The 144,179-nt window shown below is 40.4% G+C and overlaps 5 protein-coding genes across 8 annotated transcripts in view; 2 read left to right on the top strand and 3 right to left on the bottom strand.

Annotated features, from left to right (window-relative positions):
* The window catches only part of LOC146615269 (uncharacterized), a 42,544-nt gene extending 16,340 nt beyond the window's left edge, over positions 1-26,204 (top strand). Inside the window, exons 4-9 of the mRNA XM_085376799.1 lie at positions 387-545; positions 10,792-10,929; positions 12,037-12,179; positions 20,129-20,299; positions 20,459-20,567; positions 22,137-26,204. Coding sequence (XP_085232925.1) covers positions 387-545; positions 10,792-10,929; positions 12,037-12,179; positions 20,129-20,299; positions 20,459-20,567; positions 22,137-23,963 — 2,547 coding nt within the window. The 3' untranslated portion in view covers positions 23,964-26,204. The remainder of the gene's footprint in view (positions 1-386; positions 546-10,791; positions 10,930-12,036; positions 12,180-20,128; positions 20,300-20,458; positions 20,568-22,136) is intronic.
* Positions 26,205-30,976: 4,772 nt separating this feature from the next.
* LOC146615268 (transmembrane protein 60-like) lies at positions 30,977-31,857 on the bottom strand. Its single transcript, XM_085376343.1, has 3 exons — positions 31,831-31,857; positions 31,403-31,524; positions 30,977-31,294 (listed from the first exon to the last, which is right to left on the bottom strand). Exons 2-3 carry the CDS (start codon positions 31,484-31,486, stop codon positions 30,977-30,979), a joined length of 402 nt encoding a protein of 133 aa, XP_085232469.1. The 5' UTR covers positions 31,487-31,524; positions 31,831-31,857.
* A 547-nt stretch (positions 31,858-32,404) lies between these two features.
* On the top strand, positions 32,405-87,999 carry LOC146615267 (protein PHTF2). Of its 4 annotated transcripts, XM_085376728.1 has the most exons (22): positions 32,405-32,553; positions 43,371-43,418; positions 56,682-56,762; positions 69,838-69,894; positions 70,171-70,182; positions 73,625-73,694; positions 74,201-74,359; positions 76,109-76,274; positions 77,567-77,728; positions 78,684-78,912; positions 78,995-79,141; positions 79,240-79,396; positions 80,441-80,508; positions 81,259-81,387; positions 81,463-81,548; positions 82,603-82,795; positions 82,880-83,011; positions 83,098-83,184; positions 85,123-85,278; positions 85,366-85,461; positions 85,568-85,693; positions 87,386-87,999. In XM_085376728.1, the coding sequence occupies exons 3-22, from the start codon at positions 56,718-56,720 to the stop codon at positions 87,404-87,406; spliced, it is 2,298 nt and encodes a 765-aa protein (XP_085232854.1). In that variant the 5' UTR covers positions 32,405-32,553; positions 43,371-43,418; positions 56,682-56,717; the 3' UTR covers positions 87,407-87,999. The 4 variants fall into 4 exon arrangements, with proteins under 4 accessions (XP_085232854.1, XP_085232851.1, XP_085232852.1 ...); XM_085376725.1 differs by lacking the exon at positions 77,567-77,728; XM_085376726.1 differs by lacking the exons at positions 43,371-43,418; positions 77,567-77,728.
* Positions 88,000-91,916: 3,917 nt separating this feature from the next.
* On the bottom strand, positions 91,917-121,800 carry adipor2 (adiponectin receptor 2). Its single transcript, XM_085376722.1, has 8 exons — positions 121,687-121,800; positions 106,543-106,893; positions 96,579-96,758; positions 95,691-95,862; positions 94,839-95,025; positions 94,570-94,757; positions 93,916-94,109; positions 91,917-93,830 (listed from the first exon to the last, which is right to left on the bottom strand). The coding sequence occupies exons 2-8, from the start codon at positions 106,627-106,629 to the stop codon at positions 93,702-93,704; spliced, it is 1,137 nt and encodes a 378-aa protein (XP_085232848.1). The 5' UTR covers positions 106,630-106,893; positions 121,687-121,800; the 3' UTR covers positions 91,917-93,701.
* Positions 121,801-129,247: 7,447 nt separating this feature from the next.
* wnt5b (wingless-type MMTV integration site family, member 5b) lies at positions 129,248-138,837 on the bottom strand. The gene is made up of 6 exons (XM_085375921.1): positions 138,677-138,837; positions 137,714-137,801; positions 137,272-137,431; positions 133,683-133,975; positions 129,633-129,791; positions 129,248-129,547 (listed from the first exon to the last, which is right to left on the bottom strand). Exons 1-6 carry the CDS (start codon positions 138,835-138,837, stop codon positions 129,248-129,250), a joined length of 1,161 nt encoding a protein of 386 aa, XP_085232047.1.
* Positions 138,838-144,179: the final 5,342 nt, after the last annotated feature.

The raw sequence follows: 144,179 nt of genomic DNA, 5'->3' as shown, positions 1-144,179 counted from the left end.
GTAGTTTAGACTTGTTGCCTAAAACCGTCACAGATGCTCAGAGACCAGTCAGTTATCTCCTGACAGCCACTGGTTGCTAGGGAAAAATCTGTTATCCTTGATACCACTTTTCAGTCATTTAGTGGTTGTTATAGGGGGTTGCCAACTACTCCCATATCTTTAACCATAAAAGAATAAATTGCAATCTTTTCCTATAGTGACGACTCAACATTATTAATTTCATAATGGTATCAGATCAGTACTGTGGGTATTTGTAGCATATCTGTGATCAAATGAATTGGATTGGTGCATCCCTCATTTATACTTAAACTCTTAGACTAGTAATTTAAAATCCTTTTCCTAAACCATCATCTTGATCTAAATTAAAACTGCTGACTGTTTTGCAGGCTGCTCGTTATGTCATGGGAATCGTCCACGGAGAAGCCAAGTACCTGCCGGACTTTTTGGACTACTTCTCAACCAAGTTTCCGTCGGCTCCGGTGAAAATGGAAATAATTGGAAAGAAAGACATAGAAACCACGACTATGGCTAATTTCTACTCTCAGGTCAGTCGAACACAGGCACATAAAGGGGAAGAGTGGTGTCATAGATGTGGTGCTGTATGTGTGCTGTGGCTTGGATATTATTGGAACTGATACAGACAGTTCTGCAACCATGCTGACTAGTTGCTTTTCTGATTTACACCGTTTTTGCTGCTGCTTGTGCAGTTTTGAAGCAGTTTCCCCAGAGAGCAAAAAACAAATGTCAAGCTTTCAAACATGAAAAATAAAAGCTCAAAAGCATCAAATGGAAAAGGCCACATGCTTCCATGTTACTGTCTGTCGTTTGCATCAGTCTGGGTGTTACAACCGTCTATGAAGACAGGAAATAAGGGATATGTAGTATACACTTAGAAGGTTGTGTGATGCAGGGTAAATTGAGGATGCAATGTGAAGGCCAGGATAGATGATGTCATGCTAGGACTGTCCATGCAACAGTTGCAAGAAGAGGTGGAGGCCTTTTGTCATGTTGTATATGCAAATGTATAAACATGCACACACTTTTGTTTCTGGCTTAAATGCATTATGTTGCTTTCTGTGGTGCGATGCATGAAAAACAGTTGTTTTTAACAAATGGCGTTTGACCTGAGAAGCTACAGCTCTGTGTTTCCTCTACACTTCAGTGCTTTGCTTTTCTTAATCGGAGTTAATCTTGAAGTGACTTTTGTATAAATATTGTTTTCCTCAAGGTTTGCATAAAACATTTTCTTAGCAGTAATAGCAATTTTTCTGTCACTGTAGAAGTAAATACAAGGGCTGTTTATGAAGGCTCAACCTTTTTTGTTTCACGAGTGCGAGTAAAATTCAATAAGAATTGTAGGAATTATTTTTAGTATAATGTCTTTAACAGATATACGGTAGTGTGTGAAGTTTTACACTTAAAAGTTAAGCGAGATGGCTTTCAGAAGTAATGCCGTGTGCAGTTCAGTCTGAATTATTCATTAGTTCACTTTATACCAACTTCAGGAAACTGAAATGGACCAAGTTGGTGTTACAGTCCTCAAATGCAGCAGTTTTTTGTTGTTGTTGTTGTTGTTGGGTTTTTTTATACAGGTACCTCTATTGATCTAAAGATTTGAAGACAGGAATTAGAGAAGTTATGATACCAGAAATTTCTGAACCAACTTAGACTCTGAAAACTGAAAAAAAAGGAAATTATTAAATTATTTTTGGAAAAAAAACAAAACAAAAAAACCCCTGAAGAAAAACAAAACAAAACACAGATCCAAAGCATTTTACTGTTATATCACATCCACAGCAGGGAAAAAAGAACATATTCTTTTTTGTCTCTTGATTTTTTTTCTTTGCTGTAAAAAGGCTGATGGGGTATTGTTGTCACCCTGCTAGGGCACCTAAGTTCAGTTAGTAAGGGTGTCAACTAAAATCTCGGGAGATCAAAACTTAGAGATTTATAATCTTGTGAATACAATAATTCAAGAAGGAAATCACCTGGGATTTTTAAATTGAAAACTGAAATGAAAACTTGACTGTGATAACTCAAGAACAAGCTAATGGAAGATTTTGAAAGTGATACCATCGGTGTGTCTACTAGGTTGACAGATAGCACTTGTGGTGTGCAGTATGTTCAGGCCTTTGGGTGTTGCTGAGCTGACCGGTGCAGTGGTTTTTTTTTTTTTTTTTAAGAGTGCACCATATTGTTGATTTGGCAGCTGCTCAAGTTTGGGGTTTTTTTCCCCCCGCAACTCAATTATTGGCTCCTTCTGACATGAATGCAAGTTCAACACTTGGAATCAGCTCCAGAGCTTTTATGCATTCAGCTTATGATAACAAGGGAACAGGAACTGGCCCTGCTTTGCCATGAAGCTTCTCTTGAAAATGGGATACTGTGTTTAAAAATGAATGTAATTCCTTAAGCTGTTAATGTGAACATTTTTGTTAAACCCCTTTAATTAAAGCTGAAAGTCTGCACTTTAATCACAGTACACCTTAATTTTTAAATAAAATATTAAGGTTGAGATGTATAAAATGGACATTTAACACTGAGTGGGCGCTGCTTTGAAAAGAATGGAACAACACTTCTCTCTTATTCAGCTTTAAATGGGGAATTATCAGACTGTCAGAGACCTGTGGTGCATGAAGCTTTTATCAGTCAGGCAGCACAGTTATAGATGCATAGTTCTCTATTAACATCCACTACCCCTCTGCACTAAAAACCTTCCTAGTGGAAACCCAGCTGTACGCATCAACTGCGCAGAGTTCCTCTTTTCTTTTCCCCTCAGATGAATATTAAATTTATTTACATTCCACTGATTTTTCCTAACTCCTTATCCACCTTGGTGTCATGGGTCGGGGGACTGGAGCCTCTCCCAGATGTCACTGGGAAAAACACACAGACACATCCAAACCTGCTGCCAGTTTAGAATCACCAGATATTAACCTATCGTGCATGTCTTTACTGTGAAAGGGAGCTGGAGTACCTGGAAAACACGTGACTCCACACAGAAAGGCCATTGCGTGCCAGGTGGACTGAACCCAGAGCCTTCTTGCGACCAGGATGACGATGCTAACCATTTCACCCATTTAGAATATGGCCTACTAAGGCAACAAGTAGCTCCCAGCTCTTTTTTTATCAACAATCCCTAATGCTAGCCTAAAGATGAACGCGTCAGCGTTTGTGGATCTTGGGTGATTAGCTTTGCTAGAGCAGTTGGCAGCTGTCACAATTTGCAAAGATAACTTTTCAGGCTCAGAATTAACATTCTGAAGACATTTTCAATGCAGAGTTGACAAGTGAAATTCATTCATCTTGAGTTTAGTGTAAAGAGTAAGTTGACTGGATTTGAGGTGCTTAGAAAAGCTTGAAGTATTGCATCTGTTTTTAAAAAATGCTGGCTTTAATTGTCTTTAAGTATTATGCCACTACACTTGCTGCTATTATTCCACATATTGTTTCCCAGTACCTTTAAAAAAAAAAAACTATTTAAAAAAAACAAAAAACTGCCAAGTTATCGGATATTTGTCGTCAACTTGTTCCAGTTCTCCCTGGTGGTAAATATAGAAAGTAAGGGAAGAAGGTGATGTGATGATGGGGAGGGAAACGTAATGATTAAATGAAAAGACTGGATGGCTGCTGTGAACATGAAAAAGTTGTATTGTTGTGGCTTTAACCATCTGGTCGAGTCATCTGCTTCCATCTGTTCAGAATTAAAACGGCTTTTGGCATTAAACTGATGTCTGATTTCGCAGACTTAATGACAACATTATCAACGACATCAGCGTTGTGTGCAGCACACGTTTGGACGTGGCTGTTACTCTGACGCTTCTTAATCTTGAGATATCAACGTTCAAAGCAAGTGGACATACTTGTTAGAGAGGGAAGAGACTATTAAAAGCATATAACACAAGAGGCTGCATGAAGCATAGTCTAAAATAGATGAGAAAGAGAGGATTTTATATAAGAAATGTGACAGAAATGGCAGCGAAGGGATGAGAGGGAAGAAGTCGAGTTAAAGACTCTGAGAAATGACTGCTGTCAGCCAGGTGGTGGCTTCACGGTAAAGCAGGTTGGAGACTCACCTCCATCAACAAAAAGGTGCTTTTCTTCTCAAACCTCCTGACCACTTTTCGACCCACAACACTTTTGAGGACAGCGGGAAAAACTAGAACTGTTTATGTAGGTGTGTTGCTGGGATGGATTGTCTCCTCTGGGCACAGTGACAAAGCTAGACCTTTTCATTTCAAGTTGTCCCATGTCTATAGTTCACTAATGAAAAGCTTTATGTTGCCTCAAACCTCCTGAGTGGCTTTGTACTGAGATACCGCCTGCTCTTTTTCAATGTGAGTACAGCCAGGATTGGTTACCATACTCTTGTAAAGAGTGTGTGTGGTGTACTACAGGGGGTAGATCAGTTTGTGCGTTCTAATGCTCTCCTTCTGGCTGTTTTCTTCTTTTGTGTGGAATATTCATAATGTTTTCTCCCTGTATTTCCTTCTGTTTTTGGACAGTTTTGCCTCCACAGGAACACCTTGATCTCAGCATGACTGTGAATCAATTAAATCCAGTTGAAATGAAAGCATGAAACATCCTTAATGTGTAATTTTTGTCTAAATTTCCCTGCAAACCTGTGTCCCGTGCTGTCCCTTTAAGAGTAATGTTCCTTGCAGGGCTAACGTCATTGTCCACTGGTCTTGTTAATTTTTTTCCCCCTCCCTCCAAGCTCTCGGCAGTGACCTTGGGAAGTACACTTACAGTCCACACACACACACACACACACACACACACACACACACACACACACACACACACACACACACAGACAGATGTGAGCATGCATACTGATAGTAAATACACAGGAACAAGTACACACACACACACACACACACACACACACACACACACACACACACACACACACACACACACACACACACACACACACACACACACATATATATATATATATATATATACAGAGATTAATGTTGTATCATCCCCATTTCTCTCCCTCCCGCTGTGTTAGTCTGTCTCTCTTTTATCTCTCTCCTCCATGTTTCTGTTATCGAGCCATAAATGACTGGACCGCTGCTTTTTGTTTGGTGTGTGCAGAAAGGAGAGCAAAGCAAATTGCCGCCGCTTGCAATCTTTTCTTCTTTGTTTGTGCTCAAATTTATCTCCCACAGTATGAGACACAATCACCCATACACTTCTCCACGAAGTTACTTGCGTACCTATAGCAATTGATAATGAATAGCGTGTAAGAGAGGATGTTTGTTATGCTCACAATGTGACCGCAGGCACCGAAGTTGCTTTGCTGCTGCTCAGGCTGCGTGCCTGTATTTTGTATTCAGCACCTGTCTAAAGCCATTTTCAGTACCGGTAAGAATTATGGAAGATTACAGCTCTCCATTTTCTCAGGGCAAGTACAGTCCAACAGTCAATACGTGGTGTGCTAGGACGCTGAGGTAATTTGGTCTTTCTCCTTTTAGTCACTGAGAGCAATGATGTCGGTACGTCGTCAAAAGATTAAAACGAGGCGAAACAGCACAATGCAGCTTTTTAATATTTTATTAATCTGTGCTCATAATGTGCTTGTGTTAATGCTTTATCACTGCAGAAAAACATTCACAGCAATGCCTCATATGTAAATGAAGTAAAAGCCAGCAGGTTTATGGGTCAGAGTGGGGGGAAAAAGAAGCCCAGTACTTTATAAATGTGTAAAATCATTGACTAGAATAGAAATATCCTTTATTGTCCTTCATTAGGGAAATTCAGCATCAAAGTGACAGGCAGATGGAGCTTGCAGATTCACACAAAAGTAAAGAACATATAAAATAAGAGACTGTACAGTAAGTAAGTAAGGGCAGCTTACAACTTAATGCAAACAAATACTGTATAGTTCAAAGCAAATACTGGTCAAGAGCTCAGAAATTCCGATTATACAGAGGAAGATGTTGCAACAGTTTGAAAAGATGAGACTTTGTGGTGGGGGGGTCAAAAATCCTATATCAGTGCTGAGGGTTTGTCTGAGTGGCGAGCCCAGTCTTTCAGGACAATACTACCATTTAGCTGGCTCTCTAAGACGTATTCCCCAACCCGCTGGTGAGTAGTTGCAGGAGGCTGCTGGTAGTCTCTGTTCTACCGCTATTACTCACCAGGTACTCTCCGAGCTGTAGTAAAACTGAAAAGTATGACACAAACCAGAAACTGTTTGTCTTCAAAGTAAACATTGCTCCTTTTGATATGTGCTGGGAGTAGAGTCAAGGCACAACTTTTAGTTGTTTCTGGTTTATGTCACACTTTTTGAAGTTTTACTACCACTCTGCCAGTAGCTCCCAACTAGTTGGGTAATGCACATTTTTCCCATGTGACTCTCTGGACCTGCCTGGGACCCAATATTGCATAGAGGAGGTTAACAGCAGTTTGTAGGTATTTCACATTGACTACACCATCAGCTTTTTACTATATTTCAATAGCTTCTTGACTTAGCCACAGACTTCAGTAAAATGAGTCATCGTAACTGAAAAGACAGGATGACAGTGCGTTTTCTTCTCTCTATTTGCTGAAGTCCTCTGACCTCCACAGTAGGCGAAATTGAGACTGGCGTGAATAAATTAGGTGACAATTTAGTATGAAAAGTTGTGACAAATTTGCTAAACCTGCAATAAATAGGTGAAGCACGATAAGAACTGCTGTGAGTGAGAAGGATGGTAAACAAACGAGCTGAGATCATTTAGTCTCGTAAAAAACACCACAAACAAATTTTTTTGTTTGTTATTTTTGCCTATAATTTTGAGTCCAGCTGCTGTGCTTAGACTAACATAGATATTTCTCTAGGTGCTTTCTTTTTGAGAGATGTTGTGCCCCTAGGCTAAGATGGTTAATTTTTCTCATATTAAAAATAACAAACAAACAAAACAAAAAACCCCTGATTATTCAAATCTCTAAATTGAGAATCCTATAGCTACATCGAATGCCGGTTATCGGCATGTGTAGCTCATCTGATTCTAGCTAAAGCCTCATCCTGTGTAGGCACCTTGCTCCAGGCTTTTGACGCTCACTGACCTGAAGGAAACGCTGCCACGCTCAGCCTCCACAGTGTACCTAGAAGTTGGCTTAGCATCAGTGTGGTGTCGCTTTAACTTACAAGAATTCATCAGCAATAACAAAGGAGGCGGAAAGGGACCATTACATTATTTTTAATTGAAGTGTGGATGTGCATTCATTCACGTCTCTCTCTTTGTAGCCGAGCCAAGTGGGAGATTGTTAAAGAGAAGCATGTCCAATTGTGTTTGAGGCACCAGTCAGCAGCCAGAAGCTTTGTTGTGACGCATGTACGGAAATAGACTAATAAACTTAGCACTCTGCAGTCTGGCTAGACATAATGATCAGCGAGAGAATTGGATGAGAGGGAGAAAAGAATTTAAGAGATATGCAGGGGTGAGGGAGAGGTTGGACAGATTAGTGAGATGATGGTATGACATGAACTCAGCAGGAGAAGGTCAAAGATGAGTTGATGAAGGAAAGAGAAGCTTGTTACAGAATTAACAAGTGAGGGAACCAGAGGCGGAAAGGAGAGCAGGAAGGAGAGAGGATTGATCTAATAGGCTTCCCACCAGGGATGTTAGCATTATGAAGGAAGGAGGCAGAGGAGGAGATGGAGAGGCTGACGGAGATGAGAGGGGGGAAAAAAATGGGTAAGGCGAGTAAAACACCAAGTGAAGTCAGTGTTTACAAGCACGTACGCAGAGAAGAGAAAGGAATGGAGCATCTTGAACACTGTAGCTCAGAGGAAGTCTGTCAAATTTCCTGTTTCCTTCTGTTTGCCTTCACTTGAAATAGAAAAGGTGTGTGTGTGTGTGTGTGTGTCAGTACCAGTGGGTGTTAAATTTATCCGTTCATTTGAGTCACAGGTCGCGTTTCCTAATAATCCTCTTGTGATAGTGAGAGAATATTGTCTTTGCAAACAACATGGGGGTTTAGTCAGGTGTTAAGTTACGCACGTGTAAACACACGCGCACAAAAATAGAGACTCATAAGCGCAAACACTTATAATCATGTAGAAAAAAAGAACACACACACACTACAAAAATACATGCACACACTGTGGCTAAGAAACATTGTGGAAGCCAGGAATTACTTGTAAGCCCGATGGTGTTGGAATCAACACATCCCCCTCTGTGTAACTAGGTCACTGACTCAGTGAGACTATTTAAAGTTGTCTTTATATGTCTTTATGGAGTCAGTATGTCAAGCTTTTAGCCAGTGTCATCTTATGAGGATATTAAACCGTGAACAAACAGCCACGTGGCTCGGCATGACTATGGATGATACACTGATTTATTTTTGCTAGTTTAATATAGAATTAAAAGCTGTAAACATCTGTTCATCAAGTGTTTGGACCAATTTACAAGGAATTATTAAGGTAGACATGTTGTTTCCTTTACTGAGTAAAAAACATGTTCTACATACTGAAGCTGCCAGCATTCACAGTCTTCTAAGCTACTGTTGGGGATCTGGTACCTTACATATAAAAAGGCACCTGGGAGCTGCTAAACACCCTCCCCTTCAGTCCTTTTACAATTTAGTGTTTACATCTTCATTACTTCCCCTTCACTTCCCTCCTCCCATCTTTTCAAACCTTCACTCATCTCTCCTCATCAACACCCCTCCCTCCTTTTTTTTTTTCTTCGACCCTTTGGAATTACGAGGATTTCTGCATTTATTAATCCTACAATGTGCTCTGATCTTCATCTGAGTCACAGTTAGATATTTTTCTCATTTTTGTCTCGCTTGCATTTCACAGCTTGTCTTCCCAAACTTTCTCTTCCTCTTCTTTACACATTTTTCTCTCCATCTGTCTCTCTTCCCCTCATCCTTTCTCTCTTGTGTATCCTCTCTCGCTCTCTCTTGGTCTCTTTCCTCCCTCTGGTCTGCCTCTCTTCCGTTCTCTCTCCCTTTATCTCTGCCTCGTTGTCAAGTGGTGACTCACTGGAGGTGTGCAGCCAAGGATTTGGCGTGCGCACAGACACACATGCATCGCGATCAGCCAAGAGTACCGCATGCAGGCCACATGCTGCACGTACTGCGCGCACATGCACACACAAAAGGCACTGCTGAGGGCCAAGGGTATGAGAGGCGGGTTAGAGACACACAGTCACACAGGCGCGATGCTCTGTCAGCCAAGTGAAAAGCAGCAAACAGCGTTGAGTCACATCACTGGAGCAGAAACATCAAAAGAAGGCACCAACACACACACAGTGTCTATTTTGACACCCAGTAATGATGCACAGCTTCTATGCGGATCTCTGCCTCCAATTCAGATTTTCGTGTGTTTCCAAATTGGCATGAATAATATTATATTTAATATAAATAATATCATCATATAACACTTGCTGTAGGAGGGAGAAAGGGACCATTATATTATTTTGCTTCCTGTCATTTGTTTATCACTTTTAGCTGTTTATGATGTCTTTGCCAGACACTAAATGCCTAATATAGTGTCTGGCAAATGGTCTGTCTTTGAGCACATAAATCCCACCCACCTGTTCTTCACACCTTCTGTTTGCAAGGGGCAACCAATCAGGGAAAAGCTGGCTTAAAGGAAATTAAATTGTTTATTTCACGTAGTGGATGAACTAATACCCAGTTTATGATGAACAAGTAGTTTTTGGAGCTTTATGCTTTTATCAGAGTGCAGTGGAGAGCAGACTGGAAAGTAGGGAGAGAGGATGACTGGGGGAAGACACGTAGCACAGGGCCTTGGATTTGAAGCATTTAGGCTTGTGGCATATGGTCACCTGCTCCACCTGTGAGCTAAACTGGCACCCATTCATGTTTGTTTTAACTATAGACTATACAGAGTTACTCTAGTAGAGTCCAGCAGGCAACTATACTAAGCTGGAAATAACCACAATTAATTCCCTCCATAAAAATTGTTAGATGATTTTAGGTGTTAAAAAAAGGTATTAAAACAAAACAAGTGGGTGAAATGCTCTTTAGTAGGACTGGTCACCAGGTAACTGTTGTATGTTAAAAAGGAACTCAGATCCTCTAGACCAGCGGTCCCCAACCTTTTTTGCACCATGGACCGGTTTATGTCTGACAAACCTGTACCAAAAATAAAAGGACTTAATAATAGCACACGGGAAACGATGCAGGGAAACAGATTTAATAATAAAAATGATTAAAAAAAAGATAAAAACTGATAAAAAAAACCCTAAAAACCATAAATTTCACACCCGAGCCTCAACTCTCGTGCCCCAGTACCAAACGACTCATGGACCGGTACCGGTCTGTGATCCGGGGGTTGGGGAACGCTGCTCTAGCCCCTGTTACAACAGTGGGAGGTCTTTAATGAGCTTGTTGAAGGTGCTACAACTTTCCCAGATGATGATTATTGACTATTAGTTTCCATTTATCACTTTGCATGATATGTTTATTGTTAGAGTGAGAGAATGTGTTTTCTTCTGAGTTGGATTTGAGAGTGAAATGATAAACAGTGGGTGTGTATCACATTGAAAATGGTTTGTTTGAACTGCACTCCTTTGGATGAGAAATAATAAAGCTGTGATTTACAGTTTGCCAGGGAAACTTGTTTTAAAATTCGATTATCGTTATAATACCTCTGTGTCTGTGCACAACACGAAAGAGAATGTTAAATATTAGCGTTTGCATGCTTCTAGCTAAACACTGAACTGAACTCCCACTTTATGATTAATTATGCAGCAGGAATCAACCTCACTTCACCATAACACAGAGTATGTGCGTGTGTTTGTTATATTCCCGCTGCAGGTGAAGAAAACCTACAGTCATGGCACATACAGAGCTGGGGCCATGAGACAGATTAGCCTGGTGGGAGCTGTGGACGAGGAGGTCGGCAATTATTTCCCAGAATTCCTCAGCATGCTGGAAGAGTCACCTTTCCTCAAGGTGAGTCTGGGTGGGACAGCAGCGTGGCAGTAATCCTGACAAAGACAGAATGACTGAATGGAAAACGTGACAGAAGGATTCAAACAAACAGATAAGATTTGAGCTTGAACTGGATATGGAAGTGAGTCCGCAAAATGTTTGTCTCCGACCTGAACTGAATGCAGTGAAATGCCTTTTAGAAAAAAGTAGCCGACAGAAAATAATAATACTTTAGGAACTGGATTTTAATCTTCTTTGTTTTAGCCAGAAGAGAGCCATTAAAACTTTGCTGGGTCGGCCCAGATACTCATCCTTAGTATCCTCTTGAGACATCCTTATTAATCGCTCATTGCCTCATGCTCTAAAAGCATTCATTTTCATAATGTGCTACTATTTGTTCCAAGAAAACATCATCTGTTCTAGTAAAATTGTGCACGCTTAGTCAAGCTGTTGTGTGACGATGTTCAGCTGGCTGACATAGTGTCATCCCTGAACTCTAAAGTAGGATTTATTTACTCTACTTATTTACTTCCTAGTACCACATGTATGGTCTCATATTGCATTCAATAACTAGACTATTTTGACGCATTTGCACCGCTGATCATTTGGAAACACCAAACCGAGCAGATGGAGAATACTGCAAGACAAAACACCTAAGACTCTCAGCAGTGGCTGGCAAATGAGAGGCATGTCAAGCGATTGACGCAGCTCCCTGTTTTAGTCCAGGAAGTTGTTTCTGTCTGCAGGAGCAGACCACGAAACGCTGCGTTTACTCACTGCTGTCCCTTAAATGCATGAGTGACAGGCTCGTCTTCTGTTTGCTGTTCTATGTTGAGACTTCAAATCTCCTGCTCGCGCTGCGGAGGAGTGGCGTCGCACGCTGAATATCAAAAGACGCACATCCTCTGGCGTTTCCTGTCTATGAACGGCTTTGGCTCAGATTCAGCACCCTCCGAATCATCCTGGGTGCCAGTGACAAGTTTTGCCAGGGGAGCAGTTTTTGCACACGAGCTAAATAAAACACTTGATGAATTGGTTGCCGACTAAAAAGGCAATGCTTTGATTTTTATTCCCTTGTGTCTTCACTTTCCCTCCTCCTTCTTTTCCTCCTTGTCTGTCTGGCTCCAGAGGACTCTTCCATGGGGAACGTTTTCCAGTCTGAGGCTGATGAGTCCCACAGAGAGCGACGACGGTCCTATAATGTGGGTCAGACCAGGAGAGCAGATGATACCTGTAGCTGATATACCAAAGTCTCCTTTTAAAAGAAAACGGTGAGTCCAACGGGGAACGGCAGACTGCAGATGCGCACAAATAAGGCCAACTCACGTTTCCAGTTCAGTGAGACAGATGGAATTAGGAGGGATTTCGCTCTTTATGAATGTTGTTTACAAGCCTCGGTGGTGTGTGTTTGTGTAACTTATTGAGCCAGCTTGCCTCTGTACCCTCCGTTCTGCCCATGAGGACTGATTATAGGCTAAAAAAGCGTTCCAATCTGAAGCAGCGTGCAGCTTTGTTGAAGCCGAGTTGCTCCAGATGAGACGATTACCCTCCTCTCTGCTTGCCTGTGCCGCTGCTGCTCAAACACGGCCTCTGCCTCATAATGCATGATGTCTGCGAGCGAGACCATGAGAGAGAACGTGTGTGTGTGTGTGTGTGTGTGTGTGTGTGTGTGTGAGAATGGGAGCGGTATGTGGCTCACCGCTAGGATGAGATCATCGTTACATCAGACACCACTTCACATGGCAGCCAGCCAAACGTGGGACAATGCACATCACACACATTCCTGCCTCGCTTCATTTATTTCTCTCATGTCTCAGGTCATTAGTGGTGGCATCGGTTGGTTGGTTGATTTTTAGCTTAAGAGATGAGTCAGTTGATAAGATGATGATTCTTTATTGGAAGAAGTCTGTGATTTCACGCCGATTTCAACTAAGCACACTTTTATTAGCAGCTTTAGTCCTTTAGTTCATAGGAGATGTCCTATTTTTAATTATTAGGTTAAGTGTGCCTGCTTTTCAATTTGTGTTTGCACTAGGGCTGCCACGATTAGTCGACTAGTCACGATTATGTCGACTATTAAAATCGTCGACGACTAATTTAATAGTCGACGCATCGTTTGAAGCTTTGTAAGATCACAAAGGACGCAGGAATGAGTAGTAGGATTTAAGAGTGTAATAACGGACTGAAACAGAAGATGGCAGCACTGCATGTACAAGGATGCCAGCTGCCGTTAAACCCCGAAGAAGAAGAAGCTGTGTCCCAGAATTCATAGCGCAGCTGTCGACAATGGCGGCAGCTAGTTAGTTTTAACTTTACTCTTATTATTCTTTCTGGGTCACAAAATAAACGTTTAACATATTTTCAGGCGAGAATGTAGCTGTGTAAACCTCAAATATCTGCTCAGTTTATCAAGACACCACATATTTTCAAAAGCGCTCCGACGTTTTCGGAGATGTCTGTTACCCACTAGCTCGTTAGCTAGGCGGGGGCAAGGCTAACTAGAGCCGTGAGAACACCGGACTCCCGGCAAATCGTTTTCAAACCCACCGCCGTCTTTCGCTAGTCAGGTTAAACATATATATAAGTCACTTAGATAACTTAAAAATGTTATTGTTTGGCTTTCTTTAGTATTTTATTTGTTCCTGAGTAAATCGGTTTGGCTGAGATTAAAGTTATAGTTTTTGCACAGCTAAAACTGTCAAGCAGACAGCTGATTATCAGAAGTGTGAGACGCTGGAGAATATACTCCGGTGTCCTGTTATATTTTAGAAAGCAAGGAGTTTATTAAACTTCACCGAAACAATCTGCAAATTTCATTAAAAATTAATAAACTACCATCTTGTCTTTATTTTTAGTTAGCACAAACACTTCAAGCTGTAAGCTAATGATAGTTATATAAGACCAGATGCTGCTGGTGCAATAAGCTGTACGCTGTACGTCCAATGGATGATGATCTGATTAGTTGACTAATCGCAAAAATAATCGGTGACTAGTCGACTATCAAAATAATCGTTTGTGGCAGCCCTAGTTTGCACCAAATTTCCTATATTATGGTACACATTAATGTGTTTTGTCTTTTCATGGTCCACTGGGTTTAGACCAAAGTTAGTAAAACTAAAAGTACATGTTGGAGGGGGGCAAATGAAACCTTTCAGTTAACGGAAATAAAAAATAAAACCAGACTTGCATGTAGGAAATTTCTCAATCTTTCACCCGCCTTGCAGCTCCGGCCTCATTTCTCTGTCCTTGCTACCTCCACAGATAGTTTCTATTACAGTCTGTTTTCCGCTTCTTCTTGACTTCTGTTTTCTGCTTGAAGTTGATTTATTGAGGACTTCACATGCTGCTGTTCTCAGGAGCTCAGGTGTTTTTCATGTCTGTCAGTGTGTGAATAAGAAAAGAGACATCAAAAAAGAAAGCATGTCAAAAGAAATATGGAGAAGTAGTGAGGAGGAGAGGAGGACGTGATGTTTGCAGCGAGTCCTTGGCTGCAGTTTGGCCTTGCGCTGTTTGGAGGAAGGCTGCTGGCGCATGAGCAGCGTCTCTTTGCGGCGCTGCTTTTTATTTCTCAGTAGTTTCAGTGGAAAGGTCAAACTGTTGTGCCTTTCTGACAGCGCTGAGACTCTCAGTCTGAGAATTCAGCTTGATTATAGTGGTCAGATGATGAAAATAAACCAAAATATTTCAGCTCTTGGTGAAAGGGCGCCACGCTCACACAGATTTACTGTAATCGCATAGTAGAAGCGGCAGCAGCAGCCGGGGCCAGCACCATTTTGAAGAAAGACAGAGGATTGACGAAGAATGTGATGTGAGCGTGACAGCCAGCGTGAGCTGATCAAACCCGCAAAGCTTAGCAACGAAGAGACAGAGGTGGAACGCTTCTGAAAGAAAAAAGGATGTTAACGTGACGTTAACCTTTTATTTCAAGCACTTCACACTTTATGTGCTCTGCACTGTCTACTATACTTACACTGATATTTACTGAGCTGTTTTTACTACATTTAGTACCACATTTACTGCATTTTGATCTGTATTTGTGCTTTTGTTGTGTAGTTGAAATTGTTTTATTAGTTTTTTTTTAATTGCATTTTACTCCAGATTAACTTTTACCTTTGTTTTTTCATATTTTATTAGATTTTGTATACATGTTCCTGATCGGTTTTGCTTTGTCAACCTCACCTGGTTGACAAGGCAACCCACCAGTCCCTTCATTTCCCTTCACTTTCCTGTCAAATAAAGGCTTAAAATGCTCCAAATAAATAAACCACTAGAGAATATAACAAATGATCAGTTTTCAAACATGGTATCTAGGGCTGAACGATTATGGAAAATAATCTAATTGCGATTTTTTTGCCCCAATATTGCGATTGCGATGCGATATGCGATTATTTTTTAAGGTCTTTGTCTTCTGTATTATTAAACAAAGACAAGCAATACATCATATAGTATGGCCAATACTATATTACATTAATTTTAAACTGTTCTTTCCTGGAAGACAGACCTCTGTTATGATGACATGAGGTGATGCATGAATTGATGACTGACATTTTTATTTAACTTCTTCAATCACAACAGTATATTTGAACATACACAATAGTTTATTTTTAGCTTACAAACATCTGAGCATAAAGTGCTGACAAGGAACCCTGGTGTAAACATTAAAATGAAAGTCAGTACAATGTGCAGATTGCAGAAATATACATAAAAAAAATCAGTGGCTTTACCACACTCAGTTTTTCGACATCTGTGAACTACTAGACAGTCATTCAATTAAAAAATAATATAAAATAAATAAAACTAATAAATAAAAAATACACACATCTTACTGATCTCTGCAGTCAGTAACATTACACATAAAGTGCAAACATAATAGCAATTGTATAAACACACACACAAACGAAATTGGACGGTCTAGCCTTCTGATTAGCGTCACCGCTGTCTCGGTGGAGTTTAATAAACTCGGCCGTCTGCTTCTTGCTATCTAAAATATAACCAGACACTGGTGTAAATTCTCGACTGTCTCATACTTCTGTTTAATAAGTTTTCTGTTTGACGTTTAGTCAGCTGTGTGAAAACCAAGGAGGAACCCACCCGGGGGATTAATAAAGTTTTATTTTATCTAATCTAATAACTTTAATCTCAGCCAAACCGATTTACTCACGAACAAACAAAACACTGAAAAAAGCCCAACAATAACATTTTTAGGTTGTCTAAGTGACTTATATATTATGTTTAACCCGAGCAGCGAAACTCCGCGGTGATCTGAAAATGATGTGCCGGGAGTTGTGCCGTTCTCGGCCGCATCAGTAACCCTCGAGCTCCTGGCTAGCTGTCAAGCTGGTGGGTAGCAGACGCCTCTGAAAACGTCGAAGCACTTTTGCAAATATGGGATATCTTGATAAACCGAGCAGATATTTGATGTTTACACAACTACTTTCTCGCCTGAAAATATGTTAAAAGTTTATATTTGTGACCCAGAAAGATTAGTATGAGTAATTTTAAAACTTAGTAGCGGCCGCCATTGCTGGAAACTGGAGTTTGGCTGGGCCGCGCTATGAATTCTGGGATATGGTAGTAATTTGGACAGCCTTCGGCGCGTCGCTGTGACGTAATCGGTCTACAAATGCGGCCTCAGGAGGATGCAGCCCATGAATTTGGACATGTCCAGAGTATAATCGCAGCCTTTGCGGTTAGAAAATTGCACTTGATCATGTCGCGATATTATCGCAAATGCGAAATATCGTTCAGCCCTAATGGTATCCCAATTATTAATATATCATATATTCTGGTATTATCTACATTTTTCAAAATATTACGGAATAGAGTTACACAACCATTAACAACATTTGTGTGCTTTTGTTGATGAATTTCATTTGGCACATATTACTTTGGGGCTAAATTGAGTTTTAAATGCAGAACCTGGCCAAAAATCAATATAATTAACACACACAAAAAACAGCTTTTGTATGTTCAGAGAGCATTGCTTTCCTCCATTGCTTTCTCCCTTTATATCCACATACTCCCCACCTCCCTCCTTCTTTATCCCACCAGCCCTATTATCTCCTTGCGCCCTCTTCTACTCATCTACCCCTCAGTCCTGCTTTAACTGGCAATAAAGGCGCAGGAATCTCTCCTGACATTTTGGTGCACACTACCAGCAGACACGGTGGGAGAATAACACGACCTCACATGTAGTTAAAGATTTGCAGCGGATGGTAGGCTTCAAAGATGTGCACATTCAGCACTCTTCCCTTTACGCTCTCCCTTTTCACAGTTTCACTTACCAGCTTTCCTGGTTTTACATTTATTACTGTCAGCCTGCAGTCAGCTCAGACACACTGAGCTCTGTGTGTGTGTGTGTGTGTGTGTGTGTGTGTTTTTCATCTACCCCCATCCACTCTCTGCACTATTTTCCCCTGCTTCTTTCTTCCTCTTCCACCAGCTCATGCCTCTCTCTTCTTATCTCTGAATGAATGAACGCACAATTCAGCACGGGTAGTTTCGAAGCTTGTCTGTGTCTGTGTGTGTGTGTGTGTGTGTGTGTTACTCTCTCGAAGGACTCTCTCGCAAACTCTGTGCTTGTGTTTATACTCTTGTTTGAATTTGACTGCAGCTCCAGTGTGAGTCACTGATCCAGCAGTGAGCTGACTGCAGTACTTCTATTGTTTGGCAGCATGGCTCATTCCTATGCTTTTCCTTCACAGCTCTTCAGTCTGCACACATGAAGCCAAGCGCAGACTTCGTATGTGTACATCGTCTAGCTTTTGCCGTTACACTGCTTGAAACGCAGCTTGTGTTTTTTGGGCTTTTTCTCTCTCTTTTTTTTTTTTTTTTAAAATGCGAGAGAATGTTGTAGATCTACAATTTTTCACACTTATTTGTAAACACGCATTATGCCGGCAGCAAACACGGAACCATAAAGCACCATGAGGCAACTATTGTTGTGATCTGGCGCTATATAAATAAAACTGAATTGAATAAAATGATTAGATTTGGGAGTGGGGGGGGGGCATCCGGAGCTAGAAAATCTGACATATCTGTTGAAGGCCTGCAGTAATTGTGTAGACGCATTGTGGGTTTGTTGTTTTATCTTTCATCTTTTGGTTCATACTACATCTTGCATGTGAATCAGAGAAGTGCAATAAATTCTTACATTTATAAAATGACCTCAAATATGTAAATTATCTGCAGTATTTTATACTGTTAATATGTGTGTTATGTATCAAAGTAAGATAAGATAAGATAAGATAAGATAGAACTTTATTAATCCCTCGGGTGGGTTCCTCTGGGAAATTCGATTTCCAAAAAAGCACAGCACCGACAGAAGTTACAGAGTTATACACACACACACATATATATAAATACAGAGACAATATAAATAAAATATACGAAGGGGATAAATAGAATAAATAGGAATAAAAATAAAAATACAAGTGAATTGCACATTTCAAGTATTGAGTCTATTAGTGTGGAGGAGTTATTAATACATGGGTAAATTCTGTGTGGTGTGGAAACCAGACTGAGCATGAATGGTACTTTGATGAGGGTTACACCCACAAATGTTTCAGAAACTCTCACTGAAGCCACAGGCTGAAACACGCCTTTTTCATCCTGCTTCTATCAAACATTAAACGTATCGACTACTTAACTGTGAGCGCTGACACTTTCATTAAATAACGCGCAGTTTTTAGGGATCTGTTTGTTCTTGTAAGTCTTTTTAAAACAAACATGCCTGCTTGTTCGTTAAGTTTACATCGGCTTACCCTCAGGCTGTGAAGTTTCCACGTTCTGGCTTAATAGTTGAGGTATACAGTGGATGTGAAAAGTGTAGACAACCCTGTTAAAATGCCAGATTTTTGTGATTATTAAAAATGAGACTACAATAAATCATTTCAAAATGTGTCCCACATTTAATGTGACCTGTAACCTGTATAGTTCAATTGAAAAACAAACAAATCTCTAACAGGAAACAATATGAAAAATAATAAGCCGAGTGCAAAAGTGTCCATACTCGTACACAAATGACCTTTTCATTTATGACAAAAATTCCAGCATGTGGATCAAGGATAAGGATTTTTAGATTAGATCCAGCTACACTGGATAAGATGAGGGAAAAGTAAAGACAAGATGTCTATGGGTCCTTAAAATATCTTAAATTTGATTGGATCTTAAATATTTCACTTTTATTTATTTATTTATGTATTTATTTGGTCTCTAAAGAATTAGATAGCATAATGTAATTGATCACCTGTTCACCTAAAGCTTTCAGAATATTTTTATATGTGTACGGACAGTTTGTGCTGATGCCAATTAAAGATTTTCCCCAGAAAATAAATGCAAACCAAAATAAACAAAAATTCCCCCAGTGCTTAGGCCTGGCCTGCTGCCCGTCTTGCACACACTGATGGAAACACTGGGGACGACTATGATGACGGCTTTGTTAGCCAGCGTGCTCATTAGAAAAGGGAAGATGTGACTTTCATGACAAATGGCTCACGAATAACAATTGTTTGAACTGACATTAATGTGTTTACTTGGAGAGAACATATTTTTCACTTCTGATGTGAAGCTTGGTGTAAAATTTTGTTCTAAGTGTTATTAAAAAGGTCTTAAATTTGACCTGCAAGCATCTAGGCCAAGTCATAGCTTTGCCAACTAATAAGGAACAAAGTATAACATGACATCAGCGCTGGCTGTTACAGAGGCGGCAATTGCAAAATTGTGGTTCAATGTCAATGTTTGAATCGTTTATCTATTTATTTCATTATTTTTGTTGTATTTATTTCCCCTTAAAGCCAAAAACAAAGCAGTCTTTATTACTTTATTATATGTTGTAAACGCTTTGACAGGCAGGATTTGAACATTTAAAATTTAGACTAGACGAGATAAATACTGGTTGCTGATTGTGGTAAAATCCATCTTATTTACAAATCATTTAAAGGCAGTATCGCTCTGTGTATCCCTATGGCTGATTGATTTGTTATTGTAGATGCTTCTGTCTCTGTCTTAGCTGATGCTGATAATACAACAGCAACAGCAGCAGGTCTCTTTGTGCTGTTATAAAGCAGACGGGAAAGAAAGAGCCTAGGAGAGTGAGCATCCCACTCACCTTTAGTCATTTCCTTCTTTATTTAGACAGCAGGGAAGCAGACGGGTGAGAAACACAAACTGTGTGGGCACGCTGTGTTTTTCTACTTTTTCACTCTGCTTTTTCTCTTAGCTCCGCAAATGAGGTGAAGAACCTGCTTCAGTCCCTGCCCAGGACCAGCGAGCCCAGAGAGATGCTGTTCGAGGATCGGACGCGAGCCCACGCCGATCACATCGGACAGGGTTTCGAGCGCCAAACCACGGCGGCCGTGGGGGTGCTGAAGGCCGTATGCTCCGTAGAAAGGTAGGTGTTGAAGCGACAGTAGCGCACGCTGTAAATGTCAGACAGTTTGGTAAGCAGCCGTCTGTGTGGAAGTGACACACGCTCTGTATTTACACAGCTTAGTCACTGACGGATATCATATAATCCTTCTCTCTTCCCTCCCCCCTTGCTCGTTTTCAGCTTGGAGCCTCCTCGTGTAACCAAAGATGTTGTGTGTTTCCACGCTGGTGATTTCCCTTATGTAGTTCAGAGGCTGCAGTTGGACTTACATGAACCCCCGCTGTCTCAGGTGTTACATTATACACACACACACACACACACACACACACACACACACACACACACACACACACACACACACACACCTGTGCTCACTCACTCCTATTACTCCCAGTAAATTGACCTTTATAATAACTCATATTGGATAAAGTGTTACCAAAATATCAACTGAGTGTAAACCTGATGATGGATGCTGCCACCCGGTGGACAATTTTAACCTCAGCTAGAGGTTTGTCTTAAGACAAGAAAAGACAAGTGTTACTATAGTAAATAATTATAGTTATAGTTCTTCTGTATTTATTTTTTGCTTATGTAGTTTAGTTTATTTCTCCGGGTTAATCTGCTTAGCAATCCTTGTTACGTAGATTATTAAGTAACGAGTAACGAGCAACAAGCTTTAATAGTCAGTCTGTTCACAGATGCCATTTGAAGTTTTCGATTAGTTTGTTTCCATGCTGATCTTTTGCACCTCACAGTTAGCTGCTTGTAAATGCAGATTGTTTTTTGGCTGCTGGTATTTGTTTTTCTCAAAATCAATGAAGGAAACTCACACCAAGTGATTAATAACCAGGCTTCTTGTTGTGTCCATCTGCACCCGCAGACATCTTTCCGTGGAGGAAGAATTAAATGTTAAATATCACTAGTCTCGATCCAGGTCCCTGCCAGACGTCCTCTGTGATCACCAACTGTTTTTTCATATTTATTTATGTATCATGTGAATTTTATTTAAATTTCAGAAAAATCCCCCATAAGATAAATGTTTATTTAAAGTGAAATAAATATTTGAGCAGTATAGTTAATGAATTACTGCCAAAACAATCTAACTTCACCAAAAACAACAAACACACTGCTCTTTTTTTTTTTTTTTTTACCTATTTTTAAAAAATGACAAAAATACAAATTATTTAAAAAAACACATTAAAGTTCCTCTAGTCCTTTCTGCCAGCTTTGATTTTGCAGTTTGTGTAGCTTCTTTTCCTTTTTGAGATAAAGAGACTCCAGCTCCCCTTGTGCAGACTGCATAAGTACAACCTGCACTCAAGGAGATCAAAAGCAACTTCAGAGAACAAGATTTTGTCTTGCTGCTGCTGTTCTGACTCGTTATGCAAAGGAATTCTATTTTGAATTTATTTAATCTGTGAGTTTTGAATCGTGCGTCAGCAAAATGTCCCCCCCGGGGATTGGAACAAGCCTGCAGACCATTTCAATGCAGCTCGGCATCCTTAAAGGAAACCAAAACAACTCTCGAATTGTTAGCAAGAGGCTGCTGCCTTTTAACTTCATGCAGCCGGTTTTCTCAGTGTCCTGTGAAGCAGTGCATATCAGACAACTGGAAGGATGTAGGCTAATTTAAATCTTAATAAAGAATTTAAATAAATTTGTTTTCTAATATTAGTAATACTTTCATTCTGACGTGTAACTGTGTTTTCAATCAGTTTTGCGATGCATGTCCTTTTGTTTACTTTATCTAAGTCAGCATGGCCCTCTGCTGCTCAAATTCTTATTCTCATGGTATTATGACATCTATTTTCTTCCTCTCCTCCGTTTTTAACCGTCTTCCCGCCCTCTCTCTGTACAGTGTGTGCAGTGGGTGGACGACGCCAAACTAAACCAGCTGCGGCGGGAAGGCATTCGTTATGCTCGCATCCGCCTGTGCCACGATGACATCTACTTCATCCCCCGCAATGTGGTCCACCAGTTCAAGACAGTTTCTGCTGTCTGCAGCCTGGCATGGCATGTCCGCCTCCTGCAGTACCACAAGGGAGAAGGGGGGGAGGAGGAGCAGAAGGAGAAGGTTGAGCTGAAAGTGGAAGAGACTGAATCGGTTTTTGAGGGGGAAAAGGAGGATGAGAAGAAGAGGATAAAGGATGAGGATGTTGAGGTTGAGGTGGCAGAAAGCAGGACATTGCCAACTGGCAGAAAGGAGGAGGACAGTGATTGCCTTCAGCATCCACCTCCCCCGTCCCAGCCTGCTCTCTCAGCACACTCAGACAAACAGGAGGTGATGGAGAGGGCAGCTGAAGAAAGAGGCCCTAAACGGCAGGATTCACCTCCTGCAAAGGTGAAGGCAGAATCTCCAGCCCCTGCCTGCAAGAATAAATCTCCTCCACCTCGCACTATGTCCCCTCCTGCTTTCCTTCCTCTTGATCGGGACACAGAACCCAAAATATTATCTAAACCTCATCACCACCACCACCATCTCTTAGACAGCAGAACAACGTCTTCCAGTAGAAGTTCCTCCTCTTCAGCTTCTCCGAAATCATCCCCAAAGTCTTCCACCTCGTCAGCGTTTTCACCTTCACCTGTCGCAAGCTTGCATTCGACTTTTGCAGCTTCCCATCCATCTTCTACCTCTTCTTCTTCCTCCTCCTCTGCTGTGGTGTCCACATCTTCCCCTCTGCCAGCTTCCTCTTCATCCCTGACTAGTCTCAAGCCTGCAGTGGAATCTCTTCTCTCCACGCTTCCTCCTTCTTCTCAGCCTCTTCCTTCCTCGGAGTCAGATCAACCGAAGGACAAAGACTCGCTCCCGGTCACAGACACACAGACACAGGGGTGGTCACAGGGGTCGCCCACTGTGGATGTAAAAACACACCCCTCCGAAATCAACACATGGACTTACACAGGGATCGACATGCGGACACAAACACGCCCAGAGGCACAGACTCACACTTTAGACTCAGACTCCAGGACATCCGTGGATTTGCCAGTACATCCACCACAGGACGCCTCGAGGCAAGGAAACTACATGCAGCAATACACACCCCAGCATCTCCCACCTCCTCCCCTCCCTCAGATGCTTCCCCTCTCTTTCTCCCCTCTCCTGCCGCATTCCCACATCCCTCACAGACCTCCAGGGCTCCCCCAAAACACCCTCTCCAGTCCTTCCCTTCCCACACAGCCTCAAACGCTAAACTCTTTTCTCACCCAGAAAGCACCGCCACATTCGGTCCACCTGAGCCCGCTTCACCTGCATCACCAACCAAATATCACCACACAGTCCCAGCCGTACTTCCAGCCCCCACTAATGGCCTCCCCTCCTCTAAGCTCTCCCCTCACTAACACCCAGTCTCTCTCCCCTCACCTTTCCCATCCACACCAGTTCGCCAAAACCTTCTTCCCCACCCAGCATCCCGGCTTCACCTCCCACCCCTTCCTCCCCCCTCAGCCTTTCCTCTCGCAGCCGCCGGGTGCTTACCCCCTACAACCGCAATACCAGACCTCAGCATCCATGCAGGTTCAGCTCTCCCTGTCACAGTCTTTCCCTTACCCACCTCCTCCTCCACCGCCATCCTCCTCCCCACACCCCCCTCCCCCCCCTCTTCCTCCTCACCCACCACCTCAACCTCGCCCTGCTGTTTTCCCCCCACCCCCAAACCACGAAGAGGAGCCGAAGCAGATTTTATAGTAGTTTTTTGTACGTAATGAAACTCTTTTTAAATGACTGTATACGTATAAGGTTTCATTTTGGTTGTGCTGTTGTAAAACAATGTAAAATAAATAACTAAAGAGGGAGAAAGCAGACACAGTATCATAGTTTATCAAGCAGCGTTGGACTCGATATAACCCAGACCTCTGGACTGAACTGGCTTAGATTGTACAGATGCTTTGGTCGTGCACAGGTTAAAAAGTGTGATGGAGAATTCCTTTCATTTACAGGTAGCTTTGGCCTTTAGCCATCTGAACTCTGAAGGAGAGATTATTCAGGCTCAAATGAGCCCTGTCGTCTGCCAAACTGCTGTCTGGCTCTGTTTTTTTTTGTTTTGTTTTTAAGTGAAGTGAGCATAAGTCCTTTCAAACATCAGATTATCTGTGAGCCTGTCAGATGTAGGAAGTGAAGATTTCTCCAGACTTGTGTCAGATATTTATATAAATATAGAATAAAGGTTGTAAGTGTGGCCTTTTTGTGAAACTTGCAGCTAATGCTTCCATTTTTGTGGCTTTTTTTTTCTCGTATGTTCTCCGTGCCCAAGACTGTTTCTGAAATAATGATGGATCACCGCTGGTGTATTGATTTAATGTTCCTACACTTCATTACTGTACTGCACTATACAGTCTATCACAGTACTTTTCCCTAATATTGTATTTAGAGCTATAATGCTATAATGTTGCTGTAGTTTTTTAATGCTACTCAACATTATCTGAGCTCCAGCATGCAGTAGAACTGCATTCAGTCAGGCCACTAAGAGTCACATTTTTCAAAGTACTGAGGTTGTCCTGTGCTGGCTGCCCTTAACGCCACAGTGGGCTCTTTGTGTAATTTTGCTGCTTTTCTTTTTGTTTTTCGCCCGTCTCCTGGATGTGTGCCAGGGCTTCTTAATTTTGAGAACAAGTTTTGTGAACAAACTCGACCCAGGGCCTCCAGAAGTCTCAGGAAAACGCATTCAGGGCACATCCTGAACCTCGATTTTTATCCCCTTAACCGGATCTGTGTTTTATTAACAAGCAGCTACGATGACAGCTCACTGTGAGCTAGGATTCAAAGAGCAATATCATACAGATGCAGCATAGCCAAGACATCCCAAACGTGACTCATCACAGCAGTTTTAGTGCGTGTGAAAATGCAGTTGGTATTATTGTGGAAACTTTGAGTCGAGACTTGCAGATTCCATTAGATTATCCACAGGGCAATTTCAGGTTCTTCCAAGACTGTAACTTCAGTGCATTCAGGCTCACTTTTTATTTATTTTTTTTATTTACACTTCGAAAACAGACGGTACGCTGTCAAGAGCTCGTTTCCAAAGCACTATTTATCTATTTACCTGAAGTCTGCTTTCTCTACAGTGTGGAGTCTATGAAATGTTTTATTTATGAACCACAGACTGAAGTGTTTAAAAGTACAGTAAATTATTTTATGTGGAATTTTTAGCAGCGCCTATGAAGAATATATGTTTCTCCAAATATCTGATCATGAGAGTCAAACTCGTCTGTCTCGGTGCATGTCACAGAGTTGTGTATCTTTGTTGGTGTCTTGATTTTGTTTTGTCTTTTTTGTTTTTTACTATCGATATTGCTAATGTAGCCCACATTTCCCCAGTGCCTGTCCTTAACTGTGAAATACTAGATGGTCCAGAGACATACAGTGAAGGGGTCTTAGTTTTAACTGGAAAATCAGAGCAAAGCCTTAAATTGGTGTCTAAAGCCGCTGGAAGCTCTCCAAACATCTGAGGTCGGAGGGTTCAGCAGTGTTCAGAAGGTTTTTTGGGTTTCTTTTCCTTAATGATTCGTTTCACCACAAGCCTGAAAAATTTTGGAAAATGACAGATAACGCCTTAGCTTTTTGTCGTCAGTTTGCCTCAACGTTCACAGTGAGAACTCTTCACTGTATGGCTCTGGGGGAGAGCGAGGTGATAATTAAGCACTTGATAACAGTTGTGAGGCGCTATGCCGCTCTTTATACGCTTTTTGGCTTTTGGATGTTACAGAAACACGACAGGAACTTCTCTATTTTTTTGTAGAAATGTGACAAAAAAGTTATGGCTGAAAACAAAAAGTCTTCAGGGGCTAGAATTGTTTTCACAGAGTTCATTTATCTCCAGTTTTTCTTTGTTTGTTTGTTTTCTGTTCTTTTTAACTGTCAGCACTGTAGTGTACATAATGAGTTTTGTAAAGGGGAAAGAAATACTTGTAGTGTGGTTTCTACTTTAAATATGAGCCTAGCTAATAAAAGGTTCAATGTTTGACTTGATTCTCGTTGGTCTGGTTGTGTTTTCTCCACCGTGCATGACACTCTTGCAAGACTTTAGTGCAGGTGGGAGTCGATCCATTAAAGGTTGCCGCTTTAATCGTCAGGTGTGCGCCGACAGTATTGAAGAATTTTTAACAGTTAATGTCTTTCTGTGTGGATGATTTCACTAACAGCCATTTGTTCTTCAGTTTTGAGTGAAATATTATGAATCTGTAATTTAGCTTTTAAATGAGTGTTCACTATAGGTGCAACCATCTTTTATATACAGTTTATGTCAATAATTGCATTTTTTAGTAAGCTTCCACAAAACTTCCTGCAATAACTGAATTTTTTTTTTTTTGTCCACTTGGGGGCAGAAATATAAAACCGTCAACACTACCCTGACATACTCTGAAGATGATATGTTAAAAGTGTTTGCAAACAGTGGGAGGCCTGATGCTAAAAAATAATCAATTCAACGGGCCCAAAAGACACTTTAAAGCTCCTTAGAAGTGAAGTCACATCCTTAGAATATCTGCAACTCTTTTCAAATAGTAGCAGCCACTGTAAAGAAAAAAAATACTACTTAAAGCATCACTCATGTGTTAAGTGTAACTTTACACTTTAGCCATGCGAGTCCTTTATAAGGCTTTGTGAATGTGCTTAAAACCTACAGACACTCATCTGACTTTGAAATTTACTGAAAGCATCTTTCTTATTTTCAAAGCCATTCCTCCACCTCTGTCCAGCATACACCTGCCTGTGTTTTCGGCTTCTGTTTCCCTGTTATGCAAGCCGCCCCCTCACTGCAGTCTACGGCAGTGAGCTCAGCAGTTTTTAACGGTCCAGATTTGAGTAGACGACACATACACAATGCAGTAGCTCTGTGATTCAAGGCTGCTGTGTGTCGGGTCAAATCCAGCTAAGAAGAGCCTTTCCTCCCTCCTCTCTTCATCCTTTCCTGCCAGAGGAGCTCAGCTGACCTTTAAAGTGCAGGATCGAGGCAGGAAGTTGTTGCAGAGACAGTGAAATTAGTTTTGGATCATTCATGATAAACCAACTCACTCAACTGTGAATGCACTCAGTCAGTGAGCACATGGTATTCTTTCATTTAGTAAATTACTGCGGGTGCTATTAATTTTATTCTGTTCATTGCTTTTTTATGTAGCATGAAATGTGAAATAATCATTATGTACTCTGCAGATAGGATAAGATGTACTATATTTATTGCAAAAGTTGGGAATTTCCTGTGTTGTAACAGCCAAAATATTAAACATAAACTAAATAAATGGTTTATTAGAATAAAGTGGAACAGTTAAAACACAAATGATACTAAAATGAGTTAATTCAATAGGAAAAATACATTAAAGGAGCTCAATAAGTCAAGAAATAGATTTAATTCAATAGAACTGCATGTAGAATGCTGAATATAATACACAAATACAAGTGAAAACAACAAAACTAGTAAAGCAAAAACTGCCAAATGGCATTAAAGAGTGATATTGTTACATATTACACCACAAGATTGCTAATAAAGATGCACTATTGCTTCCCCATATTTAACTAACTGCTACTCTAATTACTCCAGTAAGAGAAACGTTTTTGCACGTTGGGAAACTGTACAAACCAAAACCAATGCAATAAGTTAATTTATTAACAGTAAGAACCTGCAGAAAATGTCTTAGAACAGGTAAAAACCTGCTCCTTATAATGCTGCCTGTCCTACATGAGCTACTCATTAAAAAGTAAACTGGAGCTAGTTTTACAAACAGGTACAATTATTACTTAACATAAACTGAGCCAAAATGCAGAAGCAGTGTGTGAAACTCAAAGTACATGCTTACATCTTCCACTGGAATTAAGGGGTAGTTAGCAGGCAGGTGCTGCTAATTAAATGCTCTTGATTAACTGATCATCAGCAAGTGTGAGCACCTCTATAAAACAGACACACAACAGGACTCAGTTAGGATGTGAAATATTTAAATGAATGACAGTGCAACTAGAAAAGGGCTGAACACATATGGCTTATTTGGAGTCTCTTTGGACATCTGGACAGTCCAAAAGACGTCTGTAACAATGTTCATGGACAGACGAGAACAAAATGGAGATGTTCGGTGAAAAACACACACCTCTTCCCGACTGTGAAGCACGGCGATGGAGGGATGTTGATTTGAGCTCCTTTTGCATCCACAGGACCGGAGCAAGTCAAAGTCCAGAACTCAACCGAACTAAAATACTGCAGCGAGATTGAAGAAGACTGGACCGAAATTCCTCCACAATGATGTGAGACACTGATAAAGTCATACAGGAAATGATGACTTCAAGTTATTACTGGGCGTATTTAGTTTTTCAGAGAACTGCAGAGAGCCATGTGAAAATGTTCTTTCTCACGCAGCAGCAAGTGCTTTGATGTGCGCCCCCCTCCTACAAGATAAAGATGAGAAGTTGTGTGCTGATTAATGTCAAACAAAATACATTTGGATACATTTGTTTCTTAGATAACCTTTTATTTAATCAGAGCTTAACTGCTGTGAAGATAAAGCATTCAAGAGCTAAATTAACCTGCAAACATAGCTGCTCATTAAGTGAAGCAAAAAAAAAGGTGCTATAACATTTAGTCGCATAAAATAAAATGAGATACTTGCCTTTTCCATCTTCTTTAAAGGTGTTTTTGGATAGTTTCTCATAGTTAGTTTTTTTTCACAATACAAATACATCTAAACTTTAAAATCCTGTCATAAACCATTAAATTAGAGTGTTACGTAACGCCAGATAAACTCGTGCGCGCGTTTCAGAGGAGCTAATGTGTAAGAGCGTGCACGCACACCCTGCTGTTAGCTGATTGGCTGCCTCACGGTTCATTTCAGGTTACGTCCCAGAGGGATTTTCCCAACCACAATACTTTGTTTTCAACAAGCTCTAACTGATGCCAACCTTCAATTTGGAACCACTTTTTAAGCATCGTTTTGAGACACACAGTGTAGTGTAAATCACTAGTTTATTATTATAACACATGCATGCAATTTCGAAATTTCAATGCAAAATAACACAAGGAAACAACCGATGGCGCTAAATACATTTTCACCCATGCACAGAGTCAACCGACTATGAAACTATGAAACTGGAATCAGCTCGGTGCTCTCGTGGCTAAAACTGTAATTTTTTTTTAACCACACAAAGGTTTATTTGTGATCAGAGTTTTGGACTTGAGTGCAGAGACTGAGTTAAAGAGAACACATGATGATGAAAGTACAAAAGAGAACTTGTATAAGGCAGAGAGGGCAGCCTGTGGAAAATGGCACATCAGATGCTTCTTAAATCCCCCACTTCTGTGTTTGCAGCTAAGCTCGCTGCTGTCTTTTAAAGGTTTTAAAAAATAAACCTGGAAAACAAGTCAAAAATTTACACCGTAGTTTGTAGCGAGCGTGATAGTTACACAGGAAGTAGATTCAGTTCCTGCCTGTGCAGCTGCCGTCATTTACATTCAGCAAAAAGAAACTTTAGAAAAACAATACTGGACATTTTCAATCCATAAAAACACAAAGCATCAGAGGATGTTTTGGGTTTTTTGCTTCCAGTGTTGGCTTCACAGTAGTTTTACAGATACAGCTGTTCCCATATGGCCCTCTTTCAGCTATTTTTGCCATGTTTACATGACTTAGTAGCAGCTCAGTAGAGTCCCAGCTCTACTGATGAACACTGATGAGGCCTGAACACCCACAGCTGCAAGAAAGGTTTAAGATTATAATATGACTAAACTAGCATGTATATATTTGTATAAAAAACACAGCGTGATCGCTCACAGTCCAGGCCCATTGCACTTCCTTTAGCACCAACAATGTCCACTCGGGTTAAGGTGATAAATTCTGACAGGTGTCCAGGCTGTGAGGTAGCAAAGCAGCTCCAAACCATGATGGTACCTCCACCGTGCTTCGCTGTTGGGGTGAGCTTTTATTTACTGTTGTCCAAAAGACTGAGTGCTCAGATATAGTCTTTTCCAAATATGGCATGTATTGTAGTGTGCTTTTCTTCCTCAAGTTCTTCCAATAACATCATTCTTAAGTGTTTTTCTTATGGTAAACTTTATTCAGCTGTTTGGAGGTGTTTTTGTCATTACCCTTGGTTTCTTTTTCACCTCCCTGGCAAGGTGGCAGCTTTCCTGAATATCCTCTGAGAGTTCTTCTTAGTGTGACTCGAAAAACATTTTTCCAGTTTTGTGAACCTGCAAATGCTTCTAAGTTCCTGGGAAAGTCACCGAAACGAAAGCGTGGTTCACCCCTTCCAGGTTTTCTTTAAAAAGGCAGATTTTTATCAAGAACCAGGCTTTGTTTGCTCTCTGATCTCATTGAGGTGCTTTTTCAGATTCACGTCCATTCTCCAGCCTGGGCATGGGAGTTATTTCATCTTTTATAACATCATGCAAAATCCAGTTTGTGCTTCATTAGTTTAGCCAGATTGTGTTTCTCTGCAGTTGTGAGTGTGATGAAGGTCAGGCCACATTTTCCGAGTAAGTTATGACGAAATCTGTGCACTTCCAACTGTGTGATCTGCCTACACAAAGTCTCTTGTTCTTAACAGTAATACTGATAGCTGATGTGGAGATTTGATTCTTCTCTGGAAACATAATCAGGCTAAGCTCCTATTTCACAAAGCCGAGACCAGATAAACACAAATCTCCTCCCAATGTCTGCCTTCGTGTTTTTACACAGGTTTGTCGAGGGTGATGCAAATCACGCTGAGATCTTAGGCGGCTACTAAGCCTCTCTCCTTTCAGGAAAGATATTCAACCCCAGTTCCACCAGCGCCCCCATTAACATGGTCCACAGTGGTATGCACACAAACGTCAGCTTCACGTCGGCCAGCCTTTCCAGCTTGGCGCACAGCGTCAGGCAGAAGCCGAGCTTCAGCAGCATGGCTGTCAGGTACCAGCTACGCAGGCGCAGGTCTGGAGAGCCGTTGCGCGGGTCGTATCCCGGCTTGCAGCGGCCTGCCATCTTGATGGCGAGCATGAGGATGAGGATGCCATCAAAAACCCAGACAGGGAGAAAGATGAGGAACCAGTTCCACTGCACCTGTAGAGAGGAAAGGGAGAAGATGCTAATAGTTGAGGTTGTTGGGAGGAATGTGTCACTGGATGGAGACTGGGTGGAGATTGCTGATGAAGCTATGAAAACTGTTACCTTTCCATCCAATTTGAGCACCAGCATAATGAGGAAAACCAGGGTGAAGACCCAGGTCAACAAAACCCTCTGAGCCAGAGACATCTCACTCAGTGGAGACCAGAGGAGGAGACAGACAGAAGCTGCACACAGACAGACCACATGTGCACGTGTTATAATCAGAAAATATGTTAAATAATGATAAATGCATGCTTTTGTAGCATAAAACGTGGATTTAAAAACTGACAGCAAGGCAGGAATCAGAACTAACTGGATTATTTGGTGTCAGCTATGCTCTCCGTTGCAGCATCAAACAACATTTCGCTGATGGCCGCTTTGAAATAATAATTTAATGCCATAATTGTATTCATTGTCAGATTAAAAACACTGCAATTAGAGCTAGCTGTTACAGCCTAATAGCATTGTGCTAATCGCTGGCTGTGACTTACTTTAGTGTGTTTCCAGCTCGGCAGACAGCATCTTCCTTCCAATGTGTCCTACGCATTCACATTCTCATATCGTTTCTTATAGCCAGTCATGTAATTATCAGCAAACGTGTCCGTTAATAAAAATAGACTGGGAGATTTTTTTAGGTCCGTTATCCATACGGGTCCCGCCTCTCCTGGGAGCCGATTGGTGCTCCTCACGTTTGTTTTAATGTCCGTCACGCTGCGTTGTAACCGTAAAGTGTTCACGAATGCGCAAAGCAGTTGTTGGGTTTTCCTGTAGTGAGTTTTCACGTCCACTAGAGGTAAGTAAAGTTCTTTTTATTCCCCCCCCCCCCCCCCGGCGTTTCTGATTATATCCTATTCGTCGTGATGGTATTTAAAATTTTAACCCTGTATTTTCTCGTTTTTTGACTTTCGAAATACTTATTGTATTCATGTGTGACCCTAGTCTTCTTTCCTATTTGCCAACCATCGATGGCGATTATTTGCTGAAAATATAACTGCGCCTTTATGCGGCGGTTTACGGTAAGGGGGCCGAAGTAGTATTTTTACAGTGAGAGACAGAAAGGGAAAGGCTAATGCTTGAAACACTGGCGAGCAGATACTCAGCATCTCCTCCAGACAATGGACAAGGCTGGCTAGCCCAAGTTCATTATAAACTACGCTTAGAAAGCGCGCCTGAGCTCTGTCTGTGGACTTGGAGCCGCCTTCGCAGTCAAAGAGGTAAGACTGAGCGACTGCACGGCGCGTTTAGACGGCAGTAATCAGGGTTTCGGGGTTAAAGACAGCTGTGTGGGCTGTTATGCCTGCCGGTGGCTCAGCTAACATATAGCCTGGCAGAAGGGAGGAGGACTGTCTGTATATGAACCAAGATAACCACGAAGACTGCCCGAAAGCACAGTGGCTGCTTCCAGCTACATGCCAGCTAGCATCAAAATTAGCTGCATGTGTTTCCCCACTCATAGTGGACCGAGCTTTACTTCACAGTAATGCAAACGTTGACATTTTTAGCCTGTTTTACTTCCTCTACCTCTTTGCTATTTTTAAATCTTCCACATCAATGTTATTAAGAATAAGATTTTTAGTACAATCTTTTCTAACAGTATTTCTATAGCAAGTAAAAAGATAAAAAATCAACTGAGAAAGCAATCAAACTTGTATAAAAAATAAAATAGGCAAGTAGGGTTGCTCTTAACTATCACCTTTATAGTAATACCGTTTATTGCATGGCATTTTGTTAGGCTCTGACTGATTTACTATTCAAGCTAAACTGCTGTGTGAAAGTATTTGCCTGCTTTTTTATTTTATTTTATTTATTTGCACATTTGTCACACTTGCATGTTTCAGGTCAACAAATTTTTATATTAGACAGTGATAAGCTGAGTGAAAACAAAATACAGTTTTTAAGTCATGGTATCATTTATTAAGAGTAAAAGCTATCCAAATCTACCTGAAGTTACGTAAAAAAATAATTGCCCCCATGTGATTAACCACTTTTTTTTTGGCCAGCTGAGTTCAATTTAACTAGCCACACCCAGGCCTAATTACTGCCAGGTAGAGCAGGGCGATATGGCCAAAAATATTTATCACGATATATATTTGAAAATTTGCGATAACGATATAACTGACGATATAATTGATGCGAGACAAAATACAACTCCACAACGTTACTAGCGCAAAAAGACAACCTTCCATTTATTTTCACTTAAACAAGAAGCTGGTTTTTATGTACATTAAAGCTTTATAAAAATGTAACAGTGCAAATGCAAATTCCTTGCTGAAAGTTTAACCAAAAGACATTTCCAGTAGAAATGGGCTGACATATCCTGAGCATAACCATGTATAATATCCACTGAAGTTAAAAAGAGGTGCTTTGCAACATTAAACTGCAGTGTGCAGTACGCATTTTTCGGACCATAAGGTGCACGGGATTATAAGGCACATTAAGCGAAACAAAGCAGTCAGATAAATCAAACTTTATTAAACTCATTCTTCTTGCTTCCTCCACTTCTGTACCATTGATTCATTAATGTTGAATTCTCTGGCAGCTGCTCTATTCCCATGTTGTTGCAGTATATTAATGACTAACCTCGTATTGTGGATGGATTATCTCAGTTGTTCTCCTGACTGAAGTTTGGTCCGTGTACAGCATCCTGCCATGCGATTGCATTTGTCTCTAACCATGAGGAACCTTCATGTTAACTTTTATAAGTGGAAAAGTGTTAGTGTTCGTCCTCCAGCTTCACTGTTTATGTTATGCTAACATAGCTGTGTCGCTAGCGATCACGTAGCACATCATTATATAGCAGCTAGCCCAACTTCAGTAACCCTACAAACGTCACTGCTGTTTAGTTTCCTGTCTTCATTTGTGTTGGAAGTGATAGCAGAGCTGTACGTTTGAATTTTTTCAGAAATCTCTCAGTCAGAACATGCTATATCATGTTTAGGTAACTAGCGAAACTAGCGAGCTAACTTCCGCTAGCTTCCTGCTAACTTCTAACTCCGTTAAATGTAATAACTTGTTTTCATGGATGCCTGGAAGTTAAACTTTATAGTTACACCTGGTAAAGCAGCAATGTTGATCGTTTTATTAAAGATGAAAGAATTTAGACAGTTTTTAACTCTCAGTGATGCTGCAGTGTTGTTTGACCTGAAACATACGGAGTTTAGGACCCAGATTACTCCCACATATAAGAGCATCTTAGTCCGACAAATACGACAATAATGACGGCCGCTTGCATGTTCTGCAAAAAAATGTGCTTTGTCGTGTATCTGACGGACAACAACCAAACCAGTTCCACATCACGGAAGTTGCACCATTTTTACAAACCAATTCTGGTTCATCTGTTTCACTCAACAATCGGCCATGTGCGTATGAAAACAAAGGCACTGCGCATGCGCGTTTTACTCCCATTCTATCGCGATATTTCATTTTCCTATCGTTGCCTAACATTATACCGGTATTACCGTGAACGGTATAATATGGCCCAGCCCTACTGCCAGGTCTGTTGACTCGTGAAATCGCTTCTCTAGAACCTGTCTGACAACATGAAGAAGGCTAAAAGATCTCAAAAAGAAACTCTTCGTCTCACAATCTAAAGTGAAACTGAAGAACTGATGCGAAGCAAAGTTGTTGACATCTTCAGTCTGGAAAAGGTTATTTCTAAGGATTTGAGACTTCAGCGAAGGACAGTGAGAACCATTATCCAAAAATGGAGAGAACCTGAAATGGTGTTGACCCTTCCCAGGAGTGGCCAGCCTATTTTAAAAAAAAATAAAAAAAATACTCCAAGAGTGCACCAGTTGAACACCAGCTGAACGCTTTGAAATGTCTGAGTCCTGTTACATCCAGCATAAAACTAACACAGCATTTCACAAAATGAACGTCATGATGTGTGTTTCTGTGACTTCCTGTGTAAACATGATCAACATTCAAACATGGTACTGTGATGGTCTGGGGCTGCTTTGCTTCTTCAGGACCTGGACAGCGTCCCGTGATTGATGTAATTATGGATTCTGCTCTATACTGGAAAATCCTGAAGGAGAATGTCCGGCCATCAGTTTGTGTCCTGAAACTCAAGCTCGCTTTGGTTATGCAAATTTTCCAAAACACACCAAGTCCACCTCCAAATAGACTTGAATCTGATTGAGATGCTTTGACCTTAAACAGGCTGTTCATACTTGGGAAAACTCTCCAGTGTGGTTGATTTAAAACAACTCTGCAAAGAAGAATGAGCCAAAATTCCTCCACAGTAACGTGAAACGCATAACAAATGATTTAAAATCAGATTTTTCTTTACTAGGTTTATCTTTGCCTGATATGTAAAATGTATTTGAGCTGAAACATGCACACGTATCAAGCAAAAACAGGAAGAAGTCTAGAAGGAGGCAAATGCTTTTTCACTTTATTTAACTACGAAGACCCATTTATATCAAATCTGGTTCAAGCTATACAAACACAATATTTAAAAAAGCAGCAAATACAGTGAAAGGTAGCGTATAGGACATAAAATGGCACAAAAAATATTAGTGCCCTCCTACACAGTCTTTTAAATCAATTAAAACATGCATCTAAGCAGCTATAATTTTGTCTGTTTTTTGTGGCTGTCCATAAACATTGCATTTCTTTTAACCAGCCAACTGCTTGCAGGCATACAGGTAATCGGAAGCCATCAGGGTGCCCATAGTCTGCTAAGCTGTGATGTACTCTGCTGCATGTGCTGCAGATATTGCTGAGGGCTACAGCCACTCTATTTAAAAAACAACAAAAAAAAAAAACAATACAAATGTCCGTGCATGTCCTTCATATCTGTGTATCTCGACTAACAGATGTGCCAATATATGTGATAGGCCAGTAACAGCAGTTCGCCTCGTGCTCATCTACATTATTCAAATCTTTATCTGTCTCTTCTACTCTATTTTACTCTGCTTTAAAACCTGTTAGTGACTGTGTCAGAGAAGTGAAACTGCTGCAGGCTTCTGCAGGGGGTCAGGCTCTCAGTTTGGCAGGCCTACTGATTATCCAACAAGTTTATCGTTGAGCCTGTCTGTCTGCTCCAATGTCTGACCAACAAAGTCATCGCTCACCCAGATTTCTATCTGCAGTCATAATTCGACCTCTAAATTAGTCCGCTGTGTCGCACCGGTTGAGTTGCTTTTAAGCCTAAAAATCACTTTTTCCTATTAAGCCGTACACGCTGAAGAAGCAGATCAGATTATCCTGATTATCCTTACAAACACGGTGACAACAGCAGTAAAAATGATCAGCTGCTGAGTTTTTTCCGCTGTTGGAGCAGTTATACCTGACTGTGTTTGCAATTCAGCCAGGAGTGGAACATTTTTATTTTTTTTTTATTTTTTTTTAATCAAACTGCAAGTATGTGACTTGTGCAACAGCTAAGCAAACCTTTAATCTCGCTTGCTGTGAACCCCATGTACAGCTTATACTGTAGGGCCTCGTATTCGGGGTAGAGAAATATAGTTTTCTTAGACTCAGTAGGGTTGTGTTAGTCATATGATCATCAACAGGAATGGGTTTTCCCCAAAAGGAGCTACTAGGAACTACCTGTTTAACAAGAAAAAAACTGGGAATGATATCAGAGATCTCACTTAAATCCATTATGAAGTGCCTTTGAGCAAGGCAGATCAGTGCTCGTTTTCCTGCCTCGCTGCAGGAAGCTGTGGTTCAGAAGTGCAGTTTGTTTGTTTTCTTCCTGACAGAAAATAGCTCACTTTTGTGTTATGTTGCATATTCACTGTGGTGTTGCACACACATGGGATTCCTGTTAATGCCCAGACACACAAACAGGGTAGGACTCGGCAGCTCGTGTGCCTTTAAAACACTGATTAATCATCTGCTGGTCCACTACTACAAGTCAGACCATGTATCTGCACCGCATCGTTGTGTGCACACACAAATGTGACTTGTAGAGAGTGACTCCCTCGTTGAGTGGCCTTCTGTATATTTTTACACCCTTTGGACATTGCAAGAGTCTCTTGGTCCTGCAAGGCCTTAATTGTCATTTGTCTTCACCTGACAAAGTGTGGATGAAGGCATGCCCAAGGCTGGCTAGAGAGAGATCCCACTTCTTGCATATGTTCTCTGGGCTGTTATTTCTAGCTTTAGTAATTAAAGTAATTTAAAATAAAAGCAGTGTTTCTGTAAATAGTTTCTACTTTTGCACACGTGAGAGTGCATTCTCTGCATCTCAATCTCATCCTCACCTAGTCGCCTTAGTTGTCTCCTTGTTGCATTCCCCCTTCATTTATTTGTCTCTTTGAGGAGCTCTGAGACGATGGATTGCATTTTGTTTTGTGGAGCGTGAATCTGCCTGCAGAGCTTGTTATATCATCAGCTGCAACATGGTTATATCACACACTCATCTGCTATATTATTTTATGCTACGGCTGCAGCTTGGCCTGCATGGAAGTGATATCATGCGTAGAAATAAAGTCACTGCAGTGGTGATTGTGAGCAGAAAGGTCAGTTGACCTCATAATCACTTAACCATTTCTTTGTTATCACCTTAGCTGTACTGCAGCTAAAAGAGCAGTCAGTAACAAGGTGGCAGTGACCAGAAGCTGCAGTTGGGACTCCAACAGTTTACACAGGAAGTCACAGAAATGCACGCATCCTGTTAAGTCTGAATGCTGCTTTAATACAAAATAAGAACAAGGAAACATTTAGTAATGCCTCTGGAAATTCTTGTTCTATAAACGTCCCGAATCCACTAGGACTGGGCCATTTATTCTGAGCTTAATCTCAGTGGCGATTATAGCTTTCAGTGATTATGAGGACAAAATGGTCTGGGTAAAAAGATAACTTTTTTTTGTGATATACTAAATCAGCAGTCAAAATGCACAGCAACATTAAAGAAGAAAAATGGGCAGTTTTAGATATAGGGTGAAAGGTGGGTTACATCATGGACAGGTCAACAGTCCATCAGACTGCTAATAGACCGTCAACCAGTTTAGACTCACCTGTTTAAGCAGTAGTTGGACAGGAAAGCCAAACAGAGCAGCCAGACTCCTCAGAAAAGGTGTTTGAGCCCAGCAGCTCCTTGCTGTGTGGCACAAACTCAAATCACTGCAAAACCATCTCCCCTAAGACTTAATGGGGTCTGAGGACTTGTCCTCAATTTGGTGAAGGACCAGTGACCTTATCAAACGGATCTTTACCCAAGTTGTGCTCAAGGTCAAGGTTACATTTGCTGTTTTTACAGGCAGTAGCTTGTGAATTGTGAGCTAGATCTCATTAATGCTCTGGTTATAAATGCCACTTGTCAAAGACTCTATAAAGTTTATGAGAACTGTGTGTAATTAAAGCTCAATATAGTCTCCTCTTGACAGCTGGAGGTCTCTAATGAGCACATGTTAAATGGAAGAAAATCCACCTACATAAAAGAAATAAAATCAAATGTTTAATATTTAGTGGTGGATCAAGAGGTTATGTCCTGAGAGCTGGTAGGCATTTCAGTACATCAGGTTTTACCAGTGGGAGCATTTTGACTCTGGACCCGATGAGGATCCGTGCTAAACGCTGTAGTTCTGCTTGGATTGATACAGCTCTGTGCATTATCCTACTGGTGCCAGCTGATGTACACACACACAGGTGCTTTTAATAATTTTTCTCAGAAAAGAGCTCTCTGTATGAAAGTTCTGCAAACTGGTCACACATCACGAGCTGATAAGAATATTATTGTGAACAGGAAGTGCAGCCAAACTGACAGGAGCATCGGACGCCTCTTGCAAGGTTTTGCAATTCAAAGTGATTGAGATCTTAGATTGGCTTTTTGGCAGCAAAGGGCAGGTTCCCCTCTTTTACACATCTAAGCTACTGTAACCAACCAGCGTGATTGTTTCGTGTTTCTTCTTCCCCCATTTGGGATACATCTTCATCACTGTGAAACAAAATACTGGACTATAAGTGAAACTTACCACAAAGCCTCATATCTAAAGTTATAAGGTCTCAGCTGTGTTGCAAACTTTTTTTTTTTAAATAAGCATCCTGTCTTATCTCTCTTAATGCGATAAGGAGATCATTTCATGACTCCCTGAGGTTACAAGTCATTCTTTAACTTGGGTAATTGCGAAGGGTTTTTACTGTTGTCCATCACTTCAGTATGACATTACAATAATGTAATAATGCTAATCATATCTGATCATTTACTAGCACAAATTACCTGAGTTTGTTTGTTTGTTTATTTTTATCTGAGTCTGATTGGTTTAAATGTAAATGCAATTTTCTCATAATTTTCTGAGTCGTAAAACTCTGATTCTAGGGGGAAAGTGTGGCGTTTTAGGAATTACTTCAGGACATGCTGGGACTGCCTGCCCTGTTATTACCTGGAAGGTTATTGTTGAGGGTAAATTGATGGCAATAACGACAGCATGTCGATGATGAAGGAAGAATTGTGAGGATGATTGTGATTATTCCAATCCTTCTCTTGACTTTAAACAAGAGCTGCCCTGTTAGGTTGAATATTTGGGTCCCTTGCTGCCTGTTGTTAATCATTACAGTTTCTGAGAATTCATACTGTCTGCAGGCAGACTTTCTGTGTTTGTGTTCATTTGAAGTTCAGCAAATGATACACGCTGCTTTTTAACCCCCCCTGTGGAGTCTCGTGACATGGACCCATGCCAAAGTCCAATTACACAGTGCTCAGGAGGCACTTGCACATGCATTAGAGCCCCATTTTAGTGAGTGACCAGTAGGGTTGCAAAGGGGCGGAAAATTTCCGGTAAATTTCCATGGTAAGTTAAGCTTGGGAATTTTGGAAATATTCCATATTGGAAACTGTCCATGGAAATAATGGAAATTATGGAAATTAATGGGAATTTAGGAGAACTAACTGGGAATATATTATTTCCAAGCATAAATATAAACAGAAATCATAAGAAAACCTCCATGCAAAATGTTTTCAACAGATATTTAAACAGATTTATTTGTAAGTACAGTAGAATAGAACACGTTTCAATAACTTGTTTCATGGATGAATAAAAACAGAAATGTTGAGTTCAATATTACCATCCCCTAACCCCGCTCATTCAAAAATGCCCCCTGTCCAAAAATCTCCACAAAGTCCCATTCAAAAGGTTAAATGAAAAATGCCACTTATCCTCCAAAACGTCCCATTAAACATTCAAATCTTCCTTCAAGCAATCCTCTTTTCTCATTTTTGCTCAGTCAATAGACTCTTCCTGGACCTCATCATCATCCAACAACATGTCCACTTCCTCAGCATCCAACTCTGAGTCTTCCTCTTCAGTGTCACTTTCCAGCTTTGTTGAGGATGGCTCTGTGTCAGGCTCAAAGAGCCGTAGGTTTGCCCGAATGCCGACCAGCTTTTCCACTCTCACATTTGTGAGCCTGTTGCGAACCTTTGTGTGGGTGTTCCCAAACAGTGACCAGTTGCGCTCGGAGGCGGCTGATGATGGTGGGATTTGGAGGAGGATGGAGGCTACAGGTGCAAGGGCCTCAGATTCACATAGTCCCTTCCACCAGGTGGCTGCAGATATGTGCTGGCATGACTGCCATATTCCATCCCCTTTCCAAAGGCCTTGCTTTGTTCGATACTTTGCCAAACTGCCTAGAACTTTGCCTTTATCGAGACCCAGGTGGTCAGACATGGCTGTAATGACCGCATAAGCACCGTTGATCTCTTCCCCGGAAAGTATGCCCTTGTCATATTTGGGGTCCAGCATGTATGCTGCTGCATGCACTGGCTTCATGCAGAACTCCCTCCGCTGTTCCAATGACTTGACCACAGCCGTTTCCTCTGCTTTCAGTAGTAGGGAAGTGGGCAGAATTGTCTGGATTTCTTCTTTGAGTTCTGCAAAAAGGCACTGGACATCTGACAAGATGGCACCATCCCCCTCTATCTTCGCTATTGCTACTGCAATAGGTTTGAGGATTTTCTGACTGCTAGATACTCTTTCCCAGAACACATCATCCAAGATGACCTTCTTGATGTCACTGTCGATGCCTACAGACTGGGATATGGCCATCTCTTGCAGAGACTCCTTTCCCTCCAGAAGGCTGTCAAACATGATAACAACACCACCCCATCGCGTTATGCTGGGAAGCTTCAGTGTAGTACTCTTGTTCTTTTCCTTTTGCTTTGACAGAAATGTAGCGGAAGTTACTTGTTTGCCTTTAACATATTTCAGAACTTGCTTCACTCTCTTATTCAGAGTGTCCATTGTTTTTAGTGCCATTATGTCTTTTAGGAGAAGGTTTAGTGTATGGGCTGCACAGCCAATAGTAGTTATATGAGGGTAGGTCTCCTCCACATGTGCCCAGGCAACCTTCATGTTGGCTGCATTGTCAGTGACCAGTGCAAAAACCTTATCTGGTCCAAGGTCATTGATGATCACTTTTAGCTCATCTGCAATGTATTGGCCTGTGTGTCTGTTTTCCTTTATGTCTACACTCTTGTAGAACACAGGCTGAGGAGTGGTGATTATGTAGTTAATAATTCCTTGTCCCCTGATATTGGACCATCCATCAGAGATGACTGAAATACAGTCAGCTTGGTCAATGGTCTGTTTCACCTTTGCTTGAACTCGACTGAACTCTTCATCCAGTAGATGAGTAGACAATGCATGCCTTGTTGGGGGAATGTATGCTGGTCGGAGAACATTCAAAAATCTCTTCCAGTACACATTGGATGTCAGCATCAGGGGTGAGCCAGTTGCATAGATTGCACGAGCGAAACACTCATCTGCGTTTTTCTGGCTAGTGTCATCCATAAAATCAAAGAATCCTCTGATGCCAGAGGGACCAGGAGCTGATGAGTGGGTATCTGACTCTGATACAGCTGAAACAGATTCATTTTCCCCTTGAGTGGAACTCCTGGCTGCTGCATGTGTTGGGCCTTGAGGAATTTTTTTGCACTTTGCAATGTGCTGCTGCATTTTTGTGGCATTCTTCACGTACGTCTTATCACAATACTTACACATATATACAGATTTCCCTTGTACATTAGCTGGTGTAAAATGTCTCCACACATCAGATAGCGCACGTGGCATTTTTCTGTAAAATAAAACAAGAGCTTGTAAAAATGCTAATGCAATGCAAGAGATCGTAATAATACAATTGCAATATGATAATAAACAGATATAAATAGTAAGGCTAGCTAAACAACTGGAATGATCTTCAAAACAAAACAACCAAATGAGGAAGCTAGCATCTTCTTTATGTTATACTAGCTATGGCTTATTTAGCATCTAACAGATGCTAGCATTTTATTTAGCATCTAACAGATGCTAGCATTTTATTTAGCATCTGATTAGATGCTAGCATTTTATTTAGCATCTGATTAGATGCTAGCATTTTATTTAGCATCTTATCAGATGCTAGCATTTTATTTAGCATCTTATCAGATGCTAGCATTTTATTTAGCATCTTATCAGATTGCTATCTACCAGATTAATACATTTTATGTGATATTCACAATTTAAACATTTAATGAATATATTTTCCCATAATATCATCAAAACTTACCTCACTTGTTAAGTCCACAGGCTCAAATGTGTGCCTTTAATACTCTTTGTCCTTCAGGCTCAAAAGTGTGGTCCATGTGTACATGTGATGGAGGCATGCACAGTGCCAATAGGTGGTCTCAATAGCCATTCAGCAAGCTTGTGCTCTGTACATGTGATTAAGGAATGGCATGGATATTCAAGTGTATTTGAATTGCATTTGTTTGTTTTTGTCAATATTATGCTAAAATATACTTTCCTCAACTATATTTAAGTTCCCTAAGAAGAGCCAACCTTCAATTTTGAAAATTCCCACTTTATTCCCATAAATTCCCGTTAATTCCCGTTTATTCCCATAAATTCCCGTTAATTCCCGTTAATTCCCATGGAAAGATTCCATCTTTGAAAATTCCGGGAATTTTGCAACCCCAGTGACCAGAAAGCCAGTATAGTACGTGAGAGCCTGAGATGCACACAAACACCTGCTGTTGCTTTGAACCTCAAATGCGATCGTTTCATTGCAAGTAGTCTGAAACGACACTCTTTCTGTTTTACAGTCGTCTGGTTTCAACAGTCTCCAGTCAAGCTACACGGCCCAAACAGAGGTGAGTCCTGTGTCTGAGTGCCCTCTGAATGAAATGGAGGAGATTCTTGAAACCTCACACAGACGGTTATGAGGGTGTCTTCAGTCAAGCTTACACACAGAGCTGCTCTGCTCAGATGGCAACAGCAGTTCATGAGTTCTGTTCACTGTGTCTGAAAAAGAGAGACAGATGGAAAAATGAGACTGTGAAAAAAGCAATACTTCCCTTTTGAGAAGGTCAGACAAGTAGCAAACACTTGGTGTTTGTGTGTGCGCGCGTCAAGTGAACAAAGTCTGTGGTTGGTATTCGTGGTGTGTGTGTTTGTTGGACTGTGTTTTCCAGTCCAACAAGTTGCCACTGACTAGGGGTGACACAAAATTGCCCAAAAAATACACATTTTTGGGGCAATTTCGAGTTGGCTCTGCCAATCAGTAATCTACGTGGTATGCACCCTCAAAACTGGATCGCAACAAATTGGCGCTTTTGAGAGTACGTTTGCTGATAGTAACGCCATGTTGTTCAGCTAATAACACAAGGATTTCATCATTTGTGAAGCCATGCTGAAAATAATCAGCAATTTGTGCATTCATGACTGGCTGTAATATTGGTAGCTTAGCTGTAGCATTTGTAGCTGAGGGCTTCAGTTTCCGGGTAACAAGGAAATGACGTCATTCACGTAGATTACTGATTGGCAGCGCTAACTCGAAATTTTGAGTCATTAACTAAAAATTTGGAGAAAAGTCAAAATTTCGAGCTACTTTTCTCGAAATGTGTAGTTAATAACTTGAAATTTTGAGTTATTTTCTCGAAATTTTTTTCTTTGTGTGGCGGAAACGGGCTTTCATATCCATCAGCAACTTAAAAAAATGAAATTAAAGCCATCATGGTAGTGTCAAAAATTCCAGTTCCTCTAATGGCCACAGGTTCCAAAAGTGAGTAAGACCCCAAATTAAACAAAAGTATTTTTCTCTAGAATACTACCCTGTGCAACACTCATCTGAAGGCTTAAATTTAGGGATGTGCCTGTTTTGATTGGCAGCTACCGTGACAAAGGAGCTGTAACCTTAGTTACTTGCGAGGCCTCACCTTTATTAATTCGACGCACTGAACTGGACCTGTGAGCAATGTTTGTTTGTTTCAGTGCCATTTCAAATATTTTCACTGTAATTATCTGACAAAGGATGTTGGTGTCTGTGACTTGCAGTCCGTCTGAGTCTTTCGGTATCAATCCGATACCAAAAGTAAATACAGGACAGTAGTGCCTAAAGACTTGTAGGTTACAGTTAAAGGTTATTATAATCAGACATTCTTCATAAATCAGGTTTCAGGTAAAAATATATATACATTTTTTGTTTAAAATCGAATAATTTACATATTGTCATACTGTTATTATTTTAATGTCTGAATATAGTCTGTAGTAATCAGTCTAAACTAACATTAACTAATGCTGAAGATCTTATGTACCTGGTTACTCATTGCCTCTCTGAAAGAAGTGTAACGGTGAGCTGTGTCTGTGCTGGGGTCTGGGTCTGTGTGATTAATTTCCTTCCTCCTCGCTTCGTTTCTTTTTCTGTTTGTTCTGGGATAAAGGGTTTTTCTTTTTTGTGGTCTTTCATGTCTTTATTTAAGTTGTTGCCACGGTAGAGAGTCTCCTTCCAACCCGTGTCAGTGTTAGCAGTGTTTTCATTTACAGCTGTAAAGTAGCTCTACACATGGTCGTCTTTCTCACCTGCTACATGTTAGTGGGGGAGGAGGGGGCGGAGCATCGTTTGCACAGACATGTCTGCTTTCTGATGAACTTGAGCAATGTATCTGTGCTTCTCATGCTGTTTTATTTTATTTTTATTTGTTTTTATTTCTAGTCTTTGATGTTTTTTAGCCCCTGTCACTTTTGTGGTAAACTCCCCTGCCTCTCCCTTCCTTGTTTAAGCTTACTTTACAGCTTAAATGTCGAACTACATGCTGCTGAGTTGTTGGAAGAATGCACGCTAGTACGTTTGCATTGGTTGCAAATACACAAACATGATGCCATAAAACACACGTTAACCTGTTAGCAATAAGTACCACACATGCAGGTCTGCATTTCAGCTGTACAGTCTCCACTCACATGTACAAATATGGTCTCCTCTGGGTCCAAAACATGGTGTCAGCTGACAGTGAAACATCATCTGCCTCAACAGAGAGGCATGAAATCACAGTGGCTACACTTTTCCTTTTTATGTGCAGTATAGTAACTATGCCAGTAGCCACCAATCATACAATCAAAACAAGCTGCAGTAATAACTAATTATCTAGTGTAGCTACAACTGCTGTACAAAGTTAAGTCAACGGACATAATCTTTCTTTGAATAGTTTCTCCAGCTCTTTGCACTTGTATTTTAATGAAACCCGCTGTCCACAAAAAGACACGTAAAAGGCAAAGTGAACTAATAACATTACAATTTTTGTTTTGTTTATAGGCATTATGAATTTATTATTATTATTATTATTATTATTAGTAGTAGTAGATGTATGTATGCATTGTTATATTCTGTTTTTGTTTGTTTCAGTGCAAATTTGATGAAGCATCCAAATGTTGGACATGCATATGAGATGATTCGAGTTTGCTTTCAAGTTGTGCCTAAGGCAGAAAAGCTGCTTACCTGAGGCATTTTGTATGAATATATTTATTTATTGAAGCGTAGTAATAATAATGCTCAGTGAAAATTGTACAAGGGAAACGTGCAGATGCTTGGTCCTAAATTATGAACACACGAATGATCTACATGCACACGTTACATTCTTCCTGTGGCTGTAGAATCAGGCCTATGAGATGGAAGACAGGTGTGTTTTATGATTATTGCTCGCTTTGGTCTCTCATTGAGGTATTTGTAGTTTATACCTCAATACTTACTGGGATGTAGAGCAGCACTGAAGGCTTTCCACTACTGAAAATTAACCTGACTCCTGCTTATGAGTTACTCTAGATGGATGTGTCATAAACATGGAATATTTTGTGGCAGATCTCAAATTTGGCAGACACAGTTTAAGCCAGATTTTAACTTCATGGCTTTTAGTATCTGAATGCATTCCTGATTGCTCTGATCAGTTTAATGGGCATCATTACACTCAATTATTTGTCCAAATAATGAGATGTGAGGCTTGACAGATGGATGGATTTCTGAATTGACTGGCTTGCAGTTTTGAGTTTTTCTCACATGAAGGGACTGAAGTTTAGCGTGTGGTTGTTTTGATAAAATTAACTTGTGTTTTGCATGTTGTTGAAGCCTAGTTGTAAAACTTAAAAACAGATGACACTGGCTGCGTCCTCCAACCACAAAGGCCCTTTTCTATGTTTAGAGTTGTAAATATAACTTCATTTAAAGCCTGTATTTAAGTGAAACTGCTACAGACAACCAAGAAGCTGTTGTGTTTTTTGTTTTGTTTTTTTGTTTTTTTTTGGAAAGTCTTGCTCATTTGATTTGTCTTGTCTAACAAACTGTTCAGCTTAAACAAACATCACAGTTAAATGTCCAATTTGCTGTCTGTTTATAAGGGTTTACGGTAGATCAACTGTAAGGTTGTTTGGTGTGACTTGAGATAGTCAGGAAATCACCCTAGAACACCTTTGACTCTCTATTGCCGTCCGTGCAGCCTCATGTTTCCTGCAGGCATGCACACATGTGCCCTCTCACCCAGCCCAGAGAGGTAACCTACTCCCATCATGAAACATGAAGCACCCAGATAGGAGGAGAGCAGCTAGTGTTACACATCACAAGATATGAGACTTGTGAAGGAGGTCTCCTCCTGTGCTCATGTTTTCATTAGAGATCCCAAAGACACATGATCCGACTGTCAGTTTGTATTAGAAGTGAGTAGGATGGAAAAATGAAGAAGTTTGTTTTATAATGCAGTTTTCTGTCTTGACTGAAGACATGTCTAGTTATGATATTGTAAAACAAGCTCTGGGAACTGCTTTGCTAAAGATCGGACCATGATGAGGCACCTTCTTCTAACCCTACCTGACTCTTTCAGTCATGTGTAGGTTTGTTTTCAAGTAGCAAAATTGGGAAAAAGAAGCGGAATTTCTTGTCTTTTCCATCTCTTTTTGAAGTTTGAACAGCATTGAAGGCCTCTAACCTGTTTAGTCTAACAGCCCATCGTTTTAAGCTCATCATTTTAGCTATGTAAGCTTTCCTTATATGCAGATAAAACCTGTTTCGTGAACTCTTACTGCTACAAATGTAAAACCTAAAGTGACTCATTTCAGCCAGCATCCAAAACCTCCGATGTTAATTTGGTTTGATGAGGAAGTGAAACAATGTATACACTTGTATATGACAAGGATTAGGCAAGCATACACTGCACTTACTGACCGTAGCTGTGTTTTGTTTTGTTTTTTTGTTTTTTTGTTTTTTTTTTTCTAGAGGAAATTTAGGGAACAAAACATTAAACAGCATGTCAGTTTTGCCCAATATTGGACTCTTGAATCTGGCTTCCATTGCCTGTTGGTAAAGTTTTACTTTGCTATTTTCCCCCCAGTGTTGAAAAGTGTCTTTCATTGGTTTAAACACTTTCAAATACTGTGAATAAGAAAAGTGCATGTGTGCGTCATTGCTGCCAGGCACCTGCTGCACTGTTGCATCCTGTTTCAAATAAAGCTGTGAGCTCAAAGTTCAAACGAGTTAATAGTCCTCTATTTTCAGTCTTGTAGTGTCACTGCTTCTTTTGGCATAAGCTTATCATATATGTCTTTAAAAATAAAAGGATGTGCTCTAAAATTCAGGCAAGACTGGGCCTTGTTTGTTGTTTTGTTTTTTTGCCTCAGCCTAACCAGTGTTTTTAAATGTGAAAATAGTGTAGTCGGTCTAAAAATAACAGACTTAAATAGTGCTGATTTACTGTAATAGGCAGTGATAGACAGTAACAGAGTTGCTGGACCACATTTACTTACACGAGACACAAACCACACTCTTGTAGGTGAAGGTTTCGTGTTTGATCCTTTCACAACCTGCTTTTTATGTGGACTCTCTCACTCTACGTTTACTTACATCTGTCGGACTGATACATTAGACATTAAAGGGTTACCTACACAAACCAAAGCCCGCAACTTGCATTATTATTTGCAGTAAGCGTCAGCTCCACTGAGCTGCCCAACAAATGAGATGAATGGGTTGCATTGAAAGAACCTAAATTTCTAGCTAAATTATTAACTGAGAAAAATGTGATGAATAATGTTTTGTTTTTAATTTGAACATTATAAGTTACTTCCAATAATGTGAAATTTTCTGTGTGTGGTTGTCTCTGTGTCTTGCAGAGCAAATGAGTGTAACTGTGAGGTGCCAGATTAAAAAGTCAGAGGGTGGCAGGTTGTGTAACCAATTATGTAAAATGTAATGAGAACTATTATTTAAAAAAAATCTGCCTCACACCACTTGTAGTCACCTCACCCTCACTCAGAACTTATGGAGCTCATGTTTTCTTGGAAAATGCCAAAAAACAAATTTTTTTGAGAGAGATGTTTTTATGCCTCTGGGTCAAAGACAGCTGTGGGTGGTGGGTTTGTTTTTTGACCCTGATCATATAAACCTTGAGGAAGTTTCTTTTAAGTATTTCAGATATAACTTGGACTCAAGAATGAACTGATTAGATTATCTAGGTTTACGTCATGATATTTCCATGTCATGATTACAAGTTGGTAATAAAAGGTCTGCACCATAAAACACATGTTCGGCCATAATTTAGCAACCCCATTAGCAGCTAGGATGGAATTTAACACACATGCTAACTGGATGAATGCATAACATTTTGTCTCAAAGGTCAACTTTCATTGTGACTTCATGGTCTTAGAAGTAGAAATTGTGACTTTGTTTCACATTTCGACAGGCACGTTACTGGAGACGCTGCTCTCTGTTGCAAGTGGTGACTAGTTAACATTGGTTTTGAATGTTTTATGAGTATTTAAACAACCAATGGTCAGGGTTAAACATTTGCCATACAAATAGTGCTTGTGTATTTAAGATTACCATTATTTAAAAACCAAATGATGTTTTAAATGTCTGTGAGAAATGCTTCCCTTTGCACTGTGCTGATACGTACAAATGATGTCATACTTTGCCCAGTGTGGCTAACATTAGAAGCGCTATCACCCGCAGCCTTCCTTCCTGTCAGGCCAGTGTCCTCAGCCTTGTGCACAACGTGGTTACACATTTGCTTTTGTGGCTATATACCAGTGTTCGCTGAACACATACACCTGCTCACTTCTACATCAAAGAGTACTGCATGGTGCAGCAGTCTTGTCTTACTTTTTTTACCTTGCATGTTTGCAAGTTTCCATCACAGAAAGAGAGCGGGGTGCTGCCGTGTAGTAGGGCTAGTAGCAGGTGGAGTCATAACATGGCAGAACCAGCAGATAACTACAGTTATACACAGTTAAATCAATTGCCTACTATGTTTGTGCTTACTAGTAGGTTGCATCCCGTTTTTAAGTCTGCATATTTTTGATCTGGCCAGCTTGCATTAATCGTTGATTGTTTTAATTGAGTGTAAAAGCAAAGCTGTTGATTTACTGGTAGATCTGTATTCCCATCCTCACAAGTTCTGGGTAGTGACAGAAAATGAGATCATGGATACAAATAGTGGAAATGACCTTCCTCCGAAGGGTGTCTGAGCTCTCCCTCAGAGATGGGGGTGAAGAGTTTGGTCATTTGGGAGGGATTCTAGGTAGAGCTGCTAGTCCTCTGCTTCAAAAAGAGGTGAGTTGGGGATCTGACTATGATACCTCCTGAGATCAAATAGGAGGTGGTCAGAACACACTGGAGTGGATGTGGCGGCAGAGAGGAAAGATTAGGCTTCGCTTAAATGGCTGCCTTCATGACCCAGCCCCAGATAAGCAGCAGATGTGTGGATGGAGACTTACTGACCACAAATCAACTTTATGATTTAACTATCTATTACTGTCTGTTGTTAATATTAAAAGTAGAAACTTTGCAGGGCAAACATAATCCAAATCACACCCAAATATACAGACACAGTCACTGGTTTTGATAATGAAAATACTCTGTTTTAACATTATTGAGAAATATTTGAGGTCCTAACCTCGCTGTGAAATTACAGTAGCTGGTGTCACTTCCTTGTTGGTCAGTTATACTACCACAAACAAACAAAACAAACGCACACAGATGCACACTCTGGCACTGATGCTCCGCTTTAACATACATCAAACTGCATTCAACCATTTCCTGCTCACAAAGAGATGCACAAACACACACACAGCCGTGTCCTCAGCACAAGAGCCTCCTATAAACCGTGGCCTACATAATGCACTCTTTCTAACTTGACTGCACTCTCCCTCTTTCTTTTTCTAAATGGGTCAGTTCAGACAGACTGGTGCCCAGACAGATTTCGCAAGAGTCACTGCTGCATGCACTGTGTGTCTTTACTGTTAAAATTTCCAATCAGGAAAAATTAAAACCCTGAAATATCTAAGATGTTTACCCGACCCAACGAAGCCCTGTTTGTTTCTTTGTTTGTTTTTGGTTTTTTTCGAACATCTACAAATGCAGCCTCTTGTGACCATATATGTGTAATGATTGCATGTGTTTCTGTTGTCTGGGCTCTGTTCCCTAAATACCCTTCAGGAAACCACAGTGTATTTTGGGAACGCTGCTAATGTGTAGTTTGGAAAAAAGCGTGTTAGGAAAGAACTGTTTCTTCTTGCTGTGTTTTCCAGCCAGAATAACAACCATGCAGCTCACACATAATCCTCTGTATGAAGCTGTGTTAGGCAATAATATGCGTCTCTGCTGGTGTTTTTTGTCTGATGCTGTTTGTGGATTGGTGCTGGCCTCAAGTGCCTGCTTTTCTTATTGCTGCCTCAACATGGGGAGGATTTGTGGCGTTAAAGCCGTCACACCGCTGTTTGTGCCCAGCTCCAGTAATGACAGGTGTCTGCCCGTTAGGTTAGTCTGTTTTTGTCTCTCTGCTCATGCTTACCATCGTCATTTTATGTTGTGCATTTTGAAAGTTTCTCATCGCAGAAATTGTTAGTGGTTCTTGTTGACCCAGACCACAGCAACAAGGCATTTTTTGTTTTGTTTTTTTAATAGCATACTTGAGTGATGTGGTCTCAGAAATTCGTTTATTATGTAACATCAAATTGCAGAAGTTTGCTTGTGCATTTAAAAGTAGTGCTGCAAAAATCAGTTGAATAACCTTCAGTGCCCATTGCTCTACATCAACAGAAAAATGGGCACTCCCAAGTCCTTGTATCGACAATTCAGGCTGCTGGTGGTGGTGGTCTAATTATTGCTGACAATGTCCATCCCTTTATGGCTACAGTGTACGGTTTGCTCGCTATTTTCCATCTAGTGAACACGGGAGTTTCATATCATGAATGTGTAGCCAAACAAGCACCTGTGTGATGCTGTCATGTTAATATGGTCCAAATCTCCAAGGACTGTTTCCAACACTTTGTTGAATCTCTGTCACAAAGCATAAAGCCATTTTTAAAAGCAGAAGGAGGTCAACCTGGTATGAGCAAAGTTGAATTGAGTGTATTCCTGGTAAAATTAAACAGAATATACAGCTGACATGCTCGATTTCAGAAACCCAAACTTATTGACAGTGAAGGTTCTCAGTCAACCAAGTCATCGTAGTCTAAGGCAGGGGTCCCCAACCCCCGGGCCTCGGACCGGTTCGTGAGTCGTTTGGTACCAGGCCGCGAGAGTTGAGGCTCAGGTGTGAAATGTATGGTTTTTATCAGTTTTCAGCGTTATTTTGTTATCGTTTTTATCGTTAACTCGGTGTCCCTGGGTCTTTTCAAGTGTGTTATGAATAAATCTTCTTTTTTTCGGTACCGGTATTAGTTTTATTTTGTTGTATTTATCCACGACACCTTAAAGGCCGGTCCGTGAAAATATTGTCGGGCATAAACCGGTCCGTGGCTCAAAAAAGGTTGAGGACCGCTGGTCTAAGGAGCTTGGAAAGAAAAGAGTCTGGACTTCTTTAAGTTGCTTGAAGACATTTCACCTCTCGTCCAAGAAGCTTCTGCATGCAGAAGAACCTTATTGGGGTTTTTTTACTGTATAGCCTGTTTGTTTTTCACTCCAAGTTGTGACGATAGTTTGAGTCACCTATCATGCAGAAACTGAAAAACATTTGCTGCTTCTGCAAGGATTTCCTGTTTTGTCTGTTTTTATGTTGGTGTAACTAGAATATTTAAAGTGTGAAGACCTTTGATGTTCCAAAGAATCAACAGACAGACATTCCAACAACATACAGTATTATTATTGTAGATCTCATTTTACGTTGTGATTTTTGATGCAGTTGATAGAGTTATAATGCTGCTAATGGAAATCTCTGCTTCTGATTAATTAATTTATTATTAGCTAAACCTTTGAATGTCATTTCACTTATACAAAAATGATCTGCAGTTTTCCCAAACTGGACATGATGCTTTTTCTGTTTAATCCTCACGCTCACTTTAAAATGTGCACGTGCGAATTTCAAGCTTACTCTTCTGTTTAAATCCTTAGTTTCATTTGTCCTTTTACCACTTCTATCGCGATCTCTCTGCTTTTAATTTAAGTTTTAATCGAAATGTCTTTACTGACACACTACATGTGTAACCACAGGGAATAAAACAGATAAATGAGCATAGAGCATGCTTTGTTGCTGCTTAAGTTAAAGGCAAAGCATGCATTTATTTATTTATTTATTAAATGCAATTTATATCAAATACAGTCTGGTGCAGCAGTAAGAGGGAGGAGTCTAGATTGTAAGTATAGACATTGCAAAAACAGAAACCTTTCTTCCTGTGTCTAAAAATGTCTTCAGCCCTCTGCTGCACGCACGCGCACACACATGCGCGCATATCTTTCCAACAGTATAAGCAGTGTGCATGCAGCAGTTGTGGTGCAGGAACTTGTTTGTTTAGCTTTGAGTATTAGTCAGCTGGTGGTTTTGCAGTATTTCTGTGTGAGCTTGAAACCTTTCACAGTTGGCTCAAGTATAACATTTTCTCACCTTCTTGCTTTTGAACTTTGGACGCTTACATTTTCACACACAAGTCTGGGTTCACCTAGCAATGGCTGCTTGAACGGCATAGACTTTGACGCACACAGTCAAGCCAATACTCTTCTCTTTAAAGTGGCACTTTTATCATGCATTCAGCATTTGTGTTGTGGTTTCGCAGATGACAGATAGGCTATGGCGCTATCAAACACTATGTACTATGGTCTCCAACATGCATGTCTCACAAAATTGAATCATTAGTTCCATGTATTATAATTGTCATTATATCTCTAAAAAGCAGGTGCACATCAGAACATGCGCGGAACATAACCACACTGGAAACGATGACCAAAACACTCACTGGAAAATGTCAGGAATTGATTACCCTGCTGACTGAGGCTGACAGCACAGACAACCCTTCACATGCAAAGCAGGATGTTTTCACTTGGCTGCGTTGAAATTAAACGTTCCGTCTCATGTGCGAATCTTGAGACGAGTGAGAAAAGCTTTTGCTAGAAAAACGGGAGAAATGGCAGCCCTTAGTTAGCTTTCTCAAAAAGCTGAAAAGCATATGTCTGCAGCCATGTTTGATTGAATTATGATATAATCCACGACTTAAGAAAAGCTGAGAGCAACTGCTACCCTGTGAGTCAGCCTGGCCTGCAGCCGATGCCCTCTGTCCCTCCCACTCACACAGCAGGACAACGCTGTGCTTATGTAACAGAGAAGTAGAAAAGGGATACAAGGAGACTTAAGATAGAGGAAGGAAGAGAGGCTAAAAGAGAGAGGGCAAGAAAGAGAGGAGAGCGGCTAACCGCATGCCTCCATGTTTTCCGCTTGACAGCTTTGCATTAACCACATTTTGTCCTCGTCTTCCCCTTCATCTCCATGAGTTATTTACTTATTATTAAAGCACTTGCACTTGTCATATTAATAAAATCGTCATGAAAATTTGATTAACAAATCTTTATAGAGAGAAGTCAGAAACCCACAGTAAGCTGATTTAAAATGGAATAACTTTTAATGAAAATGTGTCTGTAATCTTGTGCAGCATGCATCGGCATGTGCAATTACATCTTTTTGTTATATCAAGTGTCAAATGACTCTGAAGCTCAGGCTTATTGAAGCAGATCCAGTACTACTCTGCTTTAACCACAGCTAGCATGTTCTCATCACCTCCACCCATCTGTGGAGCGTGTTTCAGTGACGGCTTCCTGTAATATTGGCAGAGTGCACAGTGAAACTACAGCCAGGAAACTGTCATGGTTGTATGCTCTTCCCATCAGTGACTCAAATACTGATGATCAACTCAGAGTTGTAAAATGAATGGTTTGTTGCTGAGGTAGAGTGTCTTGAATAGAGCAGTCAATGCAGTTTCATAAAGCACCAAATCACAAAAACAGTAACGTCAGGCTATAATAATATAATTTCTTTGGACCTTGATTTTAAAAAGTCAACTAAATGCTAAAACTTTGATGTCATTCTTTTTGTCCCTTTATTTATTCAGACAAAAAATGGCTGGAGCCCAGAACAGGAGGACTTAAATCACACATCCATAATTTCCTATCTGGATAAATTGTCAGCAACCGCCCCCCCAAAATTCTCCATTGCCTCCACAAGGATAAAGTTTGTTGCTTATTGGATTGTGTTATTGAAAACAGAGCTGTCGGTTCCTTCTCTGATTTCTGATTTGCGATTTCTTTCACATTTTGCATCGGCTAATTAAGATTGTGGGTGCAAACGTGTCAGAAAAATAACAAGGCATGATGTCAGGTTTCCTTTGTGCCTCTGAAAGTGGTGGGCTGTGCAGGAAAAATGTCCAGTTCCATAGTTTGTATTTTGGTCTCCGCCCATGAGCTTTGGGTACAATCCGAGAAAATGACATCATAGATAAAAGTGGTGGAAATGAGTCATCTGAAGAGCGTATGCAGCGTCCCTTAGGGATGAGGTGAGGAGCTCAAAGTAGAACTGCCACTCTGTATCAAAAATCAGAACCAGCTGTGATGATTCTTGCATCTGACTAGGAGCCCTCCCAGGCGCCTCCTAAGTGTTTTGGGCATTTCCTACTGGGGGGGGGTTGGAGACCCCAGTGAAGACCTAGAACACGGTTTCCGCATGGAAGAGCAGAAGGAGGTGGCTGGGGAGAGAACAGTCTGGGCATCTCTGCTGAGATGCTTTCCCCTGTGATCCATACCAGAGAGATGGTAGAAGATGGATGGATGTAGTTAAAAGATGAACATAGTAACCCATTGTTTGTGAAGTCTTGTATTAAAGCCTCAACACAGTTTCCCATCTGTGTTGTTGTGTTTTTTGTTTTTGTTTTAAACTGGACATGACAAGTGAAGGAGAAACTGAAGGGAACACCCTGACGCATAAGGGTAAAGCTTTATCAACTTGCTTTGACTCTACTGCGCACAGAATAATCATCACACTGTATCCAGTAAGACTTTAAACTCATTTCAAATTCAGTGTGGTGCTGTGTTCAGGCAAAGTTAACCACACCAAAGATGTGTCTTTGTCCAAATACTCACACGCACATTAATGACAAACACATTCATAAATCCAACTTAATGACATGTTGACATTTTGTAACCATCAGTGTGTATTCATGTGTGCGTGCATTGCGTTAAGGTGACATAAGTGTCCATTGGATTGCATGCCTGTGCATATGGGTGTGTGTAATGGGTGTTTGCGCCTATTTTTCCATTCATACACACCCAAACCACTGCAAGAAATCAGACAGCCATAACCAAACCGCTTCCACAGAAGTCTTGTTTTTTGTGTGTGTGTGTGTGGGGGGGGGGGGTTCAGGTGAGGATTCAAAAGGAATAACCAGCTCTAAACAAGTGTTTGTTTGTATTGTAAGATGGGTGTCAAGGGAAACAACATTAAAAAAATAAAAGTGACTAGGCTTATTACTAAGGTGTGTTGTTCAGTGCGTACATGTCTTATGTTTGGACACGTTTCACATTGATTAGTACAGGTTAGACTTCATGTTCAGATTTGTGTACAAGGAGAATCCATCACATCACTGTCCATCCCTTATTTATCCTCTTAAAAGCCTCACTGAGATTAAAACACTGCTTTTTAAGAGTGACCTGGTTCTATTAGACGTGTCAGTGAGATTTGCTTTAAAAATTGATTGTGGGAGGGGTGTGTTTAGTCCCCTCCCTCTTTTATTTGTCACAACACACCTGCCTACCAGGTATAGACCCCAGTCCTCCTCTCCCTGTCCCCAGTACTCAGTCACTCACGCTGCGCTCTCTTCTCTCTCTCGCTGTGTGTTTTCAGTCTAAGATGCCCTAGGCGGTGAGGAAGGAAATGTAAATGGCTTCCAAAGTAAAAGATGCTGTGGTGTGGTACCAGAAAAAGGTAAGGCGCTGCATTTTAAAATCTTTTTTAAAATTTAAAAAAAAAAAATTGTGTGTTTGGTTTCACACCATTGCTGTGCTTTTGTTTTTAAGTATATAACTATAATATTAAAATGAAAAACATGTATTTAATATGATATTTTGACTTATGACTACCTCTGAAACTATGCTTTGATAGCACCATTAACCTTTTTATGCACTCTTACTAATACTAGTTTTACAAGTCTGCTTTTCATAGCGTCTTATTTAAAAAAAAAAAAGAAAAAAAAAGAAAAAGGCTTTGACCTTTTATAGGCCCATTACATTAATTTTTTTTCCTTTTATTTCTCTAAATGACACTTTTTAAAGATTCCTATTATCTTTGCACTACCTTGTAGCTTATACAGAAGACTAATTTTTGCCCAGTTTGATTACTATTATTGTAATGATTGGGGACTATGTTGCAATTTGCATTTTATAGACATCAATCATGCTTTCCCTTTGCATTGTAGAAGTGTCTGATTAAGGCATCGTCTGTGCATATTAAATTGTATTGATATTTTATACTTGTGTGCCTCAGCTATGGTCTTTAAACCATAGCTGAGGCATAGCTGATTATAATGCTCAATATTATGATCTGTCGGGTGGACCTCCTTTTCTGTAAGACTCTTTATAAAGTCTTTGCTTTATTCTATACTTTGAATAATCTCCTACACATGGTTTCATCTTTTTTCTTTTTTCTCTTACATGCTTTTACTGCACTTGGGAAATGCAGTTTCATTCACTTTCCTCTAATTCTACTCTCATCACTTGACATCTATTCTAAATTTTGTAGTTTAGAATTAGTAATGTAAATGTTAATAACACAAAAAATGAGTGTAGTTCCCTCCTTTTTATTTCTTTACTTGCTTTTATTGATAATGATGCATCTTGTCCATGATTTTCTGAGTTTAGCAAGTACAGAAGAGCAAACTGATCATCTTTTACAGAGAAATGCACAGAGATCTGGTAACGCTGACCAGTTTTGCTTGTATTTGCAGTCATCCTGACTCTGACCCAGTAACAGTGTTAATTAAGACATATTTGCTCCTTTTGCTGCAGTGATTTCTTACTTTATATACAGACTGCAGTATATGTATATACTCAATAGGTGATCATACATTGTTCTTGCTCTGTGGCACACTGAGGGAGAAGTCGCTAAATCATTTAATTTCTTTTTTTTAAAAAGAAAGATAGTTTTTCAAGACTTCTGACACTGAAGCGAGCAGACTCCTTCAGTAAACCATTTTGATAATGACTTCCTTGCTGCTGTCAGCAGCGACATCGGGGTCGAGCCGTTCAGCACTGCCTTCAGCCCGGCTGGTGTTGTGTGTCCTGTTGTTCCATAGTCTCAGATATCAGATCCTCTGTTGGACTCCAGCCCCGGTCCCCCTGCAGCTCTCAGCTTACACACTCATCTGCTCTCACAAACCTGACTGCCTGTTTTTCTTTTCTCTGCCCTCACTGCTGGCCTTTTTTTCTTTTGCCTTTTTCTCTTTCTGCTCACACCTTCCAGATGTAGAGATCAGAAGCTGGAATGAGAGCTCACAGAATATGACCCATCAGAAGTAACTTTAATGAAAGAACAACATTGAAAACACTTGCATGTGTAAATATATACATTTTCAATCAAAACTGCATTTTTAAAAATGTTGTTTTATTACTTTAAGTTAAATTCTTTTGTGTCGTAAATATAGGAAGCGGTAAAGCTTGCACAAACCCTACTTGGGTTGTTTTCAAACCGTTGTCTTGGCATTAGTTGATTAATCTGAGTTAAACGCAGAATGTTTTCTTCAAAAAAGCATTAAGCTCAATGCATTTCTTGGGTATTTGTTCATCATACGTCTGTGTTTTGTGTGTCTAGCAAAGCTTGTCTGGGCAAAGGCACACCAGTGACGACAGCCGCTGAGTCACGAATGACTAAACTTTTTTTTTTTTTTTTTTTTTTAGTGCCCTCACACCTGTCCTCAGGGGACTTCTTTATCTAGCGTGTCTCATTTAGACAAGTTAAGTGGTTGTGCGTTTTCTCACTCAGTTGAGAAATTAAACAAGAGATTAGGTTGAACTTTTCTGCAAGCCGTGACCAGGATTTCAGTGTCTCACAAGAGACAGTTTCATTCGTCTGCATTAACCCTCTCAAGGCAGGCGTTGCCCATTTGCAACAGTTAATAAAAACTAACAACCTGATTACCCCGCATACATATTTTGTGAGTTTTTTTTACTCAGAAGTACCACTGCAGGACTTGGTTGTACATTAGCAACAAAAAGTTTAATTTGAGCCTGAGAGGGTTAAATCTCTTAAGTGTTCTGTAAAATTGAACAACAGCACACCAGATAGATGAGTCTTGAGAGGCATAGAAGGGTCCACTGCACCTTATTATAATGTCTAGCTTGTCAGGAAAGGGTTTGATATCAGCAGCATTATGTAACCACCTGAAATCTTGCTAATCATATCTTCTCTGCCCTCAGGGAAGATTCATACTTCTCAGATCCAGCTTCACACAGTTGAATAATTTGTTGTTTCCAAGTGAAAAGAAAATGTATTTGTTCACTTGCCTCTGATGGCTTTTAGCACTGCAGATTCTGCAGTTTCATTATAAATGTTTGACATTTCTGATCCGTCACAGTATAGTTAAAATGTCAACAAACAAGTCACAGATTTAGGTTTGGGCTGTTTTCAGTAGAGCTACTTCTAAAGAAATCGCTGAGAGATATTTAGTATTCAGCCTGCATTGGTGTTAAATTCTTTAAATGTTTCCTTTTTTAATGCTGTGAGCTCCATAAATCTGATTAAATTCAGCCGAGATGATATAAAAGTGCACATTTATGCTTTCCAGGTGTGTTTTGTTTTATTTGGTTTTGTTTTTTTTGTGCTATATTTTTGCCTACTTTTAAATGTGTAAAACTGCAAAAATGGTTCACAATGCAATAAAAGACAGGGTCCAGTAACTGTTGAGTCTCACAAAGCTTATTCAGTGTATTCACATGAAGTTACATTTTATGTTGCAGAGAAAGTTCGAGATTGTCAAACCGGTCTGTTAAGGTGTGTTTCACAACTCGGGCTCTTCGGCCTCTAAGCCCTTCAGGCTTATGTCAGAGTCGCAGTGTATTTCTGACTGCTGTGCTGGGAGACCAGCTGTAAATAGACTCGGTGCCTTGTTTGTGTCGAGTCTGTTCTTTTTCCTCACTGCCGTGCCATGCCAAGCCCATATCACAGTGAAGGCACATGCACCGGAGCAGGCTATATCGGCCACAGCGCCAGCCATACTTACTTTTTCTCTCTGACAGTTTGTTTGTTGTTACCAGATAGAAAGCGGTTCCATGTAGAAATTATTCAGCTTTTAATGTCTTGAACATTTTAAATGTGCCATGCATGTTGGTTTATGTTTGAGCTGAAAATGTTTAACTGTAACAAATTTAATTGTAGCTTGCGTGTGTGTATTTTGAGATGTGACGCAGTGTGTATTTTCGGAGGGTGTTTGTTGTTGACTTCTCGAGATCAGAAAGTCTCGTGTGAAGATTCACTGTGACCACACTTAGCAGTCACAGGTCTATATTTAGGAGATGAGAATTTTTGTGGATTATCTTGTCGCTTCCCTGTTGTAGTTTCTTGGTGCAACTCCTTGGACGTTTACATCTCAGAATATAATAAAAATCATCTGACCTTTACTGGGTTCTGAAACGAGGCATGACTTGGCAAATAATGGCATGGTGTATTGAGCCAAAATGCAGAAAGTGTGTGAAAAACTAAGTTCACCCTCACTGTTTGCGTAGGAATTAAGAGGATAAGTAGCCGTTATTATGCTAAGTCAAATACACCCGATTAAGTTATCATCAGCAAATCTGTAAAAGCAGAAGCAGTTTTAATTGTTTGTCTGCTGTCTGTTAACATAACACAGAGGAGGACATCAGCAATGATCTCAAAAGTGATTGTTGCTGTGGTTATAAGGCCATTTCCAAAACAATTCCAAGCCCATCACTGTGCATTGAGAAAGATTATTCACAAGTGGAAAACATCCGAGACTCCAGCTTGTTCCAGCAGATTCACCCTGAGGTCACACTGTGCAATGTTTAAAACCCAAGAGCTCCATCTTGGACTCTGCAGGCCTCGGTTAGGAGGTTAAATGTTGAAGTTCATGACAGTACAATATTTTAAAAAAGAACAAGTCACTTAGTTTGGAATGGCAGCTACTGCAAAAAAGCTTGTTCTCTGTAAAAAGAACATGATAGCACAGCTTAGGTTTGCAAAGTTTCATCTGAAAAAATCATGAGACTTCTGAAACAATGTCCTTTGAACAGATGAGCCCATAATGTACAGCACTATGTTTGGGGAAAACCAAACCCAGCATTTCAGCACAAACACCTCATACCAGCTGCTCTTTGAGTTGACCATGAACTCCTCTGTATACCAAAGTATTCGTCTGTCTAACAAGCTTGGGTCAGAATTGGGTCCTGCAACAGGACGATGATCCCAAGAACAGCTGAAAGAGAAAAGAAGCAAGGTAACGCAATGACTCAGTTAAAGTTCGGACTGTGAAGAAGAGCGGGCCAAAATTCATCAAAAGTCATACAGAAAAGATTGACTTCAAGTTATCACTGCTGAAGGTGATACTACTGGTTTTTGCATCATAGATTGTACTTAGTTTTTCCACATACTGCTTCTGGGCTTAGTTTTTGCTAAATAAATAACGGCATTTGTTATTTTGGGTTGGCTTAAGTAATGATAATCTTCATTTCTTTTCCTTCATTTGCCCCAAAGCAAAAAAAAAAAAAAAAGAAGCATTGATAGGTTTGTAGCATAAACCTATTCGCTGGAACGTTCAAGACAATTTACTACACAGCAAAAAGCAAGACACAAGTAGGCAAAGTTCTTTGTGTTACTCATGCATGAGGGAGACCTGCCTGGAGCCAAGTGTCGTTCCACCCACTTGACCTCCGTCAGACTCTCAGCCAGGTTCCCCATAGCACTCCTTTTATTGTGGTTACATGAATATGCATAGGTTCATTAACATATGACGTTTCGTATAGATATACATGTGGACAACGAATAGTGTGTGTGGGTGTGAAGACTCCCCAAAGCTGGTGCCAGGAGTCTAGCGGTCCATCTGAACAAAAGGCTCTTACACTTAGACAGATATACGTGTGTTTGCTATACCATATATCAGCAAGAGAAGACACGACCTCTCCTAGGTGTGTGATCTATGCCAGAACCCTCTGAAGAGGAGTGAACGCACTCCCCTCTTCATGCTACAGAGTTGTTACAGACCTCCTAGGATGAGACATTCTTTCAATCTACAAATGGTTATATACTTCTAAGCATATATAAATATATATTTCTAGGCATAAATGGCAATCCAACTATACAAATCTAACAAGCATATTGTTCTTTTGAGATGTCCTTCATGTGTTTCTGGCAGCCAAATTAAAGTTTTCTTATCTGACACACGCATGCACGTACACACCTGTCTGAGCAGAAAATAAACCTTACACACAGACTACAGGGAGAGCTGTTGTTGTAGTCTGAGTCGCTGTAGTCTCACATCTCAGGGGTTCGTGGACACCACGAAAAACTTCTTTTTAAATGGGTTTTTTTTTTTTAATTTTTTTTTTTTTTTGCTGATTCTTTTCTTTAGTTTGTTTCTTTTGTTTTTGCCCCTTTACGGATTTCTTCTTCTTCTTGTACAAAGTCACTTATTTAATAAGAGATTCTTGGAGGTTATTAGAAGGTGGAAGCTTCATGTTTTTATCACTGTAGCTTAAATATACACAGAACAATTTTAAGACTTTATTATGACTGTGGCATTGTAGGATTTCACTATTTATTTAGACTAATTTTAAGTTGATAATTATTAGTGGTAGCTGCAGTCTTTTGTGTGTTTGAACCTGGGTTGAATGTATTCCTATATTTACACAGTAGTGATGCCCTAGAGACACACTGATGGAAAAATCCCTCCCCTCTTTGTGGGACGCTGGGTGTGGTTAGCTCTCACGCGCTGATTAACCACCAAAGTCTGGCTCAGAGAGAAGAGATGTTTTCAAACTGGAAGGAACGAGGAAAAACTGGATGAAAAGTTGACACAAACATCTGACAAACTACACTGTCAGCAGCTTCACACATTGTTAAAATCCTGGTATAAATTTGACTGCTACACATTGTAATCACTAAATCTTTGCCAATTATATTTATTTTTTATTTATTTTTTGCAGTGTTAATAGTTTAGTCTGTGAAGCTACTGCTGGAAAGGTGACGTCCTCATTGTTGCTTGTTTTGTCTAATCTTGGTGCAAATCTTGATTTTAAAAAAACAAAAAACAAAACAAAAAACAATAAATAAAATCATTTTCCCTCAACAGCTCAGGCAATCGGGTGCTTAATAATAGTAGGTTATTCAGAGAAGTTTTTTTTTTTTTATGGTTTTCCAGGATGGTGACTTTTTGACAAATGTTCAGAGGAATGTTTTTGAGCCTCTTAGTACTGACCTATGAATCATTCAAGCATAAAAATAGACCCAACTCAAAGGATGACCCAGTGTTGTTTACACATAACAGGCACATTAGCAAAGAACCCGTTTTACATTGTATCATTAGGTACTATGTTGCTATGTGTTTTTGTGATAACCTGGTAGTATATGCATTTCTTTTGCTTGTGGAAAAAAACAAAACAAACCAAAACAGTATAACAGTTTGACAGGCATAAGTGTTTGTTTGGGAATCACCTTGTTGATAAAATAAAGAGCAATTGACTGAAAACTTGGCATATCTCAGCATGGTGTTTAAGCATGTCTTTGAAGTTTGAGAAAACTGGAACAAGTGGAGCATAAAACAAGTAGTGGGGGCCTAAAAGAAAGGGGGGGGGGGGGGGGGGGTAGTCTGCAGCAGATCAACAGTATCTGAAAGTCATATCCTTAAGAAACTGGGGGGGGGGGAATCAGTAAAAACCTGGCACAGGAACTGAAAGATGCATCTAGGCCTTCAGGTGATCAATCTACTGTTGACGCAAGCCTCTTTAGAAATGGTCTGAGTAGAAAGTTCGCTGTCAAGAGGCCATTCTTGGGGAAAGGAAATGGGGAGAAAAAGCTGAGGGATGCCAGTTTACACAACTGGACTGAAATTCAGTGGCCACAGGTCTGGTGGAGTGATGAATCCAAATTTGAGATTTGATTGATCTTGTCGGTATATACAGAGAGGTTAAACAGTGAGTGTATATAAAGCTATCTGTAAACAGTGGAGGTGAAGGCTTGGCCATGGTTTTGAGGGGTTTTGGTTTTTTTTTGGGGGGGGGGGGGGTTTAGCCATTGGTGTTGAAAATCTTCAAATATGCTGGAAGTATGACCAGAGAGAAGTAATGTCAGATTTTGATTCACCTGTATTTGATCTCAAGCAAAGTGCCAATACAGTAAAAGCATACCATACCACACCATGGATTGGCCTCCCCAGAGCCCAGACTTTAACATTATTGAAGCAGTGTTTGATCATCTTGATGGAGAACCAAAAAAAAGAGCTTTGAATGCCCTTTTGCTGACTCTATGAAAACCCCTTGAATGAAACTCGTTAGAATAGTGCAAACTGTTTTTGCATTGCCATTCAATAAATCACTGCACCTATTTTTGCATTTTCCTGGTAAAATATGAAGAAAACGCGGTAGGCTAAAGTCTTTTGCACAGTACTGTTTACCTGGCTTCTGCAAAACCTGCAGTTGAGTAGGGAATTGAACTCTCGGCCCTGTCATTAGTAGCGGACTCACCCAACCCTCTTAAACCTCAGCGGCCCATTTCGTTTGAAGCTGCACTGTTCAGGATTGTTACATAATGTCCACTGACAGGTTGTCCCCCTGTAAAGTTTATATGACAAACGTGTTAACAGTTTACACATGCAACCCACAACAAATAGAGCAACATTACCATTTATGTGGAATCGTGTTTGCTCTTTTGTTGTTCTGTTTTTGGTGTACACTAATTCCCAAGGGAAATGTTGTGGTTTCTGGACGCTAGAGTTGAAGTTTACGGTTGAACAGTAATTAAGGCCTTTATAGGATTCATAGGTATGAGGGGATAAATCATGTGAGATAGTCCTCGAAGGCATGGTTAATGCAGAAATATTGATTACAGCAGATTTAAAGTCAATGCAGTAAAGTCTGTGACCAGGATTGACATTTGAGTACTCGTTATTTTTAAGCCGACTAAACCCCAAGCAGACGACGGATGAATGACGACATCGCGCACTGAAGAGTGTAAATCATTCGCGGCTGAAATTTCTGTTAATATGTTAAACTTCACGTCAACAACATTCCTCTGAAAGTCAGCATCTGTCTTTGTCTCTGATACCCCCTCAATTGCAGAGGCAGTTATGTAACTCCGCTCTCCTCCTCCGACTCCCCTCGGTGCATCGTCCCTCTCTGTTGTCATGACGACTCCAGCATTGCTGCAGCGGCACACTCGGCCTCTTCGCTCTCAGCTCTTGATTTGCTTGTCAAATTGCTGAACTTTTTTTTTTGTTCTTCCCTGGTCCAAATCCTTACATTAAAACTGAGAATTTAAGTATTTGAGATTTATTAAAGCAGTTTTTTGCAAAATGGTCAAAACCAGCTGGCTGATCATGAGTGGTTGATGAGGTAAATAGATAGTGATGTAACGGTGATAAGAGGATTTACAGTGCTGTAAATGCCTCTTTGTCAAATCACAGTTACCTCGCGACTCTATGATGTAACAACAGATGAGCGTGTGTGCGTGTGCCTCCACTTTCCATACCAACTTTCACTCTTATCTATCCCCCTTCCACTTTTATCTTCCTACTTAGTAGTCTGGTCATGTTTGTCCTCTGGAGCATATGTGGAGGACAGTCAAACATCCTCGCGTGTGAGTGTGTGTGTTTTAATGGGCCGAGTGGAGTGGAAAATTAGCTGTCAGTCTAAATGTCATGCAGTCAGTCAGACGTCCAGAACTCGGCTGGTTTTACCTTACTGGTGGAGCCTCGAGATCCTCATCTGTCCCTAGTCGATAAGTTACAACCCTTTTACTATATAACACATGAAGGATTTATTTTGAAAAGCATCTATAATGTTTTAAAGCAGTGGTAAAAGGTAATATTCAATTCTAGCTTCAAGTATAAGTTCTTCGTTATATGCTTATGAAGCTGAACACTGAGATGAGTGTTTATTCACCTGCTTAAAAGGCTTCTCAGTCCACTCCAGCGTGGATTCTTTCCTTATTTGTACGTCGCCTCGGACAAAGAGTCTGCCAAGTCATAAATGTTTAAATAGGAGTTTAAAATTAGACGGAGGTCTCAAGTTGCACCCGTTGAAAAAATGGTCTTTTTTTTTCCCCCTTCCTATAGTTAGTTAGATTTATAATGAGACAGGGAAGGAAAAAATTAAGGTGGCCTTAAGTCTGCCTTTATCTCTGTTTATAACTTAGTGCTGTTGGAGGTGCTTTAATTGCATGATCTTCAGCAGCAGGTAGATTTTGACACTCACTGTACAGTCTGTTAATCTGTCACCATGTTTACCGATTTGGCCTCGGTGGGTAGCTGCCAGTTTTCCTGGACTTTCAGCTTAAAAAGAAAATGCCAAGGTCAAGATTTCCTTTTGCCTGCCAGCTGTTGTTCATGAATGCAGTTTAATTATAAAAAGCTGAATTGTTTGTAATTCACCAAATAAAGTCATTCTTTTGTGTTTTGCTCGCGTGCAGCCAAACCCTTTAAAACACGCAATTAAAGACTTTTTCCCTTCTCACATCTGCATACTTGTATGTTAATACATAATTATAGCTGCATAGCCAAAGATTTCTCAAGTTTTTCTATTATTATTGTCCATACTTATTTGTAATGCATTAAACTTGCTTGTAAAATGTATCTGTTTACAGTTAGTCCTGGTGTCTTGTCAGCTCAAGTTCAGTATCTCTAGCCCATAAAACTAGAAATACTGAACTTGCTTTGCTATGGTCTACTTTTAGCACAATAACAGAAGGCCAGGTCATTATAAATATCAATAAACTGATATTTTGGAGACTGTTTATCTTAACTTTAAGACTTGGAACCTAGGCAGACAATTCCTTTCATTCCAGCTTCAGCATGCATTTCCAAATTTGTTTAGTTCCCATTCCGAGCTACTCCGGTAAATAAAAACACTGTACGGTCGTGTACTGTCATCCTCCCTCCACACTTAGCTGTTTCTACCTGTTATGAGCTCTCTGATGTTGTAAAGGCGAAGAAAACATCAGAAATTAACAACAAACTTTGTTCAAAATACGCTCACAACCACTGCTCCTCAATGAGGCCTTTCCAGAGACTGCGTTGTCTGGCCCGGCTTGTTGCTTTATTATCAATAAACATTTGTCATTTGTAATTAGGATTTATTCATTTTATAAGGTTATTCATTAGCAAAGGTTGGAAAAGCGAATAAATGACCTTTTACTGACAAATTTTATATTGAAATAATCAAAACAGCAGACTTCTTGATAGAAGAATTAGTTTGTTTGTATTTGAACAAGTCTTTACAGCATTAAACACATCTGGAACCTCTGGAATAGATGCGATCAGAGCAGCACCCTGGTTCTAAAGATTGGTATCACTATACACAGAGAGAATATTATCAAATGTTGCTTCTTCATAAAGAGGAAACAAGTGCATCACAATCTGACTGCTAGTTCCGGACAATATAATTTGAAAACTGTCCATGAAACCGCATGATTAACCTCACAGTACCCAGCTACCTCCAGACAAAACCAATTGATTAGAATTTGGGATTGATGTGTACTCAATAGTTGTACCATAGTGTGACCTGCGGGAGGGCGGTGTCACAACAGGCACGTGCTGAAGCTGGTGTCAAAGTGTGCCTGTTATGTGGGACGGCCACGATGTGACACCTTGCCTGACCCACATCTTTTACTGCTATATGTGATCGTTGACATGGAGATGTCACCAGACTGAGGTGCTGTCTGCACCACATAAAAGAACAAATCATTTCACTAATGTGATCGTTGTTTTGTTAATAAAATTAACTTTAGAGGACTTGTAAAGTGATATTAGTAATAAGACAGGGTTTGTTTTTGGTTTTTTTGTAACTACATGGCACACACTTTCTCTTCTTGAGTTCCTAAATTTGATTCCTCTCTGTTTCAGTCTCTCTTGGTGCTCTTCCTTTGTCGTCTTTGACCTCTTTCTCTCTCTCTCTCCATTCATCATTAATGAAACTGCATTAAATATGCATAGTTTCCACTGGCGTGCTCATGGGGTGACCCAGACTCGATGCCATGGAGGCATATAAGCTCGCAAGAAAAACCTGATCTGCTGACACCTCTACCAGGAGATGGGGTTTTTTTTGTTTTGTTTTTTTAAAGAAGCTGCTTAATAGTGCAACTCTAGTAGAATTGTATCTTCTAATTGTGAAATCTAAAAGCAGGTGACATAAGAAACCAGCAACCCTGTGAAATTGGTGCAGTCTGACCTTGGAGTGCGTTTGTTTTGATCTGTGTTCCCAGATCAGATACAAATATATCTTGTTCTTACAGTAACAGCACTCTCTATCATTGTCTGATATATTTTCTTTCTGGTGTCTGCTGTGCTTGGCTCATACAGACCACATTGCTTGGCACATAATAGCATATAATGGCTTATCCACTCCTCTGACCTCACGCACACCCTGATAAACACGATTAGTCCTCGACACGCACCAACACTCTGCAGGTCTATTGATCCCTCTGATCCCTGTGACAGTAACAAGTGGTGCACCCTTCATTTCGCCCTGCCCTTCCTCCTGTGTGTAATATTGGTAAATACTAGCTGCTGGTGCATATTATCCTATCAGGGGTTTTTGTTAGCTGTACTCCAGTTAAGAGGTAATCAAGGAAAAGAACAGACAGGACGTACTGTAGGTGTAATGTGTTCTTGTTGCTGGTTTTATGTGATCTGTACATTTCAGTGCATTAAGTGTTTACATCCCTGTTAACTTGCTGTAGTTCTATCTGTTATTAAAACATCCAAAAAGTCTGCAGACTGAGAGTCGGGGCACAGCAGCACTTTATTAAAGTAGATTGCTCAGAGTGCAATAATTTATCCTCCAACATAATGGCTGAACTGCTCCTCTGTTTGGGACTCTATGCTACAGCAACACCAAGAAAACTGAAGTGGTTGCTATAAAGATGGAGACTAGTTCTGTGACCATTCAGTCACTTGGTGTCTTGAACGTGACTTCAGTGCATTCAGATACCAAGGAAACGTTTGTTATACTGCAAATATTAACTGATAAATTGCTATAAATGGCAAATCTATTCTTCTCTACATGCCCAGAAATCCATATTAAACAGAAATTCACATTAACAACTGAGTGACATAGTTACTATTTGTGAAAGATGGAGATTTAACCACAAAATGACACAGGCGCTCGGCAACCTTGCTTTTATATCGGAGTATAACTAAAATACAACCAGCTGAAACCAAAAGTTCTTAAAGCATTAGAGGAGAAAACATCGATTCACCAGGTTCAGACATCTTTACAATCCCGTTACTGGAGTGGATTTCTCCTTATGGGTCTGATTTACTGTGTTTTAATGGCTCACTTTCAGATCCGTCCATATCTGTTGTATTTTCAATAAATTCCAGCTAGTTTTATGAGACCGTGACAGTTCCAGTTGTGAAGCAAGAGCCTGAAATCTTGAACTCCCACACAAAACAAAACAAAGCTCTAACCATAATCGTGTGTCTCTGCAGGCTTCCTGTTGTTATGAGATATAATGAGGCTGTAGGTAATGGGGATGATGCAGCTAGCAGATGAAGGGCGGATTTCATGCAGAGAATGAAAGTAGATCAAGCTTTATTCATAAGTTTGATTGTTCAGAGGCAGATGGTCTGACACTAACCTTTTATTTGCTCTGCAGTCTTTATCAGAACAGAAACTTTGTTGTGTGTAAAAGAAACCTGTTGTGGTTTTCAATCATTACTACTTTTTTTCTGTAAAGTCTGCAGAGCATCTTGTAAGATTAAAGCTTGTACTAGGTTTGTGTTTACTGCTGGTTTCTTCACTGGATTTCATAATTAATACCTTGTTTGTTTTTATTTTTCCAGATTGGCGCCTATGACCAACAGATATGGGAGAAATCAGTGGAGCAGAGAGAAATAAAGGTCTGTTTCCTCCACACTTACATGTTTTGGTTTGGTTTTTTGCTTTTTGCCATTTTCATTTTCCTGTTTTTCTCCTTCTGGTCTCTGCTTATTCATCCTTCATGTCTTGTGGTTCCTTTTGCATTATCGCTTCAGTTTTTATTCTGCCGTCACTTTTCCTATGTTTTCTTTTCACTCTTTCCTTTCTGTCCTCCTGGCTGTGTGTCATCTGCCCATTTGTCCTCACTTCACCTCCATCCTCCTCCTCCTATCATCTTTTTCTCTTCCTCTCTTCAGTTTATTTCTCTGGTGAGTACACAGCAGGGAGGATGTTCCTCCTGTTTTCCCACAGTGCATGTCTGCTCATCGTACGCTGTAGACAAAATAGACTCTTATTGGTTACTGGTTTGTTATCACGTAGTTTTCAGGGTCACAGCTGCATTCCTGTGACCAGTCAGTGTGGTGTGTTTCTCTCATCACAGACCTAACAATGTGCATCCTCAACATCTAGTTCACAGTAGCAATGTGCACATGTGACCTCAGTTACCGTAACAACCAAAAGATGACACCTTAGTGCAGAAATTACTATACCAACATAGGAAGTTCAACCTCTGATCTTTTGACCTTTTTTAAATCAGAAAAGTTTTCTTGCATTTAAACTTCCTGTAGTTTTATTTTTTTTTTTATTGAAGGAGTTATTAAAATTTCATATGCATTGAATCGGCCTCAGATGAGAGTTTTGCTATCTGACAGATCTGTGCTTCTATCACCCTCCATCCCTCATATAGTACTTCTTAGAGAAATAGACTTTTTAATCAGCTCAGTACGCGCACATACGCACGCACGCGCACACACGCGCGTGCGCACATACGCACGCACGCGCACACACGCGCGCACATGCACACCACTGACCTTGGTTTATGTCTGTTAACCAATGGTTTCCCAGAGTCTGCAGCTGCAGCAGGAAGTACAGAGCGCATCTTAGTGTGGTACTGACACAAGATGCTCTAACTCCTAAGTGTTAATTATACCGTTTATTGGCTCATATAAACTCAACCAATCGGCATCATAAATCTAGAGAAACGAGTCTCTTCATTCTATTTTTAGCAGAAGACGACAGCTTATCTCACTAGAGAGGAGAACTGCTTTTATTCTTATCACAACCCTGATCATAGCTGCAGTTTATTTACAAACTGGAAAGAAAGTGTATTTTTGGATTACTTAATGATTTAAAGACCAATGCCATTTTATTTAATTGGTGTTAAGCCTTATTGTTACAACACAAACAATAAATGCCATTTGTCACTCATGAGCACAATCTGTTCATACACAATAAAACATCAGATACAGGAGCTGAAATTGTTTTGTTTTTGGTTTTTGTTTTTTTTTTAAACAATGTAAACTCTTATTAACAAAATAAAATTAGGATTAGAAAGACTTTACGTCTCAGTTGGGGTTGGTTATTAAACTTAACCAAACCTAGCGTGAGTTTGTTAATAGTAGAAATGTCTGGAGAAGAACCCAAGCTGCCCCCTGCTGTGCAGGCAGGAAACTACTGTTACTACTGTTTGAGGGCTAAAAACAACTTGAAATGCAGCCAAGCATCAGCAACAAAAGAACAGATGAAAAGCAGTGAGAGAAGTGGTGATTACTGAATGCAAAGAGTGTTTGTAAATGTTAGATTTAAATAAACTTTTGTTTTGTACATATTTCACAGTCAGTCACAGAAGCAATGTTTAGCTTGTGAAGATAAAAGGCTTTTCACAGCATGGAGATAAGTGAGCTGAGGCCAGGCGAGATGCTCGTGAAGGACTTTACTGCTGCAGTAAAGACTCTACCTGCATCTACTTTACTCTCTTACACACATGCGCGCGCACACACACACACACACTATATTAGCATGTAAATAGTGCTATTTAAAGATAAGAACCTTCACCGAGGCTCCATATCAGACCATTCGCTGATAACAGAACTTGATTGGCTGCTATGTAAATATTAGCATGAGCTGAGCAGATTCAGGTGCACCGCTTTATGTGGTATTTCACAGTACTCTTGGATATGTCTCACATTGAAATGTGCAGAATTTGAATGGACTTACTTAAGGACTTAAGGACAGTACTAGTGTTGATAGAAAACCAGGTTTCAGGTGATACCAAGACTAAAAATTGTACTCTCAGAAAGCCCAAACTTAGATCCAGCTGCAAGTATAGACGAGGAATACATTCAGTATGAAGTGATTACCTGTGATTTCCGAACTGCATGAACATAGTTATATAAAGACCAACACCATACCTCCCTTATTTTTAAACTTATGGGCTTTTTCTAGCAGCATGTCTGGATTATGGCTACATTTGGAAAGGAGCTGCCAGAAAACTGAGACTCCACAAAAGTGGAAAAAGATGCAGGAATCTGGTGACTGACTAAAAATAAGTTTAATGTTTCAGCAGTAATTATGATGTAGAGTAATCGGAGCTTCTGCGGCCGTCTTCCTAAAAATGTTTCCAGAGATTTTGCGATGTGCACAATCTAGCCCTGAAAAACCAAACGGACGAGTGCTTGCCAGGAAAGATGTAAAAGGATACAGTAAATCTAGATACTCTTGCACGTTTCCACTTAACTCTAGTGTTAAGTGGAAACGTGCAAGAGTATTCAAGAGCTGAAGAACCTGTTTCCAAACATGTTTCCAGACACCTTTTCTGTGAACAGGCTGGTTCTTCCCAGGAAATCGGAGCCTCAGTGTCACCTCAGACAGGCCTGAGGATATTTCATAAACTTGTGGAGTCCTAAGTTTGAAAAACTACAAGCCTCAACTTTCCTAAAGACCATGACAGAAATGCAATTATTGGTCCTGTGAGATGAGTGGCTTTCCATGAAATTAGTCAGAACTGCTGCAGTAAAGCCATAAGGAGCCCAACGGTGAGCCAAGAAAAAGGCCGTGCACACAGAGGTGCACACATGTGTACACAGCACTGTGACCTCGGCTGTGTTTATAGATCATAATAATTTAATCCAAACTATTGTCGGGCTGCTTACACACTAATTCAGGCATTGTACTTAATCTCTTTCTCTCTCACACGCACGCACACACACACACACACGCACACATACAGGGAGCTTTGAGCTGTGTTAATTTGCTGCCTCTGTGACAGAAAGGTCAAACAAGAGATTCATGTGAATTTTATAATTTATAGTCGCTCATAATGTTTCGGTACAGTTTGTTATCTGAGCTAACAGATAACACACAAAAACAGACACACACACACACAAATGGAGCGTATGCATCATAGGAGGATGTGACAGGCTGGCACAGGAAGTTGGCATGCCACAGGGGAGCGTTATTCCCAGGGTCATAAACTGAACAAAGCACCGTATTTAACTACAGCAGTCAAAATGAGTAAGCGCTATTACACAGTTTGTAATGACAGGGCTGGCTTCAGGGTCTGAGAGGGTATATTCATCAAAAAAAGCTGCACCACAGCACAAGAATCAAAATAAACATTAAAGTGTAGATGCAGTTCTCCACGAATTAATGGATTCTTGTACATGTAAATCTGCTTGATGTGTGTAGATGCATAAACTCTTAGAGTAGAAGCCGTAGCTGTGTGAGTGCACGGTGTGCCTCATCAGACACTGACCACACGTGTGTTTATGAAGGCATAAAGTGCACGAGCAGCGTGTATCCCTGTGAGTATTTGCATATTAATGATGTCTCTTTGTGCTGCACTCACTCTGCGTCTCTCTCCCCCTGCAGGGCTTGAGGAACAAGCCAAAGAAGACGGGACACGTTAAACCAGATCTCATCGATGTGGACTTGGTTAGAGGTGAGGGGGTAAAAAAATGGGGGCTTTCTGCTTAAGGAAAATCCAATAGACCGACTGCAACATTTCCACATGTGCATAAAAGATACACATGTGAACATGAGACGGGCAGCATGGCCGTGCCAACCTCCCGTCGCTGTTAATGCCCGCTCTTTCTTTCTGCCTCGATCCATCCGTCTCATATTCATCACATTTTCAATTATTCATCAGAAGAGTCAGTTTAATCCCCCTTGGTTAGGGACATAATCAAGGCAGAAACGCAGGCAGGGAAAAGATAAACTGAGTCGGGGGGAGGGGGGAGGGATCTGGTGAGATAAAAAAGATAGATGAGGAGGGAGAGGGAGCCTAAAAAGGAAGAAGCGAAGATTAAAAGATTAGCTGAGCTCTAATGTGACTCCTGGATGTATTAACTGATGTGCTTTTCTGCTCACAGCAGAGTCATTTGCTTTAATTAGCTCTCATTAAACTTGAGAATGTGTGTGTGTTTGTTTCTGTTTTCTTATCCTCAGGGTCTGCGTTTGCCAAGGCCAAACCTGAGAGTCCATGGACGTCACTGACCCGGAAGGGCATCGTTCGAGTCGTCTTCTTCCCGTTTTTTTACAGATGGTGGATCCAAGTCACCTCCAGGGCCATTTTCCTCTTACTGCTGGCACTCTATCTGCTGCAAGGTTGGTGTGAGAGTGTGTTTCTTTTTTCTTTTCTCACAACCCACAATCTTGGTGCTCTCAGTGGAGTGGAAATGCAACTCCTAAGTAAACTGTGGGACGAGTTGTTTGTTTAGTAAGATGTCAGGGTGAACACTCTCAACATCTGTAGTGGGTGTACAAATAAATAAATCCTGATTATTTGTTGAGTGAGTGACCTATTGCTTTGTCTTTATCTCCTGTCATATATTTGCTCTTTACATTTAGATTTGATCATATTAAACATGACCAAACTTTCAAAGAATGAGGTTAGTGTATGTACAATAATCCTGATTTTTTTTTTATTTTTATTTTATTCTTGGATATGCACAACATCAGAGGAGAAGTCTCCTTATATGGTCATCTTATGTATCAGTCGCACAGACTTAGACGACTCCCTGGCAATCTGCTGTTACTAGAGAAAATGTATTCTCCAATTGGTTTGCAAGTGGTTGCCAGCTGTCAGTCACAAAGGGTGCTGCACAAGAACCTCATGATTACTTTGGTCTAGCAGATTGTTCCGCTTTGATCGGTTCTGCGGCTCCTGATCTGCCGTGTTGCAACATTGATGTCGCAGCTGGGTTGAAGCCACGCGTGTATGATTGTATTGGTTTTTACTGCCATTTGAAAGAGATTCTGGGACAGAGGCTCAGAGATATGCAGATATAGAGAGGGAGAAGTTGCGATAGTTTGCAGAGCGTTTTTCCACAAGTCTCATGTTTTCAAAGTCTTTGCCTCTAGTTTTGTCTGAGTGGTGACACCTATGGTTCAGGAGAATAGGCACACACATTTCTACAGAGAAGCCCCAGCTCTCTGTTATTGAAAACCTTTGAAGGGTTGCCAATCAGAAGAAAGTGGTTTTAAAGTGGTAGGAGCTACAACAGTCTGGAGGATAAACCAAGGCCTCTTATAAGACGCAAATGTTCTGAACTGTGAATCATGCAAAGGTACTCCAGCAGACTCCCAGAATAAAAACATGGAGCTGACTATAAGGGTAATTTATTCCTCTTCTTTAGTCTTCAGTTTAAAACGAGGTTCACAAACTGCTTGAACAGCTGCCAAAGCGCTTGTAAAATAATGTTTTTCCTAAAATGCACAGACTTCTATAAGAAGCACCTCCAGGTTGCACCCACAGATGCACACGCTCACTCGCGCTCTCTGCACAAACACTTTCACGAGCACTGAACGGTATTTTCCACCACCTACATCACGTTGACCTTTTCTACCCTGAAGAAAACACTGTTGTTTTTCATCTCTCCCTCCACCCTTCCTGCCGACCTCGTCTACAGACCACATAAAACACCACACGCCTTCTTGCTGACACTACAATGAAAATAACTTGAAGTGTCAAGCTTTTTTCTTTTTTTTTTAAATTGTTGAGCATACACTGGAGAAAAAAAAAGAAGAAACAAGCAGAGAAGCAACAAATAAAATAGTAACATGGAGGAATGGGATGGAGAGCAGTTGGCCAATCCAGGGGAAGATATTAAAACTCATCAGTTCTTTTTGCATATTTGAGTTGGTGTGTTTTTCTGTTGCAAAACATTAACATTAGAGGAGCTTTTACTCACTTGAGTCACATTCAGACTTTTCTACTCATTTGTTAAACTTGTAGATTAAAACAAGCTGTATGTAATGTGTAGACCTGCAGTTTTGTCTTCAAGCTGCTACTGTTACTTTAATTTAATGTCTGTTTCTGCTCTAATGAATCCTGTTTGTTCATATTTCTCACAGTCGCTGCAGCATTCCTGTATGTGACCATCCCGCAGCCTCATGGGATACCGGCCACCGAGGTGTTTGAAGCCATCTTGCTCATGTTGCTGCTGGGCACCGTCCACTGTCAGATTGTCTCCACCAGGACCCCGAAACCTGCCTCCAGCAGTGGGGGGAAGAGACGCAGGTGAGGAAGGGAGAAGGGCTGAGAAGTATTGCTGAGTGAAAGCTTTTAGGAAGACTAGATGGGGAGGAGGTGAAGGCATCACATGAGATAAAGCCCTTCAGGGACAAAAGAGAGAGTCAGGAAGAGATAAAGAGGAAGATGTGAAATAACAAAGGCAGTATTTAGTTGATATACAAACCACGAGATACCAAAAGAGTGATGGAAAGAAAAATGAATGAAAACCTCTTTTGTTGCTGGGGTGTATCTGACCTCAGTTAATGTAAAGCGTAAAACACTCAAATCTGTACTAAAACACACCCTGGATGAATGTGCTGTCACTTCTTAAAGATGAAATGAGCTCTGTGTGTGTGTGAGAAAGTAGAGTAGTTTGCTTATTGCTGCTGTGTTTTGTAGTGTTTAGATTTGCAGTCTGTGAGTTTCCCTTTGTGTTTTGTTTTTTGTTTTTTTTTTTGGTTCAAGGCTTTTTGGTGTGTGGCTGCTTTTCTGGCTCACAGTAACGTAAAGACAATTTTCAAACTCCTGGGAAGAAAATTGGACCATGCCACTGTTTTGGAAAGGTTTTCTGGGGATACAGAAATAGTGTGCCTCAATACTGAATCAATCTTTGTACTTCTTGTGATTTTCAGGCGACAGAAAACAATCACATTTGATCAAAGAGGAGTTTGTTGTGACCTTTCTCTCTTTTCTTTATCCTACCTTTGGAGACATGTCGTCATATCAATTGACAGCAGCAAAATATTTAAATTAACTTTTTTTTTTTTTTTTAACCCAGTGATCATCATAATGAACTCTTTGCTTTTAAATTTTAAGAAGCTCTGTCCTGCACCTCTCCTGTGTGTCCTATATTAAAATAATGATAATCAAGTTCTTGATAATAATTTTTTATGTTAATGTCCTGCAAAAATAAACACAGAATTTCAGTTTATCACATTCACAACCCAAAGAACACCAGTGAAACTGGAAGCATCCTAAATCCCTATTTTATCATTTTTTTGTTTTGATGCTATTATAGTTAAATTTTAGGTTGTATTATTTCATGAATCTACTTTTGCAGAGTAACAGCCTAGATGATGATTTTGGGAGAATTTGCCTTTGATCTGTTTCAGCCTGTGTGTCCAGCAGGTGCCGGCTGAGTCACAGCACCTTTTTTGAGTTTAGCTTCCTGTGTTAGTTGAACCGTATCATCAGTGTTACGATGAAGGTGCAGCCAGACTCCCGGTGGACACACGGCTGTGGTGTCAGGAGTCTCCAGGTCCGCTCTAAGTGTCTCTCCACTTTTTTCCAAACCGAAGGAAGTTGAGGAAGGCATCTCAGATGGAGGTGCATAGGGAAGGCGACGGGTCTAGCACTACCGATAACACACAGGAGGGGGCGCCACACTCCCACTCAGCCAGCACCACATACAGCCTGGGCGCTTTCTTCCAAGATTTCTGGCATGATATCTGTAAAGCTGGGTGTGTATTTTCATTTTCCATCTTCCTACAATGAGATGATGAACATAGGCAGGGCTGGGCTACAGTTTGAATCCATTAATTTGCAAAGAGATCTCTGAATTTCAAACGTTGGGTTTTTTGAAAACAAAAACCCAGCCTTGCCTCAGAGCCTAACCTGGGCTTCTTTAGCTGCAACATCATAACCTAACGTTTATTTAGGAAGGGATGGAGAACACCGTCCCCCTCATTGGTCAACTAAACAGGCAAGCTTGGTGCTGAAATGTAAAGTCAGTTCTGCAGTTTAACGCCTGCGTAAATTCTGCTTCCTGTAGTGCCAAATCTTTCCCTCATTAATGAGGTGCAGGTGGATTTTGCAGCTAAATTTTATGCCAGTAATTTGCTGATAAAGCTATGTTTAAAAGAAGCACTGGGGCAAGAGGCGTGCATGTCTGTGGTGAGTAAAGCCCTAACCCCCATGCTTCTACTTGAACAAGCTTTCAGCAGACCGCAACAGTGTGGAACCTTTTTGAGATCCAAGTAGCTCTTTATTTGGGAAATCCATCCACTGATTATCTGCCACACTCACTTTAGCTCCAAAACACTTTCTTCTATCTGATTCAGGCTCTTTTATTCCAAAAATAGTTTTAGAAAGTATCAGAAAGCAGTATCACCAATTGTACTACAGATAAAACACTGTATTTTAAAATGCAGGTATCTTACTCGATGTCGACTTAGCTGCCATTACAAGCGTTTATTTTGTGTGAATGTTCCACATTACTGTGTTGAATGCATCCTGTTGTGAGTTTGCTATTGCATGTCTAATTTTCTAACTGTAATTATTTACTAGTTTAAGATAATCACAGCCCTGCCACTTCTCTGCTTATCTAAATATGTCTGTTTCTGCACTTTTCCCCCCCCCATCGACCTCCGGTCTGGTTTTCTTTCTGTTCTTCCTCTCCTTTGCTTCCTACCAAAGGTCCAAGAAGTCCAAGCTTTCCATCGATAAATCCACAGAAACGGACAACGGCTACGTGTCGCTGGATGGCCGCGTGACCAATCGCAGTAGCGAGGAGGGGCTCCAGCTCCACGAGCAGCGATGCGATTTGTTAAATAGGGCTGACGAGGTGTGCTGGAACCCGCACACACAGCCTGCACACGGTCACGCTGCCCGCAACAATGGACTGCTGCTGGCCGGTGGTAATAAGGTAACCTATCAGTGTTCATTATTTCAATATTTTAACCCTAATATTGTCCTGGATTTGACTCTCATGTCATTTTGTTTTTAAGGAGCCGGCGTCAGATGAGGCTTCCAGTGAGGAGGACCCTGAAGCGTCCTACAGCACCCTCCGCAGGGGAGTGGAAAGAATGAACAGTGACTGTGCACTCCGAAATCGCAAGAATACGCACCACTATAAGAAACACTACACTGTGGAGGTTAGCATGGACACATTAACTCCTTCGCAGGAAGCTCATTCATTCATTTATACTGGACAAATTCAAACAAATGACAGTCATTTTATCCTTTCTGTCAGGATGTCCCCAAGTCTGGTACCAGCTGCAGCTCCAGATGTTCAAGTCTGAGGACTCAGGATTCAGAGAGTACTCGACACGAGTCTGAGACCGAGGACCTGATGTGGGAGGACTTCCTGCACTGCACTGAGTGCCGATCGTCCTGCACGTCAGAGACAGGTGAGAGGAAGATGTAGAAATCATCTGCTGGGTGCTAAAGTCATTTAAACTCAGACGCATACCAGGGTTCATACGGGTGCTTGACATCCTTGAAAAATCTTGAGTTTTAATATTAACTTTAAGCTGTTAGATCCTCAGGCGGGCGTTTTCTGAGCTTTCTGACCAAAATAAATGGAGCATTTCTCTCCCACTACAAACTGTGTGTAAACAGTCTTGGTAACAAAATACAGCTAACACTTGTGAGATGTCATCAGAGGTGTAAATATTACTGCAGATGTTACTATGTCAAAGTTACTGTGACTCAAACATAGAAACATTTGATTTTTTTTATTTCCTTCACCTAATTTTTTAAAGTATTTTATAGCATAAAATATGCTTTGGTTCATATTTAAATCATATAACAAAATATGGATATTACCTGTGACACTACTCATGTCGGCACTTATATTTAGGAACCGATTAAACGTGATCTCCTCCATTTAGCCCCCATTTTTCTGGGCGTGGGTGTTTAACTAGTTAAAAACAAACAAACATCTGTCTCCTATTTTTGTGTCACACAGGAAAGAATCATCAATATCTGATGAAAAAACTTAATTTGGCCTTGCTGTGTATTATTGTGGCGTTTGGTGAAGTTTTCTTGTTTTGTGGGGTTGTTGGTTTTTTTCAAGTGGAGAGGAATGTCTCTAACAAGTTGATTTGTTTACATTTGCGCATCTTAAATTTTAAGAGAAATGTGTTTTTTGAGTTTGTACACTATATGCATATATGGCAACCATTTCCTTTTTCAGTGTTTTTGTGTGGTGCATTTTTCTCTGTTTTAACAATAGGGGAACAAAGGACATTTAGGTCGACCTGAGATGATTTGTTTTAATTTTTGCATGGTCTTACTGAGGCGATAGTTTTGGGATTTTTTTGGTAATGTGCTGGAAAAGCTTGAAAGTGCTTAAAGAGTGCTTGAAGTTGACTCTGAAAAATGCATATGAACCCTGGCATACCTTCCGATGACTGCATGTAAATAAGCACTATCGCTGCTCTTCCTCACAGAGGGAGAAGGAGGAGGAACGCCTGTGTGTCCGGCCAAGAAGGAATACAGAGACGACCCTTTCCATCAGGTCTGTAAATGCTCTCACACTTGGAGTTTGAGGATTTGTGGATTAAAGTACTTAAAACTTGAGTAACCAAACTTTTTCAATGACTGAGGGAGGTTATTCATACTCTATTGTATTTCACACGGGAATACTACTCTGTCTGTTTGCTATTCTTTAGACCAAATCATTACAATATCACAATTAGAAGAAAACAGTGAGCCACGACGTGCATAACAGTTATGACAAATTCATGGGAGGAAACGTCACATATGTCACTAGGATGACTTGAAGTTTAACAGGAATTTTGGTCACCCTACTTTTACCTCCACTTTTAGCAGTAATAAAGCAGAGTAGTTTCACTAAATAGAGTAGAGAAGGTGAAGGTAGAAACAACTAGAGTCAATAATCCAAAACATCAGACGGTGCACAAAAGAGAAGACGATGGGTGGAGACGAGTGTCAGGGGTGATTTCTGACAAAAGGATGGCAGCAAGAGTGAAGGGGAAGGTTTACAAGGTGGTAGTGAGACCTGAGTACGATTATACAGGATTATATGAGAGAGATGCGAAGAGGAGAGAGAGTGGATATATTGGAGAAAGGATGTCGAATATGGAGCTGTCACACAGAAGGGATAGAGAAAGAGAAGCTTTGTGGACATAGTGGAAGAGGACATACAGAGGAGGATAATGGGGATGGGGTGGGATGATCTGAAGTAGTAGTAGTAGTTGCCGTGAGGAGAGGTGTCAGTATTTAATGGTGTTTGGTTTCCCTGCAGGGTCACCTTCCCTGGCTGCACAGCTCCAACCCAGGCCTGGAAAGGGTGAGCGCCATCGTGTGGGAGGGAAACGAGTGCAAGAAAGCAGACATGTCTGTCCTGGAGATCAGCGGCATGATTATGAACAGAGTGAGTGACGCTTTCCATACAAGCAAAAAACACTAACGAGGGCACCATACTCATGTAGTTTGTATGTTTTCACAGGTGAATCTTTACACTCCTGGAATCGGTTACCAGGTCTTTGGGAACCTAGTTTCAGTAGCGCTTGGGCTCACACCCTTTGCTTACAGGTAATCCATACTACACGTGTGGTCAGTATTTGAATAGTGATCCAACTGAAGTCTTTTGAACAGTGACAATCAGCTGTTATGAATGTTAAGAATGGTTTTGACCAGGACAAAAGTAAATATCCAGAACATATCTGTGAATAATTTTATTTGAGAACGCCAACTCGCCTACCTATGTGGTGGTTTCCACGAGGGCTGCTCGATTATGGCAAAAATGATAATCACGATTATTTTCACTGAAATTGAGATCTCGATTATTTGACGATATTTATTTAACAATAACAATGTATTGAAAATGACTTTAAAGATTGTCAAAAAATAATATAAAATAGTGTGCAAATACTGATAACAGTGCAAATGTTTGCAATATAAAAAATAAATGAAAAATGTAAACATCTATGTTTAGTGAACTTTGCAGTGTTGCTCTGTGGTGCAGCTACGACACTGTAGCAAAGTTTACACACTGTGTCTACTTGATCCACGTCTGACTCCGCGAACCCATAATGTTTCCACACCACTGAAGTTTTTTTACCTCTCTTTTCAACCAACGGCAGTCACTCTCCTCTCCAAATAACTTCTACTTAGCTTTCCGAGCTTCCCTCGGGTCCTCTTAATTGTTGTGACGCGTGTTCGAAATGCAGAGAGGTGCGCTCGATTTGCCACACGGAGCAGCGCGAGAGTAAAGCACGAGGGAGGGGCTAATAATCGGCTTAGTCATTTTTAATGATCGTTGAAAGCCCAGATCATAATCGTGATTAAAATTCGATTAATTGAGCAGCCCTAGTTTCCACAGCAGCATTGTTACTGGTAGGAATTCTAACCATGATTATGCAAAACTGTAATGTTTACTCGTCATAATAGCAGTTTTCATTTTTTAACTGTGTTTTTTGAAGTTAAAATTCAGTTTGAATGATCATGTTAATGCCTGTGTGTTTAATATTGTTACATGTATCTGAAACAGTTTGGCAAGGTGTCATTTTTAAAAAAATATAGTAACTTAAGAATTTAAATGTGTGGATTTATTATTTTCCGACCTATATCCTTCTTTCCTATGCAGACTGGCTCAGTACCGTGACTTGGATCAGTTGACCACTCTCTCAGCCAATGAGCTTCTGTCTGTGGCGCTGGGGTGTGGGTCTGGTTCAGATGTCCTGGTAATCACCATGGTAACGCTCAGCTTCCTGGTGCGCGTTTGCCTTATCTGGCTCTTCTTCTTCCTGCTCAGCGTAGCAGAGAGGACATACAAACAGGTGCACAGATAAAAACTGTTGTCTGCTGATCGTTTGCAAGTCGGATAAACGGTCCCTGTACTTACAATCACGTCGATGTTTCAGAGACTTCTGTTTGCCAAACTTTTTGGTCACCTGACTTCGGCCCGCAGAGCGAGGAAGTCTGAGGTCCCACATTTTAGGCTGAAGAAAGTTCAGAACATCAAGATGTGGCTGTCGCTACGCTCCTACCTCAAGGTACAAAAGTAAAAGTCTTAAATGTACAACTGGAAAAAATTAAATGTTAAGTAAAGACACAAATGGAGAAACTGTTGCATTTGCAGAGACGGGGTCCTCAGCGTTCGGTGGATGTCATTGTATCGTCTGCTTTCCTGCTCACGTTGTCAGTCGTCTTCATCTGTTGTGCTCAGGTAACTTCTGAAGGTGTCAAATCAGCAAAATATACAAGTTTTTGTTTTAAGTTACAAAGTGGATAAATCATGGAGAGAAATGTTACAAAAAGTGTTGCTCTTGCCCTTTCAACTTTCTGCAGGTTTTTTTCTTTTGTTTGTTTTTTTAAATACTCAAGTCCCCTAAAATGAGAACCAGCCGATTCATTTATGTCCTCTGTGATGGACATTTGTTTTTGGTCTATATCCAGGGGTGCACATAAGTGGTCCACAGGTGTGCATTCGCTGTCAAAATAAAAGACGCGCACCAGATAAGAAGTTGCAACGCGCGTTTGCGTACATATAAAAGGCACTGTTTTTGTCAGCTAGAGTGGGATTTTCACGGCACATTCTGCACCACATCTCTGTGCGTTCATCATTTGTTTGCAGCCAGCTCACCTCCTGAAACCACTTTTCTGAGAATACGCGCTTCTTTTGAGGTTTGGACTCCTTCTGACATTTCTTTGGAGGTGGAGGAACACCAAAGTAATTGCTTAAAGGAGCTCGCTTCTTCGACATCTTTAAGAGTTCTAAACAAATGTCTGTCCTCCTTCAGAAAATCGTATGTACGCAAACGCGCGTTGCAACTTCTTATCTGGTGCACGTCTTTTATTTTGACAGCGAATGCGCACCTGCAGACCACTTATGTGCACCCCTGTCTATCTTTTGACCAAGTCCTGATGTACTAAATAGAGAACATCGTGTGTTTTTAACTGATATCTCATGTGTTTGTATGGGCTCTTTTTGCTCCAAAGAGGCAGGAAATCACAAAAAGTTCAATGGGAAGATTCCTCTACACGGTTCTCAGAGTATATTAAATTGTCATTCTTCGGTTAGTTGTCTTTAATCTACTTTTTTTTTTTAAAAACTCTAAACTACAACTCATGGACTCACAGTGACCTGGGTACTAATTATTTCAACACTTCAAGGGAAAAAAAATCCCTTCTAACTAGGAATTTATGCTTCAGCAGGACACCTGCACTGTAGCTACGTCGTAATCACAAACCCCCCTGCAGCTCTACAGCGTAACCTGAAGCACACTTCCTGAGACTGAGACTATATGTCTCATCAAAGCAGCTTGCAACTACTATGCACCATCAATTCTTGCTATTCAAAGTGTAGAATCCTCTCGTCCATGGGAAGTCTGGACCCTCATGTGAACTTCCGGGGAAAAAACAGCCTGCATAAGCCTAATCACACTATAGCTACCCACCAGGTAGCTCATCAGTATATATCATGTAGCCCAGTTTCACTAACCCACTAAACTTTGCTGCTATTTTACTTTTCACTGTTTGTTTGTTTTTTGGCACTGAAAGAATTAGTGTTTTAACTTTCAGTGGCGCCGCCATGCTCGTTTGCACTTAGGAACTGAAGGAGTGTTTGACATCATCAGCTCTGTTTATAAAAGTGATCAAGCAGATAGCACTGCAGGGTAATCCGGCTGTGCCCGTTATAGTCACTTTAAAGATGTTGTAATCAAAAAGATTTTATCTTTACCTGAAAAGCTGTGAGGCCTCAAGATGTTACATAACAGCTTTTTCCACATTAGCCAGTAAAACAAGTTTTTATTGGCTGCAGAGCCTAAACCTGCACATGATGCAGACGAGTCTTACATGTGTTGCACAGTTTCTGCCACCAGGGGTCAGTCATACAATTAGCAGAACAGTCAGCTCAAGTAAAACTGATCTGTAAAACTGATAAAGAGCAAATATGTGAATGCATCGACCTTCAGAATAATTATTTTGGGACATTTACAGTACTTGTGCTGTAAAAAAAAGGGAAAATGAGTTGAAAGACACTGCAGCTTGTTACAAATGTGGTGTTTCATATACATTTAAAAAAATGTAATTACAGTATCAGCAAGTCTGTTTTATTTTTGGTTTTAGAAACTGAACAGTGTGTTTATCTCTCTTCCTCCAGTTGCTCCATGTCCATGAAACGTTCCTGGACTGTCACTATAACTGGGAGCTGGTGATCTGGTGCTCCAGTCTGACTCTGTTCCTGCTCCGGTTCGTCACTCTGGGCTCGGAGACCAGCAAGAAGTATAGCAACACCTCCATCCTGCTCACTGAACAGGTACACACACACACACACACACACAATATACAAGTATGATCAGTGTCGTGTCCAAACTCTGACCCTGATCCACTGCGTTTCTCACAGATTAACCTGTATCTGAAGATGGAGAAGAAGCCAAACAAGAAGGAGGAGCTGACACTGGTCAACAATGTTTTAAAACTGGCAACCAAACTACTCAAGGTACACACACAGTCTCAATATCCTTTCTTGTTGGTCATCTGGCACCAACTGCCCCTGCTTTTACAATCTGACTCTTTTTTTTTTTTTTCCTTTTCCTTTTCTCCAGGAGTTGGATACTCCGTTCAGGTTGTACGGTTTGACGATGAACCCTCTGCTCTACAACATCACCCAGGTGGTCATCCTGTCTGCTGTGTCGGGAGTCATATCTGACCTGTTAGGATTTAACCTGAAGGTAATTTTATGCGTGAACGCTCTTTAGTCACATGTATCTGTTCACGTCTGTCCTGTGGTGGAAACCCCCCCCCCCCCCCCCCCCAAAAAAAAAACCTCTGTCCTTTGAGGAAGTAAAACAGTAAAGGTGCAAAACAGACAATGTGGACTGAAAATCCTTTTTTAGCACCAAAAATGAATTTTCAAGATTTGTTGGGTTAAAACACGTCATAATCTTGCAGTGTAAATCAAATCCCTGGAAGATGAGTTTGTGATGGAGAAGTACGTGTGCTGAATTCTGACCTATGAGGGAGCAGATGAGCACTAATTTAAAATCAAAGGCAGTCGTCGACAGGCTTTCTTTGCATTAGCTGGTTCAACAAAAACCTGAAATCCAGGCAGAGATGACGGGTGTCACAGCAGCGTTTCTGATTGAGGCAGCTCAGGACGAGCTCGTGTAACAGGGGGTGCTTGGCGTGTGATTTCACTCGTCTTCCTCACAAAAATGGATTAATTGCTGCCTACTTTAGAGATATTATCACGGAAACAGGTGACAGATATTCACAAAAGACAGGCTATAAAAATTCTAATTGTAAAAGCCAATGATGCTGCAAATAAGAGATCTGTGTTGTAGAAAATGTGAATTCATAACTTAATATTTGTTTTTTCAGTGGCTCTTAGTGCTGCCATTTGTCTGTCACATATTCTAGCATATTAGAGCTGATGGATTTAAACACTGGTGCATTCAGGACTGACCGTGTCTCTAAACCTAATGACAGATGTTGAAATCATGTTAGTTTCTACCCAAATTAAAGCAAAATTACTCTTTTCTATTCTGTGTTATATATTAGCTGTGGTTGCAGATTACGATTAGGCATGAAAACATGTGCATGGCCAGCTGAATGCACGAAAAGTTCCTGTGATCATGCATTTTTGCATTTTTCACTGCTGTAACTTCACAGCCTCCTGTGATACTCGTGAGACACAGCTGATCCAGGTTTCTTTTGCAAAATGTTTTCCTTCAACAGAAAAGGTCCAGCTCAGTATTAGCAGGGCGTACAGTACTGTGCAAAAGTGTTTCGCCATGTTGGAAAAACACTTTAGCTGAATCTACAAAAATGATAAAGATAACACAGTTTGATATGAACCCAACTTGACAGAGAACAAAACAAAATGCTGTCAACATCCAAAGAAGAGCTTCGAATGTCCTTCGAGAAACATGGAGAACTATTCCTGGACACCGCTTAAAGAAATTAGAAGAAAGCTGCCTAAGAGAGTTCAGGTTGTGTTGAGGAATAAATGTGTGCAAATGTAGACTTTCAAGCTCATTAGAATTATAGAAACTCTGTTTTTTGCCTTTGCCTGTTTTCCGTATTTCCATGTATGTTTGCACATTTCAATAAACTGTTCCACCCATTTCCCCAGCAAACTATAAAAAATGAAGACTTTTGCACACTACTGTAGGTTACCGTGGTGATCGAGGCAGATTTAAATAAAATGGATTTACCTGGCTTCATACTATTGGGTACAGTTTCCAGTATTTAGCAGAGATATAAACGAAGTAGACCAAATGTCTAATAAGCTGACACCTAATCTGGCTCCTCCTGCAGCACTTTGATACCTTTCCTGCGTTTTGTTGTTAAACTGTAGCTGCTCATTGGCTGAATTCTCCGATTCGAGTGTCTGACGTGTGTTCGTTTGTTCCCGTTCACAGCTGTGGAAGATCAAATCATGACAGTGGACTGAGAAACGGCGTCAACACTTCACTCTCACTGACTGGCTGAACGCTCGTCCGACTGGCCCGACCCACCGAGAGACCGAGCCTCAGCCTCGACATATCAGAGTGCTTTGACCTTCAACGTTTCCACTTTGTGCAATTCACAGACTATTTATTTACCCATTCAGTGTTTATACCTAGGCTTTATTTGAATTCTAGTTTCTTTCATGTTTTTGTGTTTTGTGACACAAAGTTCGGTTTTTACCTGTCAACAAAAGTGTTATGAGTGTTTCCCCTAGGTTACCGCTTTGGAGGGGAGACTTCTCGCTTGTTTGTTTTTTCCTCCCCCCTGCTCTAAAGCAAATCTCCCCTGTCGTTTTAGACGGATCAAGACTTGTTGGGATGCTTTTTGCATTTACACACATGAAGTTGGCTTCAACAGGAGTAACGTTATCTTCACTTCACAAACAAAAACACAGTAGTGTGCTTTTTTTCCCTCTCGCCCCCCCTGAGTTGTTGGTAGGGGGAACGCTGTGTGAACATAAATTATTATTAAGTGATGGTTGAGGTTCTCAGCTCGATCTGCAGCTTTTCATTTTAACTCATTTGCAGGCAAAAATATTTTATTGTATTTTTTCCCTTTTTTTTTTCTTTTTTTTTTTTGCTTAAACTGAATGTTATTTATATGTTGAGTTTCAAAACAAAACAGATTTTAAAAAAGCAAACGTTAGTCCAGTGGTTTTATTCAAACAAACTGAGTTCGTCAAACATTTTTTAATTTTATTACAAACAAATACTGAAGGTGTAACATGTTCTTTAAGATAGATAAATGCTCCACACGGACACCTTTAGATCAAGCTGCTAACTGGTTTGGTTAAAAACATTGCTGGTGTCTTGCACCTGTTCACACTCAGGCCACATGCAAATATCTCTTAAAGGAAGTTAACAGTTCCATTCTCCAGGTATTTAAAAGCAAAACAAAACTCGAGAGCAGATGACATTTACCAAAACCAAAAGGGAGAAAAGCGACACGGCCGCAGACGTGTGAACAGAAAGAAGACTGAACATGTCTACAGTTATTCTTCACTATTAGACGGCGTGACCTGAAGCAAGACCTTTCAATTTTTGCTCCAGTTTAATATTACGAGCCCCATCAGTGGTTTCAGGAGCATTTCCAGCAATACGCGAGTAGATGGTAACACTTCCCTCAGAGAGCTGACACAGCATCTACTGTGTCCATGAAATTTGCAGGTAAACTGGTTTCAAACGGCTCGACGGTGTCACCCGTCAGCTTTCTTTGTTCAGAACACACGCAAAGCCACGTGTGCTTTATTTCCCAAAGGGCCACATGAGAAACACTGTCGTGGAGGGCTGCACCAATAAGCTGAACTCAAGTCTGCTCAGTATTTTCTCTCTTTAAGCTGCAACTGATAAGAGTAGATGTTACAATTAGGCAATAAAAATGTGAACTGGGGATAGTAGGCCAACATTTTATTGTTGTTTGATTTCAACATTCCCCAAAACTGAAAATAAGTCTAAAGTTATACAAAGTGCTACTGCTACTTTGCTGGTAGTTTAATGGAGCTTTTCAGTTCTTGTTTCTTGTTCAGTGAGAGAGATCCAGTCGGTTTTGGGCCTAAACAAGTGCATTAAAGTCAGATTCAGTATCTGATATTTATTTTAACACTTTGCCCAGACTGAGCCACCTGGCAGCTGTGTGGTAGCTATGTCACCATCTTCAGTCTCACGCTCCTCTGAAAGTAGAACAAACCATTTTAGTTGCAACATCAACAAAAAATAACTGACAGAAATACCACTTTCAGGTCTGGGTTCATTTCAGTCATTTAACGTTGCGTGTGCTTTTACAGTACGACAGCAGTTGTAGACCCCATCATCTCGAGCCTATCCAAGCATGCGTTGCTGCCCCGTTTTCTAATATGTTTTCCTTCCGTTCTTTTACAGACAAAAATTAGTAACTAGACTATGAGACGACACGTCTCATCCAGGGGCAAAGAGGAAAAGTCAAATCTGTCCACTTTGTTTTTCCAACTGAAGCTCTAGACTTCCTGCAGTGTCCTCAGTCAATCTTATTACGGTTCAGCTAGAGAGGGGCACATTCTCCACCAAACATTGACTCTTATTGTTTACTTTTTTTGGGCGATATCTCACAAAATCGCAACGCTGGTCTTGACTGCTCTCTCCCTGGATGTGTCGATTTGTAAAAAGTCAAGTTCTTGTATTTCTCTTTATGATTAGTCTTGTAATAGCGATTCAAACATACCAAATGACCACACAGCTTTACCTCGGACTTAAGTTCATATTTAGACAATGATAAATAGCCACATCTCATAAAACATAATTTTATTACCACTGTATTTAGTTGCACACACATGAGTAAAAAAATTTTTAATTATCATGGGCCACCAATGGTCAGATAATGCCCACATCTGCTCTAATGTATCTTCAACCCGCTAACGTGCCGATTAACAACAGCCAGTATCAATTCATCTCTAAGTTGAGGAAAGCTTACCTTGGGCCCCACCACTAGCTGCTTCCTGTGTGGATGCCCTTTAAATACACAGATGACTGGACCGACAAAGATTTTTGGTAAATCTCAAACTGAAGTTTTAATGTTAAAATGTGAACTGATAACTGCAACTTCTCTGGATACGTCATATAACAGCATAAAAATAGGTTGCCAAAATGTAATGTGTCCAACAGCTCGTTAAGCAGCGCACCTGCATAGCAGATGGTTTCATTATCGACTCCCAGTCCCAGATCAAACAGTTTCAGCTGTCCTAGCATGAAGAAGACAATCCCCAAAAAGCAAAATGTTGGATAAATGAAACGGAAACTCGTACTGGAGATCTCTGCCTCTCCCTTCACTCCACCAGGTCAAATCTCAATTAGAAGTTCATTCAAATAATAAAACTGAACCCTAAATAAAGGCAATCACAATCAACTCAGATATTTTATAAACTGACAGGACTTCACATAAAATGCTGTTGAACGCTCGGAGCTCCTTTAGACGTTGGTGTACACGACACTTCAGTGAAGTCTTTCTTGTGTGTGAACAAAGACATGCACTTTAAAAACACGTTCTCAATGGAAGAAAAGTTACTTTGTATCAACAATATTTTTTACATCACTCTGTGTGATACAGTTTGTGTGTGTCTGGTGTTATAGCGAATGCTAGTTCAGCGTGTGTACTGATGATTTGTGTGAATTAAATCCGAAACGGTACGTGAAGTAATGATGCCCACGGAAAAGAAACAAATGGTTGCCTCGGTTCACTGGAACAAGCTTCATTCATAAAAATGCGAGCATAATCATCTTCAGTGTGTTTGAGGAGGAAGACCAAAGTGCTTTTAATTTAACTGTATTTGTTTGTCTCTTCTGGTTAAAAGAATGTATTTATAGCGTTCTGGTTTTAAGAATATTTCCTTTTTGTTCTTTCATCATTTATTTGTACAGGATGTTTGTTCCTCACCTCTTTAGAAAAGGCATGCTCGACTGTTTTTGTTTTTTAGCAACGAGACTTTTGAATCACGTATATGAGAGTGAATCTGAGGAAAGGACTGTGTTATGATGCTGTTTTCCAAAAGTCTAAATATTTACTGTTTTTTCTTGTGAACTGGTCTTTCAATAAGATCTGTTTTTATATGAATAATTAAAAAAAAATGGATGTTAAATCCTTTATTCTTTTGTTAACTGTTTGTGTTATCCTTTTCCTTCAGTTGTTTAAATATTTAGTTGCACTTGATCAACTGCTTCTTACAGCAAAAATATCTAATCAAACAGATCAGTCATCTCTGAATGTTTCCAGACTCTTAAAGAAATTACAAGGAAAAAAAACTGCCTAAGAGTTCAGACGGTGTTGAAGAATAAAGGTGCTCATACCAAATATTCACCTTCAAGCTTGTCAATTCCATTTTTGCCTTAATGTTGCCATGTATGTGTGCACATTTCAAGAAATCACAGCACCCATTTCCTAACAAAATATAGAGAAATGATGGATCCATCAAGACTTTTGCACTTTTATACTTAAAATGCATTTTAAACACACATTAAATTAAAAAAAAAAAAATAAGGAAAATTATCAATAAGAAAAAATTTGCAACTGCAGGTTTTCTGTCTGAGCAAGCTGGATAGCATAGTGGTACAACTACACGCCTCTGGAGACGGTGTCTCAAGTTCAATTCCCACATGCTGGCATCTCTATCCAGTAAGGTGTCAGCAAAGCCTGCATCAGGTGATAGGACGTTGTTGAATGCCACTAGACAAGGAACCCCAGAGCAGAGGGTTACATGAGCAGTTACTTTGTATTGACATGTATGGAATCTTTCATACCCAACACCCAAGTGTGGGTAGAAGAAGGACTGTAAATCATCTACAACCTAATATTTTAAAACTTGGAACTCAGCTGCAGCTTAAGTAAAGTGTTAACTAACACAGAAAACAAGGAGATTATGTGATGCAATCTCAGTGTTGTGTATATAATAACACTTCCAAAACAAAGTGACTGCTTCAAAAACCTTTTTATTAGAACAATACAGCAGATATAAAGGTCTATTGCAATCAAACACCACCAGAGCGAACTGTGTGCTTCAGACAGTATGCCCTCCCCGAGAGAAATAATTTAATATAAACTAGAGAAAAGAAAAAGAAACAGAAAAAAAATGGAGATGAAAACAAAAAATTCTTCTTGCGATGCAAAGACGATCGATCAACTTTCATTTTACTTGCACACCTAAAAAGTTTACACATCCCCAGAAACACAAGCTCAGAAGTGTTTTATTGTGCAAGTTGTAAGATTTTGGTATAAACTTGAAAGTTCATCTCGTGTTAATTAATCATGAGCCCTTTAAGTCGGAACGTTTGGAGGGAGGAACGTTTTGGCCCTCGCCAAACGAAACGAAACAACGAAGCAAACGAAAGAAAAGAAACACGTAAAATTAAAGCTTGAAATGCAATAACAGCAGTGAACAAATGAAAATGCAATCCAAAAAAAAAGAAAAGAAAGAAAGAAAATTGTTTTAATTTTAGTTTTAAATATTTGTGGTCTGTGGACATGAATCTCATCAAGAATCATGTAGGAGGAGCAGAAACTAATGATTCCAGTTTATCTAATTCTGGGGCCGTGTTTACAAAAATATTGTGAAAAGTATCATTTATGCGTTTCAATAAATCATTTAAGGAAATATTAGAAAAAATAAACATATAGTGGTGGAGCAAAAATAAGCTTTAGGTTGAATTCAATCAGAGAAAGAAGATGCTACATATTTAGATAACTCATAAATATATAATCATAGTTTTTGATGTTAAGACGAAATCTGTGTTGCTCGCCGTTTGTAAGGTTTTCATGCCTGTAAGTGACTCCCGTGTCGCCACTGGAGACGGCGTACTATGTTTTGATAGGATTTGGATGTTGTGCCAATAAATTTTCTCTAAAACCTCCCCCACCTCGTGTCCTTACACAAAAAAAAGTTACTTGAAGCGCCTCCCACCGAACACTGGAACAAGTGTAGAATTGACACCTCTCCCCCTCGGCTCTAATTGGTTTACCATCTATCATATTTATTCTTGCAATCATTTTTTGTCATTTTTTAAATATATATTTCTTACAAATCTATAACCCAAAGTTTAGAAATCTTATTTACATGGAAAAGTTGTTATTTTTGTTTGGTTTTTGTTGTTTTTTAAATTTTAAAAGTGACTATTAACCCTTTTGTCCGCATTTGCAAAGCTTCACAATGAGAGAAAGAATCAATTTTGCACTCAATTCTTCCCCCCCCCCCCCCCATACTTTCATTTGTTTGCATCCTCTAAAGAGGCAACTTGGAAAACAGCATTCAGCAAAAAAGAAAAAAAAAGTAGTAAAAAAAAAAACCAAAACAAAAAAAAAATGTTTGGTTTTTTTTCCTTTTTAAAGCATGAATCACGCTTCTGCTGGAAACCAAACCATTAATCCAAGAAGAGAACGTAGGGAGGTTTGAATGTCTGGTATCCTCCCGGACAAAAGGATTACTTCCTGGAAAGAGTCTCAGAAACTGCTTTTATAAAACACGCTGTCACAGAAGTGGTTTTATAGTCAAAGCAAATGGAGCCAGAGGAAATGGGGACAGACAGGCAGACAGAGTTGGATTTAATCGCGTCCTATGAGAAGGACAAGCCACTTCGGTCTTCAGTTTGGGGGTGAAGTGAGTGTGTATGTGTCTGTTCGTGTATATCTGTGGATGTAAGAACCAGTGCCTGACACAGTTTTCACTGTGTCAGTAAATGATGAAAGGGTCAGTGTATGTTTGTATGTGTGTTAGAGATTGCCATCCTCAGTGCAGCCTCCTCCTGCCGTGAAGCGAAACTCCTGCAGGTTGGAGACGCCGTGGAAGTGAACGAAAGCCCCGGCGACCACCAAGATGTGGAACAACTGATGGGAGTGAAACTGCGGAGGGAACAGCAGGACATAAGAATCACGGTGAAGAGTTTCTAATCCAAACATGTTTCCTTACCGGCGACAGGACACTCACCCAGATGTCACACTTGCCGGGGAAGAACCTCTCGGGGATTCGGGCGGCGTACAGACAGGCTCCGGTGATGTAGAGCGTGGCCATGAGGAACAGCCAGCCCATCTGGCCAATGGTGGTCGCCTTGATCAGACCCTCACTGATGACAAAGTGCAGGGTGGGAACCACGCCACTCAGACCAAGGCCCACAAACACGCCTGAACAAAGAATGGACACAAAGTGAATACACGAGTGAGCAGATATAGCAAGGGCCGCTTTAAGAACATCGACTGTCAACCAACTTAAACCTGTAATAACAGATTTTTTGACTCATGGATTATTAGATTAGACAACCAAGCAAGTAACACCAATCTTAATTTTTTTACTGAAAAGATTTTAACCAGTGTTGAGTTTGATCTCTATGGGTAATCCAGCTTCCTTAGCTACAACAGCTGCCATAGACTCCAGCTGCCCCTTATTTTAAATTAAAATGCTTTTATATATTTTTAAATATTTTTACACCAAATCAATCAGGGTTACGTTGAGGCAAAACTTAGTGCCACACCTTAGCAGCGAAATATGCAGTTTATGGACCAAATATGGTGTCCTCTATTGTAAATAACAGGCCTGAAGCCACATGACCACAAACCCAACCCATCCTCACTTATCCCAATCTACCTGCTCTGACTCCTCTGTACTGCGGAGTGGCAAAGAAGTCGCACTGTGATACGGTGATGGCAGCCAGTCCTAGTACACAGACCACTATCAGGTAGATGAAGCAGGGCTGAGGGGAGCAGTAGAAGGAATAATACAACCAGGGGACGAAGGAGCCCATGATCAGGAAGGCGATCCCACTGTAGTCCAACCTGGAGACACAACAACATCGTGAGCTTACTGCTGAAGAAAAGACGTCCCCAATACAGCATGAAGACCGAGACATTTCTTACTTGGAGAAGACTCTGGACACGCCCTCAGAGTGGCAGTAGACTGTGTGGAAGAGCCAGGAGAATGAAAGGCAGAGGATGGCTCCCAGGAAAAACATCCCAATCACCACCTTCTCTTGGACCGGAGCCACAAAAGACATGTTGGGTCTGAACATGTACATCAGGCCCAGACAGAGGAAAAACAAACAGCCTGCAGAGAGATGAGATGACAGGGTAAGATGGATATCAGTGATATTAAAATGAAAAAGTATCAGGACTCACAATTTCTCCACTACAATGACGCCGAGGTGCACACTCTCACACGCCACAAGGTGGCAGCAGAGAGAAGAACAAAACTTGTTTATAGAGGTGTAGAAGGAAGGATAAATAAAGAGTTTTAAAAACCTGGGATCAACTACAACTCTTCCACTCAAGCAGAAAAATAACACACTGGATTTCCTGGACCCATCTACTGACGGCAGTCGCTTGGCTTTCGACACACACGTTTTTATGCAACGTAACAAGTTAGCAGGTTTGCACAAGGTTCTCTGTTACCTAATGAAGTCTGGATAAATATGCAGATTAGCTGAAGAATAAAATAAGGAGTGGAGTAATACATTTCAGAAATACACACAGGAAAAAACAATCCCACTCCTGTTATTTCCAGCCGTTAACCCTAATCCTGTTTTCGTGGTGTGTGTGCATGTGTGCTCCAGTACATCTGCCATCTCATCATGCCTCAACATTTTTGCAGAGACAATTTAAGATTAGGATAAAAAGGTTAAAATGAAGAATACAGAAAGTTAAAGATGCACAAAAGTATTGAGTTTTAGAAAACTCTCTCAGTGTGTGCGCATGTGTGTGTGTGTGTCTTACCTAGCAGGTGTGTCCAGATGTTTCCTGTCTCTGTGTGGATTCTAAAGATGCTCTTGAAGCAGGCGCGAAACGAAGGCATGGGAGGCCTGTGGCCGTGAAGCAGGAAGTCGTTGTCCTTCAGCCAATCGGGGAGTACATCGTGAGGAATGACGCGCCACCGACCCTCCCACATCTGATTGGTTAATAAGGGAAAAAGAGGAAACATCTACATCATGATCTGGTATGAATGGAAAACTGCTGCAGTTTACTGGACTGGAGTGCAGATCAGGAGTGTCAAATGACAACTATTATGTAAATAAATATACTGACTCCACCAATTTACATACAGCTATTTTTAGCTACAGGACACTCGTCCAGGCTGTGCTGTTTCAAAAGCACACACTCTAATTCTTATAGTCGCGTGATTATTTTTATTTCGACACAGTGACGCGTCTTTACATCACAGTGTCATAACTGTTTGCATCTGTATGTATCAAGAACCACATCTGAAGAGCTTCCTGCGGCGTAACAGTGCTGGCCTTTTTTAGCTTTATGCTCTTAAACTGCACTAAATTACTGAACTCTTTTTTTTAACTCTCCGTCTTTTGAAACACATTCTGTATAAGCGATAAAAAAAAAAAAAAAAACTAAGCAAACACAGAACTCTACCGTAGCTGTTTTTATGGGTTTATTGCTGTCGTTTACTATGTGGCTTTATTGAGTGTTGTTATAAAACCTCCTCAGTAAAGCAAACATACCCCAAGGGAGGAGTACCTAATTTAGTGGGCGGTGGAATTAAAAGGTGGAGCGCTCCCCAACAATCTTTTCAGATAAGTTAAGACGAAGGTCTGAAGTGTGTTTGTGAGTGTGGGGGGGTTGGGTTGTTTTTTTTTGTTTTGTTTTTTGCACCTTGTGTACAAACTCCTCCATCCTCTCCATGGCGTGGTGTGCTTGCAGGAGTGGAGTCATTCCCATGAAGCCTTCATCACCGTTCCTCTCATCCTCCTCCTCCTCCTCCGTTTCCTCCTCTTTTCTTCCTCTGTCATCCTCTTCGCTTACCCTTTTCTTGTCGTCGCACTCTGGGACGCTCTGCAAAGACACACACACACACACACACACACACACACACTTAGTCGAAGAGGACCAGCTGTTTTCTGACACCTTTACCATGAACCTGCTCTGGCTGCATGCTACCCAGTTCAAACATGTGGGAGCTATCATCGATCTAAGCTTGTGCAATCCTCCTCTCACATGCAAATTACATTCAACATGAGTGACAAGACTCATCATAGATCCTTTCTTAAACCTACTGCTGACCAGTGACTGGAAGAGCACACACTGTACAATGTGATCATACACTGAGGATATTTAAGACCACTTTCATCTGAAGCTAACTGTAGCAAATTAGAGTGTTTGTTTTTTTGTTTTTTTACCAGTGAACAGCTTTTTAATTAAATATTTTAAGTTTCTTATTTTCTAAAAGTTGTAACTTGTTCAAATCTTATATACATGAGTGGCTTCATGTGCAACACTTCAGTCAATGTCAAACTCATAACTGTGTTTAAATGTGCTATGTTAAAAAAATAATAAAAAAAACTTTTTTTTTTTTATATAGCACCTTTTGTGCAAGTATTGCAGTTCAAGGTATATAATTATTAATATATAATAAAATATTGTAGTGGTAAGTAAAAATCCAGATGAATAAACCAGCAATAAAAGCTAATATTAGTTCAAACAAAGTAAATAAAAACAGGGTTTCGACACTTCCAGCTGCTGTCAGACTCAAACAGCTGAAAGCCTCCTTGCAGATTTGTGCCCGTGCAGCTGAGGCGCCGCGCTGATTCATACGCTGTCAGCACGCGAGACAAGTCTACTGAAGCAAGACGATGAAGTGTTTAAAAATAAGCCAAAATGTAAAATAAACTGACCTCCCTTTAATCTACTTCACTATTCAAACCAGGAAACATAACAACTTATTTACATTCATAAATTTACAACTCGAGAATTTAGCTCCATCGTTTTTCTTTTCGTTCTACCTTTAACGCTGTTACTGACAACTCCTCAGACAGTCCGTGCAAAGCTTTTAAACTGTCCCATATCCCAGCATGTGGTGCACAAAAACTATAAGAGAATACGCGCATGTAAAAATACACATTTTATCATCCCTATCTGACTGCATACACAAACAAATCAGATTAACAAAACTGTAAAAGGAAGAAAATTAAAGCTATTGTGTAAAGAAAACAAAGCCATTTTATTATTAAATCGCTGCAGTCCCTGTTTGTCTGAGCTATCATTTATAAATAGAGGCTTAAACAGACAGTGTGAATTCAATCCAACACAATAGCTGTCACCGCTGGGTAGTCTGTGGCAGAATTAATATGGCTAGCGCTTTGTGATAAATACACAGTCATTCATCATTACTGACACGCAAACAAACAGTCGCACACAGTTAAGCGCTCGCCGACACACCGATGATGTGTGCGGTTTCAGGTGGGAAAGCTGATAAGTATTAAGGCCACACATGCATCAAAACACATACACTGATGATTATTGTTATTTTTTATTCCTCTTAACAAGCCACAGATTTATTTATGTTTAATAGGAGATGATTAGAAATGGCATCCCTCTTGTTCTTTTTAATACTCCAGAGGAGCAGGAAAAGGCCAAGTGAGGAAATTAGGGGAAAAGTGGCAAGACAGAGAGGGACACGAGAACAAGTGGGTTGCAGAAAGAGGGAGAATGAGAGTCCTGTTTTATATATAATGCATGACTAACCCCGTTTTTAAAGACCCACCAGCAAAATACACTGCAACAGCAAGGTCTCTGCTCGTGCACGTGTGCCTACTGACCATGACATGCCGTTTAGGAACTGAAAGTGAACGTCTCCGAAGTTTATTTTTCCTTGAATCTGTGTGCACACAGTGTTTAACCACACATGAGAACAAATCAGAGGCCGCAAAAATGCAAGGAAGGGACAAAAGCTTCCATCACACTTGAGGGCAATATTTTCATGAATCTGCTGTTTCACCTAACGTTGATTCTCGGTGTACTTATGTGCAAAGGACCTAGTGCACTATGTCAGCAGAGGGTATCTGGGTGACTGCCAAACAATCACGTGTGCCCTCCGGTCTTTGCATCTCTCATGGATAACCTCTCATGTGTGTCCATGCATGCAAGTAATACAGGTGTGGCCTTAACTTCAGGTGCTGCCAGTCTGGTTGTGGATTGTGAGATTCTTGAGTAACTCTGTGTGTGCACACGTGTCTGTGCACAGCAGGAACAACAGCATGTCCTCTAAGGTCAGGATTATGCTCGGTTGCAGATGCACAGACGGACGAGTAGCTGTTCTTGCGATATTATATCCTCGTCGGCTTTTGAGACACGTGTGGTGCTCTTCGCTGATGTAGAAAGTGTATGACACATAAGCAGCACAGCATCTACTGCAGTTATCAATACAACTACTGTCATCTCACGACCAGACTAAAATCCCCGATTAGTTTTGGATGCAAAGCGCACAGTTTATTTATAATTTATCCTAGCAACAAGCTACTCGCCTAACCTGTCTTGCTGTAATTTGAATCCATGTGAATATCAGAATAAAATTATGCTAACATCATGTGAAAACAAGACTGAATCTTGTGACTGAGTTTTATCAACAAAACTTCACCAAACAATCTATATGTACGACAACGCTGAAGCCCTGAAGTAACGCCCGCACATAACACCGTGGGACATAATCTGTTAGTGTGTTTGTCAGAAAAATAGTGATTTAGTACAATTGACCTCATTTTTAACACTTTTTTTTTTTAAAATAAACCAAAATTAGCCTCTTGAAAAATAATCAGAAATGAAAACTGCAAGTTGCAGACCAAGTATGTTAAGACAATAGCAGGTAAAAAGTTCTATGATGTGCATGAGTGGAATAGTATTCAAGTATATGGCCACCAGCTAAAAATAATAGGACATGCACTGTGACAAGTCACAGTCACATACTTGCTTTATAAAACATGCCTTGTTCTCCTAGTCACACCCATTAATACAAGCACTTTTTCTATGCTCTAGTGCTTTCTATCCAACATCCACACATTCACACTTCGATGGATGCATTAGAGAGCAACTTGGGTTACTATCTTGCCCAAGGATATTCTGCATACAGACTGGAGCAGCCAGAGATCAAACCACGAACCTTCCGATTAGTAGACAACCTGCTCTCCTGCTCTGAGCTACAGTATGCTAGCTTAGTAAACTTTTTTCCCCCTACACAAAAGGTTTGATTACAAATAATAAATGACTGAAAAGGCCGTTTCTGTTACCTGGTGTGAAGCTGACATTTTGGAGGCTGTTTTCACACGACCGTAGAGATGTTGTTATTAAAATCTGCAAAAACAGCTGTTAAATCCTGCCAGAGTGCTTTCCTGCTCTGATCGTGAGAAGCGGGTTTAATATGGGTATTCTGTAGCTGGTAGTTAGCAGCTTTCGTCTTTCTCTGCCACGTAAAAGCTGATGAAAGAGGCTGATTGCAAAGAGGAAGCTATGGGTGTCTGCGCATATTCTCAGGAAGAAAAATACAGAGAAACTGAAAATGACCGACTGCCAGTGATGCAGGCACAGAAACTTTTTTTTGCTTTTCTTGTGAAACATCAGTTCATTTGAAATCAGCCACAGTGCTGAGGTTTAGCAGCAGGCGACGCAAATAGCCGAGCTGCCAGCTGCTCAGCTGAAGCTGCTGTAATCAGACCTAAAAACTGAGAGGACAGGAGGAGGTCTGTCACAGCGAAGCAGGACAATTTTCCTGGAACTCTGGGCTACCCCTCACACACTTGTGCTTACATTCAGAGATAAACACGCCTGTGAAAAAGCCTGAACATGTGACTCAGCTGCATGGTTGTCAACAAGGTATTATGGCAGAGGTTACAGAGTCAGATTTCGCTCTGTATAGGAGAGAGGGCATGTCTACTGATATGATCCCATCTATCCAAAAACCATTCATTCTTATCTCGGTGAGGTCACCATGCACCAGCTCATCGTGTATGAGTAACAACGCAGTCCGGAGGTCAGCGAGGCCCAGATCGTTGCTCGTCTGGCACAGTCACGTGTATTTTGTGTAAACGTGTCACAGTTGGTGTCATGTATAAGCTGAACACTTCTCCTCTCCATTTTTTGGGGGGTGGAAAACAAATTCCCGAAGGACAGTTGGGAGCCTCTTCCCAAACACTGAATTAAAAAGAATTGATAGCATGTTCAACTTGCAGCCCAAAGCTGAAACGGACTTATTCATATGGCTCATTCTTCCTGCCCAACAGTCCAAAACTCAAAGATTAGCCGGAAACAGCAAACACAGTGTTCACATTTGCAAAGCTAAGCCTGGTACATGTGTTTACTGAAAATAGAAATACCACAAATATACATTTTTTTAAATTTTTTTTTTTATCTCATATTGTAGCAAAATGCATCTGTGTCTGACACACAAGGTAAATAACCTTATCAGTGCAGTGCAGGCACGCTGACTTTCACCAGCTTTGTTAAGTGATGGGATGTTTTAATGCCTTAAGTCAGTGGTTCCCAAACTTTTTTTGCTAGGCCCCCCTTTGTTTTATAAGAAAAATGTTCGCGCCCCACCCCCCTTCTGATGCGTGCATGCAAACACATCCTCCAGCCACACACACCCATATTTTGCTCCATTGCGGTTTCTTTCACACCTCAAACATTTAGTAAACAATTAAGCAAATACAAGTAATCTGCAATAAATTACAGGTAGTAATAAAATACTCTACTAACTCTTTTACGCTACGTCCGCACCTACACGGGCATTTTTGAAAACGCAGCTGTTTCGTCCACACGTAAACGGCGTTTTGAATCACCGAAAACTGAGATTTTTTAAAACTCCTTTTTTCCGTTTACGCGTGGACGAGGAATACAAAGTTGGTCACGCAACGTCAAAGGTATGTGCCTTTTTTCACGTCATGCTGTGCGCCACGTTATTGTTTACATGAGATGAATTGCAGAATGGCAGATAGTCAGATTAACAGTATTTTGTCTCTACCTTCAGTTTTTAAATGCTTGCAGATACACACGCAGTTACTGTCCCTCCATTTAGAAAGGCAGAGGCGTCACAGTGTGATTATTTTACTGTAGTTGTTTTTTTCCTGTGTAATAATATTCAACATTGCTATCAATACATTTTTCAAAAAATGCCTCTCTGTGCAAAATGGGTTTGACAACATAAACAGCTGTGGGATACTGTTTGTCGTGACTTGGAGAGCCCAGCGCTGCTCCCGACACAGGGAAAATCAATTATGCAGGCGAGACCTACCTTGGCACTTGTGCAGGTGAAACCAAAGGGAAGATATGCTTCACCATATTTTCTAGTCTTTGGCTTAGAATGAAGTTGGTTTGGCGAGCCCCACACTTTGGGAAGTTCTGCCTTAAGCCATTTTAATTATTCTTTTTTTTAACGTGGCAGTAGTTTAAGAGTGAAATAAAAAGGTTATATATTCTGTTGTGATTTCAATTTATCAGTCTGTTATAATATGGCATGATTAAAGTGGGAGTGGTTGTTCATTTTGGATGTGTTACATTTTTTAAAGACTAAACAAAGAGATGAAGGGATTGCACAGTTATTTATTGCAAGAACGTTTGTGAAAATGAATCAAAATGTGCTGTATCTGGGATCTCTTAAGATACTGAATAAAACCTAAAAAAAGAAAGAAAGAAAAATGAATGTCAGAGCATGACAGCAGAAAGACTCGCAACACTTTTCCTCTGAGCATGAGCTAAAAAGTTGGTCTTGGATGATATATAGACACAAGAAGAGGAAATCCCTCAAGGTATCGGTCTGCTCAAGATTAAATGAGGCACTTTTTCTCAAAAGTCCCAAAACAGCAATATTGCCCAATGCCTCACACACACACACACACACACACAAAAAGAAACATATATCCAGCTCCCCTCAGGCTCATTAACTACCCTATATGTATACCTGGCTAATGACTTTCTCCTGACTAATGATGGCACACATGCACTTACACACACCTACATACACATACTGTGTTTGTAATGAATGATTAGCTTCTCTAGCTTGGTCAGGGGTGAGCAAAAGAGGTTCAACATCCTCCAGTGAACTTTAAACTACATGGTCCAACTCTGAGGACCAATGACACAAGAGTTGGAACTTGAACTGGTGTTGGAGGGAAGTGCTCACACTTATACACGCTAACCCTTGCACAGCACAACAGACATGTGACTCACACATGTACAGCTGCTCTCTTGGGGCAGTAAGGGTAAACACACACACACACACACACACACACACACACACACACAAAAAGAAACATATATCCAGCTCCCCTCAGGCTCATTAACTACCCTATATGTATACCTGGCTAATGACTTTCTCCTGACTAATGATGGCGCACATGCACTTACACACACCTACATACACATACTGTGTTTGTAATGAATGATTAGCTTCTCTAGCTTGGTCAGGGGTGAGCAAAAGAGGTTCAACATCCTCCAGTGAACTTTAAACTACATGGTCCAACTCTGAGGACCAATGACACAAGAGTTGGAACTTGAACTGGTGTTGGAGGGAAGTGCTCACACTTATACACGCTAACCCTTGCACAGCACAACAGACATGTGACTCACACATGTACAGCTGCTCTCTTGGGGCAGTAAGGGTAAACACACACACACACACACACACACGACAAACTGTTTGTGCAAATGAACGCAAGTAGGCATGAATTTGCAAGTCCAGCAACAAAGTCCTAGATTTTTATCAAGCTGTTCACAGTTAAAGACCTTGAAGCAAGTTTTTTTCCTTCCTTGCTTCACTGGATAAAGAATGGAAGCTCTGAAAGCCTTACCAAGCTGGGAGATTTTTAAAAGCAGGGGATTTTATTTGCCTTCTTGCTGATATTTTCACAAACAATGCTGGTGGGTTACTTCAAAATAGAAAACCCTCACTGGCCACTTTGTTCAAATACTCAATCAGCCAATCAAATGGCAGCAACTTAAGGCATTTAGGGAAACATTTAGGGAAACTTCGAAATTACATTGTTGGCATTTCAGAAACTGCTGATCAACTGGGATTTATTATCTCTAAGCTTTACAGAAATGGTCTAAAATAGATAAAAACATCCAGTGAACTGAAGTTTCTGTGACAAAATGCCTTATTGATGTCAGAGGTCAGAGAAAAATGGCTACAACCAAAGTATGCAGAAGAAAAGATTCACATCATGGATGTGCAGCCACTGTGACGCTTTCGTGTCAACATGGACCAAAATCTCTGAGCAATGTTTCCAGCATCTGGTTGAATCTGTGTAACAAAGAGTTAAAGTGGATCTGAAGGAAAAAGGAGGCCCAACCTGGCACCGGCAAGGTATAACCAATATACTAACTGGTGACTGTAAGTGCTAATTTGTTCCCCACAATGTTTGAGGGTTTAATGAATAATGACTAAGAAGGATGCTAGAATTACTTAATGACTGTGATTGTGGATGACAGGTACAAGAAAAGGAAGTAAAAAGTGATGTTACATTAACCTGAGATGGATAAAAGTTTAATAAAAAAAAAATTAAAAAAAACACCCTGACGAAGTGAGCTGTGTCTCATTCAGCGCTGTGTGTACTACATGTGTTATGAGAGTTTGTCATTATTTGTTATCTTAGGATAAACAGCTTTTTTTTTTTTAAAAACAAACAAAAAAAACAAAACAGAGGACATAATGTTGACTGAGTTTATTGGGTTCTGCGGATATTTTTGTTCCTATGTGGGATATTTTCTTATTCCTACTCAAATTATTTTCCATTATCTCCATTATGAAAAACTTTAAACTGGACTGGACTCATGTAACAGATATTACCACCTTAAATTCTTCAACATCTTAATTACTTTCAGTAAATTAAATGACCTGTAAAAAGACCCATAATTTGACTTTAATGATGTTGTGTTTTTAGCCTTTACAGGCATCTTTCATGACAATCTCTAACTTTTATGCTATTTCTAAAACAGTTATGAGCACCAAATTCCCTATAACACATAGTTCATGCAAAGATAGCAGGCTGATGACTTTGGGATGTGAAACTATTGTTTCAAAATTCGGCTCTGCAACAGAGGGGTGTGACCAGGAAAGCACTCAAATGCCAGAATCCCACAGGGACAAGTTCAAAACTATCAGAAAAACAGACACGTGTACATTTTTCTGAACAGGAGATCATCTCCCTACCATAAAATCAAATGTAAATCAAACATATGAAATATATAGGTCACACTGACAAAGAAAAAAAAAAAGTTCCAGTTTCACGGAAAACAGGAAGTGTAATACCACCCCCAAAACCAAACCGCACAAGCACAAACAACACATCTGAGAGAAGCTAACACCTGAGCAAAACACTTAAAAATTCAAATGTGGCCTGTGGGGTGTTAACACAGCGTGTCCCTGCTGACTGGGGCAGGGAGCCCCGATGCTGTCTCAGGTGTCTGTGTTCTGTTACAGCGGGTAAAAAGGCCAAACACAAGCAGACACACAAATACTATTGTGTTTCAGCTCAGTGTCCCACTGCTGATCGTCTTTCACAGCGAACAATAGAACAGCAGCTCCGACTGTATACACACACACGTTCAGTCTGAAAAAGGACAAATGGTGCCTCTGAGGGTGAGTGTCTGGCACATTTGTGTGATAGGTTACCTTCATATGGTGCTAAACACACTGATTTTTGGTAACATTTGCTTTCCTTCCACGAAGACAACTCTATATAGTACTAACAGGCTTATTTCAGGAGCTGTGAGTTTTGGCCTTATTCACTATCCACATTGCTTGAGATTTTAGAGAGGAACCAAAAGTGAACATCAGGCAGTCCCTGAGGCAACCTCATCAAAATGCACTGCTAATTACTACACCCCAGAATGACTCATCATTGAGTCTGAGCAGCCTAGAAGGTGGTGAGGGTGTCAATAATAAGTTGAGGTTGGAAAAGCTGAGGAGGAGGTTCGTGATGAAAACGTGCAAAATTTAATTCTCCAGCAACTCTTTCTAAGCTGCTCAGGTATAGCAGCAGACTGCATTTGAAGTTTTATACGCACAGCTTTGTCAAACTGCTAATGGCATAGATTGTGCTTTTTGTACTGGATATGCTTTATGTAAAATACTTCACAACTTTTCTGTCTCCAGGAAACTTCCCACTGAGAAGAGTGTTAATGTGTTACTTCAACTCATGTTTTATGTACTGTGCTTTATTTGTTTTATTTTTAATGGTTTAATGTTAAATGATTAAAGGATAATTCCCTAACAAAAGCTCACTCGCAGAACTAACAACAAAGTAGGTCCAAAATGTTCCTAAACAGTTATTGGCATTTCTAACTTTATAATGCTCATTAATAAAGAAAAGCCTCGCAGCCTTTTTATGTTAAATTAAATATGCCGTTCAATAAACTCCAAAGGACACAAACTGAGGCCAGACTATGACCAAGTGATTAACCCTCAGTGCCAATTACTGTTTTTAATCGATGTGTGTGGTGTGTGTGCTTCAAATCTACTTTGTATTTATGTACACAAGAGCCCCCAGCGAGTTTGCACTTTGCTAATAAACTGATATAAAATATAAAAGAAAATTGACATTCATTTCTTTAATTAAACTTAAAAAAAATCCTCCAGCTCATGTTTTTTTATTTTATTATTAGGTCAACAGACTGGTCAGCATCAGTTACACTATATTATACTTTCCTGTTAACAACACCTGTTTATTTATGAACTTGAGGGTGTGTGTTTTGGTGGGATACTTTTACAGTGTAACCAGCTGACCCACATCACGCCTCACTGCTCTGAACCAACCACAGCAAATTGTGTGTGTGTGCGTGTGATACTTACCCCACTGTGCGAGGGGCACTCTGCGGTGCTGAGGTGACTGGTTGAAGAACCTGAGGTGGGCAAGTCTGCTTTCTCCCGTGGACTCATGGGACCTGTAGGCGTAGACTCTGTGGTGTGTTGTGCTATGAGATTTGAAGTTCTATGTCGCAACACAAATGTTGGGCCCTCGGCCCCACTCTTCTCTCCTCCGTCCAGCTTGAAGTGCTGGACTGGCCTCCAACGAAGACTGAGGTGAACTCAGCGGGCAGCGGACAGACTCGCAGATGTTGATGAAATCTGGTTGGTGAGATGGGTGACCAACCAGGAATCCACTGAGAAGGCGGGCAGGACTGCCACTTGACTTGAAGGAGACTACATTTTTTGAGGAAGACAAAGAAACAAACAGGAAAAACCAAAGTTATTTGTTTATTCTCAAATTTAAATACATAGTCATAACATGTGATCAAAACAAATCTACTTCACAACTGTTAAAATGTCCAGGATCTTTCAAAAGAAACAATTTTTTTCTAAGTGGGGTTTCATTTATTCAAACATAAAATACATTTTGGTGTATTAGAAGGCCAGAAATAACAGCAAAATATATGAACTTGTGCTACAAAGAGTACCACAGATTCTTTGGCAAACTAAATCTGGACCAATGATTATGTGACAAACTCCAAAGGACCATTTTAAGCAGAAAAAACCCTGAAACCACAAGTTTATAACATTAACCTAATACAATCATTCACAATAACAGTCTCCAAGTAACTGAAAAACAGAATGCAATAAGAAACAAAATATATATTATAAAATACAGTGGGGCAAAAAAGTATTTAGTCAGCCACCGATTGTGCAAGTTCCCCCACTTAAAATGATGACAGAGGTCAGTAATTTGCACCAGAGGTACACTTCAACTGTGAGAGACAGAATGTGAAAAAAAAATCCATGAATTCACATGGTAGGATTTGTAAAGAATTTATTCGTAAATCAGGGTGGAAAATAAGTATTTGGTCAATAACAAAAATACAACTCAATACTTTGTAACATAGCCTTTGTTCGCAATAACAGAAGTCAAACGTTTACTATAGGTCTTTACCAGGTTTGCACACACAGTAGCTGGTATTTTGGCCCATTCCTCCATGCAGATCTTCTCGAGAGCAGTGATGTTTTGGGGCTGTCGCCGAGCAACACGGACTTTCAACTCCCGCCACAGATTTTCTATGGGGTTGAGGTCTGGAGACTGGCTAGGCCACTCCAGGACTTTCAAATGCTTCTTACTGAGCCACTCCTTTGTTGCCCGGGCGGTGTGTTTTGGATCATTGTCATGTTGGAAGACCCAGCCTCGTTTCATCTTCAAAGTTCTCACTGATGGAAGGAGGTTTTGGCTCAAAATCTCACGATACATGGCCCCATTCATTCTGTCCTTAACACGGATCAGTCGTCCTGTCCCCTTGGCAGAAAAACAGCCCCATAGCATGATGTTTCCACCCCCATGCTTCACAGTAGGTATGGTGTTCTTGGGATGCAACTCAGTATTCTTCTTCCTCCAAACACAACGAGTTGAGTTTATACCAAAAAGTTCTACTTTGGTTTCATCTGACCACATGACATTCTCCCAATGCTCTGCTGTATCATCCATGTGCTCTCTGGCAAACTTCAGACGGGCCTGGACATGCACTGGCTTCAGCAGCGGAACACGTCTGGCACTGCGGGATTTGATTCCCTGCCGTTGTAGTGTGTTACTGATGGTGACCTTTGTTACTTTGGTCCCAGCTCTCTGCAGGTCATTCACCAGGTCCCCCCGTGTGGTTCTGGGATCTTTGCTCACCGTTCTCATGATCATTTTGACCCCACGGGATGAGATCTTGCGTGGAGCCCCAGATCGAGGGAGATTATCAGTGGTCTTGTATGTCTTCCATTTTCTGATGATTGCTCCCACAGTTGATTTTTTCACACCAAGCTGCTTGCCTATTGTAGATTCACTCTTCCCAGTCTGGTGCAGGTCTACAATACTTTTCCTGGTGTCCTTCGAAAGCTCTTTGGTCTTGGCCATGGCGGAGTTTGGAGTCTGACTGTTTGAGGCTGTGGACAGGTGTCTTTTATACAGATGATGAGTTCAAACAGGTGCCATTCATACAGGTAACGAGTGGGGGACAGAAAAGCTTCTTACAGAAGACGTTACAGGTCTGTGAGAGCCAGAGATTTTCCTTGTTTGAGGTGACCAAATACTTATTTTCCACCCTAATTTACGAATAAATTCTTTACAAATCCTACCATGTGAATTCATGGATTTTTTTTTTCACATTCTGTCTCTCACAGTTGAAGTGTACCTCTGGTGCAAATTACTGACCTCTGTCATCATTTTAAGTGGGGGAACTTGCACAATCGGTGGCTGACTAAATACTTTTTTGCCCCACTGTAAATACATGATCCTGCACACACCCGTAACAGCCAGTGCATTAGTGAGGCTTCGTGTTTGGTTTTTGGCTTGGCCGCCCAGACTAAAAATAAATTCAGTGGCAGCATGGCCTGAAAAGGTCACACGTTTGTGTTCTCCTGACACACAAAGTGTCCTGCAGAAATATCACCACAGCCAAACAGCTACCATTGATTACTGCATTCTCTGTCACTTCAAAAAAAGTTGCTCATGGCATCGAGGCCTTAAACTACTGCACCTACAAACACTCAAAGCCAGCTAGGCGCTGCCAAATTGCTGTCATGTTGAGTTGCTTAGCGACAAGAAGTGTCAAGGACAGAGACAAGTGTTTCACACACACAGGAAAAAGACACGGAGGTTCAGAACTTACAATCAATTTCCTTTATCGTTCACAAAATACGTCACTATTTCTCAGAACAGTTCTTCGTTGGATTTTACAGGCAAATATATCACGTTGTTTAAGTTAGATAAACAGTGTGGGCAGCATGGTTGAACAATTCAATCGCAATGCAAAGAGACATTCATAATGTAGCTAATGAACAAAATTCATAAGGTAGCCTCACAATATCAACAGCAGTACAGCATGCTCATATTTGTATGTTTATACTGTCTGCAGCATGTTTTTAAACATTCACTGAAGCTTTAATGCTCTGTACATAATGAGAAATACACCTACACACACATATCGGCATACTGTTTATTCACTGTGCCTCTCCAGCACACACACATTTGCTCCAGAGAGGCCAAGTTGATGTGAGTACGCCCTCGAGCATTGGACCACTTCATTTAAACCATCTCTCTGTGCTACCAAACAAGCATTAGGGGATTCTGTACACTCAAGGGTAAAAGAGGAACACAAAGCATGTGCGTACAAACACGAACCACTTAACGTACCATTTGTATTAGGGTGATGCAAGTATGTATGTAAAGCAATTGTTACATACTCCCATAAGTGTGGCGGCGAAGGGTAAAAAGAAAGTAAACAAGAAAGGAAAAAACTATCCAAAGCTAAGAACAAAGAAAATCCTTAGAGCCGCAGGAAAAATGCTGAGCGTCAAACCCTGTGACATTGACCAGCACGCTCTATTATACGCAGAGAAGATGATGGCGACTATTTGAGCTGAACTGAGATGACTGGCCAGTGGGCAAGTTCCCAAATCGAAGCACTTCTACATCTAAAGACTGTCCAATCAATCTCTCCCCCTTTCCTTTCAGCTTCTCCCCAATCGACCATTTACGAAAATTACACTCTTTCCCACTCTAGTTGCGCTGTTATTTTCCGTCATGATGAAAAGTTAGATTTCATGGAGGGTCCCTATTAACTAGAAAAAAAAGGGGAATAAAGTATTCTTGAAGGGTATTTTGGCAGCTATAATAGTGGATTCCCAGGACAATAGTCTTGTGGTCTGATTGCTACACAGGCGCAAACAGCTCTCCAGATGATTCAAGTCGCAGACAAGTTTTGTTCTGTGTGGTTGTGACAAAAACAACAATATTATGAGAATAACCACAAAGTTATACATGTAAATAACACCAAAAAATAGATGTGAAAAAGCATTACAGTGTAACAAAATAGAAAATAGGAAGGAAAGGTCTTTAGCCTTATGCTGATCAAATACAATAATTATGAGGAAGTTTTGGTGCGTTTGTTTTTTGAGACTGGGATGTTTACATGATTGTAAGTCAAATATATTGTGATTTATGCTCAGAAAGTCTTTAATCTTTCCCCTGGTTAGTCAAATAACTTAAACAACTAGTAAATTACCCCTGACAAACACCACACATGCTATTAAAACAACTCGAAGTAAACATTATAAAACGTGTCACGATATATGTCAGGTCAGAAACAAGCTGACTGGCTATATTGCACAAACTAATGTGAATTAAAATCACCGAGAATGATAAATATGAACTTGACCTTGACCACAGTTTGGGTGAAGTCCCACATTCCCATTAGGTGATCATTGTGTCCAAGTTCCACTGAAATCTGACAAATACTCTGGGAGGAGTAGAGATTCTTATGACCTGTGGACAGACAGACGATGGACGTCTGGCCACGGCATGAGCTCATCGGTCCCTTCAGCCAGATGAGCTAATAGAAACAAAACTGAGATGTGCAAACCCACTCCAGAAACTAACTGAAACTGGAAAAAATAAAAAAATAAAAAAAATCATAAAATGAAATAAAAACCAAAAAGAAAAATAAGAGGAAGGAGGAAGAAGAAGAAGAAGAAGAAGAAGAAACAACAGAAAGCTTCAACTCTGTAAAGCAAAACAATAAATTTGCAGGTTTGAGAACAGACTCACTAAAAAGCTTTACAAAGTTGAGTCTTTTCACTTGTCTGTGTCCAGCTGCCTGGGAAGTCAAAGTCAAAACACAATGATTGGCACTACTTAAAGGGAAAGACACAAGCGCCACAGTTCTGACCCCATACTGAGATAAAAAGGCACGCTATCAGGGAACATGAGATAAAAAGAGAGAAAAAAAATTATCATTTTTAGACACCAAACCAAATGGGGCTTCCCAGGGTCTGAGCCAAAGCCCAAAGAGGTTTCATTTCTGAGAGACCAGCTGACACACAATGTCTGTCGACAGGATGTGAAATGACTCACCATCAAGATGCTTCATGCTGGGTAAATCTATGATCACAATTTTCTTGGCTCATAAAAGGCTTGTGAATGTCATGTACACGCTTATTGTTCCCTATTAACGTCCTGCTGTGACGTCCAATAATTTTCCACACTCATCACCTATGAAACAAACCAATAACACAGACAACTTTACCATCTGCTCTGTTCTTCTGCTAATTATAGCCACTCACTAAATGCCATCTACCTGACCCTGAGTGGTACTCGGGGAGAGACAGAGGGCTGGACAAAAAGGAGCCAGGTGGATGACCCGCTGGAACTAACTGGAATTAACTGACGCTCCCACTCAAAATCTCTCCTGGAGAGCCCCTGAGTAATGCTTCCCTTTACTGAAAATAAACTCCTCTAGTGCTTTTCAACTATGTCCTAAAAAGAATTGAAAAAAAATACAACAGCGCAAGCAATCCAGAATGCATGCTGTCAGCAATATTTTAAAATAGAAAGCAATCCATATTTTGAAATATTGGGTGCACCTCCTTTCATGTGCATGAGCTTAACCTTTATTGAAATTTTCTGGGGGACTGTTTAGTTTTCATTTTAGGAAGTTGCACAGTATTTTGCACCATATATGGAAAGAAAAACAAACAAACAAAAAAACCCCACCTCACTAAACCTTAATATCAGTTTAAAAAAAAAAATCACTAAAAATGTATTGATATCACAACAACCTTGAGGTCACATTATTACACATTACTTTAATGATGGACACTATTGAGCTTTTAACATTGATGCTATTGATCCGACTCAAAGGTCAATATCCACAGTACAATGAGTGCATGTATCCACTTCATGCAGGCTGTGATAGCATGCTATGAGCACGCATGTTTAAAGATTACATTACTGATGTCACTCAGCTCCGGTCTTCAGTTTGAAAGAATGAAAACAAGTTTAAAAGTGCTTACCAGCCTTGAAAATGAAAGAAAACAAGTTGCGGTGAAAGGACGAGGTGCACATATTTTTGTTAAAACCACTACATCGAAGATGGGAAAAAAAACAAAACAAAAAAAAAAAAAAACCTCCACAGCTCTGACTTACTGCTTAAGAGTGTTTATTTTTAGTATATCATCACCGAGCACATCTTATCTGCACCGCCTCCCGCTGCATGTTCTGTCTGATGTACTAAATCCAAAGGCACCAATTTAAAATCACTTTACAAAACAGCAGACAGAAGGCTGGTTGGTTTGCTTTTATCCAGAAGTAAAGTGTTCAGATTGTCACACAGAGTTCACTGTGCCATCCAAATCAGTATCTCTTGCTTCACATTGTGCAGTTTTCCAAGTCATTGCATTCGCTCACTAAACCCTCAAAATCAAAGGCACATGGACGACAAACACATATTTACTCTTCTCCATCTTATAGATAATATTTTAGAACAATAGCTGGATATTTTTGGCAATAAATATAAAGACTGATAAGACGTGTGTGTCAGGGGTATGAAGCCACAAGCAGTAGTCCGTCAGGAGTATAGAAGAGGCTTCAAAAACCCAAGAAATCAATCCAGGACACTAACAGCAAACTCGGATAAAAGTGGGGAAAGAAAGCCACCGAGGAAAGAAAGACAATAAGAACAACTGAAGGCTGAGCGGAAACATCAATGCGGATTGATTTGCTCTCGATTTCTTTATTCCTCCTGAAGGAAAACTAGGAGTGGTGAACATCTGGCAGCTGCAGAAAGTGGAAGTATAGCGGGGGGAAAAAGCCAAAAAGCAGAATTACCCATTTCTGCTTCTTAAAACGTGCACTGACAACGATTTTAGGTCGACAGGACGATCGCTCATGATGGCTGTGACCATTTTTGCTCTAAAGCACAGCTGCCACAATTATCATATGTAAAAATAAAGCTGGAAAATATTATAAAAATAATATCTCATCATGATAAATAGATACAAAACAGATCAAATGGCTCATGCTTAAAATTTCTGTTTTTTACTCCTATTTGGAGCTGTGCTGTTAAATTTCATTTAAACACATGAATCCAAATAGTTCTACTGAGGTTATATTAACCATGTCTTATATTTCCATCACGGAAAGATAGTTTCACAATAATGACCGTTATCATTTTATTGCCAAGCAATATGTACAAATGACCTGTAATAGAGGACATAGGTGTGGTGGGTGCCTTAATGTCTCTCCAGATAGCCGAGGGGAAAAAAATGTGAGGACCTACATTATAGGTGAAAGCAGTGGACAGAAGCAGGTGAAAACCTCACTTCTGCAAAATAAAGCAGACAGAGAGAATAGAGAGATGCAAGAAATAAATGTGAGTGAAGGGCAGAAAGTATGACTCATTAAACTCATCCTTTGCAGCATCATCTGCTTGGCAGACAGGCAACTATGCCTGTGGACTGCATCAGTGTGTGGGTGTTTGTGTAATGACACACAGTTGTAGGTCATAGACTAGTGCAAATTAAACAGAGTTTGCTTTACTTTGATTTAGTGAAAAGCAAATGTAGGACAAAGGTCAGCATAGTACAAGTAGTGTTGCTCTTCCTGCTGCAGAAATAAAACAAAAAACAAAACTGTGTTCAAACATAGAGACGGATAACCGTTTCAAATTCCAGAGAGAGACCAGGAAAAGATGTCTTTTTTCCTGCTCCCCCTTTGGTGCAAAAATGTTCTCTTGTATTGACTGATTATGAGTTTATATATTATTATTGGTTCTGTTATTATTAAAATAATTTACAGATTCAACATTTGTGTGTCTGCGGTACTCTTGTGTTACTGGTACTTAGTAGTGCTTTACCTTGCAAATTTTGGGGGAGATAATACATATTCACTTAAGATGCTGTAAAAAAAAAAATAAAAAAAAAAATAAATAAAAATAAATGTAACCAACTAAACTCTAAAAATCATGATAAACCAATATCTAACCACTGCCTGGGTTGGGTGTCAGTGGGTAACATACTGTAGGACGGAGGATAATAGCAGCAAAAGGTAAGCAGTCTAAAGGTTTTTCTACCAGTTGACATGACTGAAGAGCTCTAATGCATGACGCATCCTCCATTGGCCTCCTTCACTTTGGCTACGTTCACACTACAGGTCTTAATGCTCAATTCTGATTTTTTGATCAAATCTGATTTTTTTTGTCTGCTTGTTCACACTACAAATAAAATGTAACAGCAAACACGCTCTAGTGTGAACCCTCAAAGCGGCCTGTATGCACAAAAAAAAGACGTCACACACAACGCGCTCTGTTTAGACCCAGACCAAACAATGTTTGACTGACGGCCCTTAATATAAAGACTTGTTTCGGACTTTACGTTTCCCAATTTTGCTTTAAGTTATAAAGTTATTTTGTTATTTACATATGGCCTAATAATTATCCTTATTGCTTTTTTAGAGAGGAGCAGTGCTTCAAAGAATAGTTGCAGATTTCTGTCAGAATCTGCAGATTATACAGTACAAATAAAATGTTCACGTTTCTCCAATGCTGTCTTCCCAAAAGTTTCACTAACATCTACGCTGGATGGCCAGGAAGCGTTCGCGATGCATTCTCAGGCGCTTCTCCGGCGCTGATAATTGGCGTCTGTCTTGTGTCAGTGATGTAAAAGACGGATTTAATGCGACATGACCATTCAAACAGCAGTCGCTTTCTAAAACATCATACGAAAGTGACCCAGATCGGATTTGAAAATATCGGATTTGTGCCAGTCACACTGTCAGACCATGATCGGATTGGGTCGCATAGGGTCAAAAAAGTCAGATTTGATGCGCTTTCGCCTGCAGTGTGAACGTAGCCTTTGTCACCGTGGTACAGCAGCTGTTGTGAATCTTTTATTGCACCTACTGTAACATAAGGTGTTTTCATCAAATCGATTAATATTATTTTACTTGTGTGTGTCTCTTGTATGTGACTCACAGTGAAACTGAGAGGAAAAGGAGGAACCAGCTTGACTGGGAGGGACAGCAATACAATGGCTTGCAAAAACTAGAGCAAATAATTGTGGTAAATATATATATATTTTTTAACTTGGCAATCTTTAAGTCAAGCCTATGTCGAACATATTTTTGCACTGTTTTTCCTATTTACTATTCTTTTTCCTTCTAAGTTGAGATGGGATAATGTCTGAAGTCTGATTCTCAGAGTGTTCTGTAAAAGAAGACACTCAAACCTAGTTTAATGGTGTTGTATTGCAACCGGAAAACTTTAATAACTGCGTCCCTGCTTTATCTCTACAGGTACTGACTGTTAAGTTGTTAATGTTGTCAGAAGGAAGTACATGTTAAAGGAACAAAAGTCAAGCTGCTCGAGTCACTTTTTAGTCACCTTCTGGACTGCTACTTAATCAACATAACGCATTTTTTAACCAAAGCAATAACACACATTTAGCATGACACAGGCCCAAAGCAGGGATCATCGAAGTAAAATAATCTACCCAATGTTGCTTAATATCCAGCCTGGGCATGACAATCAATTTTTTCATGACCAAACAGGTTGCACAAGTTTGTCTGTCTTATGTCAAGCAGAACAGGTTTACACAGATCTGAATTTTCTCCCTTCTTGTAAATATACACATAATATAGAAGTTTTAACACAAAATAAAGGTGAAACAAATAAGTCCACTTATTGAGCATCTAAACTTGCTAAGTCTATATCAAAGTACATTAGCAGACTTTCTTAATGTAAAAATAGCCAATGAACAGAAAGTAGGTCGCAGTATGTTTACATAAGGACTGTTATTTAATACCGCCATTTAGATCTTCTATGTCAGCTTTTTTTATAAACAAAAAACAAAAAACCAACTGATTTAAATGGAGATTAAAACAGACACTGGCCTCTGATATGTGTAAGCTCTTTTTAAATTGACATAAATTTAAGAGCCACAAACTTGTTGCATAAGATAAAAACTGCGCAACAACACACTTTGTTCAGTGACATTTCAACAACGTCATAAACTTTACTACAGACCTGCTGTCATGTTTTGTCAGATTTTGGCTATCTCCTTTCACTATGCATATATTAGTACCAGTCAAAACAAACAAAAACAAAAAAATCTTTGCCTCGGAAAGGCAGGGAATTGTGAGATAACAGTGAATGCAGTTAGGTTTATGTGGGAGTATTTTAATTAGTGCAGGAATTTTCCATTGTTGGTGAAGACTCTTGTCTCATTAAACTGTCAATATCTTAAGCCCCTGACCTTGTTTATGCAGACACTGAGAAAAATGGTTTTGACGTCAATACCTTACATCTATTTTTTGCTTTCTGTGCACCTTTGGTTCTGTTCCTACAAAGCAATTATTCGTGTGCATTTATCAGCTATGTTTGAGAAAGTTAAACTTAGGTAAGGTCCTACGCAGTTTTACGCTGTCCTCAAAACTGCATTTACCTAATTGTGCTTTATAACATGTGCATGTTCCTACACGCATCGAACAAGCCACTCTTTGTATGTGTAGCTGCCTCGTAGTGATTTAAACCTGATGTTTAGAGACCACATGGCTGCCTTTACTGTTCTCGGGGACTATATGGCTCCCCTGAGACATCCTTTAAATTTAACAAACCTATACACACCCTCCTACACTCTTTATCCACACACCTAAAGTTAAGAGATTGGATAGAGTGAATAAGTGTTTGCTTTTACCTACTTGCAGCTTCACACGGGTGGGGTCAGCTTCTGGAGTAAATTAGCACACGTCAGACTACTTGACAGCCAGTTTAGCATGTTTTTCTACATCAAACACAATCCCAGTTTTAGAGCTTTTGTTCTAAAACAGTTGCTGAGCGTGTCTCTACTGGTGACCTGATAAGTCCTGATGAAACAGTGACTTTCTGATGCTGGAGTCTTATGATGGAAAGCTAAACAAAGGCAACCAGTGTGATGTAATCTACACACACACGCACTTTTGTTCTCAGCTTTGCAGCACACACACAGTACAGTTCCCCCCCATGCTTGACAGACATGGTTGTAGGTGAATATGCCGCGCCACAGTTTTTGCTCAAATAGTGACCTCCCCCCAAAAAGATATTGTAAAATGACATTTACTGAGGACAGCATGTACAAAAACATTTTCACTAACCAATAATGCATTGACCTGATTACCAAAGGAGAACCCTGTGGTCAGACCAGTAAACACAGAGTTGTGCTATAAACTGGTGGGTCCAGGCACCAGACGCCATGCTGGTTTTATTGTAATACTCTTAATATCCTTCAAATGATGCAGTCTAAAGGGGAAATCTTCTCTATAGCTGAAGAGCTCATCACCTGTGATTTGTGTGGAAGTAATTCAATACGCTGAAAGGGTTTGGAGCACGTGCTCCAGATGGAGAAAATAACATGAAACAGCCACATGGTTCTGCCTGTTACTTTGAGTCGCAGACTGGTGATGAAGGCTAAAATATCGAACATGATACAGAAAAATCACTTAACAAACTGTCCTTGAAATTACATAAACATCTCAAGGCCCGAAGTAAACAATACTGAGACCACATCCTGAGAAAATTACTAGTGGAGGGAAAATATTAGAAGATGAAGCTTTTAGTCTCTAACTGGAACCAAAGAAAAAAGCCCATAACCCATCAACCACGTGACCACATCAAGGTCACTGTGCTGCTGGCTCTGCTGGAGAAACAGCACAACCAAATGTTTTCAGACACTAGGTGGTAATCTAAAAGTAGGTCAAATGAACAGAAATGAGACCTGAAAATGAAAGAGGGAACCTAAAGCCACTAAACACAAACTTGTTATTCTGTGTCATGTGGAGCAGACTGGATAAAACACAAGTTTACTTTTTGTTTTCTAAGGATTACAGTAAGATATTTTAATGGGGAGTCAAGCAATGAAGTTGACTGATTAGCTCAGGTTATGTTTTTTTGTAATTAAAAATCTTTTTCAGATTCTGCAACACGTGTTCTTTACACAAGGCATGTGCATGAAGATAACTAAAGGTTTTAAAAATAATAGTTAAACAGTTAAAATTACCACTGCTGATTTCTTTCAGACCACTTGCCATCTTATCCAATGAAATGTCAGAAAAACTTGTTTTTTGGGGGGTTTTGTGACTCACAGACAATACCACAAATACAGATATGAGAGACTAGAAGGAGTACACTTTTAGCACTGCTAATCAACTGATTCTTTGCTAATTTACTTTCTGTTGATCTACTAATCAATTAATTGTTTTGGTTATACACAATTGAACTTTACGACTGAAATTAGTTTTACTGCAAATCTAGTGACTCATCTGCTAGTCTTCAAAGTACAAACTCACACACATGCAGACACATTTTAACATAGTTTACACTGTTTAGAGTACAAGCTGGGAGTATTGTGTGTCTCTCCAGGCCTATTTAGGCAACAGCATTTGAACAAACCATTTTAAACAAAGGCCTGAGTTTTTTTGTTTTGTTTGGCACACAACAACACAAACAGAGACAAACACACACACACCCCTGTTGTGCATGAAAAAGAAAAAAAGGACTAAAGAGAAGGGAAATATAAGAGAAAGAGAGAGCAGCTACTCTGTGTTATGATCAATCAACTTAGCAATGACAGATCTCTACTATTCTTAGAAGCTATGTTTAGCTGCTCTCCTGCCTGGCACGCTGTCAAAGGCTGACTTCATTATACATTAAGTTCTCCAGAGAGTTGAACTTCCTGGAGAAATATGACGTATTGCTCAATAACCATGTCTAGCTGGTGTGGTACAAACATAACCTACGCAACAGATTCAGTTTTTCTATAACAACAAATCAATATCCTCCAACAAGAAATTACTACAAAAACTTATGGCGTGGTCCTGTGAGAACCCTGCTCTATGCACAACTTGACTTTTCTACAGGGCATGGACTTTATGTAAAACCCAATGCATGCATCTGCTTTGCATCCTTGTGTGGATTTTCAAATAGAAGACACATACAGGTACTTGAGAATTGAAGTAGGTAGTGTGGGTGTATGTAATTCTGTTTACAGGCAACGGTTTTAAGGTTCTTTCTGGTGCTGTTAAGGTCAACAAAAGCTAAACTTGAACTTGGAAATAATGACAGAGCAAAGTAAGGGCAGGGCCCTACTGGAAAGACAAGAATAAAAGAAATTCAAACATAAAGAAATGCATAAAATATCCAATTTTAAAAAAAAAGATGCTCCATGAAATATCCATAAGCTAATCTCAATTTAGGGCAGAGCTGGAAGTGTTTCTGTGCATATAAAGTTTGGATTCAGGACAAATGTGTTATAAGCTACCCCAGCCAATAAAAAATGTATGAGATGACTTCATGTTTTGTGGCAAACCGAACTGTTAAAATACTGAAATGGGATGGGCATTCATATAATATTCAGCTAAAAGGAAATATTAGGTAGCATAACAATCCAAAGAGTACATACACAAGGGTGGGAAATTAGTGAAAGAACACAACTAAGTGCCCTCATAGGGTGTTCAGCGGAAAAAAAAAAAAAAAAAAGTGTCTTTGTGCTATTTCTACAAGTTTCCAGACAACTTCTAAAGGGATGTCCAGAAGATATTCTTCTATAGAGTGTGTTGTACAAGATGCAAAGTCCAAGATCTCCCACAGGTTTTATTGAGATTGAGATCTCCTGACTTACAGTTTGCTAATCAGGGTCAGCACCAGGACTGATGGATTGAGTGGGCAACAAACTTTAACACGGGGTACTGGTATGCTCAATTTTTTTTTGGAAGTTTTAAGTGAGATCATTCTTTAAAAACAATCTCACAAGCTGATGATGGGCTTTTTTAGTTCCAAAGAGGTATACATAAGGCATCATGGGCCAATGTGCTCCAAAATCAGCATTTACCTCATCTCTGATTGGTGCAAATGCTCTTAACTAATATTAACCCAATAATTAACACAGGCTTGGTTGTTACTACAATAACTTGTAGGCATTCAAGACTATTATTATCAAATATCATAATTTACTTACAGTTGTAAATGTACAGAAAATTTAGCTGAGGAAGTACAGTGACCATTTTGAACCGGCCTTCAGTGTTGTCTCCTGGTGATGAGTGTCATAATGTAACAATCATATTTCCATAAAGTTAAGTATTTTTTAATGAATGTTAGAAGATAAGATGAATCAACTATTCCTCACACATGAAAGAAATGACTATAGCTTTCTGAAAAAAAAAAAGTTACAGGTCACACTGACTTACACAAAATCACCTCTTTTAGGATTGTTAACAGGAGCTCAGCTTACACCTTTTTTAAAAAAAAAATAAAAAAAAATAGGAACACAATTTGTTTATGAAATAACATGAATGTTTTGAGCTAAAGAATCAGAAAAAAAAATATGATGCCATTTCCAGGCAGTTTATCAGATTTAACAAGTCATCAATGACTAACAAAGGAAGAAGGTGGAAAGCACAGTATGCATTTAAGATGAACAAAACTGACTCTACAAAAGACTGTCAAGTGATTAAATGAATTAGCCTAAACAGCAGCTTCCCGCTTCTTTTATTTTAGATGACAAGCTTCGAATACACTGAAGAGCCACTCAGAGTAAACTCACAGTACCCGGAGTCAACACAACACGGGAGCAAGCAAGACAAAGAAACCTAAAACTCTAGCTGCACTACGTTTTTGTTGACAGCGACAATTCGTTTACTTTTACTACAAGACATACACCAAGGGGCGTTTTTATTTGTATAACATTACGTTGACGAAAAAATATTTCTTACGTTTGACACGAGCTGTAATAAGAAGCAGACTGCTGCTCAGCGACAGGCAGCGATGATGGTTTGTTTACACCGAGCTAGCGGGCTGGCTAGTCCGCTAACAAGAGCTGACACCTCCGAAAGAACCCAGATAACTCTTTAAGAAAGCTTCTTTTTCTTTTGACAGCCTCCCAGAGCCACCTATCTACCTCCAAATATGCCAAATATGCTCTCACAAGAATAAAAATGACTTGGAAAAAGAAAGCAAAGCTGTGCTTTCTAGCTGGCTAGCAGACTATGCCGTTGTTTTGACAGCCCAGAATTAGCTGAATAGCAAAGCTGCTAGCTGGCAGGTTACATTCAGGGTGGCGCTAACGTTACGCCAGGAAAGTCCGACAAGAAATAAAACAGCTCTAAACAAGACAGAACAACAACAATAAGAATTAACAGAAACAAATGAGAATTGTAGTACTCACCTGCTCCGGATGACCTGGTCTGTCCGTAGTCTGGCTATAGATACTACAGCTGAGGGAGAGTTGTGGTGGGTACTCTGCTCTGCTCTCTCCACTATAAGCAGCTTCTCACAGTCTCTGGACTAGACTGGACCCAGAAACGACGGGAGGCAGGCATTCACTGAGTGACGCCGCTCGCATGAGCTTGCATTAGCCAATCACATCGCACTTTATGAAAACTCACCAATCAGAGACTATCAGGAACAGAAAGGTACATTCCATAAACGAAGAAGCGTTTTTGTAGTTTTTATTCATAGGCCGAGTTTATAATCGTAAATGATCAAGAATTAAATCACATTATAACCATATTCCGCACTTGAGACGAATATATGTTATAGTTAGATTTATATAATGTGAGCTAGGTATCTGTGCACTACAGTGTTCTTCAATGCCCTAAACCAGCAGTTCATCTTTGCCAAAACTTGTTTGGCAAGCAGCTGCTATGTGGAAATTGAGCAATCACCTGCCAAACCACATTAGCTAAACAATCCAGTGTTCGTGTATTTGGTCTGCAACTAATCATTAATTAAAATATTGATTAAGCTATCAAGTATTTTTGAGACATCATTTTGTTTATTTTATGAAAGTGTCAGTCTCTGATCTAAAACAAGTACTCAGAAGCTGTTTAAAGTCAGAGAGAGTCAATATGACTTAAGGGGAACAGATTTCTTTTTTAAAAAAAAACAAGATAAGGACAAATATATATATAAAGCAGAGATGTGTTTCTGTTAGAGGAGTTAACCTGTGGAATAGTTATGACAGTGATTTAAAAAGGTGTAGTTCATTTTCCTTGTTTAAAAACATGTTTAAAAATAGAGAAATATATAAATCAAGAATGAAAAGAGCAAAAATAATAATACTGAAACTCTTGATGGTTTTGCTTTGATGTAGTTACTTATCTAAGGTGGAAAGTTTTTTTCTTTTCTTTTGTTTGTTTGTTTGTTTTTGCTTTGCTTTGCTTTATTCTTTGCTTCGAGCCCTGTGTACAGGAGCTGCATGCAAAAGATCTTTTATTAAAAGGGTTGGCGTAATAAGCAAATGCTTCAGCCAATACCTTTTGATTAGCCTTGTCTCGTGCTTTCTTGCTTTGTGGTAATCTTTATTCTGTATTCACTGAGATATTTGAATGCTAATCAATAAATCAATAAAAACATGTTTACATGCGAGTTTCTTTGGTTTGCTTTTGCAGATTATAGGACTTAAACAGTGTATTACTGATCACAGTTGCTAACTACAGGCAAATTGTTATGTTGATATACCAATAAACTATTCAGTTATTGGTTGTCTCTTCTGTTACACCAACTCTCTGCATCTCCAGCATCCATGAATCTTCTCTGTGCTCTTTTTCTTTCTTTTTTTGCCTGTAAGCTTCATATTCAACATCCTTTGTCCAGTATATCCACTATCCTCCTCTGCACATCTCCAAACCATCTAAGCCATGCCCCTCTAACTATGCCTCCAAAATGCTCAACCCAAGCTGTTCCTCTGGTATACTCTTTTCTAACCTTGTCCTTCCTGGTCACGTGCGATGAAAATTGAAATTGAACATTGAACTGCTTAAGCAAGTTCACAGTACCATTTCAATTCAGTTTAGTTCAGGTTTATTTAAATTGCGCTGAATCACAACAGCAGTCACCTCAAGGCGCTTTTTACGATTAGGTAAAGACCCCACAACAATCCAACAACCTCCTGAGAGCAAGCACTTCACAAAGCTAGCATTTAACAGGAAAAAACCTAAAGCAGAACCAGGCTCAGAGGTTCTGCTGGAACCACGTGTTTAACAACAGATATTGTCTTACTTTTAAGAAATAGTATTTGGAAGGAGTGACTTGACTCTGAAAACACTAAAATCTTATATCCACTGCTGCGCTGAAACAGATAATCTCTGTGGCAGGCAATGCATGATGACGTTACCTCAGAACTTTGACCTGATTATATCTGTGTTCTTCTGTTGCAATTGGGATATCTTATCACTAAAGTTTTCTCTTCTTTGAATCAGTGCATTGGATTGACTCTATATAGATTACAAAGAGACAGATAAAACAAGGATGCTGCGTGTTACAAAAATAAGTACAGTTAAATAAAAAAAATTTTGAGAAAAGAATTGGATTCATTTGCAAAACAAAGAAGTTGGTAATATTGACAGGATCTCATATAACTTGTAAATTATAATTTTATATATCTTTACCGAGGTTTTAGAACTTTTGCTGTTGATAAAAAATGTTTTCAAGCAAATCAGTTTATCTCAGCGACCATCACAGATTTCATATCTTTTCACAAAGGTTTCTTGTTTACTTTGCGGTGTAACTGATGTTTCTTCAAATGTCAAGGACTTAGAGCGCATGAGTACATAATGTGATTTTAACCTTGTGTACTGATACCAAAACTGATAATTTTTCTCTTTTTAAAAGCACATGACAAAGTGTGCTCAGTTTCTCTGCTGGGAAATACAGCAGACAAACTACACAATGGAATTAGTTTTCAGCGTCGCACTTTAAATGTTTACGTGCAAAAATAAAGCTTGGGAACTGACATTTTTCTTCCAAATGCTTGATTAGGAAATGATCTAAACATTTGCTTATAAAACACCTTTCCAGCTCCACAGCTCTCTAATGAACTCACAGTCGTGTGGTCATGCAGGTTTGCATAACCTTGATTACTGATTTAAAGCTTTTTTTTTTGTTGCTCTGTGTTATTTTGGAGTTTGTGGCCATTTGAATGATCTGTTGGTTCTGTAACAAGTGGAGAAACACAGAAGACTTGCCTGCTTTATTAAAGTCAGGAAGATGGTTTTATTTGGCTAAATAATGAAATCATAATGATTAAATGTTTCATGAACATTTGAGCATTTACAAGTCTAATCTGTGCACAGTAAACTTGATTGTGTAAAAGTAGAAAATTAAGAAATGCCGGGGAGAAACTGACTTGATTTCTCTCAAATAAGTCATTGTTTACCTCACATTATAAGTAACTTTCCATTAGTTATCAGTGCAGAATTTAATAGGCGTGCGTTACAGTGTTTCTTCAACTGTTGCTGGGATCCAGGTATCCACAACATGACACAACACACCTGTACACACCTAAACCAGATTCACACCTGTGTTTTCTTCTTTGCTAAGGTAAGTGTCACTCAGAGTCATTTTCTTTTGGATCACACTGCCAACTACGGTTAAAATGGTTAAAAATTATCTTGAAGAGAACAGCATATTAAAATTGCAAATTGGGTGACTGTTAGTGATAGAAAAGTTTATCTGTAATTAAGAATAAACTCATCTCCACAGGTTCAAATAAAGCAATAGAAAGTTTTATTTTAGCAAGCTTCCCCCCCATGGTCACTTGCACGTGTCCTCGCAGGGTTTACAGAAGAATAGAACACCTGATGTAACACCCACCAAACCTGTTAAGGTTACTGCACCTCTCATTCTCTCCTTCACAGGCCAGGGCAAGTTTTAATTACTAACTAACGTAGCTTTCAGTTAAGCAAAGTTGCCAAGCCAGACAAGAAGACTATGCATTGCTAATTGTTTTGTTCCTTAGGTGTAGCTTGCTAGATCTGAATACTGAGTCTGTTTTGGCATAACACTTGAAAAGGCCCTGAATAATTAACAAGACTGGCTTAACTTGATGTTAGTATATTCTCGTGACGCCTGGTTGCTTTATGTTTGGCGTCACTCTTCATTAATAAACATGTTGGTTTCTTACATCTTTCCTCATTGTGCAGTGTTTTTTTTAACCTGAATAGGCATTTTGTGCAATTACAAACCATGCGATAAACGTCAATAAGGATGAAAGAAGTTGTTGCTGTATTGATGTGGGAACTGACCATACATGGTTTTTCCATATCTACAGAAGATTAGATGTTCTGGTTCATTGGGACTCAGTGATCCATTCTGCTGCGGCCAAATCTTACAGAAAGCATATGGTTGAATGAGCTTATGGATAAGTGTCTGAGCATCTTTGGTTAACTTGGTCTTTGAGCTACGAAAAAGACACAAACAGAGCAGCCGACTCAGAATCAGGCTTTTGAGTTACTGTGCGCATGTGTGTGTGTCTGAAAAAGTGGGGTTGTGTCTCTCCTTCAGTTCAGCTAATCCAGATCAGAGAGTTTGCATATAGATCTTTTTAACCACAACAGCTGCTGGATAATCTATAAACACCACGTGTGACATCCCCATGTGTAGTTTGCTTCTGGCATAATGTACAGCCTCAGTAAATGATGAAAAGCAGCTTTTTGTTGATGCTAAATACAGTAACTAAAATAAAATGCAGTTGAATACCAATGACATTATAACACTTTATCACCGTGACTCACTATGGTTTGTACAAAGAACAACATGTTCTGCATAGTAAAACACATCAGATTTGTTGTAGTTCACAGCTATTTGCTGTTATTTTTTCTCCCATAATGGAGGATTTCAGCCTCTTAGGTTGCTTTTTGCTGGACATGGGACAAGCAACCAGAGCTTCCAACTCCTTCTCCAACATGTGGGGAGGACAGGTTGTACAGGAAATGAGCTCATTGCTCAATGTCAGAACACCTCTGAGAAAGGAAACAAATGTTATGATGTTATGATAAATTGTGTGAGTCATTGTCACAGTAATGTAGTCCAAGTGCATAAGGAAGAAAATATGCCGTTAAACTGGTTAGGCTAAACAACTAACAAGCTGGCAGTCAGACGCCAAGAGGTCTTCCTGGAGCCGGGTCTCATTAATGGTGTTCCTGACCGGTTTGCAAACATTTTCTGGTCATCTTTAAGTCAGACAGTTTGGCATCCATACTCTTCTGAACTATTTTTGTAAACATAACCAGTAATATTCTCACGGGATGAGAAGGCCTCATCAAAGAAAGGAAGAATTACTCACTGTTGGTTGTTTGTTTCAGAGAGCTCAACTTAGCAGCATCACAACAGCAGATGGCTGTCAGGTAAAAAGGATTAGACCAACCATCAGGTTACACTTTCACTCTTCTAATCTCCATTAAATGCACACATATGCCGATGTGCCACAACATTAAAACCACCTGCCTAAAACGGTGGGTTCGGATGTCCCCTTGTGTCCAGTGCTGAGATACTGAGAGCAGCCCTGCTTCTTCCTGTGGTCCCCTAAGGATTTTCCTTGTTTAATTACACACCAATGATTTTTTTATGTGATTAGGATCTGCAGAGCTTTGGTGCTGCCTCGTTTTGTAGTTTTGTCTGGCTGAAGAAGGCCAATTCTGCCATGGAGCTTGTTTTAATATTGTGGCTGATAGGTATGCATTTGTAGATACACAACCAACACGTGCACACTGAAATGATCATACTACCTAACCAGCAAGTGCAGATTGCCTACAAAAGTAGGTGAGGAGGATTACAGAGGGACAGCGCTGTAGGTCGGTCATGGTGCTCTGGTCAGTAGTCTAATCCAATTACTCGTGAGAAACTAAAAGTAATGGGATTGCTAGTAAGGTCACCGTACAGACCTGCTTAACCGTGACTGTGCACTTGACATTCAGCTTTGGGCAAATTCTGCTGGGATATTTTACAGTTGCAGATACATGATGAAGCCATCCTGCTGGTTCCATAAAGAGGCCGTGGGAGAATCCAGCCTTGATGATTTAGATATAAAAGAGCAGAAGAAGAGTCCAGGACTGGACAAGCTGTTTGGCCATCTGATGGGATCAAAGGTCTCAAGGAGGCGTGAGAAAGTTAAGAAAACTGAATGATTAATAAGTGTAAGCTACTAATAAATCAGATCCTTAAGGTCATTTATGAATATACATCATATTTTATATTTTTATATTGGAAAAAACCAATACATCCACATAAAAACAATGGACGTGAGAACATTCATGTCTTTAGGCTACTGTAACACTGATATGATCAAGAAAGAGTAATTTAAGGTTCATTTAAATGTAAATGTGCAGATTAAGTCGAGATTAAATGTCTTGTTGTCCCTAATAAAGTTCTGCCTGTACCTGAGAAAACAGCCACCCCGATGACAAAGACGTGTCTGTGCTTATTATGTTGATGGGGAAGACAGGGCCTGGATAAAAACTTTCCTGGAAGAACTGCAGCAGACTTAAAACACAGAAAACCTCATTTTTCCAAAGAGTAGTTTATCAAAAGAATACACAGTAATGCTCATGTATAAAAACATAGAAAACAGGAGAATCAAAAACAATAATAAAATATACTTTCTGTTCTCATCTACTATTTGTTCTTTTTGTTAAAAGTAATAAACCTTAAGTCCTCTCTGTTTTTGCACGTTCATGAGTTTCCACAGCGCGCTCCATCCTCGCCTGCTCACTCTGTCCTCTTCGTGCCAACTGCATCTAACATCTGTATCACAACCGAGCCAATAGAAACAGGCTAAAAATCACGCTACGACAGGACTGCTAAGTCGACACCACGGGGGCTGTTTGCTGCTCTTATCGAGTTGCGCTACAACGCAAGATGAAGATGTCCACTCACAGCGAACGTGTCTCTCAGTGTGGCTTCATTAAGGCAGGTACAGCACATTAATCTCACTAATGGAGGTTTCGCTCACTTTGCTGTCACGTGAAGGTCACGGAGCCGGACGGCCGATGTGAGCTGCTTGTTTAAACAGCCGTGGTGTCACGATGGCTTCAACCACCAAGCCTCATTAACCTGCATAGTCACACTTGTCAGGTCACGGGTGCAGGATTACTGCTTTGATGATACAAGGAACAGCAGCAACTACACCCTCTGCTGCTACTTGTACAAAACAGGTGGTGCATTTAGTCTTTTGAAGAGTTTTTTTCCCTGAACCTCACTGTGTTGTGAAACAGAAACAGATGCAGCTTGTGCGCGCATTTGTGTATTCCTACTTTTCATTTATTCATCTTTTTGATTAATTTCCTACCTTATTTACACCACCAATCGGAACTTTTCTGCATTTCTGCCGTGCATGATAACACATCTCTTAAATCTCAGAATCTCTCTCGCAGGGTTAAAAGGTCAGACAACAAACAATGGTGACACAAGTGATCACTTTTCCCAAAGCATCAATAGATTTCTCTGAAGGGTGGGGTCCAAACTGTGTCCTGGGTTTATTTGAGTCTCTTTAAATAGCAATCAAGAGTTGTGTATTTATTTATTATTTAATTATATATTTATTTTTTTTATCTCACACCAGTCACATCTCCTCTCACAGATCATCCTCAGTATCATTCATTGTCCATCAGCTTTGCTTGTTTCCTTTATGATTGTGATCAGGACGACAGCAGAAAGCGATGACAGAGGGTGGGGGGAAATAAAAATCCGAGGTGTCTTTTGCCCTACCTTTCCATCCATTGATGTGTTATCTACTTCCAAAAAATATGCTGCACAGGTGCTATGCAGTTTTTATTTATTTATTTATTGCTTTTTGCTTGGCTTGATGTGAAATGGTGGGAGATGAGGACATTTGTCAGAAATCTGATTTTTGTGCGTCTAATCCTGAACAAAACTCTCGAAACATCACCGTCCCGTCACCTCCGGCGCCCTTAGTCGTCACCGCCGCCTCCTCCAAATCCTGAAGTGCGCTATTTACACACAAACTGATCCACGAGCGTCGTGCAGCGTTTGCACTTGACGTAGCAGCACCAGTGGAACTTGCAGTGGCAGCGCTCGTGCTTGTAGGTCTTAAACTGGTCGTAACCTCTGCCGCAGCACATCAGCTCGCAGCCGTCCATGCCCTCCGAGGTTTTGTTGCACAGTCGGCCCTGGGTGCCCAGCGATCCTGTGGTCTCATTGCGGAGGCAATAATCCGGGCTGGGGTCGATGTAGACCATGTCCTGAGTGGTGGGTGGGTTGAAGCGCTTGTCTAGAAGCTCCAGCTTTCCCTGGTGGATCAAGGACAGAATTAGCAGAGGCAATACTTCAAATGGCTCCTGAGGGAGGAGACAGAGACATGAATGGATTTAGTACCTTGCGTCCAACCCGCATGGCTGCTGCGCTGTCGTATTTCTCTTTCAGGAACTCTCCAACATGTCTGAAGTCGGCCAGCTGGAGCCAACAGGTCTTCAAACTGCAGGAACCCGAAACTCCATGACACTTACAGGCCACATTAGCCAGGTTGTAAACCGCCTGTTGGAGTAATAGAAAAAAGATATAAATGTTAAATAATCAAAATGTATACAGAGATCAAAAACCCCCAAAACTCCACATTAGTTTTTACACAATAAATTTTCACTACTACTACACTACCACATGGGGGAAATTCACAAAGCACAGGAAGAAAAAGTGAATAAAGAGATATTAGTAAAAAGAAAAATAGTCTACATACTATACTACTAAAGGTTACTATATACAGTAAAATACACTAAGATAAGTGCAGTGGGAGGGATTACTATGCACAAGCTGAAGCAAAATAACCCATGTTTCTCTTTCCTCCTAATACCTGTCATTGTGATGCTTCAGTCTCACCTCCAGGTCAGCAGCTTTAGCTCCAGCTCTGTGGTGCAGATTTACAATCGATTTGCTGCTAAGCTGCTGCCATCTAGTGGTAAAAATCTGTAACTGCTCAGCTCTCATCATTACAGCGAGCACATAGTGAGAGGGGAACATAAAAAAGCATCATGGAGCTGCTACACTGTTGGAACGGCCAATTAAAAGACCCCAAAACATAAAGAAGAGATGAGTTGTGCAAACGTTGCTGCACAAACGTTGCTGCACACACACACACACACTGCAACATTTTCTCCAAAACTGGCTTTGTGGAGGCAAAATTATCTGTTTATTTAAGAAACCTCTGTTAGGTGGGCTATACAATGAACGCAGAGTGAAACAGATAAACAGGAGGGAAAATGGAAAGCAAAGAAAATGATTTTTTTCTCCATATGTGCTGTTCTTCGACGCTGCTGTCAACATGACCCCACCAAAGTAAAACAAACAGCTGACTTGGAATAAAAGGCCCGCTAACTGGAGGAAATGTTCCTCTATTGTAAGTAGTCTTTCCCACATAGTTCCCATATAAAAAACTATCCCTTGAAAATAATTGGAACATGACAATTATTGATTTAAACACATGAACAAGCTTTTTTTTCCTCCTTAAGATAAAACAGCTCCTACTTTACAGCGTTTGGCCTTGTTAGAAAAACAGGAACAGGAAATCTAAGATTTATTGTCCTCACAGCAGTGGGCTTTAGGGGGAGCCCTTCACCCCTGCAGCTTTACCAGGTCAATTAAACTGCAATATAAACAAACCAAACAACCCACACCCACACCCCAAGCATAGACACACAAACAAGTACAAATTGTTCTTGGTATTGTGCAAGCACCTACAACCACTTAAACAAACTCCAGCGCATCTCCACGCAATTCTTGCCGAATCGAGTTCTTCTGACTCCCGATTTCCCCCGATTCACCCTCAGACAAACGAAACCCATCACTCTGTCTCCTCACACTGCCTGATCTCAATTACCTTCTCACCTCTGTTAACCCCGGCGTCCCAAACAGCCTCCCCAGCGACCCCCACCTTCCACCCCTGTTCCCTCTCCTCTACTTTACTGCCCAGCAGGCATAGCACTCGGCACCCTCCAATCCCATGAACCGACCTCAGTGACCCCCCGTCAGTCGGGGAACAGGGGACAGTGTCATTTTGTGGAAGGGTAAAATGATTTTTGGTGATTCTCTCTTTGATACGTTCTTAAGTTTAACTTAAACTGAAAGAACAGAAGAAATAGAAAGGCCATATAATACAACCTTTCAGAAATGTGTTGTAGCTTCAGAAGAATGGGACTCTGAGAATTAAGAAAAACTTTCAGATATAAGTTTAAAGGAGGAAATTCTCATGTTTTATGACTCCTTGCCAATTTTACGAGCCTTTGTTTTCACTGAGACTCCCGACTGTGTGGTTTATGACATGTTTACAGCGACAGTAACATTTCACGTAACAAGGATGGGGAGGCCATTACTATGTTTTTCTGTGCTAATCTTCCCAATTAACATTTCTTCACAGCCAGTGCTTAATTTTGTGACTTTGTTTCATTTCCTTCATTACTCTGAACATCATTGTTTGATGTATAGAGCTTTTCATTACATACTACTACCTGCCAATAGCCTCATGTTGCTCAAACCAAACCATGCATGTGTGTGTCCAGCATCACACTGAGCTATTTGGTAGGTCATGCCTGCTAGGCACAGTGACACTGGACCTGATGAACACACACACACACACACACACACACACACACACACACACACACACACACACACACACACACACACACACACACACACACACGCTCAGTGATCCGTGGTGGAGACACAGTCTCTGTGTCAGGCACAATAGGTTTTTACTCAGACAGGGTTAGGGGTTTAGGAGCTGTGTCTGTGTGTGTGTGTGTGTGTGTGTGTGTGTGTGGTGTGTGTGTGTATCCCCCCCCCCCCCCCCTTTAACAAAAGGACCCGGGGGCTGACATAGTGATTGAAAATGATCTTGTGTGTTCAGAGCAGAGGCATCTCAAAAAAGGCCGGGAATGTATGTCTGGCTGTTTTTTGGGTCTGTGTAACGAGCGCTGCCTCATTTGATTTATGTGGAGACAGTGGAAGTTAGTAGCTCTCTGCGTGTGTATTTGTGTGTGTGTGTCTGTGTGTGTGTAAGTGTGCGAAAGTCTTTGAGAGTCGCAGAAGTGTGACGGAGGTCCATCCCTCACCCTGTGTCTCTGTCTCCAGACGTTTGTGCACACGGACGACCACGTTGTCCACCGCTCACACAAATCAAATGAGGCTGCAAACACACACACACACACACACACACACACACACACACACACACACACACGGGGACACACACACACATGGACACACACACACACACACGGACACCGCTGTCACCTCCACAAAAGCCCTGTGGTTTGCCTTGTTCAACCAAGCAAGACAAATCCTGCTTAGGACAAACCAGCGTGTCCACGATAGAAAGACAGAAAGCAGGGTGGGGCCGGGGGGATAGAGAGAAGGAGAGAAACTGTCTTCCTGTCTGTGGCTCTCCTCCTTTTCATCTCTCCCTTTGCCTCTCTTCCGTTTCGATGGACAGACAACAATGAAAGCAAAGGATCAAACGGGAGACAGGAGGAAAAGTCATTCAAAAAAGCATGCGTATGTCACTGAACTGTGCGTGTGAAAGGTTGCTGCAGCAGTAGATCTTTCCCTCATATACTCTCGTAGAGCCCCAAAGGGACTCTCAGCAGAAACACAACCTCTCCAGACCCTCACCTTTGACCTCTGACGCACACATGCACAAAACTAGGCTCACCGTCTCATACACAAATCAAATGAAGCTGAGGTGAGCACACACACACACACGCACAGGCAGCGTCTCTGTCTTGTAAACAGCTTAAACAAAGCTTCTCTAAGTGAAGATAAACGTGTTCTCCTGTTCCAGGGAACACCAGAATGGGCAAATGGAGAGTTTACGAGAAAGGTGTAGGGGTGTGTGTGTGTGTGTGTGTGTGTGTGTGTGTGTGAGAGAGAGAGAGAGAAAGGCAAGAGGTTTCTTTCTCTCCCTACCTGAGAACCTTCCAGACAACTTCAGTTACTAGACCATTTGTTGAATCACCATCATTGCCATTGTTCAGTAACTGGAGTGGAAAGGAAGCTTAATGACCATCATACCACCCCAGCTTTGAGTCTGTCTCTCTTGTTTTTAATGTCTTGTAAAATTTCCTTTAAAGCCCCTCTCAGTGTTGGATTTTTGTATGTCTGTGTATGTGCCTGTGTGTTACACCGGAGGAATGTGCTCTGACCTGTCAGCCCCGCCAGACTCCAAGGGCGTTACCAGTATACCATTTGGACCCTCCCAATAAATAACCCACATACACAGGCATATAAATACTGCCCGGTCAGGCAATCAGAGGCCCACTCAGCTTACACACATTCCTGACAGGGAAACATATGAAGAAGACAACAGTAACCTTGGGAAAGTTAACACAGCGATGGTTTTGTTGAGAGATAAAGCTTTTTTTCGTTGTCCCATACCTGTCTCCCTGCTTCATTATTATGCAAGTTCATCAGCATCCGGGCATGCTCGGGTGACCCTCGGGGGTAATTCTTCTCCCTCTCCCTGGCGTCGACAAACTCCCGAGCAAACCTGTAGCCGTAATGCACATTATCACCGCAGCCACCCCACAGCCAGTCACGCGGCAGGTCTCTGGGGCGAGCGGCGCGGCTGCAGCCGCAGGTGGAGAGCTCGCCCTCGCGGCACGCACGGCTGACGGCATTGACCACACCGGCTGCGCTGATGGCGTAGGTGAAGGCTGTTTCCCTGGAGCCTGATGGAGGAAGGAAAACAGGAGTTAAGCACGTGAATTCTGACACACAGTAAAGCTGCAGTTTTGCTGTCACATCACTGACAGGAAACACAGGTAGCTGCACAGCTAAATAACCCCTTCTCTCTCTCTCTCTCTCTCTCTCACGCACACACACACACACATACGCACACACACACAAACACACAGCTAACAGCCCCACACCCCACTTGAACTAACAATAGACAATAGAAGTGATTTGAGGCCCTGACCTCATACCTGGTTAACTCCACAACTTTAAATGCCAGATCATGCACGTGCAGCATTTGATGATGTAAACATATCGGTTTCTCCAGCATATCAGTTTTCCTCATGTGGTTGGCCTCTGGGTATATCTGTCCAAGTCCTGGCTACTCAACCATAACGTTAAAGAGTTACTTCTACCAGATTACAAATCATCATTGCAGCACTCATGCGATAAAAACTGAACTCGTGGAGCTCAGAGCCAAAAGGAAATACATCTGAAACATTCCTTCCCACAGTTTTTTACTTTAAAGAAGAGAGATTAGTTGAAAAAATAAACAAATAAAGAACTTTCAGAAGAATTGTACTGCTGTATCCTCACCATTGTATGGGGCTAAAAGCAGAAATCTGAGTGATGGATATCCTAAAAGCAAATAAAACCGAACTGTCTGCATGACTCGATGGCTCCAGAGATAATCTGTTTGTGTAATTTGGGTGAACTGACCCTTAAAGGAGATAACATGTAGGAATAAGAAGAAAGGAGCTGGGCAAAAATCCATGGAAGAAACTTCTGGGAATGTTTGTCACACTGTGCATTTACTGTAGATGGTCATCTCACAACAATTTACATAATTTCCAGCCAGAGTAATGCACTTTGAAGGAGTTTGCTTAAATGCGACTAGCTTCTAATAAACAACTGTATTTTTACAGTCTTGGTCGCTCTTTGAAGTGGCCTGGGTGCAATACATTTCACAGACTGGTCCATATTAATGATTTCCATTCACTAACACCAACGTGGAATACACAAGACAGCCTGCTTGTCCTATTCTCTGCATTAATACACACTTCAGCGCACAAAGAAGTGACAAGGACAAGGACAACGGCCTGACAGGTGGAGACTAAGTGCTCTGAAACACCATGATTTACATGAGAATAACAAGGAGCTTTGAAGTGCTTTTCCTGGTAGAGGCAGCATTCACTGAGATGATTAGCTTCAATATGAGTGTTTGAAAAGGGCAAAATATCTGTATTTAAAATATACCATATGCACGACCTTACTGAGTGATCTCTACACCCTCTGTCCTTGCTTCCAGCATAAAGCTGCTACAACAGTGCTTATTTAAAGAGTAACCTTACACAGCGCTTACCTTCAAGTTCAATTTAAATAAAGATTTAAACAAAATGTGCTTTTTGTCTTTCTCACCATCACCTTACTGTCATGGTCTCTACAGCTACAATATTGCAGCTTTTTTTTTTTTTTAATATTACCCTACTTCACATTATTCTTATACACATACAAACCATTTATTAGTATTTATGCCCTACTCTAATATACAGAACGCAAAACTTTCACTTTCCTTTTTCCCCCTTATTTAAATAGCGCACAATGGTCTCTATATTAGACAATTTCTGTGGCCCCGAAACAACAGCAGCCAGTCAAGACAGGAAGGTATGCATGCAAATATCCGTTCATGTTATGCAGCAGGATAAAGAAAGCCAGACAAGACAGGGAGATAGAGAGCGTGTGGTTTTATGAGACTGCGGAGCCTAGACTTCAAATAGCAGGTCCGGATCTGCCGGCTCGGTGTCAGCTCATCAGTGCATTTCAAAAGAAGAGCCGCAGGACAATGGACCGACTAACACCTCCATATAAACCTGGAGCTAGACTGTCAACAGAAAGACAGGCATGGAAGCAGAGTGAGAGAGCCCGCAGCGGATTTGGCACATACTTGTTGATGAGGCGATTCCCACATCGCCTGCTGGGAATTAGACGCGAAAGTTATCGATCCGAAAATCTGCGCTCCGGGTATCTGTTTATTAAAATACTGGAGATATGCATAAAGCGTACATGCCTTTCCTGTTTTATGCCTACTGAAGTCTTCCTTTGTGACTGCTTCTTTTCCCCGTCTTTTTGATCGAAGGACTACATTTTTCGTTTTAGTGCGCCTGCGTAAAGTATACCGGCTTTTTTCACGGTAATAGTTGGGTCGAAGTGAATATTTCAGATGTTGTCATATGTTGGATTTTTAATGAGGTTTTTCAGTCTGAATTTGAGTTCTGTTTCTCTTTATTTTATAATTTCTTGGGATTGTTAATGGTCGATTTCTTTAAATAGAACAGCATGCGCTTGGCATTATCATGCCTAAAATGCGGAAATAGGAACATTTTGAAGGACATTTATTTTACACACATATTATATTCTAATGACACCACTTTTTATAATGAGAAAAAATTTGACATCTTAATATCTCTAAAAATAATTTTACACTGTCCTTATATATATGTGTGTGTTTTATGTGTATTTATATGTTATATGTAGCATCTGGCTTAACACTATTTATGTGATATGTCTTTTATGCTAATCTTAATGCCACTGCACTAACAAACAACAATCTTTCCACTTCTACTGTGCTATTTCACCTCAAGTTACCCGTCTTTTTACCACATAACTCATATCTATATATGCCATATTTTATTGGATACAATTACAGGCTAAAAAAATGTAATCAAAACCTGTAGCTACCTATTTTATATAATGTGACCAAAAAGTGGAATAAATCTTCTTTTTAAAACTGATAATCTTAAAAAAAAAAAATCACCAGAATAAAACTATAAGAGAGAGGAGACATATGCTGCCACAATGAAGTAAGAGCTGTAGTTGAAAACGAGCCTTTGGCTGGATGCTGAGCCTCTGTTATCTGTTGCTTATATGGTGTTTTGAAACAGGCCATCACACATTAGCTGTGGTGCCGCTGACATTTCTTTATCTGTCTGCTTTGACTGAGGGCCATAAAACCCACACACATGTAATCTGAATTTTCTAGGATGGTAGGAGCTCAGTTTGAAATATCTTGTGTTTAAGAAGCAACAGAAACAGAGCTGACATACAAAACAAGCACATGTAAGCATTTATAGAATAGTTGGTGATAAGATTTTGAAAAGATAAAATCCCAGAAAAAGAACTGAAAACACAAGATTGTAATTTGCTGTTAGTCTCATATTGTCTGAGAGCTTTTAAAGGCTGTGTCATGCCCTTTTAATCACATTTTTTTCCTCCTCAGTTACAGTAAACTCACCAATCTGCATGACCCGCCCAAACACTGAAGTGTTGTCCACTGTGCTGCAGTTCCATCTCCTCTGTCTGAACTGGTACTGACATTCCTTGATGCCTGTCTTGGCTCCATCTCCAATATAGGTCATGTGGTCTTGGTACAGCTGGCACAGCTTCCTCTGACCCTGCAGCAGCAGAGATAAGATTAGCAGACATTAGCTGGTTAACAGTTTTATATTTCAGTGGTACCTGCAGGGAAATTGCGCTTTTATTCGACCAGCTCCCCAGTTAGGTTGCAAAAGGGTACAGAAAAGGAAGTGACAAGAAGATCAAGGCTTATTCTTAAAAAAAAAAATCATGCAGAAGAATCAGAGGTGCAAAACTGAGATATGCTTTTATTCTAACAAAATAAAAGCCTTGTTGACTTAGAGGAGAATCGTTTCCAAAGCACACAGATACTAACTTACCTGGGAGAGACCAGACAGCTGACTGCAGAGAGGCTGAGCTCCAATAATGTACATCTCTGGCCGCTGCATCGGGGTCAGACCGAGTGACCTGAGAGACAGAGGTCATTTCAACTAAAAAACCGTAGATGTTGAAATTTAAACAGAAATGCCTCAAACTGAGTTTATGGAATCTGTGACTCCTTTGTGAGTAGAGGTCAGCACAGCAGAGGGCAAAAATTCAGACACATGCTGGGTTTATTGGTACAAGTGGCCAATAAAATATAGATAAGAGTCTTCTGGTGAACATCTCTGCAGCCACTTCCTTTCCTTTCAAATCTGACTGCCTAACACAGAAAAATCATGTAATAATCTATTCAGATCACCTGGGCTATGAAAGTTTCCCTTTTAGTCTTGAACATGAGTGCAAACTACTGAGTATCTCAGGCTGTTTTAACGGCTAGACTTCTAAGATGGACATCTGGTCCTGTAATTTCATTCTGACCTCTAGGAGTATCATTCCACAGAGCCACCCTGAACTGGGCCACCGCAGTAAGTTTTTGTAAGTCAAGAACAAGTGTGGCTAATTTGCGATCCTGTAGGCACAGCAGCAGCCCGCCATGCAATGCCATTTGGGGCTCAGCCAGAGTAAATATTGTGACAGAGCCTTCACATTTGTTCCATTCACTGTTAGTGTCCCACCACTAGCGCACCACGCAAAACTAACCCCCAAAACACACACACAAGCACAGATGCAAGAAGCAGCACAAAGTGAAGCCATGGCTCAAAGAAATTCCATTCATTATGCTTCAGCATGACAGAAATCAACAAAAATTGGTCTATTGTGCGAATCTGATGTTTTTCTTATTTGCTCTCTTGACGGCACAAAATTTGGGGAGGGTCACTCACCCACGTTTTAGTCGCCGTTACTCTACTAACCATAACTTTCAGAAACCAGTGCAAACCAGTGCGCAATCATTTACTTACCACCACGAGTTCGCGTCCACCATCAGCAGTTGCGAGCTGCAGACAAGGAAGGCGGCAGCCAACAGCAGATGTCGGACGGCACCGGTTCGTTTTGTCCGGACAGGCCTGTTGTCCATGGTCCGCCGCTTCAACGCCGGGAAAGTGCTCTGCTGAGGAGACATGAGCAGTGAATGAGGAGTCGTCCTGCTCAGTCTTTTTAGAGGCCTGACGGGAGGCAAAGCGGCGGGTTTGAGTACGACGAAATCTGCTCCTACCGACCACTTGTTTCTGCCTGCTGTATCCTCTCGTCTCTAGTTTGATCAACTATATTTACAAAAAGCAATTTTTAAAAATCCAATAAAAAGACGGAGATTGTAATTTTCAGGTGACCTTACTGTCGTTGGGTAATCTGAAATCACATTAACGTTTTCCTAAAGGTCAAATAATCCAGTTTATTCGCTGAAATCCCAGGTCTAAGTCGTGCGTAAAATACTTTGGTATGAGTTTGGATTTTACGCACAGAGCGATATGAATTCTCCCTGGAGAAATCCAGGGCCTTATGATAAAATAAATAAAACAAAAGTACAAAAGTAAAAAGTGCGATCCCGTTTTTGCCTCAAGAAAAGATTAACAAGGATATTAAAAAACTAATTGAGCAGCAAAGCGACTGTTCCTTGCCCTTCCTGTCCCCTTACGGCCACTCTACTACTACCACCACTATCTCTTTCTCACGCACACACACACTCTCTCGTATACACTCCTCCTCCTTCTCTCACCCCCACTTCACCTCAGAACCCTCTTCTGCCCTCCCCTCCTCAGTCCTCTATACATTATGCACCGGTGATTGTGTGCAAGAAAATCAGATGACTATTTAACACTGTGAACTTTCAACGCCAAACCACTTCTAACACCTGTGAGGACTATGAGGTTGTTGTTCACTGGGATTTGACATGAGCAAAAACTTGTTAGATAGACAGAGATTATCTCTGGTGACCATTTTAAGCATCACCTCCGGAATAACACAGCTAATACCTTTTCTAATCCCTTTCCCCCTCTCTGATCAGCGTTTAATAAACGGTCCATCAAGTTGGGACATTTTACTAAGTTAAATTAAAAATGAAAAGTGTTTATTTATTTACGTTTATGTCTGGGTGAAATGTAATCAGGACAGTGTTTCAGTGTTTAAACTGTATATATAAAATATATTTTAGTAGAGGGATTACTCTGGGGCGTTTAAACGCAATAAGCGAACAAAGTTGAAAGACGTGATGGGGGTCGAACGTTTTGGAAAAACCTCAATCAACCCTACAAAAAAAGTTCACGTGGGTCAGATTCCTTTGACTAGCTGAAGTGAATAATTTGTTTGAATAAAAGGTGAGTGCTTCAAAATCGCCTAATCCTCTCTCTTTTGGTCAGCAAATATAAAAGGCGATGCTACCACGTCTTACACACAAACATTTCACATTTGTAGCTGGACACACACACGCGAGCGCGTTCAGGAGTAATGAAAAGTCTAGAAGTAAAGAGAAGGCGTGTTGAAGCGAGTTCTCCTCAATTCATAACCCGGTCAAAAGCAAACTACGATGGGTCGGTGGGCGGTGAACCTGCGGAGGAATAGGCTGTTTAATGTGGTTCAATGCCTCTCAAAAGAGCGCGTCCACAACCGGAGGGAAGAAAAAGGAAAAGACTGGAGTTCCTGAAGTCCAGAGAAACTACTCAGAACATTAATCAAGCAGGTATATACTGGGCTTCGTTAGAGCATTGACCACTTTTAAAACCACCATAAGGTTCACCAAGTTCAGAAACAACGACGGGATACGAGAATATTACGACACACTGCCCATAGGTTATAGTGGCTATAGGGGAGACCGGGGATAGTTGTAACGTGGGTCAGTTGTAACACTTCCAATTTCTCCAATCAGGGCTAAGTTTCAAATGATGTGACTCATCCTGTGCATGCCCAATTCAGTTCTGCTATCACATGTGAAAAATCAGCACATTTTGTCAAACACAGACAATTTAACACGAAAAAAAGTAATTTGTATGCCAAAAAGTAAGTTTTTCTACTTTATTTCAATGTTTAATAGCATTATCTGCTTTGCAGTTAAACTCATCAAACTTAAATTATGTTATTTGTATGTCTATGGGGATATATTCTGTGTAGGTCTTTAGTGCTAATGTTTTAGCCGTTGGCTGTAATGTTAGCTAGTTCATGGCTATAGGAGTCTGGGTCAGTTGTAACAGCAACAGTCTGGGTTAGTTGTAACAATAATGCAGATGTTACAACTTACCACACTATTACTTTAACTTATATTAAACAAGTTGGGGCAACGACATCAGCAGAGAGAGGTTCACTGGTCGCTTTTGTATATGTGGTTAATGCCATTGGCAACACAATTCCTCCACTGTTTGTGTTCCCACACATACATTATGCAGACCTCTGTGTCAGAGATGGACCAGTAGGAAGTACTGGTAGTGGAAATAAGTCAGGATGGATGCAAGAAACAGATTTCCTCATCTTTCTGAAGCACTTTGCAAACCACACCTAGGTAAGCCATGATAAAAAGTAATGGAATTGCGATGCTGGTGAACAACTACATTTTTTCAGCTTCATTGTTATGTTCAAAATTGGTGCAAGAGTTGTAGGTTATAATGCCCACTGAGCCAATGAGGCCAAACTCAAGGAAGACCAACCAAAATTAATTAAATATTCAGTTGCAGAAAATTCCATAATTTGTCTTTTTTGGGGGGTTGGAATATGTTCAAAAGCTAGATTTCTGCATTCTGTCACACACACACAGAGCTACATAAATGGATGTAAGTGCATTCATGTGTTGAATAAACAAAGATTACATGTTAATGTTTTGTTAGTACCCTTATTTCATTGTGTTACATTTTACCCCAGGATATGTTACAACTAACCCAGACTATGGGGTTAATTGTAACATTTCACTCTTCGTGTTTGAGGCCATACCATGCAATGGGTAATTGTGCTGCAGAGAAAATAGCTGCACTATTTAATAGCCGAGACATGTAAATACTTTGCATTACATTTTGAATCCACTACCTTAAAAGAGCTCCAATTTACAGACAGAAATGTCAAAAATGTTACAACTATCCCCGGTCTCCCCTACGTAACGAAACTTTATAGTAGCATAATTTAACACACAAAATGATGGTGAAAATCCTTTGCTGCCTATATATACGTTAATTGTGTAAAATAAGACAAAAAATATCTAATTAACAACTTAAGGTGTATCCCGGGTGCGTAAAAACCTATGAGGATCAAAAATATTGAATTTCTCTTTTTAAACAATTCACTGAGAGAGGTTTAGTGAACGGGGATGTGTATTTCCCCGTTCACTAAACATGGAGTTTCTGTCGGTGTCAAAGTGGAGCGCACTAACAGAGAGTGGGGTGTCTCTCGTCTCTGCATAATAATAGACCTGCAATAAACTTCCCCAACACGCACACGCATACACACATTTTGTTTTTAAGTGATCTATGTGGCAGTCACATGTGACTGACATTCTGCAGTGTTTTATGTGAGCGGGTTAAAGTCTGACAGCGGAATAAACGGACTCTTCGAGCCCAACAAAACCAAAACTGCACAAAGTTGTAGATGAAAACTTCTTTATTTTGACTTTCGCCAGTGACATTTCACTCCGAGGTCTCTACAGGGAGTGCAGAATTATTAGGCAAATGAGTATTTTGTCCACTTCATCCTCTTCATGCATGTTGTCTTACTCCAAGCTGTATAGGCTCGAAAGCCTACTACCAATTAAGCATATTAGGTGATGTGCATCTCTGTAATGAGAAGGGGTGTGGTCTAATGACATCAACACCCTATATCAGGTGTGCATAATTATTAGGCAACGTCCTTTCCTTTGGCAAAATGGGTCAAAAGAAGGACTTGACAGGCTCAGAAAAGTCAAAAATAGTGAGATATCTTGCAGAGGGATGCAGCAGTCTCAAAATTGCAAAGCTTCTGAAGCATGATCATCGAACAATCAAGCGTTTCATTCAAAATAGTCAACAGGGTCGCAGGAAGCGTGTGGAAAAACCAAGGCGCAAAATAACTGCCCATGAACTGAGAAAAGTCAAGCGTGCAGCTGCCAAGATGCCACTTGCCACCAGTTTGGCCATATTTCAGAGCTGCAACATCACTGGAGTGCCCAAAAGCACAAGGTGTGCAATACTCAGAGACATGGCCAAGGTAAGAAAGGCTGAAAGACGACCACCACTGAACAAGACACACAAGCTGAAACGTCAAGACTGGGCCAAGAAATATCTCAAAGACTGGTTTTTCTAAGGTTTTATGGACTGATGAAATGAGAGTGAGTCTTGATGGGCCAGATGGATGGGCCCGTGGCTGGATTGGTAAAGGGCAGAGAGCTCCAGGCCGACTCAGACGCCAGCAAGGTGGAGGTGGAGTACTGGTTTGGGCTGGTATCATCAAAGATGAGCTTGTGGGGCCTTTTCGGGTTGAGGATGGAGTCAAGCTCAACTCCCAGTCCTACTGCCAGTTTCTGGAAGACACCTTCTTCAAGCAGTGGTACAGGAAGAAGTCTGCATCCTTCAAGAAAAACATGATTTTCATGCAGGACAATGCTCCATCACACGCGTCCAAGTACTCCACAGCGTGGCTGGCAAGAAAGGGTATAAAAGAAGAAAAACTAATGACATGGCCTCCTTGTTCACCTGATCTGAACCCCATTGAGAACCTGTGGTCCATCATCAAATGTGAGATTTACAAGGAGGGAAAACAGTACACCTCTCTGAACAGTGTCTGGGAGGCTGTGGTTGCTGCTGCACGCAATGTTGATGGTGAACAGATCAAAACACTGACAGAATCCATGGATGGCAGGCTTTTGAGTGTCCTTGCAAAGAAAGGTGCTATATTGGTCGCTGATTTGTTTTTGTTTTTGAATGTCAGAAATGTATATTTGTGAATGCGGAGATGTTATATTGGTTTCACTGGTAAAAATAAATAATTGAAATGGGTATATATTTGTTTTTTGTTAAGTTGCCTAATAATTATGCACAGTAATAGTCACCTGCACACACAGATATCCCCCTAAAATAGCTAAAACTAAAAACTACTTCCAAAAACATTCAGCTTTGATATTAATGAGTTTTTTGGGTTCATTGAGAACATGGTTGTTGTTCAATAATAAAATTATTCCTCAAAAATAGAACTTGCCTAATAATTCTGCACTCCCTGTATGACAACTGTGTCTTCATTTGGGATACACACATCTACTCCTCCTCACACAGTGACCCAAATACATGCGTTCAGATTTTCTTTTTCAGTCAGTCTGCATCCATGCCTTCATACAGCGCTCTGGTAGTACTCATGTAGTCATGCCAGTAAAGCTATTAGGATTAAAGTGAACTGAATACTTCAAGAATACATTTCCACTCTATCGGTTTATGACTACACGGAGACAGCATGTGCTGCAGGATGTTGCTATTTTATAGATGTAAAGTAAGCACATTTATTTAATCTCATTCTCAGTGCCAT

Source organism: Diplotaxodon limnothrissa, linkage group LG17 (genome assembly GCF_057381915.1).
Source record: "Diplotaxodon limnothrissa isolate DT_005_m linkage group LG17, D_limnothrissa_male_GT1.1, whole genome shotgun sequence".
Classification (NCBI taxonomy): domain Eukaryota; kingdom Metazoa; phylum Chordata; class Actinopteri; order Cichliformes; family Cichlidae; genus Diplotaxodon; species Diplotaxodon limnothrissa.
Note: the sequence above shows the minus strand (reverse complement) of the source record. Positions and strands in the feature narration are given on the sequence as shown.

Excerpts from the sequence above, each read along its gene's own strand:
- LOC146615268 (XM_085376343.1), bottom strand. The coding sequence starts at position 31,486 with ATGTCTCTGGCTCAGAGGGTTTTGTTGACCTGGGTCTTCACCCTGGTT. Across the intron at positions 31,295-31,402 it reads TGCTCAAATTGGATGGAAAG|GTGCAGTGGAACTGGTTCCT; the intron begins GTAACAGTTTTC and ends TCCTCTCTACAG.
- wnt5b (XM_085375921.1), bottom strand. The coding sequence starts at position 138,837 with ATGTCTCCTCAGCAGAGCACTTTCCCGGCGTTGAAGCGGCGGACCATG. Across the intron at positions 137,802-138,676 it reads GTGGACGCGAACTCGTGGTG|GTCACTCGGTCTGACCCCGA; the intron begins GTAAGTAAATGA and ends TCTGTCTCTCAG. Across the intron at positions 133,976-137,271 it reads TGGGCGGGTCATGCAGATTG|GCTCCAGGGAAACAGCCTTC; the intron begins GTGAGTTTACTG and ends TTCCTCCATCAG.
- adipor2 (XM_085376722.1), bottom strand. The coding sequence starts at position 106,629 with ATGAGTCCACGGGAGAAAGCAGACTTGCCCACCTCAGGTTCTTCAACC. Across the intron at positions 96,759-106,542 it reads AGTGCCCCTCGCACAGTGGG|AGCGTCCCAGAGTGCGACGA; the intron begins GTAAGTATCACA and ends GTGTCTTTGCAG. Across the intron at positions 94,110-94,569 it reads GTACAGAGGAGTCAGAGCAG|GCGTGTTTGTGGGCCTTGGT; the intron begins GTAGATTGGGAT and ends TTCTTTGTTCAG.
- LOC146615267 (XM_085376728.1), top strand. The coding sequence starts at position 56,718 with ATGGCTTCCAAAGTAAAAGATGCTGTGGTGTGGTACCAGAAAAAG. Across the intron at positions 79,142-79,239 it reads AGAAACACTACACTGTGGAG|GATGTCCCCAAGTCTGGTAC; the intron begins GTTAGCATGGAC and ends CCTTTCTGTCAG. Across the intron at positions 81,549-82,602 it reads CTCACACCCTTTGCTTACAG|ACTGGCTCAGTACCGTGACT; the intron begins GTAATCCATACT and ends TTTCCTATGCAG.